We start from the raw sequence: 144,179 nt of genomic DNA, 5'->3' as shown, positions 1-144,179 counted from the left end.
AGGTGCAGCAAGGGCTGGTTATATGTGTGTGCAATGATGGTATGCTTGTGTTAGTATCTGTGTTTGACTCTGCGAGAATGTACACATATACATATATGTGGAATTACACTTTAGCTAGGTCCACCATTAAAGGGTTTCTTTTTCCTTGAGGCCCTGTGAATTGTTTTCGCCTGCCATATCTCTCTGACCATGGATGAGGGTCAATTTGTACAATCAGCCATCTAAGTGTCTCCCGGACACTTAGCCCGCGAGTGACCACTGTAGCATCAATAGGGCTCACAATGCATTTACTTCAAGAAGACCCACCCCTTCCCTGACAAATCCCCCTGTGTAATGCAGAAGTGGAGGTGGACCTTGGCTGGGGAGCAGCAGTCGCCTGCCCTGGCCTGGGGGGAGGTGCTGGAACAAGTGGACCCAGTGGCAGCACACAGCCCCCAGAGCAAGTCGCGGAGGACAGCATTATAATAAAGTGCTGAGGCGGGAGAAGGAGAGAGAGAAGGTTAATTCCTATTCAACCGCAGCAGAAGACAACACATATTACTGGGGGGACTCAGAGTGCAGGGGAGACAAATTGGATTCGAGCTCACATCTTTCAATAAGTCACTCTGCTGGTCTTTTCAGGGGCAACATAAATTGTCTGAGAACGCTGGGAGCAGGAAAGGCTAGAAGGCTCCCTATTCTCTTCCTCTCTCCTGTTTTACCCTGAGAGGAAAACAATCGTTCAGTGGAAAGTAAATTTGCACACACACACACACACACACACACACACACACACACACAGCTCACACATGTTTAACTCTTTAATTAAATGATTAAAATAACAGAATGATCATACCAATTGCCTTTTGAAATCGCATTTTAATATAAGTGCAGAGGCTGTTTGCTCATGTTTCAACTGTGGTGTTAACGTTGAAGGCTCTTAGGTTGAGCTGGCATATGTAGAGTACAACAGACCCACAAGGAGTTACTACAAATGAGAAACAGTGAGTTGTAATGTGCCTTAGAGCCAAAAACCCCACCCCACCCCATTCCACTCCACCACTCATCCTAGAGGGACTCAGCCAGCACCTGCCCTCGCTGTCATTTGCTTGTTTCAAGACGAGTCACTTGAGATCCAGTGTCTCTGTTCCTCAGTCCACCAGAGGAAACACAGCACAGAGCATTAATGTACACTGATCTAAATCTCTAAATCACTCAAATTTTCAATTGAGCCAAGTAATGCAGTGGCTGTGCTGTAATGTACATCTTGCATATTACATAATAATAATATCACAGTATCATACAAGGCGTTAACATTTTTAGCAATGAAAATGTCAAAACAAAAAGCCTTTTCTTTCTTTACTCTTTTACTAACATTCAATTAAGCCAAAACAACCTCCTCTCGCATGTTGTTGACAAATATCTCCAGCTCCCTCATTCTTGTGTCAACCTTGACCTTTGACCTTTGGTTTGTAACTCATTTTGGCCTGAGGCGGCACACCATCAGGATTTCTAAAATTGCTCTGACATGGGCTTCGCTGAGTGTTATTATGGAGAAGCCAGTCAGATCTGTCTGCCTGACGCTTAAGACGGGTCTATTGAATTTACTCTGACAGCCAGTGGAGGGAATACCTTCTCTTGTCTATTGCCTCTCTCTCTTTCTCTCTCTCTCTCTCTCTCTCTCTCTATATATATATATATATATATTCCCTCTCTCTATATTACTCTCCCTCTCTCTCTGTCTCTCTCTCTCTCTCTCTCTCTCTCGATTCTCTTCACCCAGTAATAGAAACGTTTCAAAATGTCTGCCACACAAGAAAGATTGCAAGAAATAAATAAATCCCCTATATTGGTTGACCACGACTTTTGAATCCACTTGTGAAGAAACTAGGCGACATATTGCCTTTCTTAAAGATACTTAATGTGTATTTTTACACATTAATCTGAATGCAACCTAAAACCTAATAGACAAATACAACTGTACAACTGTAAACTAGATGTACCGCAGAGTGGTACAAAATATGACCGCCGCCCAGTCCAGCACATTTTTTCCACAAAAATAAATCATGCTGAAAAGGCCTATATGATTCTAACTGTCTCACTAAATTGCATTATCCACACTCAATTCTCACTGGTATCTGGTAGACAACAAGTACCAAAACATGATTAGTTTCATAGTTTCATTTCACATGTAAAATTCATTTTATACAATCCCGTGTACACGTTTATGTTTATATGTGTGGGTGTGTGTGTGTGTGTGCGTGCTTGTGTGTTTGCCTGCATATGTGTGTTTGTGCATGTGCATGCATGCGTACATATGTCTACTGTGTGAGTATGTGTCATACGTATGAATGTATGTGTGTGCGTGTGTATCTGTTTATGCATATGTGTGCACATGGAATGGGTTAAAATGACCCCTGGAGGCAAACATACGGAAAAAATGTTCATCCTAGGCCCTACGGTTCTCAAGATATTCACAGAAAACTGTGTCTGCCCTACCCTCCTTTCAGGGGGTCCAGTACAGCGGGGGGGCTACAGATCAAAACGAAAAACGATGGTTCCATGCTATCCATGTGGGGATACATGCCCACCAAGTTTCGTGTACCCCGGTCTTTCAGTGTCCCGGGAATCCTTGTTGGTGTACGGTCACTAAATGTACACATAAATTATTTTATTGTAAGGCCCCCCATGAACGAAAGTTCATAAAACTTGGCATACATTTGGAGGGTGTCATAATGATCCTACACTTTCAATTTTGTGCAATTTTGACCATGTCAGCCAGAGATATTGTGATGAAAACATACATGAAATAAGTGGTAATGGGATGGGTTGACATGCCCCCCTAAGACCAAAATACAAAAAAAAGGTGGACCACCTAGGCCCTACGGTTCTCGAGATATTCACAGAAAACTGTCTCCGGCCACCTACAGGCCAGTTGGTGTATAGTAACATAAATTAATTTATTGTGTGGCCCCCCCATGAACGAAATTCCACGAAACTTGGCGTTCATTCAGAGGGTGTCATAATGATCCTACACTTCCAATTTCGTGCAGTTTTGACTATGTTAGGTCACAGATACCTGCGATTACAACACCTCATTTTTACTTTTTTGTGTTTAACTAGGTGGCGCTATACATGAAATGAGTGGTTATGGAATGGGTTGACATGGCCCCTTGAGATCAACAAAAAAAAAAAAAAGGTCCTCCTAAACCTTACGGTTCTCGAGATTTTCACAGAAAACTGTGTCTGCCCTACCCTCTTTTCGGGGGGTGCAGTCCAGCGGGGGGGGCTACAGATCAAAACGAAAAACGATGGTTCCATGCTATCCATATGGGGTTACATGCCCACCAAGTTTCGTCTGCCCCGGTCTTTCAGTGTCCCGGGAATCCTTGACGGAAATTTGGACACGCGCTTCGCTGCGCGGCGGTCATAATAATCACAACTGAATAAACGGTTTGGATCAGAGGGGAAAGAGAATGGAAGAAAGAAAGAGTAAGTATGAGACCGAGGGCACAGGGGGCGAGAGCCCCCTTTTGCCCAGCTTACTCTGGGTCACCTGGGGTTGAGCAGAGAGCTATTAGGCTGATAAGTATGCACTAAGGTGAGTCAGTGAATTCATAACTATGCACAAAATTTAGATCACAGTGAAAGCTCTGTGTGTTTTTAAACATTAGTTTCTGAAGAAATGCTGTTTGACTTATAAATGGTGCATTGTCACTTTAAGAACATTGAGTCTTTACATTCTCATAATGCCCTTTTGTCAGCTCTTGTTAGCCGTTATAAGCCTTGCTTGATTGAGCTATATTGATATAATAATATTATCAATAATATGTGCGATATTAAGTTGTTGCAGCCTTCATTGCTTTGGAAATAGAAGTGTGTAATGACATGTTGCTTGTACCTTGTATGACACCCTGGGCGACTACATTCCACAGTCCCATGACCTCAACCCCTTTGAAAACTTGTGGCGTGACATTAAAAATGCAGTTTCTGAAGCAAAACAGGAACTGTGGAATGTAGTTTGTTCATTCTGGGCAGAATTACCTGTCCGTAGGTGCCAGAAGTTGGTTGAATAATGCAGATGTGCAATGGTTTTGCAACTAAATATTAGTTCAGTGATTTAAAGTGAGGTTTAAAGTTGGATTCCACAACTCCCTTTCCTTCCGAGACACAGACTCCTTCATGCTATTCCTTTTTGTTAAATATATCCTTTTATTTTTGACTGTATTAAGGAATCAATTATTTATATTGTGTATGAATATTTTGGTTTAATTTAAACTATCACAATATATGATTTGAAATTTATATAACGTGTTTGTGTTTGATTTATGTGATAGTTTTGCTGTAACTGTGGCTAGTCATGTTACATACTGCCCTACAGCACACACATACACACACACACACACACTACTAATTATTATGACCGCTGCTAGTGAAGCTAGCGAAGCGGTCATATAGGGATTGTCAAAGTTTTCCCGTCATCTACTTCCTGAATTTTTGGTCAACGATACCCGGGACACCGAAGCACCGGGGCACATGAAATTTGGTGGGTATGTAGCCCCACTAGACTTTTACGGAAAAATTTTGTTTCGTCCCAGGGGGCCCCCCCCGTGCTGGGCCCCGCGAACCGCAAAAAAAGCATTTTTTTCTAAATAACAACCTGAACCGTGGCACTGAGGATGAAGAATCTTTTATGGTATGTTGGTCTCAAGGGCCCACATCAACCTGGCCCATAATCACTCATTTGTGATTTACCCAGGTAAAAAATGAAAATGCAATTTTATTCTGCTTTAATCGCCCCTATCTTCAGTTAAGATGTTCAGAACTGCACCAAATTTTATGTGTATGATTGACCTGGCATTCTCTGGGGGTATGCCAAGTTTCGTATAATTTCATACATGGGGGGGTCTAAAAAAAATTAGGTTATGTGTACATTTAGTGACTGTACACTCATTGGCCTGTAGATGGCGGTGCACACATATACACATGCACACACACACAGGCACCCACATACTATCGGTATCGGCCAATACATAATTACAAATTCAGTAGGATTAAAAGAAAGCTAAAATAAATATTCATCATCATCATCATCATGGCTGCATTTCCAGTATTGGCGATAAGTAGTCATTTGTCCACTAGATGGTGCATCGTTGCAGTGAGAAGTAATTTTGTTGGAAGTTAAAAGTGGGTTGGAAAAACAATGGACGCTTCCTACAAGGACTGTAGTTTACCGCAGAGAACGTCTAATAAGGATAGGACGATGTGCACATGAAATGTAATTCCCATTTCTTCTTGAAGCCGAAATAAATCTGAGGATATTTATCGGACATGCTTGGTTTTTACTGCAGGTATGTTAATCTTATAATATCAATAAGGACCTAGGTAATGTTACCGTTAGCGTTGGTTGAGTGATGGAGGCCAATTTGATTGATTGCATTTGTAGAAAACTATAAATGCGGTTGTACCAACCAAATTGATAGCAGCACTGTAATTGTATCTTTTGACTGTCATTTGTTGCACGTGCTACAAAAATCATTCTGTGCAATGGAAGATTTACCAACGTTACACCGGTCTGATACAGTTTTGCTTATACATGTGTGAGACTGAGACGCCTGTTTATTTTGTTTTAAGTGCGTGCAGGGTGTGAGAGGGGAATCGATGTGCTTTGATTCCAGCTTGGTAGTTGTAGTCTGTGAAATTAAAAAGCACGTGTGTGTGAAGTATCCAAACAATGACACCTTCATTTCATTATGGCTGCTTTAGCAACACACCTTAAGCTACTGTGTAGTGGGTCCCATTTAGAAGTGGCTACTTCATTCGCGCTTTCCTTGACTCATGGAGCTGCGTGAATTTTATTACAACTTTTCGCCACGATATGGCAGTTTAAGTCCGCTTGATACTGTAAAGGGTAAGCCATTGGTTTCAAAGGAGATTTTATTTGTGTCGCCAGCATAGCCTATTGACAATTTATGTTGTAAATAGGCCTACCTTATAAGCCTACCTGTAGCTTAGGGAAGCTAACAGCTTTCTATTAGGATCTAGTTTGTTAGTTACAGTTTTGTCATAACTCCCTGATGCATTTTTGCATTTAGAATGCATTTAGCCAGAGCGTGGATATCTCAATCGGAAAATTAAACATTATCGGGTGCCTATGGACTAGGCTGGGTGAACCCAGCCTGATCCTATATTTATTTTTTGATTTCTTAAAAGATTGAGCTTGGTCTGGTGAAAGCCAGACTAGCCATGGACCTCGGTTACACAATGCAAGGGAACATGAATCAGCCTATATTTGCACGAACAATAACGGACAACAGCTCTTCAACTTTGGCCCGTTAAAATGTGTATGAACAGTCTAGCGACGCATTTCATCAAGGCCCATTTGGACATGTCAGTTATTTGCACCAATGGTTAGATGTAAAACAGCATTTCGTTTCAGACTACTGTTACTTAATTTGTGCATTAACAATAACGTTTCAGACTACTGTTACTTAATGTGTGCATTGACAATAAAGTATTACATGAACTAAAGATGACTAAAATCTTATGTAGAAGAAGAAACATTCACAAAAAATCCATCCATCCAAAAATGACCTTTGTTTTTGATAGCTGTTGAAAACGGCATGGAACTGACAGAGATGTTTTTGTTTAAAAATACATAAAAAAATAAATAAATAAATAAATAACATTATGCTGATACCTTTTGCTTTTCCCAAATACAATGTGTAAGTGACCTTTCATCAATCCAGTTGCAATGGATGAACTGTGATGAACTGCCCTACTTGTGATTGTTTAGAGATTTTAAAGGTTTTATAACAATGCTACATCTTCTTTGGCTATTCTACAATCTATTCACCTTTTCAGCACCAGTAGGCTACTTTCTGTGCAGCCGCACACACACACTCAGGCATGCCAAACAAGCACACACAAAAGTTTCAAGAGTGGGGGATGGAGTAAAATATGGAGACAAATTGAAGAGTGATTTTTTTTCGCGGAACGGATGTACAGGACTGAGCGGCGGTCATATTTTGTACCGCTATGCGGTACATCTAGTTTCACTACTATTATTTACCTTTCTACAACACATTTCAAAAGCATCTCACAGATGGAATATAGTCTTGACTGCTAGTTTATATTTTCTCTCTGTCAGTACATGGGCACCGGTTGGCTATAAAGGCCTCGGCTCCAGGGACTCATGACGGATTATTGTCCAGGCTGAATTGTGGCAGAGGCACACGCTCTTGCAACATGGTGATAGCGCGCAGGAGTCATTTCATTAATGCGGGGAGGCACATATCATGCCGTTTCTCCAGACCCCTCTCTGCCTGCACAAATCTGATTTCGCCCATTTGAGCTGACCTCTATAGAGCAACCCCATGATCTGTGAGTGCAGACAGCTGTTCTCCTGCATGTGAGAGCGAGCCGCTGATATCAATATTTATTGGCTCGAGCCGGGAGCATAATCTGCCTGGCTTAATCTTTCACCTGCAAAGATCTGGCCCCTTGCTTTGTTATCTGGATTAAATGTAAGGAGAAATTGATATAGAGGTCCTTGAACCCCAATACGAACTGACATGATTAATGAGTGACTGAAGCTGTTAATGCATTTACACGCTGTTCGTCCATATGGTGAGGAACAAGTATGTAGGATATGTTGTTGATGTGAAAATAGTACTCAGTTTAATGTCCAGGTAAAACACAGATTTAAAAAAGGAATGATTCACATGTATCTGCTGTAACATGATGGTCTACAGTAAGGATTGCTTCTGACATGAGGACCATTGCAGGTTGACCTCACATGTTCCTTCGTCCATCTCTGGAGAGGGAGATTAATCTGGTTATTGTGAAAAAGGACCTAATATACACTCTGAAATAAACCACAGGCTGGCTGGCTACGGTGTATTATGAACTGAAACTGACCCATGACAGCCTTAACTAAATAACACTTGCTGGCTTTGGCAGCTGTAATGCACTTCCACCTTCAATGTTCTCAATTTCAAGACACAAAGCTGGAATCTGTCCAATGCTTGCTTTATCTTTTTTAATGCTGTATATTGTATGCATGTTTTTTTTATTTTTCTTAAATTTTCAACACATTGTATGAAGAGTATTGTCCAGGCACCATTAGAATAAAATAGCACCACAAGTTACAGTACACCCACCAGGTTTAAAAATATGTAAGTCTTTATACTAGCCAGTATACTGTAAGTGTTTAGCTAAGTAAAAAAGGTGTTTCTGAACACCTACAGAAATGTTGTGCACAGAGTGAAAAACTGCTTATTACCATATTGGCATCTTTGAAGTCTTAATTAGCTCTGCCATTAATTTACATTCATCTCTGAGCCCATTTGCCTTCTTCCCCCATTGATCCACATCACCACTGCGGAAAGAGGAAACTTCAAGGTCTTGTTTTTCTCCATGCTCCAGGTTGGGCACATTGGGCAACATTGTTACTGATAACTTAATGTGCTCGAGGGCGACTGTAAATATGATGACTTCATCCAAAGTTCTTGGAAGAGTGTAATGTGAAAAGAAATTAGTGCTACGTGAAATTAAACATTTAATTAACTGTCAGGCTGGAACTTGGAAACTGGCAGCAACCAGTGCCATCCAAACATAAAAAGTAAATATTGACAAAAAAAGATTAATGAAGAAAATCATTTCAACTCCTAAATCAATAAAACATCCACCATATGTAGATGTGCTTAATTTGATTAAACACATGGCAATTATAAACAATGTTTTTTAAGGCTGATTTCAGTGGATAAACACTTCTGGCCATCACACAGAACCTATAAGGAGAAGCATGTCTGAAGTCAATGAATGGGGGGAGCAAGGTTGTGGAGGGCTTTGAAGGTGAGTAGTAGTACTTTGTATTTGATCCGGGACAGAACTGGTAGCCAATGGAGTTGATGGAGAATGGGGGTGATGTGTGCTGATCGTCTGGTATGGGTGAGGAGCCTGGCTGCAGAGTTTTGAATATATTGTAGTCTTTGAAGGGTTTTAGTGGGGAGACCAAGGAAAAGTGAGTTGCAGTAATCTAAACGGGACATAATGAAAGAGTGAACCAAAGTCTGTGCATCACTAGCAGAGAGGAAGGGTAGGAGGCGGGCAATGTTACGGAGGTGAAAAAAATCAATCTTAGTAAGTGATTTGATATGAGGATCAGTGAGGATGCTTTTAGGGCCAATCAGTAGAATTTCGGTTTTGTCTGTGTTGAGCTTGAATAAATTGTTTTGCATCCATAATTTTAAGTCAGAGAGGCAGTCAGTGAGGGAGTGTGGTGGGGGGTCAGAGGTAGAGGGAGTGGAAGATAGAGTTGAATGTCATCTGCATAGCAGTGGAAGTTGAGACCGTGGCTGCGAATAATCTGGCCAAGAGGGAGGATGTATATGAGAAAGAGGAGGGGCCCAAGTACAGAACCCTGGGGGACACCACGAGTGACAGGGGACTTGGGGGACTGATGTGGACCAAGTGTTACAAACTGCTTTCTGTTGGTGAGGTATGACTGAAACCAGTTGAGGGCTGTGCCAGAAACACCAGTATCAGACAGACGGGAGATTAGAACATTGTGGTTGATGGTATCGAAAGCAGCACTAAGGTCAAGGAGGATGAGAATGTTAAGTGAACCAGAGTCAGCAGACAGGAGTAGGTTGTTAACTATGCGTAGAAGGGCAGTCTCTGTACTGTGACATGAGCGCAAGCCAGATTGAAAGGGCTCATACAGGTCGTGGTGCTTAAGAAAGGTGTGCAGGTGTGAGGCTACCACTCTTTCCAGTACCTTGGCCAGGAATGGGAGGTTGGAGATAGGGCAGTAGTTTAATAGTAATGTAGGGTCGGAGTCAGGTTTTTTGAGAATGGGTGTAACTGCAGCAGTCACACACCAGAGTTGAGGCAGGTGTTAACAATCAATGTAATGGGTTCAGATAGGGATGTGGAGCAGTAGAGGGGTGGGGGCAGGGTCAAGCTGACACGATGAGGAGTTGGACTTAGTAATGATGTCAGTGATGGTGAGGGAGTCAGTAGCGGTGAAATGAGAGAGCTGAGGGCCCAGAGAAGGAGGAGAAGAAGAGAGAGAGATAGCATTGGGGTTGAAGGAGTGGTAGATTTGACTAATTTTATCATCAAAGAAGTGTAAGAAGGCCTGGCACTGCTCAGGGGTCTTAGGACAGGCAGTGACAGGGGGTTTTAGGAGTTTGTCCACAGTCCTGAATAGGGTTTTTGGCCTGGACATGGAGGAGGTTATGAGTGATGAGTAATAGTTTGAGCGGGCAGCATTGAGTGCATCCCTATATGTCTGAATATGTTCGGTGTAGAGCATGGAGTGAATTGTAAGGACAGTTTTCTTGTATAGCCGTTCAAGACGGCGGCCAGCGGCCTTTAGTTGCCTCAGCTCAGGGGTAAACCAGGGGCATGTACAGTTTGCTGGTACAAGCCTAGTCCTGACAGGGGCTAAGCTATCAAGCAGGCTGGTCAGGGTGTCATTGTACATAGCAACCAGGTTATCCGCTTACGAGAGCTTGTCTAGGTCACGACGAGGCCTGTATAGAGGCAGCAAGCATGCTGTGGTCAATTGATCTGCTGTTACGACCTGTGATAGTTGTTTTCTCTGAGGATGGAGGAGGAGTGATCATATGAAAACGGCATTCAATGAGCTTCTGGTCAGACACCAGAGATGGAACCAGAGACAGAGATGTCATTCAGATCAGAAGAGCAGAGCAGATCCAATGTGGGGCCATGAGTGTGAGTGGGAAAGTCAAAGTCAAAGTCTGCTTTAATGTCAATTTCTTCACATGTCAAGACATACAAAGAGATCGAAATTACGTTTCCCACCATCCCACGATGGAGACAAGACATATTTTACCAATTAGGTCCACAGACAAACATAACATTCAAGTAAACAATATAAAAAGTAAATAAAAAGGCACATACAATGAAGAAATAAGAGCAGCAAAATTTGGGTTGAAATTGTGCATACAGTAGACAGTCAATATAATAGTGCAAAAGTCAGGCCAATAAATGGCTGAGGTAGTTCTGTTTGACCTAAGTATGCAAGTGGCATAGTGGTGCAAGTTATGTAAGAGCAACAGAAGTGTGTTCAGAAGTGTTTTCAGAGGGGTATTCCAGAAAGGAGGTTTAACAAACACTGAGATAAAACTTAACCTCTGGGTTGTCTGAACCTGTGGCGACTAAACCCGAGCTGTCGGTTCCAAAACACCGGTTACCAGTTAGTTCAATCAACCCTGTGTTAGATAACCTAGAGTTCTGCGCGTTCACGGCGAACTTATAAAGGCATCATCTATTGAGAGTGGAAATCATGAGTGAAACCGGCGAAAGGAATTGAGCACCGTATTTTTTAGAGGCGGAGTAGTCGAGGCTTACAAGGAGGAGAGAACTGTAATAACAAAAAAAGAGCAATACTTAAGCGCCTGCGTCCGAGACCTTGCTTGGCAGAGAATAGCCTAACTGACCGTGTAAATGCGTATGTTTAAGATAGCCTATTTAATGTCAAAAGAACAATTAAATAATTCACTGGACATCACGTATTGTATTGACTGCTTTGAATGATGCTTTCTCAAACTAGCTTAGTTGTCACAGATTGAGTGGGCCATAGAATTCTTTGAGAATCCCAAATGTAATTTTCTATTTTAACGCGGGTCCTGCAGCTGTGGGCCAAGTTAAACTTTTGCGCTCCATCATCGGAAGGGTGAATGTCGGAAGGCATGGGTAGCCTATTGGACACATTTCGGTGCACATTTGGAAAATGTAATAAGTGATGCTGACCTGCCAGTTGGTGAAACTGCACTTTAATGATCCTCGTGGGTTTGTGTCCAGGAAAACGAATGAAGTTGCGCAGGAACTGCTTTTAGCATAAAGGCAAACTTTACGCGACCCGACCGACAGCTTGCCGATATGCTCTGCGTCTCCAACACTACAAAAACTCCCAGTCGGAGAGCGTGTGAATAGCCTATTAAAAAATATTTTATCCCAAATGCCATTAGCATTCTTAACCAAACTTAGTGACAACATGCATACCCGGCTGAGCTGTACAGCTATATTTAAACTTATTTATTAATTTTCTATAGGCTATGTTTCCCCTTTTTTGTACTGTACCTGTTTTAATTAGGCTATATCTTCAATGTGTCTGAGATGTTGTTTGTCCATCTGTCTGGTGAGCCAAACACAAATGTCCATATGGTGTAGGCTAGCTAGCCTACATTAAAGATTTATTTTATTCCATTCTAATCCACCATGCGTAATGTAGGGATGGAGAATGCTTTTCAAGTAGCCTATATTTAGGATTCAGCTGAAAAGAATGGATAGGCTATCACGTGATGTCGTGGTCTTATCGCCCTCTCACGGTGAATTGCACGGATGAATATTATATGATTTTGTACTTCTTTGTCAATCGGACCTTCGTCAAAATGAAACGCCATTGCGTGACAAGTGTAAAAATAGCGGCCTGATTGAACATGCACTAAAATAACCGAACATAATTGAACATAACCTGAACAAAACCTACCCCCTACCAGGTTAAGTTCAGAGCCTATGTTACCATAGTTACTTACATAGACTGATCATTTTTGAGTTTTCTGGAACTGAAATCCCAGGTTTACCGTTTACTCTGGGTTTACATACCCAGTTCAGTTCAGAGCCTATGTTACCATAGTTACTTACATAGCCTGATCATTTTTGAGCTTTCTGGAACTGAAATCCCAGGTTTACCGCTAACTCTGGGTTAACATACCCAGTTAAGCCAGTAAACCTGCTTTCTGGAATACCCCCCAGGACAACAGGACATTAACAACAAGTTGCAAAGTGTACAAGTGGAGTAGTGCAAGTGGAGTAGTGCAAGGCAGCCATTGTGGGTCCAAAGTCCAGGATGTTATGTGGCTGAGGGTGGAGGTGAGAGAGGGGGGAGAGAGTTCAGCATCCTAACAGCCTGCTGTATGAAGCTGTTGGTAAGTCTGGTGGTGCGGGAGCGCAGGCTTCTGTACCTCTTCCCAGAGGGCAGTAGATCAAACAAATTGTGAGCGGGGTGACTTGCATCACTCACAATTGTGGTCGCCTTGCGGGTGAGGTGGGAGGTGTAAATGTCCTTCAGGGAGGGGAGTGAAGCACCAATAATCCTTCCAGCTGTGTTCACTACGCGCTGCAGGGCTTTCCTGTTTTATTCAGTGCAGCTTCCGCCCCACACAGCGATACAGCTGGAGAGGATGCTCTCAATGGTGCCTCGGTAGAATGTGGTCATGATGGCTGGTGGAGCACTTGCTCGCCTGAGTTTCCGCAGGAAGTACAGGAGGCGCTGAGCTTTCTTCGCCAGTGATGCAGTGTTGGTGGTCCAGGAGAGGTCTTCACTGATGTGCACCCCCAGGAATTTGGTGCTGCTCACTCTCTCCACCACAGCACCGTCGATGGTCAGTGGCAGGTGTTGGGTGTGACCTCCCCGGAAGTCAACAACAATCTCCTTGGTCTTGCTGACGTTCAGCAGGAGGTTGTTGTCCCTGCACCACGTGTCAACATGCTGTGTCAAACTAAAACAGTCCAATACAGAGTTAAACTCTGAGGTGTAAGAACAATTAGTATCCACATGAATGTTAAAATCCCCTAACATAATCATAGCAGAACAAAGGGATGAAATAACAGTGAGAAGTTCATTCAATTCAGACAGAAATTTGCAGATGGTTTTGGGGGGCGGTAGATTAGCAATAGTAAAAGTGGTAGGGTACAGACAAACCTTCACAGCAATATATTCAAAGGATGTCACTTCAAATGGCCTAAGTTCTTTAATAGTCAGATCTGAGTGGTACACTACAGCCAACCCGCCCCCTCTCCCTACAGATCTGGGTATGGATAAGTAGCAGTAGCCAGAGGGGGTCAGCAGGTTTAAATTAATGCAGTCACTGGGTTGTTGCCAGGTCTCTGAGAGACAAAACAGGTCATATTTTTTGTCAATGATAAGATCGTTTATTAAGGCCGTTTTGTTTGTGATTGAGTGCGCATTTAGATGGCCAATGTTAAAGTTCTGACGTGACGACGAGGCAGGAGGAGGCAGCCTAGGAGGGCGACGAAGGTTGTCAAAGTTAATTCCCCTGTTCCTTGGCTGGGGTCGGGCGAGTATACAGTTGGGATTTGAGCATAGTGTCCATAGATGAGAGTCGGTCCTTTTTTGAAGCGATGAGCATAGCGTGGACGACGAGTATTTCAAAGCGAGCAGCAGAGTTTATACAGTGTCGGGTCCAGGGGGGTGTGGCAGCGAAAACGTTTAAGAGCAGCAGGGGTGTAAACAGGCATAATTGCCAAGTTACAAAAAGCACACAGGCACAACAGCATAAAGCGAGCTGAGAGGACTTTAATCCAGCTGCCAGCGGAAAACATGATATCGACACAGTGAGGTTGTCACAAGCGACACAGCAACACCTACATGTTAGCCAACCAGGCTCACAACACAACCCAGTCCGCAATGTAATCAGCGCAGTTTAGGACGTCAACCATTGAACAGACTGGGGACAACAACGAGGCAAGAGAGACACACTCACCACTGCAGTAGTCACTGTGAGGGGAGCGAGGAAGAGAGCTCATGCAGTGGAAGAGCAGGTGAGCCGGGCAGTGGCAAACAGAACTGGAGGAGTAAGTTTGTAGCAAAGTTTGTAGCATTAATCCATGGACAACAACAAAGCAGCAAGCAACAATGCTCCAGCGACAGGGCAGGAAGGTTCAGCAGACACCAGGAGGAGAAGCGGTAATCCACTAGGTTTGGGGGTAAATGGACACGGAGTCCAGCGATAGCAAGGAAGACATCCGGTGAGCAGCGGCAGACACACACGCACAGCGTTCACTCAACCGGACACACACACGCACAGCGTTCACTCAACCGGAAATGATCAACGAATGATGTGGACCATCATCCCTTGTGTAGCCCTTGATACTAGAAAGAACAAGTGAGAGAGAGAGAAAAGACAGAGAGAGAGAGGGAGAGAGACAGAGAGAAAGAGAAGACAGGAAGATAGAGAGAGAGAAGACAAGTAGAGAGAGAGAGAGGGAGACAGGGAGAGAGAGAAAGACAGAGCAGGGCTCCCCTCTTAAGAGGCTGCCCCAGTGGCGTCGGGGCCTCCAGTCATTTGGCTAGACGGCTCGTTCCCGGGGGCTCTGTCACCAGGGCTATTTCCTCTTTCGCTAATGCCACTGCCAGCTCATTACACCCGGGCCTCGTCGAAGGGGTCCCTAGTGGAGAGGGGGGGTGCTGAGGCCTGACCAGCCTGGCAAGCGCTGAGACGCTGAAGGCCTTTACAGTAACTTACCAGCGCTGAGCGGCATTCCACAGACCTCAGGGCTTAATCCTTACACAGGAGACAACCCCAGAGTCTGTGCAGCGCAGGCAATCATAATTTGTGATTCCTTAGAACCATCCATTTGAAATTGATTTTGATATGCCTATAGTTGTATGTAATTATTATGTTGCCAACCTCAAGTGTTATCCTTAAGAACCATCAGCTGATTTTGATATACAGTATAACAGTAGAAGGTGCACATGATTAGTGAATGAATTGAAATCCAGACATCCCATGCACAAGAGTGACAAGACAACTGAGAAACAACTCAAATGATCTGTGGCTATTTGAAATTTGATTTATATTGATATTTTCCATGACTTCAGTCCAGTCCATTAGAGATGATCGCAGCCCTTCTTCAATGCAGTGCAGTCAGTGCAGTGCTTTTCCTCATAGGGGGAGGAGGTGTTGCTTTTTCTTATCTAATGAGGCCTGTCCATAGAGAGGGTCGATTAAAAGTGATGTCTTTTAAGCTCTTTGACATTCGAAGATCCACCTGAGACCACTAACACAGCACCACTGTCACAGCGGCACAGGCAACCACAAATGTCAATACATTCAACCCGCAAGGTCCCGAGAATGACATTCAAGTCAGGTGTAAGGGTGCACTCCAGGTGAGACTGGAGAGAATTAATAGAGCCACTGGACAGAGGTCTATCAATGCTGCAATAACAGGTGTATTAGGAAAAAAACAAAAGGAAAAAATAATACTGATTGTTACCTCTCAATGTGTGACAATGACATCTGTCACATAGGACTTCAGACATAAACTATTCAAAATACCCGAAGTTTTCTGTGAAATGCTCTCCCTGAGAAATTCAATAACTTTCTTCATATTGTTAATTATTTACAAGTATCCCCCTGTCTTTGCTACTACCGGTATTCCCTTTCAAAACTGAGTGCAAGGGACTCTCCTAGCCTCTCTGGAGGCAGCAGGTAGATCTCCCTGTTGTGGTCTGTTTCTTTCCTCGGTTTTACAGGGCAGCCAACAAGTGTGACCTTTTACCGTGGCGCTGAACCTTCATTAACGTTCTTAATAGTAGCAGCCCCACAGTGCACCATGTGCTCACCGCAGAAAAAAAGAAAAAAGCCTGCCGGTAAATGTGCTTCCATTGAACAGCGGCACCGGCTGGGGAGTGGCGCAGACAATTACAATTTGTTGTCTCGGCGGGAGGTTTATTTGTGACTCTAAGAGCCTTACATCAGTCTGTGAAGTGATTCAACTTTCGTGGAGACGGGGGGATGAGTGGAGGGAGAACGCATGATTAGAGCTGGAGAGAACACAGGCACTGGTGTTTTCATTTGCCATCGACACTGCGGGGTGCAAATTCCACACGAAGGGCTTTATGAATTTATAAAGGCAAAACCTGAGAAGGCAGGAAGTCATATTTTCACTTTGAGTTAGCTGAATATAGCTGCATTTGTTAGGCTAGAGACTGGTATGAACCAAAGGCCCTCTGAAACTGTGTCTGTATACAATGGCATGACAGCATGTGTACTGTAATTATATGCTCAGAGAATAACAATGGCTGTAACACCGGTGATTTTAGCCTCCTGGACATGATGTGAATTTAAACTGAAAACAAAATGCCTCGTAAAATGAACTGCTGCAGTAAAACATGGAGGCATATCTATGTGATGCTACCCAAGAGCCCCATAGAGGCAATTAATAACTAATTGTTTTTCAATTTAGAGTCAACATATTGTTTGAAAAAGAAAAATGCTGTGTATACTGTGCATAACCTTCTACATACAAAATGCAGATTGTTGTGTTTCTACAGACTCTCTCTTAACTTTTCATCAGTAATATCAACAACACAACAACATTGTTTGTTTGTATTTATATATGTCACTGATCACTTTTGTTACACACTACTCTAAAGTATAGATGTAAACATATAGAGGAATCCTAATTTTAGAATTAAATGACAGGTCAGGTCAGAACATACTGTACACTTATATTCAGATAAGCTATTACTCTAGTACCGAACGGCACAAAGACGCAAGAGGCAGCTAAAGCAAAAAAAAAAACCAGAATCATCCGGTTAAAAGGCTTCAGATGAAAGGCCAGAGCCCTTTGATTAGCAGCTGTGACTCAGGCACACGTGTGCAGTCCTCCCCCTTAAAGTGTCACATCTAATAGACCCTGGCTTTGCCCTCGGAGGAATCTGCCCCAATCATAACGTGGTGTGAGTCGTGTGTGGAGTCATTCCGAGGGAGTCGTCCCGTGAGAGGGGGCTGATGAGGTGGCCGGGACCATTAGTGTGAGTCTGCTGGTCTCCTCCCCTGCCCCTGTTCCTTCTTTGTCTGTCCTCTGTGGTGCCGGTGCAGGGGGAAGTGAAGAGAGGAGAGAGGGGGAGAGAGGGAGAGGGACAGAGAAGTGATGGTGACATTAATCATGAGCGTTCAGGTGTCTCCGGCCACTGCCACTAATGGTCTGCACGTGGCTTGTCCCTCGTTGATGGACCAAAGACTGAGGTGACAGAGAGAGAGAGAGAGCAGAGGGAGGGCAGAGAGGATGAGAGGGGGGAGGAGGGGGCAGGTGTTCATTGCCTCCTCATTTGTCCTCATGGACGAGACCCTCAGGTGGACGTGTGCAGACGTCCAGATGGAGTCCAAATGTCTATGCCAGGCATTCCAGTGCCTTGCTTTCGTACAGGACAGAGATGACTCCACAACCCTGTTTTCACCAGCTGTGACACCCTTTTGTGAACTGTGAAGTCGGGTTGTTGTAGAATAATATGTCTCTCGAGTTTGACCTGCCCAGCTCCATGACCATCATCGACTCTTGATGTACAGTATTGGTGCATCGTGCAGGTAACACTTTTGAAACTAACAGAACTGTTGCTTGACAATATACTTGTCTCATGTCACATAAAATGTGAGTCCTTGCAGCAAAACTGTAAACCTTTCAAAACCATGGTTCGAATTACGGGGGTTATTGGGGGGGTCCGACCCCCCTAGATGAGACTTGGACCCCAAAAGGGATGAAAATAATAGTTTGGGGGGTACTGAAAAAATGTAATAAAATGTAATGTTATCCAATATTGCATGTCATTAAATGCAGTATTACCATCACATACCAACACTTCAGGATATAAGGGACTGTTCGTTATTTATTGAAGGGGCCACCAGAGGAAAATAGGGGAGGTTCTTTTTATTCTTTGTTGAGGGGAGGGTCACCCAACTTTTTTTTGTCTAGGAGGATCTTTTGTATTCATGAAAACAGCAAAAAATCAAAGTGGCTTGTTTGATTTTTGTTTTCTCTCGCCATATAACGTTCTCTTTCATTCCATAGCTGTCAACATTAAGGGAGATTTCCCGGGTTTCTCACGCAAAATACGGTAAATGTCAACATTCATCCCCATTAACGTTAGAAGGGTTGGAGCAACAAAGTAGCCTACTTTATTCACGCCTAACAGCCTATATTCAATTGGTCAACTTTATCCAGCCCTAAAAAGCTAAATTTACCTTTGGTTTACTTGTAGTTTACCGTGTAGCCTAACTTTAAACAGTGTGCATGCTTAACATAGTAAAGCATGTGCTTCATTCATCCACACATCCAGCTCGTTTTGACAAGCATTTCTACCAATTGACCTTGTTCCTGCCCATCTCTAGCTTTGCTGTCTCCATCCTTTCTGTTTTTGTTGTTTGCAAAAAAAATATATAGTAGGCCTATTTATTGTAAACAGCAACAAGTGCAATTTGATAATCGCTGTCATTCCCTCTCGCAAACAAAAATGTGTTACGTTCCAAGTAGCAGTGCGTAATTCTGCTTCATAAAGTTGAACAAATACATTTGGTTATTTCATATAAATATGTTTTTACCAGTTTATGGTCTACAATGTAGAGTTGGTAAGTTATGCTAGGCCAACTTGGAGTGAATATACAAACAGTGGGAAATTCTTTGTCTACGTACTGTAGCTGAGTAGCCTGATGGTAGGCAGGTGCGCACGTAGACATACGGCCGAACACTGCAAGCGCCAATGAATCGTGCTCTCACGACAACCACGTCGTTAACTTAAATAGGTTAACGTCACTCTAAGTTCGCATTCAAGCAAGCAAAACGATGATTTGAATACATCTGTTTCACTGGAAGGGCAAGGGGGTAACAACAGGACAACACAGAGACAGGCCAGATGGCAGGACTAATGTTATGTGAGTATTACAGTAGTATGGGATATTCTACGGGAAAATATTAAAACGGCAAGACAGCGGGGGAAAAGTTAAAATACGTAATAAACCCAGAAAAGTTGGCATGTTAGGTATTTTCCGGTCCCTGTGATTATTTGTGAAATTGTGCAGCCTTTTCAGCCTTTTCAAGTCATTTGAGAAGGAAGGAGTGGTAGCATGCAAGCTCCCAAATTGACGCTCGTCTGAGAAAGGGAGTTTTGGATAATGTTCAGCTTCGGCAGCTTTACAATGACTGAGGAAGCCTAGATGAGTCCATAGCAACCAGTTCATGTGTTTAATTTGTTATTACCCAGTGTGCTTTGTTGAATGGTCTCAATGTTTTATTGTTTTATTTCATGTGAATACTTACTAGAGGAGTAACTTATTTCAAGTAGGCTAATGCAGTTGCAGGAAGTGTGCATTTAGTTTCCATGCTTATTGTGTTTCCACAACAATGTTAGTGAGTAAATCTACTGAAATGACCACCATCTTGGTGAAGTGTGATGTGTAAGATCAGAAAGCAGAGGTTGATTTTAGAACGGTAGCGTAAGTTAACGTTTATTCATAGCGCTTGAGCGTGGGCGGAAGACATCGATAATTGGCCGGGGAGGGTCATGCAACTTTTGATTGACGCACTCAAAATCCCTCCGGTGGCCCTTTTTATAAATAACGAACAGTCCCTAATCCAGGGCTCTACAGTGCGCCCATTTCACTCGCACATGCGAGTAAAAATGATGGCGTGCGAGTGCAAAAAAAATATTTAGGCGCACTGGTGCGAATGACTTCTAACCATGTCAATGTTTGTCTACAAAATACACCGCAACATTAAGAAACATTACTGGTGCAAACCATACAATCACGTCGCGAATGCAGCATAAAAAACTACAACTCCCATCAACGTTAGCAGTTTTGCGTTGTGACTCGCTAGTAAATTAGTTCTTCTATCCCCCAAATTCATCGGATTTTGGAGGAACAGGATGAGATTCTGAGAATGCAGTGAGAGAAGAAAAGGTAACCTAACATGCCTTTTAGCCCAGTTCACGTATTGGCTGCAATATGCAAAATATAGCTGTAGCGAACAGGCACAAAAGTAGCTTCCCGTAATACTCCCATTTTATTCAAAGGTAGAACGCTACTGACAACTCCAGGCTTCCACGCATGCTTGTTTGTTGACACCGAATACAAGCTGAAGTGCAAAACGAAAGTAGGCCTAACGTTTGCCTACTGCCCCCATCAATGCAGATATTTCAAATAAAAAGTAAAAGTATAAAAAATATATATATCCTTGATTAGCCTATGTTGGGTTTTGTGGATGAGAAAATGTTGTAGTTAGCTGTTTTAGGCAGTATGCAGTCAGATAGGTCACCATGGGCATATTTGGATTAGCTACAGATGGATTCACAAATAAATAAATCAGCCTACATTTGGCAGGATACTTGATATACAGGCTAAATGCAAATATGGCTATGTATTATACTATTTTACATTAACAAAATGTAGGAAAATAGAACAGACTGAAAATAAAGTAGGCACTGATCTTTAAAATCCTATTTACTGTAGCCTAAATGTTGTCAGTCATTCTTAATATTCGCAATTGGTGCACTGGCATGTTTAAGTGTTAGCTGCAGTGTAATGTTAGATTATGTTTAAGTTAAGTACAGAACTGACTGTGCGCCCAAATCTTTCTCTGTGCTCCTAAATTTGTTAACTTGGGCGCACAAGTGCTCCTGGAAAAATTGTTTAGTGTAGAGCCCTGCCCTAATCTAATGAAATACAATTTATAAACCCTCACCCCCATTGGGCTGTACCATATCTCTGGTACGTTCAGACTGTATTGTTTGCTATGATATACAGTATATCATAGCAAACAATACAGTCTTGTTTTAAAACAAATGCACAGTGTAGGCTGCAACAGCCTGATACGAATGGGTTAACAAGCGGTGGCCAACTGGCCATACATTTGTCTAATATTTTACTGCCTTTGTAACATAGTGATAGCCAACCTTAGAAAAACATTGAGTAGCAAGATCGCTATGGTTTAACTGTAGGTCTCCCTTCCACTCAGCGGCCACGACCATCGCTGCTGCTTAGCTTAAAAGTCAGGCCTACAATCACACGCCATAGGAGGAGTTCCATAGATATACTGACAAGTTGAGAGGTTTAATGAGGCAATTTATCATTTTGTGCAATTTCATTCTTAATGTCTTAACGAGGGAATTTGCACTAATATTCAGGGAATTTCACATGTAGATTAGTGGTTCTCAACCTTTTTTACGCAAATGCCCATACATCCATAATTGCAACGTTACCTGCAATTTGTTTGAAATGCTACGTGAACATATAATAATCAATTGGACGTGAAGTGTTTTTCCTCGTTGCCAGAGAGATCAGCCTTTCTTAAAAGCGTATTGCTGCACAATGCACTAGGCTACATGATATGAAATGCCTAGGCTAAACAACGTGAAGATATTTGTTTTCCATTTTTTTTATTTGCTTGACGTTTTGCAGGCTTAGGCTATCCAAGAAAAATGAATCAAATGAACCAAAGGCTGGCCTTTAGGCTAGGTGAACTTGGCTATTAAACGGGAGACTTTCTGTGGCCCATCTGTAAACAATTCTGGGTCTTGAATTTAAGTTGTATGAATTTAAGTTGTATGTTTGCCATTTCCTTGCTATTGCTCTGTATGCATTTCCATGTTTCCATGTAATGGCGAATTGGCGTCTGCGCCTTAAACGTTTTAAGTTTGTTATGTTTTGCCTGGTGCGTGAACTCCAAAGGTTGAGTACAGTAGAAAAAAAAGCAGAGGTGCACTCAAGGGCTTGATTCTAATACAAATTTGTATTGAGAGCCGAGTTTTTTTCAACAAGTCTACAGACAACAAACTGGGAAACAAACGTTTCGGGCTTAGCCCTTTATCAATGTCTCCATTATCATGTTTCCATGTATGCATTTCCAATAGCGGTACCCCCCGAAGCTCACGGTATAATTCGAACACTGGGTACCCCCCGAAGCTCACGGTATAATTCAAACACTGTTCAAAACCCTAGACTGAACCCTGCACAAGCTTATGATATCATAGAAGTCAAGTGATAAGATGTCTGTATTAGCCAACAGATGGAAATTCAAAATAATCCCTTGAAGGACAGAAGAATGTATGCGTATACCATAGACTTATTTTGTAGTTGCCACATGGTTTAAAGATTTAATGGGTATCCTTCCAAAGTGCACAATGGTGCCAGCAGTGAAATTATGATTTGTATGCTTGAGGTGAGAGAGTGGTTTGAGAAAGAGCAAGAAATATGGAGAGGATGGAAAAAACACACACCATAAATGTGGCAGAAATTGCACGGTGAAAAAAAACCCCATAAACAAATATATAAATAAATATAAATATATAAAGTGTATACTATATACAGTGAGGCTATAGCAGCTTTAGAAGGGGAGAGCTGAGCTGTCCGAGGGACTCACAAATTGCTCTGACTCTGACAGCACTTGACAATCTACAAACAAATGCAATCCTGCGAGTGTGAAATGAGAAAGAGATAAGTGAGGGGAAAAAAACAGACACCCGGTGCCTTGTTTGTTCAAATGGTGTGTGTGTGTGTGTGTTGTTTCAAAGGCCAGGCGACCAGAGGAAATAAACAGCCCCAGACTGATCCTGACCTTAGGTGGACAGGCCCGTCTAGGGGCTCAGGGAGGAAAATGTCACCACCCGTCCTAGCTGCTGTCACCTGACCACGAACCTCTATCCTCTGAAGCAAACTCTGCTGCTTCACCCCCAAAACATGCACACGCACACACATACAGAGAGAGAGAGAAAGAGAGAGAGAAAGAGAGAGAGAGAGACTAGCACACAGTCGCAGCATCTTTTGTACAGGTCTTTTCTTACACATCGCCCACACTTTCCCCCCTTTGGCGCTTTCAACTTTTATTGCCAAGTTTCATGAACACTGGGCTGTCAATCAGGATTTGACAACAAAAGTGACTCAGACACACTGATTTAAACATGACTTCCTGTGTCAAGATAGCTGATGCTTTGTCTTTCTACAAGATTTTCCACACTTAATATAAACAGTGCGCAGATCATTAGGGAAGGGCAACTATGATCTTGTGCAATTTTCTTTAGACTGCTTATGGACATTATCTTTTTTTATTTGTTTCATTTTGTGTTGGGTTTTAGATGTGCTACCAGGACAGCATTATTACATTTGAATACAAGCGGCAATATGAACACGTAATATGTAATAATTTTTGTCATTAATCCACATTATCCCTGGATACATCACCAGTTAATGACATTATGAAATATTAAGCATCAGGAGAAGCTAATTGGATTGTAATTCTCCTGGACGGAGCCAGTCACCGTGGGAAGAGGTCATCTGGCTAGTGCAAGCCTGGAAACAAGTATTTGGCATATTAGAAAATTTCACTGATTGCTGTGTTGGAAGACAGATTGAACACATTTGGTGATAATGTGATTCACAGGAGGCAGGGACAATTTGTCATTTTCACACAAAGACCTCAAGATTAAATAATTCAAATGCAGCCACATTATATGGCTGGGGACAGGAAGATTTCTTTTAGCAATTTTGGTTTATTACCACAGTTCCCATTTTATTAAGTGTTTAAAGTAGTTATTTCATTGATGAATCAATCCATCTATTGTCTGCACTGCCAATAAAAGCCTGGAGGCCAATCTCCTTGAAATGAAAAGATGCTGTTCAATTTTGGCACTTCTGTAATTCAATGAGTAGAAGGTGGTAACATTTTGTGCTTGAATGTGCTTGATTGTTGGGCTGCACACATACTGACAAAATCTATATATTTCCTATAATGATACATGAATACATGATAATCATAGAAAGAGAACATTTGGGCTGCTCAGCCTCATCATTGCAAAGTTGTGATATTCACTTCCCTAGACTGGCCATATAGTTCATGTTAAATGTGCAGAGTAAGCACTAATATATTTTGCTGCCTGTTTTTGGATGTTTACCCAGCTTTCAACTCATACGAGCCACGGGGACCACAGGGTTCAGTGATTTTTGGTCCCAAACTGAACAAAACGACCCATAACAATGTATTTATTGTAGTGCTAAGTTAGCAAGATGTGTGGAAGCTGCAGCACTAGGCTACCATAGAACCATGCTTGTGTCTGCAGAATAGCTCTGTGCTCTGACACTCTAACCTCCTCTTTCCTCGGATTTCTTCTCCAGAAATCACAGCCTGTGGAGCAGTATCAAGTCAGTGTAATGAGCGCTATTCAACCCCAAATGACTGCTGATGATCACCACTGATGTGTTTGAGCATTTAATGCAAGAGAGCCTGATAATGATGCCAATAGATTCCAATCAACAAACAGTCCAGCCTGTGACACTGATGAAACGGATGATCACACCAGTGACAGCTGCCCTTAACTGCAGTGTTGAAACCACAGTATCTAAGACAACACTGGCAAACAAGAAGGGCAACATATCTGGGGCCTGAAGCAACCTGTGACTTGTAGCAACAGCAAAACAAAACAATCTGAAAACATATTTATTCATGCTTTTTTGAAAATATTTTTTTCCACATACAGTACCTGCCTTATGATGCACTCAACATGTTGCACAACCGCATGGTAGCATGGTAGAGGGTCCGACTAGCGAGCAGATAGCTGGTTTGATAAGCCCTCTGGGTAATAACGCATCAGAGGCTGGCCTAGCCCAGCGCTGCGCTGCGCTAAAGCAGATGCCTGCCTGTGGGCTGCATTGAAATTCAAGCCACACTCCCCACGCGCCTGGTACATCATTAGGGCTGAAGAGAAATAGAAGGCCTTTGTTTGATAAGTGGAGAGAGGAGGAGAGCCATGCCCGAGGTAAGGAGAGAGAGAGAGGAGTGGGAGAAACGAGTGGGAGATGAAGAGAGACAGACGAGAGTTCTAGAGAGAGAAAGAGTGAAGGAGAGAGAGTGTGTTTGTATGTATGAGAGAAAGAGAAGAGGGCAAGAAGACTTGGAGGTCACATTGTGTAACACCAAAGGAAAACAATCAAGTTCAGTTTCCCACACACCTCAGGGCTGACCCACCAGGCACCCCGTCTCGATTGGACCCCAGCGCCAGATGATTAATCAATTGATTTGCGAGGGTGCGCTGATTGATCTGCAGTGACCACCAGCCTTGGAGACTTATTGCAGCTCCTGACTAGAGCTAGAGAAAAGTAGTGTATGTGAGGCGGGTGGACGGCGGCATCTTATTATATTCATATTTTTGCTCATCTTTCAGACTCGGTTGGCCTTGTCCAGCCGCAGTGAATTGCCAGGTACTGAAATGTTGAGGTGGAATAGTCTGGTTTTATGAAAGTCAGTCACTTGTTACAAGGACTATGAAACTTGAAACTTGATTTTTTTTTTTTTTAAATATTCTTTATGTTGGGATACCTGCAACTTTAGAATAAAGTCCATGTCCCTTAAGACAAATACATTTTAACTAACTATTTACTTTCAATTACAGTATTCCATTTATTTTATTTAGCATACATTTCCCAGAACACATACCTATAGTATTTGTACATCTCCCTCTATATATTCGTATACTGATTCATTCCTTATGTCAGTGGTCCCCAAACTACGGCCCGCGGGCTGAATACTGCCCGGCAACTCATTTTGGGTGGCCCCCCAAAACATGTCCGTGGTATATAGCATCTGGCCCGCACGGGAGTACAACATCGTCAAACTATAACCTCCATAATTCCCCCATTCATTCTCTATGGCGAGCCTTAACAGTACACATGTCATACTCTTTTTGTCCACTGGTGGTTGTTTGGCGCTATTTCGCGTTTGCCATCGAAAACGGAATGAAATGTAGGCCTACCTGCAAACAATGTAAGAGGCCTATGCTGACTGCATCAGTGCTCAAAGTATTCTAAAAGTTTATCAATTATTTGTTAATAACTAACTAACTTCTATTCAAGTCATATTTCTGGGACTTTCTGGGATAATTACAGTGCATGAAAATGGTACTGTTCTTCCTAGGCAACAACTTTTTCTTCTTATTACAGTGCATGAAAATGCACTATACTGTTCTTCCTAGGCAACTTCTACTTCTTCTTATTACAGTGCATGAAAATGCGCTGTACTGTTCTTCCTAGGCAACTTCTTATTATTATTCCGCTTACCACTTTTTCCGTACGCAATTTCTCTTGAACAGTTTAACTTAGAAACTTCATTCAAACTTTGTTACGTAGGTATTCAAACAGATCGGGTTGGTATGACTTTTCAACTTTGAAACTTTTATACTTTTTAAACTATTAAAGAAAAACTTTTTAAAAATCCCCATAGACTTAACATTGCCGATTGTGACATCATAATACGGCCGTTAAGCAATTAGAATCCTATGGCAGGTGTTCAGGCACCTGCAGCCTCAGGCTTTAAGCATACAATCTGGGTCAATTAAGACTACACATCCTATTCAACTGTTTCCTCTGCCCAAAACTGTTTCAAAATAAAAGTCCTCACTACAATAATCCACTGTTAAACAATGTAACCCATTAAACTACTGAACTTTTTACATTCAACTTTTAAACGGTCTACTTTTAAACTATCATTAAACTATCTATCTATTAAACTAACTGTCTATCAACAACTTTTAAACTATCTACATTCAACTTTTAAACTTTTAAACTATATACATTCACTAGCTGTCCATCAACAACTTTTAACTTGTCATCAACTGTCAACACTTTTCATCAACTATGACTCCTACCCACTGTAGCTAGTTAGCATGGTTAACATTTTTAGCATTGTTAGCATTTTTAGCAAAACTGCTAAAACTGATTAGCTACGTTAGCTAAGTAACATGGTTAGCATAGTTAACATGCTAGCATGTTAGCATGCTAGTTAGCATAACTGCTAAAAATGATTAGCTAAGTTAGCTAAGTAACATGGTTAGCATAGTTCACATGCTAGTTAGCATTTTTAATAAAACTGCTAAAAATGATTAGCTAAGTTAGCTAAGTAACATGGTTAACATAGTTAGCATGCTAGTTAGCATTTTTAGCAAAACTGCTAAAAATGATTAGCTAGGTTAGCTAAGTAACATGGTTAGCATAACTACTAAAAATGATTAGCTAAGTTAGCTAAGTAACATGGTTAACATAGTTAGCATGCTAGTTAGCATAACTACTAAAAATGATAAGCTTAGTTAACTAAGTCACATGGTTAACATAGTTAGCATGTTAGCATTGCTAACATAGTTAGCATGTTTAGCAAAACTGCTAGGAAATGTTAGTTAAGTAACATGGTTAGCATGTTAGCATTGCTAGCACTACTATAAAACATTAGCTAAGTAGTATGTTTAACAGAATTATAAATCTTAGCATAACTGCTAGCAAACATTAGAGCCATTCCAACTTTCAGTTATCGTCAAATATCTACCTATACACAGCCATTAAACTATTTGAATATCAACATTCATTAAACTGCTAGAAAACGTTAGCTAAGTAGCATGGTTAGCAGGTTAGCATTGCTAGCACTGCTATAAAACATTAGCTAAGTAACATGGTTAGCATAGTTAAAAATCTTAGCATAACTGCTAGCAAACATTAGAGCCATTCCAACTTTCAGTTATCGTCAAATATCTACCTATACACAGCCATTAAACTATTTGAATATCAACATTCATTCAACTTTCAGTCTGTCAACAACTTTTTAACTATTTACCTTCAACTTTTAAACGGTCTACTTTTAAACTATCATTAAACTATCTATTAAACTAGCTGCCTATCAACAACTTTTAAACTATCTACTGTCTATCAACAACTTTTAAACTATCTACATTCAGCTTTTAAACAGTCTACTTTTAAACTATCAACTTTTATTAAGCTATGCAACCACCATGTCTATCCTAGCATCACCGTAGTAACCATCTCTGTATTATCTGTATTATAACTATACATGATATTTTACAGTATTATGTGTATTATCTGTATTATCTGTATTATAACTATACATGATATTTTACATGTGACTCCAAGATGGCGGCGCGTACACACGCAGCGACCTCTCTCTGTCCCAACCGTACGGTGTTTTGTTCGTTTAAAAAGTGTTTGTCCGAAAGTTTTACGTGTTCGTCTCGTCTTACTACGTCATACTACAAGTACAGCAGGCAGTTTTTAATTGACATCTGCAAAAGCAAGTTTTGCAGCGTTCTGGACTTTGCAACAGAGACGCTAAAGGAACTCGGACTACTCCGGCCTGCAACAACACCGGACTCGCCTGCTACTCCTCCCCGGAAAGAAAGCGTCGGAAGCGGTGTGCGAGGAAGCAGAAGAGGGGCAAGCGCGGAGGCGTCCGGGCCAGGCTAGCGGCCAGCCCAACTCGCCCAGCCATACCATCCATTCTCCTGGCAAATGTACGATCACTGGACAACAAAATGGATCACATACGACTGCTGAGATCAACGAACCGGACAGTAAGTAACTGCTGTGTGCTCGTCTTCACTGAGACTTGGTTAAATGACAATATTCCGGACTCTGCTGTACAACTGGAGCAGCTAGCATGCTATCGAGCAGACAGGGCCATTGTAAAGGGAGGTAAATCACGAGGAGGAGGAATCTGTGTTTACATCCGTGGACGAATGGTGCGGGACACTGTAGTAGTATGCAAACACTGCTCACCACTGGCAGAGTTTATGATCATAAAGTGCCGTCCTTTTTACCTGCCAAGGGAAATTACTGCGATTCTGCTAGTCGCAGTATACATCCCGCCTACCAACAACAACAGCGATAAGAACGCGGCTCTTAGTGAACTGTACCAGGCTGTCAGTGAACAACAGACGGCACACCCAGACGGTTTCACCATCTTCACTGGAGATTTTAACCATGCTGATCTCAAAACTGTACTTCCAAAGCTACACCAGCATGTTGATTTTCCAACAAGAGGAGATAACATCCTGGACCTGGTCTACACTACACACAAAGGAGCATACAAAGCCACCCCCCCCCCCCCACATTGGACTTTCAGACCATATCACTGTTATGCTAATGCCCGCGATACAGACAAAGGGTAAAAGCGAACAAACCCGGTTCGTAAGCAGGTAAAAGTGTGGCCTGAGGGAGCCTCCGATGCTCTTCAAGACTGCTTTGACACAACAGACTGGGAAATGTTTAAGCAGGCAGCCACTTACAACAACGGACAGACATAGAGTATACAGACACTGTAACCTCTTACATCACCAAGTGCATCGATGATGTGACCCACACAAAAGACATCATCACTCGGGCTAACTGGAAGCCATGGCTGACAGGGGATGTCCTCCGGCTGCTGAGGGCCAGAGACAAAGCCTACAGAGCTGGGGATGAAGCTGGCATGAAAACAGCGAGAGCCAACCTGTCCCGTGGCATCAAGGAAGCAAAAAGGAATACACTCACAAGATAACCACCCACTTCAAAGACAGCAGGAACGCACAAAGCCTATGGCAGGGCATTCAGGCCCTCACGGACTACAAGCCCGCGCCACAGAGCTGTGAGAGCAACATCCCTCTGCTCAACAACCTGAACCGCTTCTTTGCTCGCTTTGAAGCACAAAACAGCACCTGCCCACAGAAGACCCATCCCCTCTACATGAGCAGCCCCTGTGCCTCTCTGCCGACAACGTGAAGAGGACACTTGCTGCTATCAACACCGTAAGGCAACAGGTCCAGACAACATCCCAGGTCGATGCGCTGAAGGACTGCGCGGGGGAGCTTAAGGATGTCTTCACAGACATCTTTAACACTTCCCTGAAGCAAGCCATCGTCCCATCATGTTTCAAAGCTGCCACCATCATACCTGTGCGAAGAAAACTGCTCCATCCTGCTTCAATGACTACCGCCCTGTGGCACTGACACCCATCATCATGAAGTGCTTTGAGCGGCTTGTCATGTCACATATCAAAGCCATTCTCCCCCCACCCTGGACCCCTTCCAGTTTGCATACCGAGCCAAAGCGGTCTACAGAGGATGCAATCTGCTCTGCCCTCCACCCAGCCCTCACCCACCTGGAAAAAGAGACTCATATGTGAGATTGCTGTTTATAGACTTCAGTTCTGCATTCAACACCATAATACCACAACAACTCATCTGCAAACTTGACAAACTGGGACTCAGTACCTATCTCTGCAACTGGCTACTGGACTTCCTCTGTCAGAGGCCCCAAGTAGTGCGTGTTGGCAACAATACCTCAAGCAGCATCACACTGAGCACAGGGCCCCCAAGGCTGCGTGCTCAGTCCGCTGCTCTTCACCCTGCTGGCGATGACTGCACTGCAACCTACAGCAACAATCACATAGTGAAATTTGCTGGCGACACAACTCTGGTGGGTCTCATCACCAAGGGCGGACGAGACTCAATACAGGTTGGAGGTCGACCATCTGACCACGTGGTGCAGGGACAACAACCTCCTGCTGAGCGTCAGCAAGACCAAAGAGATTGTTGTTGACTTCGAGAGGTCACACCCAACACCTGCCACTGACCATCGACGGGCTGTGGTGGAAGAGCGAGCAGCACCAAATTCCTGGGGGTGCACATCAGTGAAGACCTCTCCTGGACCACCAACACTGCATCACTGGCGAAGAGAGCTCAGCGCCGCCTGTACTTCCTGCGGAAACTCAGGCGAGCATGTGCTCCACCAGCCATCATGACCACATTCTACCGAGGCACCATTGAGAGCATCCTCTCCAGCTGTATCGCTGTGTGGGCGGGAAGCTGCACTGAATACAACAGGAAAGCCCTGCAGGCGCATAGTGAACACAGCTGGAAGGATCATTGGTGCTTCACTCCCCTCCCTGAAGGACATTTACACCACCCACCCTCCCCCTTAAGGCGACCAAAATTGCGAAAGTGATGCAAGTCACCCCGCTCACAATCTGTTTGATCTACTGCCCTCTGGGAAGAGGTACAGAAGCCTGCGCTCCCGCACTACCAGACTCACCAACAGCTTCATACACCAAGCTGTAAGGATGCTGAACTCTCTCCCTCTTCTCCCCCCTCCACCCTCAGCTACATAACATCCTGGACATTGGACCCACAATGGCCGCCTGCACTACTCCACTTGCACACTTGCACACTTGTACACTTTACAACTTGGTGTTGTTGTCCTGAAAACACAACACTTCTGCTGCTCTTACATAACTTGCACCACTATGCCACTTTCTTTATTACTTAGGTCAAACAGAACTACCCAAGCCTTTTATTGGCCTGACTTTGCACTAGTATTTTATTGACTGTCTATGCACAATCTCAACCAAATTTTGCTGCTCTTATTTTTTTTCATTATTATATGTGCCCTCTTATTTACTTATTTACTTACTTTTTTGTTTACTTGAATGTTATGTTTGTCTGTGGACTTAAATTGGAAAAATATGTCTTGTCTTCACCGTGGGATAGTGAGAAACGTAATTTCGATCTCTTTGTATGTCTGGAACATGTGAAGAAATTGACAATAAAGCTGACTTTGACTTTGACTTTGACTTTGACTTTTACATCACAACTTTAGCATTTTCATGCACTGGTAATTCCTTGGAATTGCATTTCTAATTATTATTCCGCTTACCACTTTTTCCGTACGCAATTTCTCTTGAACAGTTTAACTTAGAAACTTCGTTCAAACTTTGTAACGTAGGTCTTCAAACGGACCAGGTTGCTATGTCTTTTCAACTTTGAAACTTTTATACTTTTTAAACTATGAAAGAAAAACTTTTTAAAAATCCCCATAGACTTAACATTGGCGATTGTGACATCATAATACAGCCATTAAGCAATTAGAATCCTATGCCAGGTGTTCAGGCCACCTGCAGCCTCAGGCTTTAAGCATACAATCTGGGTCAATTAAGACTACAGATCTCTTTAACTGTTTCCTCTGCCCAAAACTGTTTCAAAATAAAAGTCCTCACTACAATAATTCACTGTTAAACAAATTAACCCCTTTAAACTACTGAACTTTTTACACTCAAATTTTAAACGGTCTACTTTTAAACTATCTATCTATTAAACTAGCTGTCTATCAACAACTTTTAACTTGTCATCAACTATGTCAACACTTGTCATCAACTATGACTCCTATCAACTGTAGCTAGTTAGCATTGTGAACATAGTTAGCATTGCTAACATTTTTAGCAAAACTGCTAAAAACATTAGCTAAGTTAGCTAAGTAGCATGGTTAACATAGTTAACATTGCTAGCAGAGTTAGCATTTTTAGCAAAACTGCTAGAAAACATTAGCTAAGTTAGCTAAGTAGCATGGTTAGCATAGTTAGCATTGCTAACATAGTTAACATTTTTAACAAAACTGCTAGAAAACATTAGCTAAGTAGTATGGTTAGCATAGTTAGCATGATAACATAGTTAGCATTTTTAGAAAAACTGCTAGAAAACATTAGCTAAGTAGTAGCTAAGTAGTAACTTTTATTAAGCTATGCAACCACCATGTCTATCCTAGCATCACTATAGTAACCATCTCTGTATTATCTGTTTTAACTATACATGATATTTTACATCACAACTTTAGCATTTTCATGCACTGGTAATTCCTTGGAATTGCATTTCTAGTTATTTCTATTTTTTATTCACACGTTCAAATGTTCATACAGAGTTCAAAGTTCTCATCAGGTGAGTGAAAGTTAGAATGGTGGTCATTTCATGTGTTTGCCAGCACTTCATAAAACTCTCATAGTTTGATAACTTTAAAGCTACATTGTGTACTTTTTTGAGTTATTTCTTAGCAAAAAACCATTTGTTCTTTCCAAAATATGTGCTCATTCATGTGTAATTATTTCCACCTACTAACAACACTAACAACACTCATTGCATGATTAGTCTACTCGCGACTGCCGGCAGATTTGAAAGTCTGTTGAAGATGGAGGATTACACCTATTCTCGAGGACATGAAAAGGAGTCGCCAAGGAAGCGAAAAAGAGAATTAAAACGCCAACGCGACCGGGAAAACAACAGACCAAAGTCAATATTGGAGTGGCTTTTCTAAGATGGAAAGAGCTCGTGAGGAGCAAGGATTTTAAAAGGACGCCGAAGTTGCCTGCTTTCTCGACAGGTAATTTGGCCTATTCGTGTAAACAGGGTGCGATTTGTGTAAAAACCAGAGGATGATTTTGAAGTTTGTAATCCCCCCCCCAAAAAAAAAAAAAAAAATGAACGAACGATTAATAGCCTAGTAATGTCATGGCTAATAATAGCCTATATTAATTTTGCCACCATCGTCAAACTATAACCTCCGCAATTTCCCCCATTCATTCTCTATGGCGAGTCTTAACAGTACACATGTAATACTCCTTTTGTCCACTGGTGGTTATTTTGGCGCTGTTTCGCATTTGCCATCAAAAATGGAATGAAATGTAGGCCTACCTGCAAACAATGTAAGAGGCCTATGCTGACTGCATCAGTGCTCAAAGTATTGTAAAAGTGTATCAATTAATTGTTAATAACTAACTAACTTCTATTCAAGTCATATTTCTGGGACTTTCTGGGATAATTATTTCTATTTTGTATTCACTCGTTCAAATGTTCATAGGCCTACAAAGAGGTCACAAGTTCAGGTGAGTGAAAGTTAGAATGGTGGTCATTTCAGACCACTTCAGCGCTTCATAAAATTCTCATAGTTTGAGAACTTAACATTTTCAGATTTCAGAGTTCACACATTTTTAATAAAATATACTTTTGGGAATGCAACAGTCTTTTTATTAGTATTATTTAATTTGAGTTACGTTTTACACTGATATGGCATGATGGCAATATAAACACAGCTAACAATGGTATTAAATTGCAATAGCCTATAGATTAAATGTAATGGAATATTCAACTAAGGTAGACTGCTGTTGTTCACAGCACTAAGCTATTTATGGTTACTGATATACTCCGAGTCTCTGGCCCTCTCTTAGAGCCAGGCATAGTAATCTGGCCCTCGGAAGAAAAAGTTTGGGGACCACTGGTCTATGGTGTAAATTCAAAGTTTTATAGTTGCTTGGCTTACTATAGCATGGTTGTCCATAACGCTAGAAGGATGTCTGGGATACTTTTCCTCGCGTTGATGAAAAAGGATTGTCTATTCTACGTTGTAACATAAATCTGCTATGATGGATCACAGGCAAAGGGCACTGTAAATTGTAGTTATTTTTCATTGCTTTTGCTTTGTAGCCTAAATGTATCCTAATCTGATAATGCTAGGGTAGCCAATTCCCAGGGTGACGTTCACATCCTGAGGCCTGTCCTGTAGTCTTATTAATTGTAGACGTAGCCTACTAATTACTAAATTGTCTGAAAGTTTTTCACCATATGAGTGTAGCCTACACCTCAGAATGGGGGAAGGGTAGACTAGCCTAGTCCATTACACTTGTGAATGGAGCAAGGTAGACCAGCCAGCCTATTGAGACTGATCATTGAGGGTCTAAGTCATCATCATGCAGAACAATAAAATACAGACAAAACTGCTTTGATTGAACTTTAGTCAATGCATCTACCAAAATACATCTTTCCTCACGGTCATAAAATGAATGTACTTTGTTTGTGGTTAAAGTGAGACATTCTAACATGTACTGCTCTTTTTTGTCCAGCTATGAGAGAGAACTGAGAGCAGTCACATCAACACCAATGAAGGGAAAGCCCTCTAGTATTAACTACTCCAGAAGTGTCCAGCATTTCTAGTGGGACAGACAGGTCAGTCACTGCATGAAAACAATCGTTGATTCTATATGATTGTTGTTTGATAATAACTGAAAGTATATTTTTAATATCTTGGTGTTTACCATTTTATGTACTGTTATATGTTGTGAAACGCTCTGCTTATTCATTTCAGATGAGCATCTTGGCGCAATTGCAGAAGCCCCTGAAATTAAGAACCTTGAACAGAGGTAACCCATCAATGCTCATAATGTCTATACCCTAACCCTACATGACATTCTCTATTGTATATTTTCATGATATAAGCATTTATATATATTTTTACAAAGCCTAAATGACATGAGCATCGTGGAGGAGGATGTGGACGAAATTCAATGGTCTTGTTATGTGATGCACGTGCATGCCTTCATTGTAACCTTGCCTGTAACTCAGTCTAGGCAAAATAGCACTATACAGATTAGTAACAATATGTTGAACTATATAAAATGGCGTGTATGTCTAACGACACTGCATGTCTTCCACAGGATCAGCTTTCCAGGAGACTGCAAATTTAGAATGATGGCCCATGTTGTTTCAAAGGCACCATACAAAAAGGAAGGGTTCATGTGTAAATACCATAATTTGTTAATTTCTGTAAATAATTATATTGCAAATAACATTGTTGACCATGTTACTGTCATTTGGTGTTTCAAAATGGTAAATTACCACAACGCCTTTTTTTAATTATAAGTTTGTGGATGTAATGTATAAGAGGTACAGCATGAACTCTTATCAATTCTAAAAGTTTTTATTTTCATGAAAGCAAAATATAGCGATGTACCGGTGTAAAATAAATTAAATACAGTTTTAAAAGGAACAGGCAGTACAAGAACACTAATACAAAACTATTTACAATAACACAACATTAAAACATTATAGGAAGGTGATATAAATTCCAGAGATGTCCCTGAGGGTCAGGGAATTTATCCCTTATCCTACAAACACAGCTTGGGATCACTCTTCTATTACCCTGTCCTAGAGACCCATGCTGCCAGAAATGAAATGTCTGTAGGTAGCATATCTGAACTCTATTGTCATCAACTGGCTCTCTTACATGGCCTAATGCTGTGATGTCTGTGATGTACTGCCTGTGAATCTGGAGAAAACCTTCATCTAGGCAGTGCTGTGTGTAGTGAGGCAGAAGGCTCACACAGGTGGCAGGGTTTTGTTAACAGCATTTTCTCTCCTGATCGGTTGGCATGTCTCTGCAGTGTGTACAAGTACACCAAGGCATCCCTGGCACAGGTGGGGGGACGACATGTCTGCACTGATGCATCAAACACCAGACCTGGCTGCCTCACTAGCAACTGTGTGGTGAGGTTCCTGTGCTCTTGCAGGCTCATTCTATCCACAAGTCTCTGAAGAAATAAGACACAAGAAATAAGATCAGATAGGCTTGTTTAGGTAGCAAAGTTAGATTGTTAGCAGAGTAGTAGTAATAGTACTCTGTGTCATTTTTCAAGTGTTCACACAAAATGATGAATACTATGTGTATGGACAATGAAAAGGTTAAAATGTTGTGTAACATTTTCTATAGACCATAACGTCATTATGTGTCGTGATTTCACTGGCAGACAACTCGCATCATGCAGTTGACTGGCAACAGCTAGAAATTGCTACATATAAACAATGGAGATACAAACAGGCAGGGAAGCTACACCAAGCGCGTAACTGAAGCGTTCCGTTCACAACGCGTAAAATCAATTTTAGAAGAATGGTCTATTTTTTTTCTGGTGTAGTGGCAGCAGACACAATGCAAACGAACGTGCCTGGTGCAGCTTCCAAGCTAATTTCGGTGTCATTGACATTGATACTGTTCAGAGAAATATATTAAAAACACAAACCTCCGTTGCTTCTCTCCTTTGTCTTTGAAGTTCTTCCACTCTCTCCTCGTCATCTTTGGAGTCTTACTTTTTCTTTGCCTAGCAGGTCTCACCGATCCTCTGCCACCGGCTCTTGGCTTTTCTTTACCCATCCCTCTTCCTTTACCTTTCCCTTGCACCTCCGTTGCATCGACTGATCTCTGACTCTGCTCACTGAGAAAAATAGTAGGCTACGCTGTAAACATTGCCTTTACACTATTAATCTCGCACATACAGAATAACGATAGCACTGATACTGTACTAACATTAGCATGCATTTGTTTGGGAACCTGATAGCTGATGCTAGCAATGAAATAGTAGCCTACCAAAATAACGAAAACGTAAAACTATTAGGCTATTCACTTTACATAGAGGTCATACCCAACATGTTTACTGGCTATGTAACTAAATGCAATGTGTAATTGTTTTCTAAAGTAACCTCATCACTGGAAGGAACACTGGACGAAGTCGTAGTACTGGAAGCCATGTTAACCTTGGCATGAAACGGCCACCGTAGGAGTTAAAATGCGCTCGGAATGGGAGGGGCTAGAAAGTAATATTCAGTTGGTTGTCATATAGAATTTCACCGCTAGATGGGAGAAGTTATTACACAAGGTAGCTTTAAATTATTTGTAGGATATTGCTTGTTCACAACTTGAGCTATGTATGCAAAGAAACAGAGTCTTTTTATTAGTATTATTTCATTTGAGCTACATTTTACACTGATATGGCATGGTGGCAACATAAACACAGCTAGCAATGGTATTAAATTGCCGTGATGATTAAATGTAATGGAATATTCAACTAAGGTAGACTGCTGTTGTTTACAGTACTAAGCTATTTATGGTTGGTATACTCCGAGTCTCTGGCTCTCTCTTAGAGCCAGTCATAGTGAGCTGGCCCTCGGACTGCCCTATGTCGCCTGTGTTAAATGCTAGATGACTCTGAGAAGTAAATGCCAGTTTATGACTACGGCCTTTAAATGATTTGTATTGATTTAGAGCTGAAGCTGCTTTAGTTATGAGTTATTAAGTCCAGTATTTCAGTTTGGGGCTCCTTAAAGGAGAACTTGGCAACTATTTCAACGTAATAAACCCGTTTAGAAATCATTTGGATGGTTAAATGACCTGTTCCGGTGAAAATGGTGACTTCACCGCTGCGCCTAGCGTCCCCAGGCAGAAAACCAACCTTGCAACATTAAGACTACCGTCCCGGAAAGAGAAGTGAGAAACAAGAAACTCGTTTTAAATCGTGTTTCTTACCTTGTAACATCCACATAGTTCTACCAAACATATGCTAACCATTCGCTAGCTTGTAAACAAATCCATGTGCTTTATCCTTACCTTTTCCCACAGTTTGAAATAGCATAATGCACAATTTATCCAGCAGAGGGGGGAATCCTGCCAAGTTTCCCTTTAAACAAGCCCTCTGCAGGTCTAGTTATTCCTTCGCTGTTTCTGGGTTTTCGCCTGAATTGGGCTCGCATTTTTCACGACATAGCTCCCCCTGCAGCTTCGGTAGCAAGTGACTGCTACGCTAAACCCCCACTAGCTAGCGAGCTAGCCATCAAGAAACCAAGCTAAACACATACAGGGCTCACAATAAAACAGTCGAGCAAACACATTGTTCAAGAGACTATCAAACCACATTACAAAAACGAAGTTCACCCAAGGGAAAGGCTACTTACAATTTCAACTGCAAGTCGGGGTCCGTTTTGCAGTCTTCTTAGAAACTACAATCTGACTACATTTTCGAGGTGACAGAAAGTTGCATATTCGTTTTTTCCGCGGAGATGCACTAGGGGGAGACGAAGCACCCACCAAACCACCCAAAAAGTGTTGTAGAACCATCAGAACGACTCTCAACCTGCATAATTAAGGTAATTTTTGCTAATATTGTTGCATAGGGCTTCTTTAAAGTGGAGATCAATGCTAAAGCTAGTAATAAGGTGCTAATTTTTCAAGTTTCTGAGAAAGGCAACACCTGTTTGCACAGGTATTTGCTAACTGGTATCTAACATCGAACTTGCACTATAATCGTACAGGGCCTATAACTGACGTATGGGGAGTCTAGTGCCAATAAGCCTGTATCACACACAGCGCAAACATATTCTCAGTAGGTACTCTGCCTTTGGCTCGGACAAAGTACACTGTTCCTGCCCCTTAATCCTGTCTCAGATCCTTACCATCATATGAAGCAGTCGGTGACATCACCTCACTTGTCAGAAAATGCATGGGATTGTCCAGAAAAAAATATAATTTGAGTAAATCTGGCACCCAAGTTCTTAATTCGGCCCTATTTAATGTTAACCTGACTCCGCCAGAAGGATTGCTTCGCATTTGCTCCGCATATCCATCTGGGAACTTTCCGTTGGAGAACATTTGGGAAGGGGCAAAAATACTGGTTAGCTGATTGGATAAACCATCTGTCTATCACCACCTATGTTGATGATAGACGGTCCAAATCAACCAATCAGATCAACGAAGCGTTCTTCTAATGCCATCTTTTAACATACAAGTTAGGTAAGTAGCTAACGTTAACATTTTTAAACCTACCATTTGTATGTGACATGAACCTCATCAACCACAATCCCCACCAAGTTTTCATGGTAGGCTACACGTCTGAAGAAAGCATATTCCTTCTCGTTAAGTAACTAAGATTTAGTGCTACCAAACACTAACTGGAATTGGCCGTGGAGAATGTCTGTGTCCTTCATTCCTCCCAGCTACATTGCAGAGACTCCTAGCTTCCTAAGGAATACTCAAATATTCGGATAAAACTTCAGCGATAGCTATGCTCATCTCATCCGTAGAAGTCGCCATGTTGTTTAGATTGAACAGTAGCTTCTCGTTGCGTCACACCTAAGCCCACCTCAAAATCAACGCTGATTGGACGTTCGTTTGGCGAACTGCTCCAAATTTTCTTTATCGTAGAGATGCCAGACTGATCTTTTTCAGACTGATTCCAAAAATCCAAAAATGCCAATGGGACTCTACGAGTTCAAATGCCTGCCATTTGGCTTATGTAATTCACCAGCCACCTTCCAGCATATGATACAGCATTGTCTGGAATGTATGGTAAACGAGTCCTTGTTGATTTACCTGGACGATGTGATTGTGTACTTCCCAGACTTTGATACGCACGATACAATTCGATAAGACCTGGAATGGGTGTTCAGTTGATGGAAATGGGACTAAAACTACAGCCAAAGAAATGGAAATTATTTCAGCGGAACATCCCTGGGGCATGTAGGTAGCCATAATGATGCATCTGTAGATCCAGCAGCTTTGGTGAGTGCCCCTATACTTGCTTTTGCTGATTTTGGTCTCCCTTTCCACCGTCTATACAGATACAGCCATCTTGGGAGGGACTGGGGGCTGTGCTGTCACAGTTACAGGGAGGACAGGAGAGGGTCATTGCCTATGCCAGTTGCAGCATCCAGCCTGCAAAGAGATGACCAAAACTACAGCTTGTTTAAACTGGTGCACAACATTTGATTGAGGGGTATGATAGATGTGTCTCATCCAGTGCCAATATATTAGTCATTAACAACAACAACAACCAGTGAATGTCTTAAGTTGAACTTTGTAAATCAGTATATTAGAAAGAACATTAAATGGCATGCACAAGTAAAGCAAAAATAAATAGGACTGTGGTCATTTGTAATGCAGCATCTGTGATGGCAGATGGTATTTTAGGGGGGAGTAAAACAATTAATTTCACTCATCCTGTGTAGGGCATTCTTGTGCCTACAAATTTAATGGCAGTAGGAAGGTCATCCTTCAAATAGACAATTTGGCTTTGTACAACTCCAGTACTTACTACAGTGAGGCTTCAGTAATGCAGTTGGTTCTTCAATCGATCAATAGATTGGAACTTCAGTGGTAGGGCATGACTCTGAATGTGACTTGAGGATCTAATACAGACATTTAAAGATGCAGGTCTATCCCAGTGATACATTATATTTGCCAGAGGGGGGTTGTTTTTGCTAATCCAAAATACCTCAATACTTGATTTGTGCTTTTTGCTAAAGAGATCATTCACATTGCAGAAGTCTTTTTAAGATTAATTTACAGCCACCATATGATAATTGAACACACATCTGGTTGGGAATACACCATTCCCAAAAGCAAGTCTATATGCATTTTGATAACAGTAACAGTGTCAAAGGTATTGAAAATGTACCACATTCTGTTTACCAGTAAAAAAAAATATGTACTTGCACAAGTAGACAATTCCTTTATTATTACAATACTGACATCATCAACAGCTACTGTCAATCAGTGCTTAGGCTAATGTTAATTTAGCTGTTGTCAGTCAGTGCCTAATTTAAACCCTAATCCTAAATCTAAGACCATTGCATTTATCAAGTTTGCAAGTGAAATAATGAGCTATCAACAGGTAGGGCCGCTGATATTCAAAGCTAGAGCTTCAAGCACACCACTTTAGTGGAAATGGAGTATCTTACTGGTTTTACACTAAAACCTATTAAACTTCATAAGGTTTGAAGAATAAACACTTACCAACTGCAGCAAAGCAAGGATAATTGTAACAAATGAGACTCTGTAAGGATGCCTGGAATAGAACATTACTATGCAGCTCTGACTCTAATTGTGGACACTGTGGTGGAAGTGGAAAAAATCAATCCTTGGTGGCATTAACCTGCTGCAGTGTCATTATTGGCCCAGCTTGTTTCACCATGCGAACAGCACAGCAGCGGCAGCAGCAGCAGCTCTTTAAACCATAACCAGAACTTGCCTGAATGTGGAATAAAATAGCCCTGATGACCAAACCCCACTGGTATACAGTATCTCCTTCCTTTATACAACGGGGTATCTGTGTTTTATTTTTAAATGTTTAAAAGTTTAAGAGTTTATTTCTTTTTATTTATCTTTCTTCTATCTAAAGTCATGACCTGGTAAATCAGTGAACTGGCACAACAGCTTCGTCTCTGGAGGGAGAGTTTACACTTAAACTTTGTAAATTTGTAAATTTTGCCCTTATTTGTAGTGTAAATCTTGCCATGAATCGATCCATACAAACATCTGCACTGAAGGCCTATTCGGATGGGATTAGTTTTACGTGAGGACGTGGGGTAAAGTAATTATTACCAGGGGTTTTTAGTCCTGTCCGAATGTGCCATGTCAGTAGCCTAATTACAACGGAGAATATAAATTATATTTATATTATATAAAATATAAATGTCGACTTTTACCTTCTGTTAAACGGTCCAAAAAATGTCTCGGGTAAAATGAATCCTGTGCGAATATGACCCCATGTAAAAATGTATAGATATTCCGTCATATCCTGTTTAAACATTTTTTTTGAGCATGGAGGCGCTTGTAGAAGGACTTGGTATTAAAGGCACATTATGCAAGATTTTCACCTTCACAAAGCCAATTTGATGGTAAATGAAGTTGTAGGCAAATTGTTCACCTAGCATAGCTATACAGCAAAGACGTAGCGAGTCCCTACAGAGAAAACCAGCCATGCAACTTCCAAGAGCGGCGCTCCGCCAAAACTCGCGAGAATCATGAAACATTACCTTGTCAGTAGATATAGCTCTTTAGAGATAGGTTTTGCCTGTTGTTAATCCTTCACCTCCACAACAAAATCATTTGCATTGTGTACAGGGGGGGATACGTCGCGAGAAGTTTGCTATTTACAATAGCAGAGTAACATATAAATACATCGTGACTCTAGAGGGAGCTCTAAACTCGCCAAAAATACCTAAACCTGCATAGTTTACCTTTAAATAATGGAAGGTAATCACAAGGAGATGATTTATAAAGTATAGACTACCAATGTAATCGACAAAGAGGGTGAATTTTTGTGACATTTTTCAGATGAAGCCTGTAGAATGCCCGAAGATCATCACACACATTTTATTGTAGCCTACAGTTGTCTTATTTAGCATATGACAAATAAACTTGAACTTGACACTGAACTAATGACTAAACATTACTCAGGCCATGTCGCGTGTATGAATGCAAGAAGCATTCATGGGAGGTGACGGCAGTGCGTAAATCGAGTTACCCCTGCCACTTCTGGTAGAATACAGAGGATTCTTAATCCTGTGTGAATTGGCCATTTATATTAGAGACGTCCTGTGGTAAAAATGACTTTACCCCATGTCCCCACATAAACTAATCCCATCCGAATAGGGCTTAACAAGATCAAGTGAAAAAAGCTTCAAATCACGGGGAAAGGTGAGAGGTATTGAGACCTGGTTTTGTTGGCAGTTGTATTTTTGCACGTTTTGTGATGGTCTGAACCATGTTCAACAATGTTATGTCCTTTTGAGCTAAGCTTTTGGTGTAGCCTAAAGTTGGCCTATTGTTGTTGATCAAATAAATGTTGCAATGAAATGGCTGTTGCAGCAAAACAACTCATATTCTGCTGAGTGCAATCTAACCAGAAATTAGATGTTGGTCAAGTTGATCTGTTACTCTAAAAAATTGTGTGTATCATGTATCTGACATTTTTCGAAATAACTGCTTAATAACACCAAGACACAACAGCATGCTGTTTGTGTACTGCAAACAAGACATAGGGTTAGTGAGAAAAAAATGTGATAATTGTTTCAGTTTATTTCCCATGGGGTTGTTTTGTGTGCAAGGGTCACTGTGTGTGTCCTCTTGTTTGGATGCTCTGTTTCACAATCTGTCAGGTGCACTGAGACCATGGTGTCATAGCAAAGAAGTCCAGACACCCCTGTGCTATAGTCCCTTCCAGAGTGACATGTTTTAAGGGTACAGAGTGTTGGTCCATCATCTCGACACAGTGAAACAGCGCACTTCCTTTTGTAAGTGCTAAAAGATGCTGGGGTGTGTTTACCATCTCAGCATGTCCAAGTGTGATGTGAGAGGGTAGGCCATTGTTAGACAGAGCTGAAGTGACTCAGCAGCCTTGGCCTTCAACTTACAAGAAAATGGTGCTCGCTCTCAGAGTATAGTAAAGAGAAAGAGTAATACACATCTAAATATTCATGGTGGTCTACATGTTTCTGATAAGATCAAAATAATGTTTCTCACAAGATTCAAAACAGGCAATAATCTCATGTCCTTTACACTCATACTTGTGTTTTTAAAAATCTGAGGCACTTGCAAGGGTTGCAAAAGACATTTAATCTCACCTTGCTATTCAGTTAAAAAATGTGTACATGTTTCAGTATAATGACCTTTATCAGGGCAAGTCAAAATGGTTGTGTTTGGGCTGTTCTTTACATCTTAACAGGTGCTCACTTGACCAGCACTTAGTTTACTAGGATCCTTAAACTGAGGAGTCTTCAGGGACACCCAACTCTAGCAACACTCCATGTGAATTGTTTGTGGCTGAAAAAACACCCATACTCTTAAACCACTTCCGAAAGAGGTATGTCAGAAATCAGCATTACAAATTCCTCTTCAGAATAGATCATTGGCCATGTAAATAAGCATGTCCTGCCAATGTAAAATAGATATAAGTGAAATTGATAGTTACCATTCTATTTGTCTTGTTATCTTGCACAGGAATGGGTTTGAGTGAGAAACTACGGATGTTGCATGGCTGTCTGCGGTCGGCATGTATGCTGCCCCCTGCTAGTGGACTGCCAGGTAGGCACCATGGGCTCCATCACACTGTGCTGCAAATTTTGAGATGGAGTTGCGTCAGATGATCCCTGTATTGCTATTGCTCTTGGACGTGGTCCAGGGGGTAACGGGGAGAGATTAGTAGCAGCTGGTGCTCCCACCTCTGACTCCAAGCTGTCACCTCACGCTGTTGAATCCACCCTCAACCCACCCCCATCCCATAATACTGACTGGAAGTACACAACCATGACTCCAGCTGTGCGACACCACCACTTGCCTGAAAGATTTCTGTCTCATTATGGCACATGCCTGGTGGTTATGAGCATATGACACAGTCGGTGACTCTTACTAAGTCAACGGAGCCCATAACCAAAGCTAATTATAGAACTATATACTGTAATGTAGTGCAGAGATGAGTTCACATCACTCTTACATGTTTTGAAAGGTTGTTTACTTTGGTACAGAGAAAAAAACATGAACCGAGAACGTGGAATATCAATTATTTCTGATAGATGAGACAGATGTTGACTTCAAATTTCTTTTCACCTTCTTTTCTCTTAGGATCACATGCTTTGGTGCCACTGGACTATGAAGAATCTCATCAAATAATGAGGAAATGACGATCACATATCAGCGCAACTGTCACTTCATGATGAAATAAACAAGGTATCTCTTAACATAAATCAGGAGGCTATTGCACTAAAAATGTCTTGCATATTTTTACATATATCAACTGAGATTTTTCTATTAATTATGGGGATGCAGGAGATGAAGAGAGGCCATTATATCTAATTATATCCAACTACAATGTAACGATCTCATGCATTTGGAATAAGCTTCAATGCTACTCAAGTGGCAATCAGGGTGCGCTACATCAGCTCTGCGTATAAGTGGACTGTATCGCCTCACTTTTAATTAGTTTTATTGGTCAAGCGAGAGAGGATTTTCTAGATCATTTATTTTTTCTGCCTAAAACATCCAATTATTCTCTCTATAGGACGCTATGAAAAGTGCCATAACTCCAGACCTCTTTATCGACCAAGACACTGGACTGTAATTAAGTTGGATGGCTTTTTCCATCCACTTCTACTCCGAAGCTGTCTCTCCAGTCATTTCCCAGCTCCACTCTTGGTGAATAAATTGGGGATAATGAAGTCTGGACCTGAGAAAAGGATGACGTTTGAGACGCTTATCCTCTCTCGCATCTCTGTGTTAAATGATAATGGACAACGGACTTGAGCCGATTTCGTTTCCCTGCAGCATATTAATAATGAATTTGATGTAACACATCACAGAAATCAGGTGACATTTATGAAGCCTCTTTTTGGTATTTATGATGACAAAGACACTGTCTGTACTTTTTCCTGACAATTCAACTTGTCTAGAATAGTGGCTACACGAGTAAGCTCAATGCCATACAGAAGGCCTAAATCTATATTAGGAATTTATCTCATCATGGATTTTTGGATTTATTACACATGTTTAAAATGTGAAGATCTATAGTGCAAGACACAGACAAAACCTTTTTTTGGTAGGCTATCAGGAATTTGGGAATAGCTGCCTTTTAAATAAACATGAAAGGCCAGGTGGCAAAATAATTCCATCTTTCACAGCAGATTATGAGGGTGATTATCCGGCAATAAATCAAAGTTGTTGGATATTAAGTTGGCTTGGCCACCTGAGGTTTCAGACTCTTCCGTCATTCTCCCACTCTCCCTTGTAACAATCAATCATTGTAAGAGAGAAATGGTGTCTTACAAAACCAGTCCTTTCATACTGTCACGACTCCTTTTATCAACAGGTTTCTTATTCATGTTATTTACATCATTAGACTAAATTCAAAAAAGTATGCCCAAGAGTCAGGAGGACTGCCCCCCCAAAGTCACATGACAGGTAAGTCTGAAATGGTGAGTAATTATGAGCGATGGCTTTGTTCACTGTACACACCACCCCCTCCTCACCCCACCTCCCACGTCTCTCAGGCGCAAGATTAATAGCTGTCTGTACGACTGAGAAACACCTGCTAACTATTCATCAAGTCACCCCCTTTTGGCAATCCTCGCTTAAAACTTCTAAGAGCTACTTTGATTTTCATTCTTTTTAGGAGAAAAGCTAAAAGGCTATCCATCTGTTGCTAAGAACAAGGGTGTCTTAGATCCAAAAGTCATTCTTCTTTTGAATCGGTTTTGATGGCTCGATGACAAAATGATAATCAACTGCACTGCTTTACAAAAATACATCTTCTGGCTGTTTCATTTACATTTGCTTTTTACATAATTGGCACAATCTTTGCAAATTGGACAAATACAACTCTGTGTATATAATCTGACTGAACACTTCAGAATGACCACATTTTAGTATTATCACTTTAAGGAAATGTACCACACACTTACAGCACTTGCCACAACAACGATAGGGCAACAACTCTTTCATTTTCAGAGTGCGTTCAGTCATTTAAACAACATTTTGCATTTACATGCATTCATTTAGCTGACCCTTTTATCAAAAGCAATTAGGAATAAGGAATAGCTTTCAAGCTACAGTGCAATAAAAGACCTCAGAGTACCAATTATACCTTTACATATACAGTATACACCCTTACCAGAAGATGATGGTGCAAAAGCAGCATTATACTGGTTCTGCTGCCATGTGTAAATCTTGCAGCTATGCTGATTATACCTGCCCATGACGCTTTTCCACCCTAAATTATGGTCTGTATTGCCATAAATGATGGTGTGTGCACTACTGTTGCAGTACCACTGATACATGACAGACATTCTCTTTAAACTCTTTAAAATGAACTCTTCATTTGGTTTTTCTTCCACAAATATACTACTAACTTGCAGAGTAGAACACATATGTTATGTTATGTTGATCAAATTCACATAATCTATGGTGTCGTAACATTGATATTTTCATATTTTTGCTCTTTTAGTTTTAAGTAAGATGGCATGGATGATATTGCATTCATTCGGCTTCTGAGTGGCTTACATACTGCTCTTTGATGCATGTGGCATGTACGGCACAACACCTGTTCGTATAGAGTATAGTGTCTATGAGGTGGTACCAGGCTGACAACTAACAATTGGGCCATATGTCTTCAATTTATGATTAAGTGAATTTAATAATTCAGCACTATAGGGTACAAGTACATTTATTTAGAATTTATTTAGAAAATAAAAAATAAAAGGAAATATGAGAGATATTTAAGAGAATGTTGCTGCCCGAGGCCCCTACACACACAAAAAAAACATCTAGCAGCTATTATCATAAATAAGTGGTGAGGTTTCTGTGAGGAGTGAAGTGATTGCACTGTCTGAGAGAGACAGAGAGAAAGAGAGAGAGAGAGAAATCTGCAGAAACATTTTAGAATGGTGACAAATTATTGAAGACTGAACAGGAACACAATAACTGTTCTTTCTCTTCATAGGGGCCAGTATCAGCAAGAAGAGTACAGGCATTAAAGATTAAATTCATGTGAATATATGAAAGTCTGAATGCAATAGATGCTGATTGAATCGACGCATCTTAATGGACATGCGTAGTCCATGACATTTAAAATGGGGCTATATCTAGTATTTGGACAGCTGGTGAAGGGAGAGAGGTAGTCCGCGAGATAAAGTGTATATCGGCTCCAGACATGAAATGAATGAAAAGAGAATCTGCAGTTGAATTACTGGACATGAAGGCTGACTCCACCAGTCAATAGTGCAATTACAGCAAAGCTCTGCTCCATCCAGATAGCGGTGCAGTGGCCGATAGGAGAAGTTAAGCCATGACTTAATGGTAAAATGACAGCCTGAGAGGGCCAGAGAGAGCCTTATACATGCATCTGTGGATTGGTGTCTCCGTATGTGTGTCTGTGTATTTGTTTGTGTGTGTGTGTGTGTGTGTGCGTGTGGCGTGCGTTTGAACATGGAATAGATAGCTGTAAACAGGCTCTCCCCTCCTACCTCCTGAGAGAGGGTGAAAAATCCTCTCCTCTCTGCAGCAGTGCTCTCTCTTCTCTAAGAACTCAGCCAGAGCACTATCGTGTCACCTCTGGTGCAGTTTCCTCAGACAGCCAGGGGGGGTGCTGTGAGAACAAGTGGCATGTTTTTTTTTTATTGTTTTTTTTTTAAACATTACGGATTCAAGTCCTTCAGTGATGCGACAGGGCAGAGTGCTATTAAGGGGAGGCATCCAAGGGAGCAGCCCTTGGACTTGTGGCCACGTTGCAGAGTGAAATCAATGCGTGCACATCAGAATAAATGGCACAATCACTCAGAGGAGCGGCCATATTGAACATGTGGCAACAGGCCACCGGCTCATTACAGTTAAGAGACACACAAAAGTGCAGATTGCATAAAATACGAGATGCCACATCAAAACTGGCTCACTGGCTGAAAGTTTCTTCCCTGTGCAGGGTTGGACAAGGGGGTTAGATGGCACATGTTCAGGCTGTGCTTTAGCATGGGGGGATGGAGGGTATGTTGTGGCATGACTAAAATAGGAAACCACTCTCTGGTTAAATGAGGGCCAATTTCAGAGGAGTGTTTAGTAATTTGCAAAGTAGTATCTATAATTTGCACTTGCAGTATTGTGAGTGAATGGTGCTGTTATATTTTAAACACTACATGTACTTATACTGCATCTCTACGTTGCCTATAAAACGTTGCATAAAAGAAATTCATCTCCATTGCCATGTTCACGAGGTCAGATACGCACAGCATGACAATTCAGATGCATGAATACACACACGCGTACACACACACACACACACACACACACACACACGCACAGCGTACACACACAAACACACAAACACACACACACACACACACACACGCGTACACACACAAACACACACACACACACGCGCACACACACAAACACACAAACACACACACACACACACACACACACACACACAAACACACACACACACACACACGCGTAAACACACAAACACACACACACACACACACACACACACGCGTACACACACAAACACACAAACACACACACACACACACACACACACACACGCGCGTACACACACAAACACACACACACACACACACACACACACACACACACACACTCCTTCTGTATGTCTCTCTTTTCCTTTCTCTTTCTCTCTCTACCTCTCTCTCTCACAAACACACACACTCACACACACACACACACACACACAGTTACACATGCAGGAACAAACAGTGTCTCGCTCAGTCATTTGGAGGACACAGCCTCTGAAAACCCATTACATGATTAAACATGCAAATTATGAGTCTTTCACAGAAAGCAGGTTTTTGTGGGATTATTACCCAGGCCCCTCGGGGGCCAGAGGCTAACGGCTCAATCCTGCTGTTGCACCAATCAATACCCCTGCCAGAGTCAGCAGAGACCATCTCCTGTCATCTTGACCCCTTGCGAAGTTTCTCGCCTTGAAAGGATCACATAGTGCTCTGTAAAGAGATGCATACATGATGCATGTGTTTTTATTTGTGTGTGTGTGTGTGTGTAATCAATATTTTCCAGGGGTATGAATAGTTTTGTTCTGAACTTGCTATGCTGCAAAAGAAAGGTTGTCTTGCATGCAAAATATTTTCAGACCGCTATGTGGCCGGGTAAAATACACACAGCACAACAAATACGAAAGATAGGGTTTATTTCTGATAGATTCTTAGTTGACTATTTACAAGATGTAAAAGAAAGAAAATACAGTATGCTTCAAATAAAAGGGGAATGCAAAGCACTCTCTGCCCTGTATTTATCCCAAAGTCCACTCAACTGTTAGCAATACTGGACCAGGTAATACAGTTAACTTAACACAGTCACGTAACTAAAGACTAAATCTCAAAGATTCCGATTTACTTACTCTCCCAAGATATAAACTCATTAACATCTAATCTCTTAGATTTCATTCAAACTGCACACGTGCAACGTGCATTAAACTAGGATTGCTGGGTTTTTAGTTACACCATGCTCCATCCGACAACTTCTGCTCTGGTCTCGTTGCTGATGACATCATACTGGCGCGCACGTTCTTAAAGGGACCTTGTGTTTTACCCTGAACACCATATATGCTGTACAGCAGATTACCCATTCCTTATATGCTGTACAGCAGATTACCCATTCCTTTCATCACCTGGCTGGCTACAGTTACATAAAATGGAATTTGTTTTTCATCCTATTTCACTTGTTTATATACATGTATGTACCTTTTCTCTCTATTTCTGTATCTCCTCTCTCTGTCTTTACGCACACATGTACACACACACACACACACACACATTCTGGAGGTGCAGGAAAGAGAGATGGAGAGAGAGGAGAGATAGAGAGAGAGAAAGAGCGGGAGAGAGGGTAACTCACATGAAGTTGGTGTTTGGACTTTCACACATACTCTTCTTCTGTAGAGGAAGTGAGTCTTTAATGAGGTGAATATTGTATTACATATTCCTTTCAAATGCATTTGTAAATAAACTACTACAGTAAATCACATCTAAATTGCAGCATCATTCCTTGCATCTAAATAGAATAGAATAGTGTGTGTGTGTGTGTGTGTGTGTAGGTAGCAATTTAGACATAATAATGAGATTTGTCCATCTACTTTCTGCTATGTTGCTAATGAATAAACTAATTTATATTTACATTTTTGTCCATATATTACACAGCAATTTGTTATAATTGCTTATGATTACCACAGATAATAAAACAGATTATTGACATGTAGATGATCTCTGTCCTTTCTACAGTAAGCCATGTGATGGTACTACACCTTTTCACATCTCACACCATTTTCTTGAGAATACTTGCAATCAATATCTGCATGGTTTGAATTTGTGTGGGTTCAGAGCAGGCACCTCCCCAAACCCCCAATCTCCAAAACAAAAACTGGCGTGTTGCCCATGGGTGAGAAGAGTGAGTGGGCTGTGATTTTAAAAATATATGCAGATTAAATGGTTGATCGTGTTCAACCTCAGTGGACAGCAGAGGCAAATACCAAGTGGACAGAACATGTTGCTGAGAACCCAGTAAAAAAAATGACCACAACAAAAACAAGTTAAGATATCCTTGGTTGAGACATTATTATTGTAACTCCTGCTTTTCCACAGAAAAGCAGAAAATCTGCCCACACAAAATGATCCAGGGGTAAATGCTTTAGCTAAACAAATGCTAATCACCCCAAAAGCCCTATGTGCTAATGGGAGCCATAACTCCAGTTCAGTTGTGTTCTGCTCTGCACTGGCTGGAGTTAATTATGTTTACTGCTAGATGGAGGTCCATCTGTGTTAACCAAACTGAGTGAAAATAGTGTTTGCCTTACAAGGTTTTTGTGATGTTAAATACACAAACCCATGCCCCAACCCCAACTAATACACACAAACACACACACACAGACACACACACACACACACACACACACACACACACACACAAGTCATCTCTTGCTTCCATTCGCCACAATGGTCTTAAAATGCTTCTGTCTGCACCATGCTCACTATAATGCAATTTCAGGCTGATGCTGAGAAGCTCTCTGTGTTTCACTCACAGCTGTTGCGGCAAGGTTGATCTTTGTAGTGGAATGACTCATATTGATTGGAGTTTTTTTTTTTTACTGCACTCTTTGAGCCACAAGGCTGAGGTAAACACTATCATCTGCTGGCTCAGAGACATGTGGGTGCTCGGAGGGCGCACAACAACTTCACCACCAATCACAAACTCACAAGACCATGCTGGCGAAGAAGCCAAGAACCATTTTCCAAACATTACTTACCAACTGACAGAAATAGAGATACACAGAGCATTTATGTTTCAATCCCTAAATGTTTTTGGATATGCAAACAAAAGAGATTGACTTCAGTATAGCTGTGCGCCTCTGCCTTCACATCTGAGCACAAGGTCAGAGGAAGGGCAAACAGGTGAAATAAAATGCAAATAGTGTGAGCTGGAGATCAATCATTGTGGTCTTCTCAGAATATGGGGGTGAATAATATTGTGTTGACTGGGTGTGAAGGAATACAAACACATCAGATTGCAATTAAAACACTATTGATCAAGGTCCCTGTTGGGGTCAGTGAAAAAGCCAAACCGATAAAGGCAATTGGCTGGTCTTGGCAGGAAGCAAAACAAAATGGCACCTACTTATTAACTGAACAATTACCAGGAAGCTCATGGCTGGTGTATTGGTTGGTTCTCTGTCCACTTCCCTTTGTCTTGCTGCCCGTTTTGGTGTGTATACAAATGTTTGGCTTTGCTTGAGCTACTATTATCTACAGCCAAACCAGTCTATGACTGATTTGGTCATTTGAACAAGGGACAGGAGAATATGGAGCTAATGCTTGGTTAATGTGAGCTAATACAACTGAAATTGGCATCAAATTCTCAGTGGACAGAAAAAGTATACATAACCTCGTTTAGAAATTGTGTGTAATGTGAATTCTGCTAGATTAAATTATTGTTTGTGTATGTTTCTAACTTCACTGCAGATAAAATAAGCCATGATAGTCCTTTCTTTTGAGTTTTCCTTTGGGCGTATTAAACTCTCAGTAGTTGTATAATCCATATGTAATAAGCAGAAAAAATACAGTAAATGATATCAATGTCTCAAGTTGCCACATAGCCTGGCTGTGTGTGCAGACGTGCTCTGATGCTGTGTGTCGGTCTGGGTTGGTGCGGAGGAGGGATCCAGAGGGGTTGGTGGAGGTGTGACCCTGTGAACCCCAACTGTCACCATGCAAGAGCAAGCCGCCACCACACGGACCCAGCTGTAGTTGCTAATGCATGTCTTTCATCAGGTCTTGACTGGCACCTGTCTTGGTCTTTTTCCCCTAAAGAACGAAATACACTACGATTCACATGTAACTATGATCCTTTGGAGGGGTGGACAAACCAATTGTTGTTGTTGGTTCCCACATATTTTGGTTATAGAAAAGTATATTTTATGCTTAACTTTAATGATCCTAGGTCTGCAGTGTGTAGTCTATGCATGTAGCAATGTGGTATTAGGATGGTCATAACTGCTGGCAAATACATGCCTCCAGCTCCCAGCAAGCATTCAGGCATTTGTAGAGCTAATTAGCTCTGCTCTGTGAGCCTTTGGGTGGAAAAGTCTGCCATTTGTTTTGGGTCCACTTCACACTTAGCCTGACCTTTTCCCTGTTACAGTGATTTAGGCCTGGACTTTATTTAGGAAATATCTTCATATTTTCCATAGAGTTTGACCTCCAGCCACACTATGTCTCTTCATAGAGCTTGTCTGACATATTTTTTCCAGCACGATGAAGTTGTTGAATTATGCACTTTACGTTGGAGAAATACAGCAGCTATGAACAATGTTTGATTGGACGTTTACATAAATTAGCTAAATCATTTAAAAGCATATTCAATACAGAATGAGTCGTAAAGATAATTTCTCCATATGCATTGCATTATTATATTTCACATTTGTGATGTATATAGGCCTATACGTCTATGTAACAGTAACTGTATGTACATTCAGGTCTATTGTTCCAATCCTGTTTTTCATGTGCATGCTTTGTGTAAAGGGTTGTTCTGAACTACATTTCTTGTTCTGTCGGTCATACGAAAATTATGTTAAAATAATTCATTTTTTATTTTATTTATTTTAACATTCTGTTTTGCCATTAAGTAAAACTAGATGCTTACATACATATAATATACTTACATATTTGCATACACATGTGCACAATAGTTAAAAAAAATGATGTTTTATAATGTTGGTTAGAGTACATTAAGGAAAATAGCAATAATAAACAATAATATCAATGCAATATCAATGATCAATAGCCTAATGAAAATAAACAAATACCATAATATACAAACCATAACTCATAAGAACCACTTAATTAATGAAGTGTATGCTAAACAGATATGTCTTCAGACCCCTCTTCAAAGACCCAAAACTATCACAGGAACGCAGAGCATACTGTATGCGAGAGATTTACAGAAATAAACATTTCCTCTTTATCTCTATTTACTGTACAGGTAAGAATCATCCTTTTCAGAATGAAGTATTCCTCAGTACCACAAAACACAGTGCAACTCCACTATCTCTTCCTGAGGGCTTCTGTCATGACAGCACAGTTGGCTTTGTAATGTATGGGAAAGGGTCGACCTTCACCGACCTGTCCTCTCCTCTTTCTTTCTTCAGACTCCTCTCTGTCAGGACGAGCTCCTATAAACAAGCCAACACATCCCATCACACCTCCGACTCCACTGCCCGCCCCATCCTCCCTAGACTGCCCACAAAATGGAGAGAGAGAGAGAAAGAGAGAGAGAGAGAGAGAGAAAACACCATCAGAGCCCATCACGGTAAATCCCTTAGCACCTGATGCAAGAACAGATCTGTTGTCTGAAATGAGACTCGTGTCAGGATTGGACGGAGACTTTCGGTGGCTCGGCTGTCGGCTTGGAGAGAGCGCTCACACCTTTGTGTCGTGGGCTGACCAGGTTGCTGTCATTTTTTATTCCTGTGTGGGAGGGTGGAAAAAGCGTCGATGTGCAATTCTCGCCGTAGCACTCCCCGGAACCGTACATGTGGAGTCATTACTGGGAAAGGTCATCGCACCAGCTGGCCCTTTCCTTTGTGCCTCCGCTTTTTTCCCTCCAACAACCAGTAGATCCAGATGAAAACAAAGACCCCCCTCCACCACCTACTTCACTCCTTCCTCTTTCAGTCTAATTCCAGTGTATTTTGTTATTTCAGTGCCATGCATTGATTTATTCTCTTTTTCTGTCCACTGTCCGGGCAGCCCATATAAGTCTAGCCACACACCAATAGCATAAAAGATGGATTTTATATACCAAATGGTTTGTCTTTGAGTAAGAGGCTCTGACATTTAGCACAATATTAAAAATCTCATAAAATGTACCTGACTCTTAAATCTTCCTTTTAATGGCCTTTTAGATCTGCTGTGAGGTGATAAAAATGCAATGCCTTTATTCCTAAATTCTTCAGGTCCAAAAAGCATTTGACCTTATTTATACTGTTGGTTTTCTTCTATATATTCTATATTTTGATTGAAACAAGTGATGGAACCTGTATGTCTTTGTCACAGTATGTCTATTTAACAGACTGCATTCCAAAATGGTTTCAGCCGTATACAACGCCGTTAACGTTACTGGACGTTAAATGCAGTGTGTTACTATGCATTGATTGAATAAACTGTGTAATCCGAACGCACCCCTGGCTCACAGCTAGTGAGGAGGTGGGTTAATAATGACGTAAGCAATTATGATTGGCTAAAGCAGAGTCATGTTTCATGGTAGCCAATCAGAGCCAGTGTTTTTACACACACACACACACACCATGCAACAGCTAAAATAGAGATTCAACGAAACAGCAGAGGTCTGGAGCAATCCGATGAAAAGTTGGCATTTTCAAGGTGGAGATAGTAGCACTACTTCAAATTCATTGTGGTCAAAGGCAAGAACGTGCATGTAATGTGTACATTATGCCCAGGAGCAAGACTTTGTCGACATCCGTTGTAAGCAACTTTAATTTAATGAAGCATCTCACACACGCATCTAAAACTAGTGGCCAAAAACGCAGATACCTCCACCACAGATGATAGCTCGCCATCCACTAGCAAAGAAGGACTCAGAGCAAAGTCCTCCAAGCAGCAAAAGCTAGATCTTTCTGCCTCACAACAAAAACCTATGACACAGGCTGAAGTCAACCGTAGGTCTGTCGATGTGCAATATTTTGAATTTCTCCTTGGGGATCAATAAAGTATCTATCTATCTATCTATATATCTATCTATCTAATAAATATCGAAAGTTATGTAGCCTACAGTACAAACACCTGTCTGTTCTGTTCTACTCATTTCAACTGGCTGCTCAGAACTGCTCAAAAAAATCCAAATTCTTTGACATATAGCAACTTTTTTTTTTAACAGTAATGCAAATAGTTACTTTCCCTGGTAACGAGTTACTCTTATCATAGAGTAATTCAGTTACTAACTCAGTTACTTTTTGGAACAAGTAGTGAGTAACTATAACTAATTACTTTTTTAAAGTAACATTCCCCACACTGTTGGTAGTATATGATCAAAAAAGAAGAAAATACGGCCTGAGAAGTACAACAGATGCATTGTAGATTTTTGCTGTTGAAAGGTCATGCACATATAACAAGCACTGGCATTTTGGTCATTGAGTGCATGCCCTATATTATAGCCTTATGGGAATTTCAATTAAAAATGTTATGCTTGACCAGCCTACTTGTTCTATACGATTATTTATAACTCTAGGGCAATTCCGCGTAAAACTTTCACATCCATAATGGCAACACAATGCCATGGTATTTAGTTGTCGTTATGGACGTGACAGTTTTGCATGGAATTTGCCCTCTATCAGACCACATACATTTACCATCAACATATGCAATCTTTGCATTAATGTATACATTTGTAAATCATATAACACAACACCATGGGACTATATGGGTGCACACTATGCACAGCTTCATTATTTTCTACTTCCTGTTGGGAATACTTTTCAAGGAGAGATTTCTGTTTTTAATCATTTATTTAAAGTTTCCTTTGAACTCTGAAATTATATTTCATCCTTAAATGTACACAATGATCCACTGGGTAAAAAGGAATCAATGTTATTGTAATTGCCTTCATGGTTTCTCTCTTTCTCTTTATTTATGTGTATGTGTGTGTGTGTGTGTTTATGTGTGTGTATGTGTGTGTTTATGTGTGTGTGTGTGTGTGTGTGTTTATGTGTGTGTGTGTGTGTGTGTATGTGTGTGTTTATGTGTGTGTGTGTGTGTGTTATGTGTGTGTGTGTTTATGTGTGTGTGTGTGTTTGTGTGTGTGTGTGTTTATGTGTGTGTATGTTTGCGTTTGCAGCAGCAGTCTATACTGCAGTAAAGCATAGCATTACTCAGATTCTGAGAATGGGCGTCGTTTGACCCATGACTGGACTGGCAGAGTGGTGGGGGAGATTTAAGGGAGAGAGGCATTCTGCTCTGAGCTTCTTGCTGAGGTGATGAGTGAGTATTGCTTCAGCTTTGTCTCTTGTTAATAAATCATAATTTTCTCCAAATTACTGTTTGCTCAGTTGTAAAATAAGACCAGAAATATATTGAGTGCAATTCAGACATGCACAAAGGAGGAATTGATTGTCTTGATTAATTCTGTGGACACTAGCTGCTTACATTATTGACTCTTTCGATCCTGCAGTAAAATTGCAAATCAACTAAGCTTGGACTCATTTACACATTTCTAAGTCTAGACTCATTTACACATGTCTAAGCTTAACATCATGACAAAGGATTAAGTCTTTGTAAAACAGTATATCGGTGGCCATTGCCTATATTTGAATACTCAAAACTAATAAAAAGAAACGTAAACATAGGGGGAATTAGTTTTAGTATTTGGTATTGTTATTATTCATGGTATTACTTTTAAAATAAATAATATATACAATTATAAATGAAACAGAAATTATCCTGAACAGTAATGTAGAAATGCTGAATAATTTTGACACAATCTCAAATTTTCCCTATTTTTGAAAGAGAGCTTTTATTGCTGATGAGTATTGTTAAGTCCACCAGGCTCGTTTGTGGTGATTTAACATATATGAGACCACACGTAGATAACCGTTAACAAATATTTATTAAAGTAATAATGTAGGCCAAACGTAAACTACAGTCAGCATCCATGAAAATGGTGAAAAAATAAAGGTGTAGTGTAAATCAGGGTACAATGTAAAATGCAGTCTCAAAATAAAGGCAACGCAGGTTCTCCTGGAGAGAGGGACCCCCGAACCCAGCCAGGTAGCCTCTTATCTAACTGGATCCCTGATCAGCTGACTAGCAGCTGACTAGCAACACCTGTGCACTGACTCCGCCTACACATAGAAACAGAGACAAGAAAACAGAGACCGACAGTATCATAACAGTATTGCATCTGATGGTTCAATGGATGAGCAATTGTATATTTGTTCTAGCTTGGCTCCAGCTGACTACTGCTCTCAGGTCAGCTAGATTTGTTGAATTTGTCCACAAACATCTGGGTTTACAAAATGTATTTCATTTGTGTGTGTATTTATTTGTTCATTTCACAGCTGTCCAATGGAACTGCATACAGTAGGACAAGGTACAGTTGTATTTTTATCATAGACAATAATTTCATTGTATCCCGAAAGGACGTAGAAACAAAAGTGCCCGCTGTAGTGCTAGATCATACAGCAAAAACATCTGTGTTTCATTGAGTATGCAGGCAGCACAGAGCAGCTCTTTTCATTACTCAGCCTTAAGACGGCAGCGGCTGACAGCATCACACTCTGTGCTTTAAGAGCAGGCATATGTGCACTGACGGCTGTGCTTCCCCCTGTGCGCCCGTCGCCCTTCAGACGAGAGATCACACCTGGCTGCCGCGGGAGGCCTGGCCTGGCGTGGCGTGGGTGTGGCGTGTGGAGCTCGCCTCCCCCGGTGCTTGATGAGAGGAGCAGCGGGCCTGACAGAGGAGCCGCGCCTCTCCTGCTCTGGCTGCCCTTGTCTGAGCCAATCACGATTGCCGTCCTCTGCTGCCTCCACGATCTCCGGCTCCTCGCCCGACCGATTCCCCTGGCTCCTGGGCGGGGAGTCCGGCTGCACCATGTTACCCTCAGCACAGCTTTTAGCGTACGTTATTTCAGTGCACAGACATTTGTTTTCCCAAATAGGCAGGACCTCATGCTAGACTATAGTGAATTGGTGTAGAGTTTTTGATACTATACTTATCATTCTTGTTACTATTGACGCTATGTGATTGACTATTCACAGTTTAGGCGCCAAAACTGAGCACCATTAGCCTGGTGGACAACCAGACCCTTCTTAGTTGTAACTGAGAATCGGTCTGGGGAAGGTTCATTCACAGCCCATTTTTCGAGGGGGGTGTAAATCTCCGGACGAAACTGGAGAGAACTAAAACCGATCAGAGCATTGAAAGAGATGACCTATGCAGAGCGATGGGAATACACCATTTATTGTCTGGTTGTATGTTAGGGGAGAACCGGGAAGAATGAAACTCTTTTAATAAACCTATTGTACCAAGACATCGTACCACACTGAAAGCTAATATTTTGTCACTAGCAACCTACATCTGCCCTCTGTCAAACAATTGCATTTTCAGCTCTGAACAAAACCGAACAAAAAGTCGAATGTGCATTTTGTTTTATTCGTCCCTTCTGGTCGGGACATATAAAACAGGCATGGGGGATGAAAGAAATATATAACCTAGTTTAAGCTATGCAAACTTATTAGTTTATTAGATTATATTAGATTAGATATTAGATTTCAAAAAGCATGTAGGCTAGCAATGCATCTGATGACTCCTCTGCCACTTGAAAGCGAGGCTTAGTGAAACACTGAATCGTTCAAAGCAATTATGCCGGAACTGCCGGAACTGAGGCTTCAAAACTATGACACCTCAGAGCTGTAGTCTATATGGTAAAACTTAGTGTGACGGGGCGATTAGCCACTGTCACAGCAGCATAGCACTGCCTTCATTTAAAACACTGCATGTATGTCTGCTTGAATGTATATGTTTGTTGAATGTGTCTGTGTTTTCGGTTTACACTTATACCGTCTATGTTCATCAGTCAAACATGTCATTCATCATACCTTTCCTCCGTTGCTCCCGTAGTTGTTATATATAGGCCTATAGTTAAAAACAAACACTACGGCGAGCTATGCGCTAAAACTAAACACAACACCACAACTCCCTACAATTTAAAACATTCACCATTCAATCACGTTACATCTGTTAAAATAATCACACTATGTCATGTCTGAAAGGAACCATATGTAAGATTGTGGCCAAAACTGGTACTGCAATCACTTTCAAAATACTGAAGAGCGGTGTATCCCCTCCCCCGCCCCCCTGACTCGAGGTTGCCAACCCTGATGGCGAAACACTACTGACTTCGTGATTAGTAGATGGGTGGAGGGTGGTTACATGTTTGTCCTACCAGTGTCCACTGTCGCGTCTTCTGTTTGTAAAGGAGTAAATGCCCCATTTACACTGTTTAAAAACACGTTGAGACTTCCTGGGTTAACTGGAAGTTCACCTGTGTTGTAATTAAAATGTAATAAAATATTATTTAGCTGTTGGGTACTGTTTGGTTATGCCAAACATGAGCAATTAACTTTAAATGTATTAATTTATTTTCTAGTTAGTTAGAATGTGTTATTTTGTGCTGTTTTTAGCTTAGTTATATTTTGGCCTGTAAACACCCCTGATGCTTTTTATTATATTGGTTTGGCCCAATTGTAAGGGAATGTTCAGGCCTGTTTATCATGGGGGATTCAGTCTACTGGGGGAGGAATGGTGAAGAGACCCAAGTCTAGTGCTCAAACTGTGATTGACTGCAATTAGTCTATTGTCGACAAAATTTGGTATTGAATTATTGTTTTTGACCATCATGTCAGTTTGCTTTGTTTATTGAAAGTATTTTTTTATTTATTATTATTTTGTTTTTGTTAAAACTTTTCTTAATTATTTTTGCCCATCGGGCCTTAATTGGGAAAAATAAATACCCATCTTGCTATTTGAGATCTCTGAGTGCTTTAACATCCACCTCACAACGCCTCGACCACGTCTACCCTTAACATTTGGTGGCAGTTTACAAGGGAACACCAGTGGCAGTGAGAGGCACTCAGATTTTTCTTTTCCGCTTGGATTACTATGGAGGAACAATTGGGAGGTACAGCGCCCCCTGTAGTGGGTGCTGCAAAAGGGCTGGCGACCAGGCCGAAGTCATCAGCAACAACCAGGTCACTGACTCCGGTCCCTGAAGACCGGATGGACCGTTTGCTTAGCTGTCAGACTTCGTAGCGTAGAGGGTCATTCAAGTCTGTGGCTCACTGTGCTAGCCTATATTATCATGGTCTAGTCAAAAGCTAAGCAGTGATGTCCTTGGTTTGTAGCTAGATGGGCGACCACATCAAATAACACTGAAGTGTAGCTTAAAGGTGCCATGTGTAAGAATTGAGGTAAAAATATCCAAAAAATGAGCTACACGCATCAAAAGAATGAGAAGAAATAAGGGCGATGATGTCATTAAAAAAAATGACAAGGTATAGTGCTGCAGAGATATCAACCTGAATTAGCATGCTAAATTACTAGCCACAGCCCGACAGGTGTCATAATTCCAGTTTCGGCCATAGGAGGCGGTATGCAACATAACCGCCAGCCAAAATGCAATACACGTGTCTTCGTTATTACTCTAGGGTAGACCAACTCGCTTTCTGGAGGTTTACTGCCCCAATCTTTTATGGAATGTGGAGTATGAATTGATTTTTTGGCAGACATTACACATGGCACCTTTAATGCAGCGACTAATGATCTGTAAATAATTTTCTTTCTATGACTATGATATCACATATAGGCATCCCTTCAATTTTTGTAAATTTTCACACATTCCAACATATGGAAGCAGTATGGGAAACTTTCTTCTAACTCCCTGTCTTAAATTGATATGATAGCAGCTTCAAACAAGCGCTGTTCCTCGGCAGCCACTATCTTTCATATTAAAAAAACCCTGCTTGCTTCAACGTTGGTTCTCGTGCTCTATCGTCATTGTGTAAAGCCCGCCTCGGCGGTTGTGATTGGTGCCTGGATTTAGGAAAATTGGAAATGGGCTTGAATGGGTTCTTAGCCAGACAGACCTGCAGAGCAAATCCCAAATCTTGGTTTCCCAGGCTAGAGCACCATGCATCTAAGTACGTCTTGTTGCTGAAGTAGCCAGCACAATATTAGCCAATGACATGAATGGTGAAGTGGTCATCTGGCAGTCTCTCCAGGTTTATGTTAGCCTGAGTGAACACATTTGGATTTGCTCCAAGTGCGGTGACCTTTCTATTGAAGCAGATTTCTGAATCACCAAAGTGGTAGGTTTGCTCTCTATTGAGACATGTCGACTACGCCATCTGAGGCCCTGCCCCTCAGAATATTCAATGAATTGGACTAATTTGTTACCTGAAGCCCAACCAGGCAACACAGGTTCGTGGTCACAGGAAAACCAGAGGCGTGGTTCCAAAAATAAACTCTGTCTTTATTTACATTCATTAAAAACATACAGGGAGTGGGTTCTTTCCAGACAGTCAGAACTTTTGCCACTAAGGCACTGACACAAATGGCCTACAAGACCTGGACACACATGTATACACACAGTCGCACACACATACACCAGAATGTGCTCATTAGATTACTGGCTGAGGAGGGATGGGAGAAGCCAGGAACAGGGCTGGAGCTTACCCAGGACTGGAGAGTATATCAGAGGGAGGGTCTACAGACACACCACACGTGAACATGTCAATATCAAATACTCAAATGCACCACAGCAGGAAAAGTGAAGGGACGCCACCACCTCGAGATAGCCCGCCACCCCAGTTGGCCTGCAGCTTCTGTCCGGCAAGAGAGAAAAATCAAAGAAGGAGCCAATACTCCTAATACACACAATGCACAGTATATGCACTCACAAATACTAGTGGGGTGAACATCGTATCTTATACAGTAAGGCCTAATGCCCTTCCCGCACGTTGGCATGACACAGGCTAGCCTACTAGCTAGGCATGCGTACTCTTCTGGGAACATTCAGTTCACAACCAAAGTTTAACACAGGGCGTTCAGGGCTAATCTGACTCTCGCCAGATGAATTTCGTTCCGCTTAGCTCCGCCTAGCTTCACTCACATCCATCTGGGACCTCCTCCATTGAGAGTGATTTCAGCATAGACATAATATACATAGACGCCGCATCGACCGCTACTCCCTACTAGCGCTGACGAGACGTGGGGCCGCCATCTTGGATCGGTCATCCACTCCACTCAGTGTAATCTTTTTGGCTGGTGCAATAAGCTGTCAACGCATTAAATTAATCATACCTCACTGAATACCGAACAGATTTTCACACGTTTTTTTTTTGCTGCAAAGGTCATACATGTAGCTATGACACAGGCCACATTGTTCGAAAATACAAAATACAATCAATAGTACGGTAATGTTAAATCTTACTTGTGAAAAGTAAATCCCCTGAGTATGGTCCGCCGATTTGAGCAGGAACATGCTGCACAGTGCTGTCATCTTGTGTTTTCTGCTGCAACGCAACGAGGAGTATGACCGGTCCAAGATGGCGGCTGCATTTCTTGTTTCCAGCAGCCAATGCGGCGTCTATGTATATTATGTCTATGGATTTCAGCACGAGATTGTATGGTAGAGCCAATCAGGACGCAGGGCGGGAGTTTCATAGATGTGACATAGCGTAGAAGCGACTGTGAGACTGTTATCAGCATCACGGGTTGGCTTCGATGTGAGTGGTTGAAGTAGCACGTCAATAGATGACGGACAAGTAGCTTATTCAATCATATGCAAGTATTTTTTGATTAGGCCCAGCCTTCTGAAGCAACACTCCAATGGATTGGTCCCAGATGGATGAGTGGAGCTAGGCGGAACGAAATTCATCTGGCGAGAGTCAGGTTAGTTCAGGGCCACTTTAACAGACAAAATAGCCTAAAGCTGGGCGAGAGCGGCTGGTGTACAGTTCTTCTCCCGTGTGCAAGTTAAAATGTATGCAAACATACAGTAAACAAAACAACAAACATGTAAAATCGACCAACACAACTTGGGTGCAGACAAAATAGCAGCCATCGGAACCCGGACCAAAAGTAGCCCTGATGTTTCCGCTCCTTGTGTTACCACCAAGCTCTGCTACACGAAAAGATACAATTACAACCCACGCAAGCTACATATTATTTTAAAAACAGTTAAAATTACATACCGATCAGATGAGGTCGGTTATGAGGCCCATGTTCTGCGACCGACAGCATTAACTATACTAGCCTACATCATACGGGAAAAGTTACTACGAACGCAATGCCACAATAACCTACCAGGAATGTCACTGGATGCATGCACAGCGGGCAGGAGGCCAAAACAGCACAAGGGATCCCGTGGTGAAAGCAGGAGTTAGGATGACGAACATCGCTATGCAGCTATGATGTCAGCTTTCAAATTAAAAGCTGAAGTTAATATAGCCACTCCTAAATGCTGATTGGCTCACCTCCGAATCTGTCCTGTTACATCAGGAACCAATCATAACCACTCATCCGGCATGATGCGTTATATGATGACAGACAGAGGAGTACAGCTAGCAGATGCTGTCAGTGTTAAACGACACAGACATATCCAAAACGCTTGGTTCCAAAACGCCATATCCACCATTTTAATTAATTTTCATAAATCATTTTTTTACATTTTGTTTTTTTCAAGTTATTTATAGCTGCAATTGGGTATTGTTATTTGATTTATCGTTACTCAATCAAAACAACACAACTGTAATTTGATTGATATTACCTAAAATGCACAATTAAATAGCCTGACTTTTCAATGGTTTTAAAAACGGAGATAGCGTTTTAGAATTGAGTAAACACCTGCTTTTAAAACCTTACTTTACAAGAAAGATGTGCATGCTGTAATTCCAAAAAGATTGGGTAAGAGTTTAATGTACCATTTTAAATTTAATTTCACCGATTGTTACGCCCCTTGGAAAGCAGAAGGGCATGAAGAGTCCAATTCTCAATCATAACTGAGATCTGAGATCAGTCTGATGTCAGCCAGACTAGGATTATGCATTACCGTCATGCCTTTGCTCTTATGTCTTCCCTTGACACAAACTTTCAATACAAACAAAGCGGGCCTCGGTTCCTATCTTCTGGATAGTCTATCAGTGAATGAATGCCTGTTGCATTGCACTGTGATGGATGGCGTAGTAGTAAAAAGTGATAGGAACTTAGTTGTGTTTTCCCCGTTGGGTATGATGTAGTCTGGCCCAAGCTGGTGTGAAGGAATGCAAGCAGCACAGTGACATAAAAGAAGCAAACAAAAGCTGACAGCACATAACAACAACAGCAGCAACAACAACAACAAGAACAATGTTAGCCCACTGCAACATTGTGAAGTGTAAGACTAAACCATTCCTATTTATCTTCTTATCCGTATTTATTTCATATTTACACATTTTGTAAACTGCATACATTTGCAAAAGGAGAGGCATATGTTTCTGAATGTGGGATGATGACTAGACAATCTGTACTGATAACATGGTTAAAATACATAGTAACCCTCTGTCTCAAGAGAAAAGAGCTTCTGACACCCCATACACCCCCCTCCCCAGTCTGAACCAAGCCTATGTGGGTGAAGTGTGGGGGCGAACTCCACAGTGCCACTCGGAGTCGGCGTTCCCCTGGAAACGGAGTGTGATGGACACAGGGGTCCTGCTTGGCATGCACAACACTGTGTTGTCTGCTACTGAATGGCAGGCTTTAGAGACAGAGCTCTCTCTCTCTCTCTTTTCTCTCTCTCTCTCTCTCTCTCTCTCTATCTATCTCTCTGTCTGTGGGGAAACACTCCAAAAAATATGTACATTTTGTTCTTTCTATTTTGGAGCAGTTTTCTTGCTTCACTGCTTTGAGAGAAAAAAAAATATCCAGTCACTTAATTGTGGTCATGGGATTTAAGACTATTTGAGCTCAAGGTTTAGCAGCATATTCAAATTCACATAATTCAAAGAAACTCATTTATATTAGAAGATGAATGAATATAGAAAATATTCATTCATTTTTCAAAATGCTGAAATTGAATGGTTTACCAAGTTCAACACTTCAAGTGAAAATGTTCTGCAAGAGATGGGAATAGTTAAATAAATAAATACACTTTCAAGGACGTTCAAGCTGAGGGCTGTTTTTCATCTTACTTGTTTGTTCTGCCTCTCTGTCTCTATCTCTCTCCGAGAGAGAGGAGATGCAGCTCTACTTTTTAGCTTCCCAGTTCTGTTTGTCTCAACCACTTATTTAGAGGCTTGGATTATGCAGTAGTCTGAAGACAATTTTTCATTAGTATGCATTGTTTGTGATTTCCTAATTCTTTATCAAATATGAGCTCAGATATATATTGATAATTATTTTATTTTATAGTTATTAATTAGGAACATTAATATACTGTATATTGTGTGTACTCTATGTCAAGTGCGTAGGTTTTAATGGACTATAGGGACATTAATGGACTATAGGGACATTAAAATTGTCCCTACCAATATTTTAGTGAACACATTCATATTAGTTTTGTTGTGAAGTCGTATTCATTCCGACGTGTTCTTGTAAAGTACTCATCTCCAGGACAACCAGTTTTGTCACACTATCATTTAATCGTATAGGGGGACTTCAAATTTCAGATTAGTTTTCCCTTTGCCCTTCAGCAATGCCAACAAAAAAGAAAAGAGACATCCAAAGCTTTTTCACCACACAGAGTACATTAGTAAATACTAATGCACAAACAAATGTATGAGGTATGGAGGGGGTTGTTGTGTCCCACACAGTCTCTCTCTCTCTCTCTCTCTCTCACACACACACACACACACACACACACAGTATGTAAGGCTGAAGCTGAATTGCTTGTATTGCTTTCAACCTATCTGGTGAAGTAGGCAACCCGAGGTGGATAGTGGTTTCCACTTCATCCTGGAATCTCTCTCTCTCTCTCTCTCTCTCTCTCTCTCTCTCACACACACACACGCACACACAGAATGTAGGAGTTCCTGAGTTTGAGGTGCTGTGTTGCTATCTTTGCGTCTGGAGCAGAAGGAGGCAGCTTGAGGTGGATAACAGGTTACACTTCACCCTACACTGAACCGTGATAAGGGCCCTGGTGACAGTGGCTGCCTCAGTGGCAGCGCTCCGGATAGGGGGACATGGGGACAATGGGGACAGGCCCTGACAAACGAGGGGAGCACTCCAGACATGGCGCAGAGCAGTGCATCCTCGCCTCCTGACCCAGCCAGTCAGCAGACCCAGGAGAGAGAGAGAGACTGGAGGACGTGTCCCAGATGAGCTGCAGACTCCATGTCAGCTGAGTGCCAGGGAGGGTGGTCCCAGAGGAGCAGGCCAGAGGGGAAGACTGATACAGCAACAACAACAACAAACAGGAAATGAATGACATTAAAATGTGACTTGATAACAAAAAAATAATTAAAAAAAAACAAGAGCATATGATTTCAAAAGATGTAAATAGCTGTCAGCTTATTTGTTGTGGAATCTGCATGGATAAAGCAAGTGAGAAAACTTAACAGTATTTTCTACAACCTTCCCCCATATGCATTTAAAAGTGAAGTGAAGAGACAGGTCCATACAGTCTAATTCAAATTCGTGGAGAGAGCGGCTACATCACAAGGACTCAGTCTCCGGAGAAAGAGAATGATATTGCCCATGTGCTTTCATAATGATCCCAATCACAGAGCAAGGTGACCCTAAACAGATGGGAGGAGTTAGTAAAACTGGGAGACTTTAAAGCATACCAACTTTACCCTCAGTTTCTGTAGTGGCTACGACAAGGAAGAGGGCTGAATGCTCCATGCCCATCCTCATGCTTTTGATAATAAACCTGCCAAACCTGACATATGTACTGGTAGAGGTACAAATGTAGTGATCATTTTGCCAACTTAAATCATTAACTTAAGTCATTCATACTTTTCAGAGAAAGCATATGATTAGAACAAGCCTTGACAACTGTTAATCCATCATTTCCCAACCTTGGGGTCGTTTGAAATTCAAATGAGGTCGGCTGAGATAATGGGTGTCTTACAATTGACCAGTACATTACATACAAATCTAGATATATTAAATAAAAATAAAAAATATATGAAAACCCCCATGATATCCAAGTAACTAATCGGATCCTTCATTACAATTTAGCTATGTAAAAATAAACATCCTGTATGAGATTATCATGGGTAATATGATCATGGGTGATTCATTTAACATTATTGTTTATTATTGATATTCTCCTTAATGTAGTCTTACCATGTTATTGTTTTTATATTATTGATTGAATGGACATTATTGTTTATTATTGCTTTTTTCACTCATTTTCATTGCTTATTTTTTTTAGGCTATTGATTGAATTGACATTGTTGTTTATTATTGCTATTCTCCTTATTATAGTTTGACCAACATTCTAATTTGTTCCCTGTTAAATTTTAAATATTATATTGTTGTTTGTATTTGTATGTCGCTGTGGACAAAGGTGTCTGCCAAATCCCATAACCATCAGGGGCGCCGCTAGGGCTGTATTCCATAGTACGCACCATGGCCCAGGGCGCTAATCCCCCCCCCTCAAAAAAAAAGAAAAGAACGGTGGTGGCTACCCTACACATAGAGGTGTTTCAAGCTTGTTAAAAGGAGATTTCACCCCAGGCATTTTTTTTTTTAAATTCTGGCTGCTAAACACACAATTTTAACGCAATTTGGGTGTGACAGAAATACCTTTACAGAGCAAGCAGCTCTGGCCATATCGGCTCTGGCTCACATGACCTGAACATCGCTTTAAATGCTTTATCGCTTCACTACCCAACACGCGAACAAGGGGAAGAAAAGAAAAAAGAAACCAATGAGCTTATGTCGTGATTTGCGACAGTCCCAGGCCTAGAGAAAAGACAGCTATGGGCCTAGAGAAAAGACAGCTATGGGCCTAGAGAAAAGACAGCTATGGTAACCTAACAATAAGGATTTGTGATAGGCCCAGGCCTAGAGAAAAGACAGCTATGGGCCTAGAGAAAAGACGGCCTAGAGAAAAGACAGCTATGGGCCTAGAGAAAAGACAGCTATGGTAACCTAACAATAAGGATTTGCGATAGGCCCAGGCCTAGAGAAAAGACAGCTATGGGCCTAGAGAAAAGACAGCTATGGTAACCTAACAATAAGGATTTGCGATAGGCCTAGGCCTAGAGAAAAGACAGCTATGGTAACCTAACAATAAGGATTTGCGATAGGCCCAGGCCTAGAGAAAAGACAGCTATGGTAACCTAACAATAAGGATTTGTGATAGGCCCAGGCCTAGAGAAAAGACAGCTATGGGCCTAGAGAAAAGACAGCTATGGTAACCTAACAATAAGGATTTGCGATAGGCCTAGGCCTAGAGAAAAGACAGCTATGGTAACCTAACAATAAGGATTTGCGATAGGCCTAGGCCTAGAGAAAAGACAGCTATGGTAACCTAACAATAAGGATTTGCGATAGGCCTAGGCCTAGAGAAAAGACAGCTATGGTAACCTAACAATAAGGATTTGTGATAGGCCCAGGCCTAGATAAAAGACAGCTATGGGCCTAGAGAAAAGACAGCTATGGTAACCTAACAATAAGGATTTGCGATAGGCCCAGGCCTAGAGAAAAGACAGCTATGGTAACCTAACAATAAGGATTTGCGATAGGCCTAGGCCTAGAGAAAATACAGCTATGGTAACCTAACAATAAGGATTTGCGATAGGCCCAGGCCTAGAGAAAAGACAGCTATGGGCCTAGAGAAAAGACAGCTATGGGCCTAGAGAAAAGACAGCTATGGTAACCTAACAATAAGGATTTGCGATAGGCCCAGGCCTAGAGAAAAGACAGCTATGGGCCTAGAGAAAAGACAGCTATGGGCCTAGAGAAAAGACAGCTATGGTAACCTAACAATAAGGATTTGCGATAGGCCCAGGCCTAGAGAAAAGACAGCTATGGGCCTAGAGAAAAGACAGCTATGGTAACCTAACAATAAGGATTTGCGATAGGCCTAGGCCTAGAGAAAAGACAGCTATGGTAACCTAACAATAAGGATTTGCGATAGGCCCAGGCCTAGAGAAAAGACAGCTATGGTAACCTAACAATAAGGATTTGTGATAGGCCCAGGCCTAGAGAAAAGACAGCTATGGGCCTAGAGAAAAGACAGCTATGGTAACCTAACAATAAGGATTTGCGATAGGCCTAGGCCTAGAGAAAAGACAGCTATGGTAACCTAACAATAAGGATTTGCGATAGGCCTAGGCCTAGAGAAAAGACAGCTATGGTCCTAGAGAAAAGACAGCTATGGTAACCTAACAATAAGGATTTGCGATAGGCCTAGGCCTAGAGAAAAGACAGCTATGGTAACCTAACAATAAGGATTTGCGATAGGCCCAGGCCTAGAGAAAAGACAGCTATGGTAACCTAACAATAAGGATTTGCGATAGGCCTAGGCCTAGAGAAAAGACAGCTATGGTAACCTAACAATAAAGATTTGCTTACACTGCTGTTTGGTTGTCCCAAACTTTGAGACAATCCATACTACGCATTAACTGAATTTTAACACTCTTGAAACCTGAACTGCGATGTTCCAAACAGAATGACTGTAGGATGCAATGCCTAATCTCCCTGCCTTCAGCATAACTGCTAAGAACAGTGCGCCTATTACTGTTAAACACCTGAAAAATATTAAGATGCTGTTTTCTTTTCATGACAAGCTCTATGCTTGAATGATTTATGACTGAATGGAACATTGTGTTTTTAAGCGCCAGAACTGCTCATCATGTCAAGGATACAAGGATACAACAAGGAAGTTTATTGTCACATGCATATAGTTACTGGAAGTAAGAAATGCAGTAAAATTATGTCTGGTGTCAGCCTATTTGTGCATTAATGGGGAGGGGGGGGTAAAAAGTGCAGTAGAAGAGGGGTTTAGTAGATTAAGTGGCAAGGGCTGCATAAGAAAGGTGGGGGAGGATTGGGATTGGCGGGGGGGGGGGGGGCACCAACAAGGAGCACCCAAGAGCAAAATTTACACCAATCATCTTCTAATGTATCCTTATGTTGAGATGTCCATTCTCTTTGCCCTAAACATAGGCTATCATTTGTGCGTGAAGCATGTTTCAATTAAGACAGTACACAAGCTATTTTTATTGTTGTAATATTGAATGATTTCATTAATAAAGCGTTGAAAAATTGTACGCACAGTGCGTACTGGATTACGGCTGGCGGCGCCACTGATAACCATAACCATAATAATGCATGATCAACGTTCCAAACAAAGTAGCAAAACAACCAGGCGAGTTAGTAAAACAAACAAATTAGCTTTGGGGAAAATGCCGCTCTGAACTGGATGTTACAGCAGAGATTAAATGCGCCCCCTCTCACAACATGTTGTGAATGATTGGGGTCGCCAATGTTTTGTGGCATAAAAATAAGGTCACCTGCCAAAAAAAAGGCAGAGTAAGATTATTGTAAAAGACAACTGGGAGAGCCAGTTTATGGGTCAAACCTAACAGTATGGTTATCTGCTGTGTCTGTGAAAGACAGACACAAACACTGAGAGTGTGGATAAAGCCCTAACAATGCTTTCCCTTCTCAGCAAAGCAAACGAGGAACAGCATTTCTAAAAAAGTAATTCAGAGCGGCCTCTCATAATCGACTGGTTTACGTTATTAGGCAAACAACATTTTAAGGCATGAAATTGCACGAAGAAAGGGACTGAGTTTGTGTGACGGAGCACTTTATTGTTTAATTTTGTCTTCATTTAACCATGTGTGTCCTCTCCAAAGTGATTGGGCTTGCAGACACAGGAAAGAGATAATAATGATTGGGTTTGTTGTAATGCAATTAAACATAGCAGTAGCGCACTGAAAAGCTCTCCAACAGCACAACAGATTTAAAAAAGCAAAGTGACTGCTATGAATATGCAAAGCAATTTAACAATGATTATTAAAAAAGAAAAACATCTTTTGTTTAAAACAAAACAAAACAAAAAACTGTAATGTGTCTAATGAATAAGGGAAAATGGAATAAATAAGGGGGCGTTATGCAATCATATATCTAACACCCCTCTGCCAAGGATTGTCAGAGTTTATTTCACCAAACCACTAATACAGAATTTGAAGCACTCACACACACACACACACACACACACATACATACAGTACGCACAAACGCATACACTCACACACACACGCACGCACACACACACACACACACTGTAAAACCTAACAGTGTATCTTACTAGTCAAACTAAGGCCTAGTCCACACGTACCAAACCGATCTCTTTTCCTCCATCTTCCCTGGAACCGTATCAAGAATATTTGCGTCCAAACGGATCCATCTCAACACGACTCAACACGTTACTTCATACCCCAGGCCTATAGGTGGCACTGTGTCTTTACAGAAATTCACCAAAACTTGCAAAACTTGCGCTTTAAAAACAGACAGAATAGGCTCCGGCGAAATGGCTAGTGCAAGGAAACCAGAATTGTTTGTGTGGACTGATGGTGAACTGTCAACTGTAGTCAACTGTAAAACTAATAAACTTTATTTTACGGTTTGTGAAGGGTGCAGTCCGTCCTTTATTTGGCTAACGAGGTAGGCCTACTAATCACCTTTACTTTCTTTGGTTGTAGGATAGTCCGTGATTCACATTAGTTTTGGCTATCACCGCAATTAGGCTACTAAACGCAAGGCTTACCCAAGTTCTAGGCTATTCTGTCGCCACATTTATAATATTGCTATAAAACCTTCGTTAGCAACAGTCAATACTTTTGCCTGCATCAAATCGTGCATTCGCAGATTCAGTGTGCTACCATCGGCTTAACGTGAGTTCTAAGCGCCTTTGTATGCTTATATCTGATTTCACTTTCGACTGTGAATGCATGTAAATATGTTGTAAGACATGTAAAATAAATGAATGACACTGGCACTACGCACAAATTAATGTAGCCTAAACTTACACCGCGACTTTCCTAATAACTTAAGTTCTCTCGCGTCACTGACAGTAGCTAGAATGCATAAAAACACCGGGTAAAACAGTGTTCAGTCCACCAAGTCATAAGCTACGGCGGCTGGGCGCAGCATCAGTTGTGATATTTATCTTAACAGAGTGTAATCGTAGGTAATGTCATGTATGAAAACTAGTATTGTTAGGCAATACTATAAGTGCAAGTCCAGGGCAGCTGAGGCGGCGATGACATCATCGTCACGCCAAGCAGGATGTGTGGTTTAAGCTGTCTAAAACGAACTCAAACGGGTTTCAGATTTCTCCACTCTGGGACCAGGTTTCAGAAAAGTGCGGTTTCGGGCAGTGCGTTTACAGGATTCGTTTGGACGCTCGGCCAAGACAAAGCAAAACCTCTGCGTTAAACCTAAAAAGCGTCTCCGTGTGGACAGGCCGCAGAAATTTGAAATGACTTAAATGTCGAAAGTATGTTGAACTCATTAGGGACTGGTTGTGAGAATAACTTAAACAAATAAAGTCTACATTTTTGTTTCATTCAAATTCGAGTAGGAAACAATTGATTGAAATGAGTGAAGTTCTTCTGCCTACGCATACGTGATCCGTGCATCAACCAATCAGATTGCCTATGCCAAAGCTTTCAACAGGGAGAAATATTCCAACATGGCGGCCATCTTGAAAAACAACGGTAGATGATAATGTTTGTGTAGTATTTGAAGTTCGGTTTTTTCAATTAGACTTTATTTATGAGATGAGAAACCGCTATTGCTTAGTCCCCATCCCCACGAGATATCAACGTTGGTTCATTGCTGAAGACGCCAGAGACTGTCCTGTTCCCGTAAAGGTATGTCGGTATGAAACTGAGAGAAAACGATATTCATTACCTAGCCTCAACATGTGCTTGTGTTAATGGGTAAGCCACATAATGAGCCCATAGATATACTAGAGAAATAATATACATAATAATAGACATTATAATAAATAGTATGTATGGCTGTGCCTACCTTCTGCTAGTAGTGCTTAGCTTAGTATAAGCATAAGTATATATACTTTTTTGATCCCGTGAGGGACATTTGGTCTCTGCATTTAACCCAATCGGTGAATTAGTGAAACACAAACAGCACACAGTGTACACACAGTGAGGTGAAGCACACACTAATCCCGGCGCAGTGAGCTGCCTGCTACAATGGCGGCGCTCAGGGAGCAATTAGGGGTTAGGTGCCTTGCTCAAGGGCACTTCAGCCGCGGCCCACTGGTCGGGGCTCGAACCGGCAACCCTCCGTTAAGTCCAGAGTGCTAACCAGTGGGCCACGGCTGAAGTTCTGAAGTAGTAGAAGCTAGATTGCTAACGTTAACGTTAATATAGTCAAACACGACGGAACCCCCCGCTGTTGTATAACAAAACATATAATAAGCTGGCGAACCGTGTTGGTGTTCGAATTAAGCAATAAGCCCCCAGAGACCGTAGTTTACACTTATTTTAGAAAAGTGTTTTAACGTTAGGCACAGCGTGAAAGTGGAGAGAACAAGGAGGCTAACTTTTCCTTGTAGCTTCTGCTCAACACGTGTTGCTGGCAACCAGCACTCAACATGAACTTGAACTAATGTTAATGGGCAAGCCACATGTTGAGCCAACCTTCGGCTAGCGTTTTTCTGAAGAGAAAACTTGAGTTATTAGGTGGGGCCGTTTATTTTCACATTTGCCCTCTTTAGTGAGGCCCAAGTAAGTGAAGAGCTGATGATCTGTTAGAATTATAGTCATGAGTTATTGGAATTGTTGTCTAATCTGTTTGATGTTTGTTGTTTTTACACAGCTATACAAGGAGTTTCATCGCATCACCAACCAGAACCTGGCATTATCGTTTTTTGGGTCGCTGGATAAACACACACCACAGCTGTTCAAGCAGAAACGGTCTGGAGGTTCTGGGCAAAAAATAGCTGATCTTCTGTCTGACTACAGTATGCAGGTAAACATTATGCAAGGGTTGATGAATGGTATGTTCTACTGTACTGTTATGCAGATACTTTTAATTAGCTATCTAACCTAAACATCTTCCTTTCTCTCCATCACTCGTACTCTATACAGTATATCTCTGTGATACAGAAGCTTCTTTCTCCCCCTTCTGTTCTCTCTTCCATCTATACATGTATCTATCCATCTAGTAGAAACATTTACATCTGTCTTTCTCCATCAGAAACAGCTTTCCTTCTTTCTCCTCCTCTCCTATATCTATCTATCTATCCATCCATCTTAAACAACATCTTCTTTTCTCTCCATCACTAGCTCTCTCTATATGTCTATCTGATACAGAAAATTTGCTTTCCCTCTCATCCTCTCTCTTATGTCTCTTTCCCATACTTAATTGTAATTTTTGGAATATGTATGTACTAATCCAGTGGTTCTTAACTGGTCTGGCTTTGGCACCCACAATTTCCCATGTTCATGAAGTCACGACCCATATATATTTTATAGCGTTCAAGACAACAGATATGGTGAGCTACATGGTAGGACACGCAAAGTGCCTGTAGGCCTATTTGTTTGGAACATGCTGTTTGGCATTACATTTGTGAAGTCTCCAACTCCTGATGTCACCTTAAAGTACTTGACAGGTCTGTCTTTGACAGGTGTACTTTATTATGAGGCTTTTTCACTAACTAAGTAAAGTAACGGGTTACTTTTTTGAGAAGTAACGAGTAACGAGCAAACACTACTTTTTAAAAGTAACTTCCTCAACACTGCAGGCCACACATTGCATGCTTTTTCACTGTGTATACATATTAAGAGGCACATGAGTGTGAGTTTAGTTGCTAGCACACATTGCAGGCCTCCTTACAGAAGGTATTATGAGACTTGACTGGTACACCCTCAGTTTACAGTAAAAAATATTGATTTGATATTTTATAATAATGTTATAACAATGTAATAAGGCATACAAGTATTTTTTTTTAATTCAACCTTTATGTAATCATAGGAAATTAAATGAGGATTGCTGAGAATACATTCAGAATAAAACTAAACAAAATAGTAAACAATAGTTGTAGTGAAATGTAGTAAGTAAACCAAAACAAAATACATATTAAAAAGACATTTTAGAGGGGAAAAGGGGGTAAAAATTAAAACAGTTACAAACTGATGCAGGAAGGTTATGGTTGCAGATCTGAGTTGATCAAGGGGACATAGAGGATTAATATAGTGGTTTGAACATTATTCCTTAAAGTAGAGGCATCACAGCAAAAGGCTTTTCCCAGCTCCAAATGAATATGAGTAATCTTGAGCCTCTGTTATTTGATTTGGTTTGATAGGGACCAGAATCCCAATCAAGCATTGTTGAAATATAAGATGTTGACTTTCTAACAACTGTATAAATAAATAAATACCAATATTTATTTTTGCATGCTAAAGATTTAACCCACTTTTATCATAAATAAAGGACAGATTGGTGAGTATGAGTACATTATCCTGACTTTCAACCTCTTTTAAATTAAACTCTGTTTTCATTATGAAAATATAACTGTTGAAATATAAGAATGTATTCATCTTTGCTTATTGCATTATACTAAATTCCTTAGTAGATTCCCACCATTTAAACCCCAATACGATTGCTTTAATAATTGAACTCCACTAACATAGAGGGAGGTTTAGAATTTAATAGAAAAGAGTAATCTCTGCATTTGTTTCAGTGATCCTAACAGCACAGCAAGGCTCTTGGCTGAGTGACAGACAGATCTTACAGGCCAATTATTATTCAGTCTGAACAGCCCGAAGACCTCTGGAGCCTTAATGCATTAAAAATACATATCTTGTCAAGCTGGTGTGCCAGCAATTGCTATGTCAGCAATTGTATGTTTAAAGCATAAAGCTGATATGCTTGAGTGAGATGGGGATAGCAGCAGCTCTTAATCTGCCCAGAGAGAAATAATAAAGACTCCGTGTGCCTTAGGTAGTTTACTCGTGTTTACATATTTCCACATGGATGGATTGATGCTGGCCATATTTACCTCTATTCATGCTTATCTGTAGCCTTACTGATTCTGATTGTTGTTCTTAATCTGCTCTATTGCAATTATCACAGTGAATGTAGTAGGCTATATACTGAATAATAACATGATAAATTACATAGTATAGTAATACTATGTAATGATTATTACATTACATTACATTACATTACATTACATTTGGCTGACGCTTTTTTCACCAAAGCGACTAACAACATGGTAAACAGTAAGTTTTAGAACAATTCTCACAATTTTAGGACAGGTTAAAAAAAAAAACACAGCGTACAGTAAGAATAAGTGCGTCGGTGAGTGCTGTATTTTAACAGTTACTTGTCAGTTTAACGGCTGGTGAGTGCTAGGATCAGTAAGACTTGTTGTAAGTGTTGCTATGAGAGTAGATGTTCTCTAAAGAGCTGGGTCTTCAGGAGTTTTTTGAAAGTGGAAAAGGATGTCCCTGCCCTTGTAGGAACTGGCAGTGTGTTCCACCAACGAGGAACAACAGATGAGAAAAGTTTGGATTGGCTTGAGCGTACCGATGGTAGAGCTAGACGTCGTTCGTCAGAGGAGCGCAGCGGTCTGGAGGTAGTGTAAGTCTGTATGAGGGCATTCAAGTAGGTGGGAGCAGAACCGGAGACTACTTTGTAACTACAGTGTAGTTATTATCAGGATAAAGAGAATAAGATCAAAGATCCTGCTACTCAATTAGTTAGAGCTGACAGTAAGCAAAGTACAAATAGGAAATATCAGACATGCCAACCTGCAAAAAGTCATTTCAGGGAGGTATCACAAAGCCCACCCCCAAAAATAAGAAAAAATAAGGTAACACTTTATTTTAATATGTCGTTGTTACAGTGTACCTACCACTGTACCTAGGTAACCTGTGTAACAACATGTACTATCAGGTACTATCATTGTACTTGCATAATGTATTTGTGGGTACCTACATATAGTTGTTACATTGTAATACTGAGTGCTTTTACAAAACTTTGCCAATTTGCCTACATTTTCATCAGAGGCAAAGAGCTGACATGAGACCTGCTGGATGGGGTACATCTGGTCATGATAGATTTGATATACAAACCATTCTTAGCTCCAGTCAAGGCCTCATTGTCTTCAGTGTACAGGTAACAGCTGTGCTGCTACAACCTTGTACTCTTTGATACAGTGGAATAAACCTATTAAGTGTACCAGTTAATTACTTATATGTACATATGACATGTATGTTGTGTCTTCGATGTCTTGGACTTTATTCTGATAGATATACAACACCATACTGAATAACAAATGCAAGTATAATTTATTGATGTTTAGATTAATAATAAAATGCCAGCCCAATGTGTCTAAGCTTCAGTAAACTAAATGTGATTTGGTCATTAGTTCACCATGGGGATTTATACTCAAATAAGTCAAACTGAGCATTGAGAATATAGGCCATTCTCAGAAAGACTAATTCTCCCTTGTGTAGTATTGTTATGTTAAGACATCATGAAACAGTCCTTTACTTGTTAGAGGCCTAAATCTAAATACACACTTCTTTAGTGTCCACATCATAGATGAGGCATATGGTAGTCAACCTCGACATTCTCTGCAAAACATTCACAATTTCTCTAAACTACATGTTTCTGTTTAATAGTCCAAGTATTTGCAGAATGCATCACCCATGTAAAGCACTGCCAACGGCTGATATAAAGTAAGTGATAAGAGTAAATCTGGAAGCTTGATCACAGTACACTCGCTCGCACAACATGTTGGAGGAATACAAACTAAGTAGAGCTTGAAATTGGAATGATCTTTTATAGAGCTAGTTCACTTCCTGTTTGTCGGCAAAGTGGACTGGATGCTCACAGTGGTTGAGTAACTGCAATGAACAATGATCAACAACTCTGCGTCAATCTATAAGAGTCTTTGGCAAGGTCATGGCTTACAACACCAATCAAAGTGATGCAACATCTTGCTTTTCTAAACAATGTATGGGCAACACTTAGCTTAATGCCAGATAGATGGTGTTACAGCAGCAATTCATAATATAAATATATCACACATATACATACAAGTTAAAAAAATAAATACAATTGGATATAGTCTCTGTTGAAGAGGTTGTAAGCTGTGAATATTTTCTATAATGGTCCTTGTTACAGCGAAGTTGAAGCAACCTCCAGCTGAAAACACTCTGTTGTCTAATGATTGACATGGTCTGTATAAGTATATAAACATAGTAATGACTTCCTTCTATGTTATGGTGTAATAGTATAACCCTTACACATTTAGACTTTAGTTGATGGGTGAGTTCATAACACATTCATAGCAGCTGTCATAAACTGCACATAAAGCATTCATGACTGTTTCATTAGACATGACTCAACATTCATACCAAACCTTTCATGAATGTGGAAGACAGAACAACCAGAGCTTGTCAAAATAAAAGTCCAAACCAAGTCGTAAAGCAACATTGCCGTTTTTGGTCCAAACCTCTTATCTGATCACGTCACATCTGAGTCAGTGGGGTACTCCAGCCAAAAAGACAGAACATGGTCAAGCAAATAATTTATGTTTCATAAAAATGTATTTGTTTTATGATGTAACCTTTGCAGATAATTTCTCATCTTTTGCTACTGGGAATGTCCAACCGTTCCAGGTTACACAAATACGGGTCAGCTGAATGTAGGCTAGTTTACCTCCCTGTGTTAAACTCAGTGATTATGAATACTTCACAACTTTTATAGAAAAGTGACATTCGATGTAGGCTTCATAAGATATTCATGAAATATTTACAAAGGCTGGAGAGATTAAATTAATGGTATCCAGGTTACACAAATACGATGTTGGACTTTTATTAAGTTGTCATCGTTCTGTCTTCTACATTCATGAAATGTTTGGTATGAATGTTGAGTCATGTCTCATGAAACAGTCATGAATGCTTTATGTGCAGTTTATGACAGCTGCTATGAATGTGTTATGAACTCACCCATCAAGTAAAGTGTTACCCACATTTAAGTATCAGAATTATGGCACTTTTCTCTTACATGTTTGTCTTATATGCTATTCACCAAATATTGTTAATGAAGTTGTGTGACTCCATACGAGCTCTCATAATGTTAATTGTGTTCATCTTATACTACAACATTATACTTCTTTGGATTAGGTACTGCATTCTGAATTGAAGTGACAGTACAGTATGCCCTCTATTTTTAATCAAGTGTAATGCCCATAATTATTCATGCAACTATTTTTTTTATCTCCTAAATGCTGATACCATTCCTCTCATCACTAGTTGTAGCCAGTAATTTCAGTTGAAATATGGCAGGTGAATTTTTCACACACCATCTTTTTATCTTTCAGCTTTTCCCTCTGAATTCCTGAGAATGTTGTGGAGCAATTGTGCTACGTCACCTTGTCTTTGTAAATCAAAAGTCTAATCATATTCATATGATGCCACTTTTTCAAGTCTCTACACATCTGTTACAGTTTTTTACAACTGTTTACACACGTTTTCAAAACTCTGTGTCTATTTTTCAAAACTCCACACACAAAACCAACAATTGCTCACACAAAATGCAAAATACCTCAAATCTCCAGCAAAATGACACACAACATTCAAAATGTCATAAACACATCTTTAAATCAAACCTTCGCCTCACATTACAAAAACTTTTGTCACAATATGACATTTTGGATACATTATGTGCACACTGTTGCACAAAACCTAACACTCTTCTGTCTTTTATGTATTTCCATACAAGAGTGAAAGTTACGGTATCTACAGAGAGAAGTTGAAATACACAGTAAAAATGTGAATACAGTATTTTACAGCCAACAAGAACAAAGCAAAGAAAAATACAATGACCACCAGATGTACATGGAGTTCTGAAAAAGCTGATTTTGCCTAAGACACAAATGACTGGGGGTTGTGTATGTACAGTATTCATAGGTCTATAGAAAAATGACACAAAAACACAAAAAAGACACATAAATATAGTAAAAAAGACAAGTTTTACTGTACATAAAGTCGACTTTTTGTAGAACATTCCTTTCAAAATATCTGCATTGGCTGAAATCCTCTAGGGCCAGATTGAAAGGGTCCATACCTACATATAGAGTATCTATTCATAGGCCTATACTAAGTCAATGACTGGATGGTGTTCCGTAAAGTAATGAATGTTTACACATGTGAAGATGGGTTGTGTTTGAAAAATGAAATCAAGTTACTTCCTGTTCGATTTTTGTGTGTTAAGTAGAAAATTGTGTGTGGTGTTTTGCAAAATGTGTTTTAGTCAATTGAAAACTGAGTCAAACACTGAGAATTAGTGTATGGTTTTGCAGATTTGGTGTGGGGTTATGATGTTTGGAAGACCTGTTTAGAAAATTGTGTGACAAGCAAAGATTTAGTGTGTAAGCATTTGAAAAAAAAACTGTAAAGGCAAATGTCTTCTCTGTTGTAATGTAAGGTAAAGGAAAACTTGTATTTTGTAAAAAGGACTCTTAAGTTGAAGACTTTGTTATTTGACCTGTGACCTCTAGTTCCTGTTAAGGTAAAAAGAAGGCAGCCATTTTAGTTTGACTAGAGAGAGAAGAGGCACATGTAATGACACAGCAGATGGAAGTGATGTTTGCCCTGCACATCTAATCCTGGTGTTTCTTGCAGCAAAGCCAGTATGTTTATTGATAAACCTGTAAGAAAATAGAAAAGAAAGGTTAGATATTTTATGTGACTATTTGATTTGGTTAATTAGAAGTATACTTACCTGAAAGGCTGAAAGATTAGCATACCCTTTAAAAGAAAGAAGTTATCCTATAATTTGTAGCATGTTATACTTACCTGTGTAATTTGTATTTATTGCAGTTTTACCTTTTCTTCATTAAATTCGTCCAAAAAATGACACTCTGCCTGTTCCTTGGGGAAGATAATGAGGAAACAAGTTTAACTGGCTGTTTCATGCTAGATGAGAACAGTACAGTAAAATGGCTACCCCTCAGCAGAAGACAGCGCAGGATAGAGGTGCTCTGGCAGCTGTTCCAGTTGATGCAATGACAAAGATGCAAGGTCACAAAGACCATTCTGTTGGTAGATCCTACACTTCAAGCTCTCGCCATTCCACACGCTCAGTGCTAAGTGTTAGCATGGCAGCTACATGGGCACGAGCAGAAGCGGAGGCAGCTAAAGCTAGAGCGTCATTTAGCCTAAAGGAAATAGAGATTAAACTGGAGAAGGCTCGACTGGACGCAGAATTACAAGCACTCAACCAGGTGAGAGAAGCAGAAGCAGAAGCAGCTGTTGCCAAAGCAGTCATTGTGGACGCCGCCGTCACTGAATATAGTTCTGATGGAAGCTTGGAAGAATTTAAAGTTTTGCCGAGAGTTAAAAAGTGCTCATGAGAAAGTCAGTGAATATGTATTATTACACGGCTCTTCAGAGTGCTGCAGAACAGTGATGTAGTACTCGAGTCCGGTCTCGGACTCAAGACCGGTCTCGAGACCGATTTCTGCTTTCTCGGACTCGACTCGGACTTGTTCCTTCAAAGACTCGGTCTTGACTCGGTCTCGGACCACAGTGGGAGGAGAAGGACTCGTAATTTCAGACCCGAGTCCTCGAGACCAAACGCATTTTTTATGTTCATATAAAAAAAATTCAAAATGAAATTTCCGCGGCTGACCGCGTCTTTGCCCCTATGCGTTGGCCTTGGTGCCCCTTCTTTCAATATTCTGCTTTGCGTCCGTTTAATAGCCATTTTTATTTAGCCTATAGCCTGTCAAAATAATCTTAGCATCACAGCGCAAACTAATTCAGTCTTACACAGTGGAGAAAATGACAGCGCATGGCAAGACAGAAAGTGCGTCCAAATTCACCCATTCTTCTCAGTTGAAATAGGCTACTCGCAATTGCTAAGCCTACTCAATACACAGACACATGTATCACATCACATGAAAGAGCTTTTTTCTCAGCTTTTAAACGATGTTAGCCGCTAATTGCTGTGGTGAACGGTTCGCGAGAAAAGTAAATAATATAATTAAATTTAATCACAACGTCTACATAAGGTGCTACATCCATCTCCCTACCCATTCATGTCTCCAACTTTGGTCTTTAGGTTTCAAAATGTGTTTAAATCGTTCTTAATGATTTCATAACAGGCCAAATACTAAATAAATGTTACAAATATTGCCTAGATATAGGTAAATATTAAAATCAGAGGATATACAGCTGAGTAAGAGTTTGTGAAAGGAGTCTTAATAATCAAAAAATGCTAAGCACGCATCTAGGCTATTTGAGTTTCTTAAAGCTGAGCTGTGCTTAAATTGTTCAATACATGATTCCATAACAGGCCAAATATAAAATAAATATAAATATTAAATATATCAGATGATTTACAGTTCTATGTAATATGTAATGTTTCATGTTTTTGTAATGTTTCATACAGTGATGCAGGTCTACTGCTGTGAATAGGCTAAATACAACTTTGATTATTTTTATAGCCTAATACTGTATAGTTAACTTTGGCCTTGGTGCCCTGACATGTGGCCTTTGTGCCCCCCACCAAATATGCCCAACTGAAGGCCAAGTGGCCTTGCCCCTAAAATGGTGAAATTCCAAGCCTGGGCCTAACTGTTGATTATTAATTGGGGTGATATTAAATCATGAATATGAAAACTGACATGTTTTTATGGTCTTGGTCTCGACTCGGTCTCGACTCCTAAAGGACTCGGTCTCGCTTCCTCAAAGACTCGGTCTTGACTCGGACTCGTCTGTATTTGAAAACCAACGGACTCGGTCTAGACCCTTCAAAGACTCGGTCTTGTCTCGGACTCGGCATAGGCGGTCTCGTCCCCATCACTACTGCAGAAAGTTCCATTCACATGAATGGGCCTTCCCAACGTTCGGGCCTATGTTAAATCTACATAAATCACCGGCAAAGTATATAATCACCGCTGTCAATAGCAACGGGTTGATTAACGTCTTTCATATCCCTCCGCAAGAATTCCGTTCGCTTATTGCAATGGAATTTCATTGAAAGGGAAAGTGAAACTGTCAAGTTCTATCTGTGTGGCGAACTATTTATTTTGTCAGCAGAAGATACGAAACGGTAGCATTTTTAAAGATTCATTGTGTTAGGTTTCTTTTCTCATTTTGGCAAGTAGCCGTGTAATAAGCGGGATAATGTATTGTCCGCCGGTAATTATCAGAAAATAAGTCCCGACAGGGAGAAGCAAAACCCCTCCGCTGCGCGTCGGGGTCCTGTTCTCCCTGTCGGGACTTATTTTCTGATAATTACCGGCGGACAATACATTATCCCTTACGTAAAGCATACGCACATGGTGAATAGCCACCCGGAGGAGGAAGAATTAGACATGAGCCAGCAGTCTCATCAGCCGTCCAACCTACTTACACTGGATGAAGTGATTGGCTCTCCTAGTCCATCGCAGCAGAGGAATCGCCAATACCAGGGGATCCAGCAACACTCAAGCCCACGTCAAGTACATTATGGCCGCTTTCAGTCACATGGGCAAGGCAGCCAGCAAGATGTCTCGGAGCTCAGCGTTCAATGTTATCAAGGTCCTCAACCAGCCAATAAGTTGCACAGTCAAAGAGAACAGGTGACAAGCCATTACTCACCAAACTCTGCACCCAGCCATGTAACTAGCAGCACATCAGACCTGGCCAAGTTTCTGATAAGAAGTCAGCTAGTATCAGGTGGTTTAACTAAATTTGATGACCAGCCTGAAAACTACCTCAGCTGGAGGTCAACCTTTACAAGTGTTGTGAACAGCTTAGATCTCTCAGCCCATGAACAGATTGACCTGCTCATAAAGTGGTTAGGTCCAGAATCAAGCCAGCTGGCTCGCAGGATAAAATCCGCTAATATCAGACATCCATCAGTGGGCCTTAACTTGATTTGGTCAAGGCTGCATGAATGCTATGGTGCTCCTGAAGCAATAGAGAAAGCTCTGTTTGCCAAATTGGAGAATTTTCCAAAGATCACCAACAGAGACAATCAAAAGCTCAGAGAACTCAGCGACTTGCTGTTCGATCTTGAAGCTGCAAAGGAAGTTGATTATCTAAGTAGATTAACTTACCTCGATACAGCACGAGGAGTTGGTCCCATCGCAGAGAAGTTACCGTTCCACCTGCAAGAAAAATGGACAACGTTTGGGTCCAAATACAATGAAGATAATAAGATCCCTTTCCCACCATTCTCAGTTTTCTCTCAGTTCGTAAGAAGAGAGGCTAAAGCAAGGAACGACCCAAGTTTCAATGCATCCTGTTATACAGCATCTACCTTAAAAAAGGAAAAGAATGGAAATCTAAGGAACCAAGTTATTGTACATACAACCAGTGTATCTGCAGAATCCAGCAACAATGCAGAGAAACAAAGCGAGGATCCAAACACAACATGATCAATCCACAAAAAACCTCATCCGATCAAGAAATGTAAGAGTTTCAGGACAATGCTGTTTGACGACAGGAAGTAACTGCTTAAAGAAAAAAGGCATATGTTTCCGCTGTTGTGCTTCAGTCTCCCACCTTGCCAAAAATGGTGAAGCTCAGATAAAATGCGCAGAGTGTGACAGTGAGAGACACATAGCCGCTCTCCATCCCGGCCCAGCAAAAAAGGAGTCAGCAAAGCCACAGAGCCCTTCCAAAGATCATGGCGGGGAGTCAGAGAACGTACCTGAAGATGGGTCAAGTGTGTCCGTGACAACTGCATGTACACAGGTGTGTGGCAAAGGCTTCAGTGGAAAGTCATGCTCAAAGGTATGCCTGGTTAATGTATACCCTCAAGGCCGTCGCTCAGAGAGCAAGAGGATGTATGTGATCTTAGATGATCAAAGCAACGTATTAGCCAAGACAGAGTTCTTTGAGTTTTTCCACATACAAGGACCATCAGTGGCATACATTTTAAGAACATGTGCCGGAGCGGTTCACGTGTCTGGAAGAAGAGCCCATGGCTACGTCATTGAGCCACTCACAGGCGAACTGAGCATTCCTCTACCAACTCTGATAGAGTGCAACAATGTGCCAAATTCCAGAGAAGAAATCCCCACTGCAGAGGCAGTGTTTCATCACAGTCACATGCTAGCCGTGGCTAAAGAAATACCTGCTCTGGATAACTCCGCAGGCGTCTGGCTTCTCTTGGGCCGAGATATTCTCCAGGTCCACAAGGTACGACAGCAGTACAACGGGCCACAAAAACGCTCCATTTGCCCAGAAGCATGACCTTGGGTGGGTCATTGTTGGCGACGTATGCCTCAGTGGAGCTCACTCGCCAAAGACAGTGAACACATTCAAAACATGTTTTATGGAAAATGGACGTCCCAGCTACATGCAACCCTGTGACAATGTTGTCAAGATCAAAGAATACTTCATTCAGCGTTGCAATCAGGACAGCTGTCTATCTTGGTCATGTGCTCCAGTGCAGCAAGATGACCATCTAGGTAAAGCTGAAGGAAGCTAAGGAGGATTACAGAAAGAAGGTGGAACAGAAGCTGCAGGAAAACAACTTGAAGGAGACATGGGACTGCATGAAGGTTATCACTGGCCTGAAGAAGAACAGCAGCTCTGTGGAGGGGGACCTGCACAGGGCGAACCAGTTGAACCACTTCTACAGCAGGTTTGACTCCCCTGCTCCAGCTCCAATGGCGGTGGTCTGTCCACCATCCCCCAGCCCCCAACCTCACACCCCCTCAATACCAGCGCAACACTTACCTCCATCATCACAGGCTATCGTACCCCCACCATCACTGGATTTTGCACCCCTCCCCCACATGGTGATCACGAACAATGAGGTGACAACGACCTCAGTCAACAGCCATCAGACACACAGATCCCAGATGCACCCCTCCCCCTCCAGCAGCTGGGCCTGACAGACTGTGCCCAAGGCTACTCAAGGCCTGTGCTGCTGAACTGGGGGAACCACTGAAGCACATCTTCAATTTGAGCCTACGCCTTGGACAAGTTCCAACACTGTGGAAGACATCATGTCTCACCCCTGTCCCTAAGAAGCCACACCCTAGTGAGCTTAATGACTACAGACCTGTCGCTCTTACATCACATGTGATGAAGACAATGGAGCGATTGGTCTTAGGCATGCTCAGACCCCAGGTACACCATGCACTAGACCCGTTACAGTTTGCTTACCAGGAGAAAAAGTGGGACGATGCCATCACTTATCTTCTACACAGGACACATTCCCACCTGGACAAGGGGAAAAGTGCTGTGAGAATCATGTTCTTTGATTTCTCAAGTGCTTTTAACACCATCCAGCCCCTCAGATTGGGAGACAAGCTCTTGCAGATGGGTGTGGACGCCACCTGGTAACCTGGATTACAGATTACCTGACCGGCGACCACAGTTCGTCAGACTGAAGAACTGTCTCTCTGACACTGTGATCTGCAGCACCGAGCCACAGGGAACTGTGCTCTCTCCAGTCCTGTTCACCCTGTACACATCTGACTTCTGCTACAACACCTGAGTCATGCCACATGCAGAAGTTTTCTGATGATACTGCAATTGTGTGGTGTATCAGGAACGGGCAGGAGGAGGAGTACAGGAGCCTGGTGGAGGACTTTGTGCAATGGTGCAAACTCAATCATCTTCAACTTAACACTTCAAAGACCAAGGAGATGGTGGTGGATTTCCGCAGGTCTAAGCCCACTCTGCTACCAGTTCACATTGATGGGGTCAATGTGGAGGTGGTTAGCACCTACAAGTATCTGGGTCTCCACCTGGACAATAAACTGGACTGGTCAGCCAACACTGATGCACTCTACAAGAAAGGGCAGAGCAGGCTGTACTTCCTGAGGAGGCTGCGGTCCTTCAATGTGTGCAGTAAGCTCCTCAGGATGTTCTACCAGTCTGTTGTTGCCAGCGCCCCTCATCTATGCAGTAGTATGCTGGGGTGGAAGCACAAGGAAGAAGGATGTGGGGCTTAATTGACAGGCTGGTAAGGAAAGCTGGCTCTGTAGTGGGAGCTGAACTGGAGTGTATCACTTCACTATCTGACAAAAGGACCCTGAACAAACTGATCAACATCTTGGACAATGAGTGTCACCCACTCCACAGCACTGTTGTTAAACAGAAGAGCCTGATCAGCTGTAGACTTCGCTCACTGCCTTGCACAACTGACAGACTGAGAAAGTCATTTGTCCCCAGGGCCATTGAACTGTTCAATGCCTCACTTAAGGGAAGAGGAGAGATAGACTTCTCTGCATAGTCTGTCTGCCTCTTCATCCCCTCCATGTTTGGTACTGTCTGTCCACTAGCCACTTGTACCACTGTTTGCGTGCTATATTAGCACATTAGCACATATGCATAACCCCCCCCCTCCATGCCACAGCCAAACTGTGGCCACACTTATACATTTTCTTAAATAGTTAAATATATAGATATATAGACTTTACTTTATTTCTGCATTGTTGCACTGTTGACTTACTCATTTGCACTATCACCATGACCACTATCACCATTGCACTACCACCATGACACTCATTCACACAGAGCACCTTAGAGCACCTTACCATACCTTACTATGCACAGAGAATCACAGGCTCAGTCCCTGCCTCATTGCAAGCGCCTCTGATTTATTAATCACCACTATGTGGATACTGTTTTTAGAATTGTATTGTATTAAGTGTTAGTATAATTTGTATTTTAGTATATTTAGCATATTCTTTATCTTCTACTGTCCTTACTGCTTAGTTGTGTTTTTATATTATATACTTTAATTACTCTTCTGCTGTTAAAGAATGTGTTTGTCTTGTATGTATGCTGCTGAGACCTTGAATTTCCCCTGGGGATCAATAAAGTACCTATCTATCAATCTATCTATCTAGGCAATCTTTCAGAGGTCTGAGAGAGACAATCAGCTAGCACCTTCAGTGGATGACCTGTCTTTCCTACAGATAATGGACAAGGGGTTCATCAGAGAAGAATGTGGAAGCTGGATGGCACCATTGCCATTTCAGAATCCAAGAAGGCGTCTGTCAAGTCTCTGCAGCGTTCATTCCAGAAAAGACCCAGCATGAAAGAGGATTTCATGGAGTTCATGCAAGAGATCCTGGAAAACAAACATGCTGAAAGAGCACCACCACTAGAGGATGGAAAGGAAGTGTGGTACCTTCCCATGTTTGGGGTATACCACCCACGGAAACCCGGGAAAATTTGGGTAGTATTCGACTCAAGTGCCCGCTTTGAAGGAGTGTCATTGAATGAAGTCTTGCTTCAAGGGCCAAACCTCAACAATGGACTCTTGGGTGTGATGAGGTCCAGGAGAGATCCTGTTGCCATCATCGCAGACATCAAGCAGATGTTCTACTGTTTTCTAGTTCAGGAAGAACACAGAGATGTCTTACGCTTTCTGTGGTTCAAGGACAACAACCCTGAAAATGAAGTGGTGGATTATTGCATGAGAGTCCACGTATTTGGGAACAGCCCATCCCCGGCAGTAGCAGCGTGGGCAGCCGTGGCCTACTGGTTAGCGCTTCGGACTTGTAACCGGAGGGTTGCCGGTTCGAACCCCGACCAGTAGGAACGGCTGAAGCGTCCTTGAGCAAGGCACCTAACCCCTCACTGCTCCCCGAGCGCCGCTGTTGTAGCAGGCAGCTCACTGCGCCGGGATTAGTGTGTGCTTCACCTCACTGTGTGTGCACTGTGTGCTGAGTTTCACTAATTCACGGGGATAAATGCAGAGACCAAAATTTCCTCACGGGATCAAAACAGTATATATACTATACTACTAAGTGCAAAGAATCCGACAGTCAAGTCACCCAAGTCAGTGGAGATATGTGCCCACCTGAAACAACCCAGCCGACCATGCCACAAGGTGCTTGTTTGCAAACCAGCTGAAAACTTCCAGTTGGCTGACTGGACCAAAGTTTTTGCTGAACCCTGAGAATTCAACATCGGACACTCACTTCGAACTGATTTATCCAGACTCAGATTTAGAGCTTCGTCCTGAGGTCACAGCTTTCCTGACCAAAGTCCCAGGAACACAGCTGGACACAGAGCGCTTTGAAAGATTTTCATCTTGGAGCAGACTCACAAGAGCCGTAGCACGGCTGAAGCATGTTGCACAGAGTTTTCATAAGCCATTGCAAGATCCACAATGTGTTGGCTGGCATTTCTGTGGAAAAGGCATGACAAGCACGGAACTCACAACAGCAGAACATGTCATCATCAAGGCTGTGCATCATGAGGTGTATGCAGAAGAAATTAAGTACATTCAGCAAAGTCAAGTCTTAGCTTCACACAGTCCGCTTCGTCCACCCTGTAATGGACGAAGGAGGTCTGTTACGTGTAGGAGGCCACATCACTCACTCAGACTTACCTGTAGATGAGACTCACCCAATCCTGATTCCTGGTAGGCACCATGTAGCCGCATTGCTCGTCCGTCACCACCATGAAAGAGTCCAACATCAAGGAAGGCACTTTACAGAGGGCGCCGTGCGTACAAGTGGCCTATGGATAATAGAACCATCAACAGTCTTATCTTCAAGTGTGTGACATGCAGGAAACTGCGTGGCAAACTGGAACAGCAGCAAATGGCAGACCTACCTCAAGAGCGCCTGCGACAAGAACCTCCATTCACTTACGTAGGCCTGGACGTCTTTGGTTCGTGGAAGGTTGTTACTCGCCGAACGAGAGGAGGCAGTTCCAACAGCAAGAGATGGGCAGTATTGTTCACATGCATGTCCACAAGGGCTGTTCACATAGAGGTGATTAAGTCCATGAGCGCTTCGAGCTGTATAAACGCCCTTCGCAGATTCTTCTCAGTCAGAGGACTTGTGAAACAGTTACGGTCAGACCGTGGAACCAACTTTGTTGGGGCCAACACTCAGTTGAAGTGGGGAACAGGTCCTGAAGAGGACAGTGTAGAGAACTACCTTCGCACCCAAAGGTGTACTTGGATCTTTAACCCCCCACACGCCTCTAACATGGGCGGAAGTTGGGAGCGTATGATCAGAACGGCACGACGCATCCTTGATTCAATGTTACTCCAAGCTGGAAAGTCAAAGGTCACTCATGAGGTGTTGTGCACCCTAATGTCAGAGGTCATGGCCATCATCAACTTTAGGCCGCTCATTCCAGTTTCCTCAGATCCCGAGGCACCTCTGATACTTAACTCTGATACCCAGCCATGTTGCTTACGCAGAAGATTGGCGCTTCACCTGTTCCGCCAGGAGACTTTTCAGAAGCTGATGTCCTGAAACATCAGTCGAAGAGAGTTCAGGCTTTGGCAGAGACTTTCTGGGCCAGGTGGAGGCAAGAGTATTTAAGCACGCTTCAGGCAAGACAGAAGTGGCACGCCAAGAAGCCAAACCTCAAGGAAGGAGACGTAGTGCTGTTAAAGGACAAACAAGCCAGAAGAAATGAGTGGACAAAGGGAAGAGTTATGAAGGCCGATGGACTAGTGAGGAAAGTGGAAGTGAAAGTCGCGTCCCACCAGCCCCCCAAGACTTACCTGAGACCCGTCTCCGAAGTGGTCTTACTCCTGGAGTCAGAGGTGGATTAGGTGTGGCACTCTAAAGGTGCCAGGCGGGGAGTGTAATGTAAGGGGAAGAAAAACTTGTATTTTGTAAAAAGGACTCTTAAGTTGAAGACTTTGTTATTTGACCTGTGACCTCTAGTTCCTGTTAATGTAAAAAGAAGGCAGCCATTTTAGTTTGACTAGAGAGAGAAGAGGCACATGTAATTACATTACATTACATTTAGCAGACACTTCTTGACCAAAGTGACTTACATATGTCAGCTATATTACAGGGATCACATGTAATGAATGACACAGCAGATGGAAGTGATGTTTGCCCTGCACATCTAATCCTGGTGTTTCTTGCAGCAAAGCCAGTAAGTTTATTGATAAACCTGTAAGAAAATAGAAAAGAAAGGTTAGATATTTTATGTGACTATTTGATTTGGTTAATTAGAAGTATACTTACCTGAAAGGCTAAAAGATTAGCATAACCTGTAAAAGAAAAGTTATCCTATAATTTGTAGCATATTATACTTACCTGTGTAATTTGTATTTACAAATTTGTATTTGTGTTTTACCTTTTCTTCATTAAATTTGTCCAAAAACGACGCTCTGCCTGTTCCTTGGGGAAGATAATGAGGAAACAAGTTTAACTTGCTGTTTCATGCTAGATGAAAACAGTACATCTGTCCTTATCTCATCATGGGACTTCTCCAGTTGTAGCTTTGGAAGATGTTTCCGGACAAAAAAGAGAAAGGGAATCAGATAATCAGTTTAGAGACTCATGAGCAGAACAATTGCCATTTTATACCAAGAAGGTTTTTGGAGATTTCAGAATCTACATACCCAATGGTGCGTGCAAAAATTACCACATTTTCACTTTGCACATGACTCAAAGGCCAAAAGGTACAGTAAATAGTCAGAAACGATTGTAACACTCTGACACTGGGGTTTGATGTGAACTGAGATTACAATGGGATAGAGTTGTAATGAGTTGTATTAAAGGTCCACCACACACTCCCATTTTAATTAACGGAGTCTATTTTCATCCTTGGTACGAATAGCCTTGGCCACACAGCTTCACACCCTGTGACATAACAACAAAACATGTTGCTCACGTGCACAGAAAACATGGCGGACATTTGTTTTTTCGTCAGCAGAAAGTGAAAAATTGTGTTTTATTTTCTTAATCTTTGTTCGGTGAATACATACAACTGTCAGTTTGTTAGTTAAGAGAAATTTCGTGATTATGATGCCCAGGCCTATGAACTATAAGTTTACCTGTAAACTCTTACACTCTGTGTAGGCCTGCAAACTCTAAGCTCTTTGTGGAAGTAGATAGCACAGTGGTTAGCGTTAGGGTTTGCTTTGTGGGAGACTGGGGTTCAAATCCTGTTTGAAGTGTTTTTGGCAGATATAAGTGTAAGTGTGCATGTGTACCAATGTCTCTGCAGAGAAGGTGCGCAATTTGAAGAAGAAATCAGTTCTCATATGGACGTTTTGATTGCAACAATTAGCTAGTTCATGCACCAGGGTGTAAATAGAACACATTTCTATATACACCAGGGTACAAATAGCATCCACTTCTAATTATACAGTGATGCAAACAGCATACCCTGTACGAATAGCATAGGCCACACAGCTGAGCTATTCACACCCTGTGACGTAACAACAAAAACACGTTGCTCTTTAAAAAAAAAAATATACATTGTGTGATTAATATGCCAGGGTAAATGCACAGGGGTGCAAATAGCATACACTGATATTTGTACCAGACGTGATATTAATAGCACATAACACATTGCTGTGTGCACCGGGTACAAATAGCATTCACTTCTAATTGCTCCAAGGTATGAATAACATACACTGCTAATTGTACGGGGGTGCAAATAGACTCACCCTTTTATTAATTTATTGGGGCGGTGGTAGTGTAGTGGTTAAGGATCTGGGCTAGTGTGCAGTAGCCTGAAAGTTGTCGGTTCAATTCTCGGCTTCCACCGCTGTGCCCTTGAGCAAGGCACTTAACCCCAAGTTCCTCCGGGGACAATGTGATCCCTTGTAATAGCTGATATATGTAAGTCACTTTGGTCAAGAAGTGTCTGCTAAATGTAATGTAATAATCAATAAAAGTGAGCATCAAATAATATAGATGGCACAAAACAAGATAATTAATGTATGACAAAAGCTCTACAGTATTTGTAATGCTTCACACAGTGATAGTGCAAAGGTTCACATACAAGGAGTATGTGTTATTTAGGAATATACTAAGCACTACTGACATGGGTGTCTAAAATAAAACGTATGAATGAATGAATGCAGTAACTGTGTTATACAGGGACTGAATGCAATAAGCAGAATGTTTGTATAACTTGTGTGGTACTAAAGTTCATTACACTGTATTTTGGACAACTTGTCCATTGTGTACAGTCAGTCAGGAACATTATCACAGTTCCAATCAATGAAAAGAACAGAATGTTGTGATCAATGAGGTTGGTGGCTAACCTATGAGCTTTCCATTGTGGTATGGTGTCTGAAAGAGGAAGGTCATCAACCATGTCTTATAGTGTTCTGCCATCCCATGCATTCGAAAGCAGCTGAGGAAAGTAACCTTGACCAGTGTTTAATTATTCAGCACTGGAAAATGAGTGTCCTCGAGCAGGTGTTAAACATATACATTTATTATTAGGAACATGGGGCAAGGGAGTTTGAGATAAAAAAAATAAAAAATATATTCTGTGATGTCGTTGACTACCTGGCACTAAATGTTGTATACTCAATACAGTTATTTGTATTGATAAATATTTAAGAATGCATTTTAAGCTTATCGATATGAGGAGTAGATGATATTTGTGCTATTGTCACCATCTCTCTTCCCTTGGTTTACCTTCAGAAACAGCGCTGCACTGTGATGTAAAATTGGTTGAATGAAACCCTCCCTGAGTACTTCCTTGCCATCCATACAGCTCAGCACCATTCTCCAGGGACTTCTCAGTCAGAGACAGAAGAAAGGTCAGATGGCCCCTGAAGAGACACACACACACTCACACACACTCACATGCACCTGTAGCACCGAGGTGTATGCTAATTTGGAAAGGACCTGAATGTGCACTTCTCTTGCTGCCCACAGCCCCTCTGGGATGAAGTGGACGTGTTTAGTGTGAGGCCTCCTGCCTGTTGGGGATGCTGTCTTGTCTGTGTTGCTTTGACCCAATACCCAAAGGCCAACCAAACCTTCTGTATCCAAAAAGCCACAGGAAAAGCCTACCATTTACTCCAACACTGCCTGAAACCCACACAGACTCTCTCCACCCCACTCCCTCAACCAAACACACACACACACACTCCAACCCAACACACAGAGACATATGCACACACCATATAGCACCAGATTCATGAACAGGGTGTATTACAAATCATGATACAAATTCACAGTATATCAATATATCCCTTGGAATCATGCTCTTCCCATGTATAATATCTTATGCTATGTTTGCTATGTATAATATCTTATGCTATGTTTGCTTTGTATAATATCTCATATTGCATCTCAACTGTTTGGTAATGATCCAGTCGTAGAGACAATAAAATCCCAAGTCAATGTTATACCCTAAAATGGAGTTGAATATTATATTATTGTAAGACATCTGTGTTGCTAAATTTGTGAACCTGTGCTATGTATTTCTTAACAGCTGCATAGAGGGCTACATTTATTTATTTATATGTAAGTATAAGTATATATACTCTTTTGATCCCGTGAGGGAAATTTGGTCTCTGCATTTATCCCAATCCGTGAATTAGTGAAACAGACACAGCACACAGTGTACACACAGTGAGGTGGAGCACACACTAATCCCGGTGCAGTGAGCTGCCTGCATCAACAGTGGCGCTCAGGGAGCAGTGAGGGGTTAGGTGCCTTGCTCAAGGGCACTTCAGCCGTGCCTACTGGTCGGGGTTCGAACCGGCAACCCTCCGGTTACAGGTCCGAAGTGCTAACCAGTAGGGCTGCCCCATAAAATAAATACAATAAATAAATGTATAAAATAAATTACAATAAAACTAATAAAATAAATCAATAAAATAAAATAAAAACAAAGAAAGCATTTTACAATAAAAGTATTAACTGATTATCAGACTATTTTGATAGAGCATACTTAAAAAAATGATTTAAGTAATACAAATGAATACTTAATTAGTAGTTAATGTACTGATGATTGGAACCAGCTTTCATTGCAGATGACCTGGATTGGGTTAATGGTTGCCTGACCTAAATGTGTGGCCAAGCACTGTCACCGTTCACCAGTCATTCATCAGCTATTTCGCCAGTATCTGCGGAAGAGCTACCTCCTCCAGTCATGACCATGATGAAGGTTCCAAGGGACAGAGGTAGCCTCAAACACTCTGAAATCTTTTGCCACTGTAGCCTTCTTTCCTTCTTTTTATACCTCTTTTAATCCAAAATCTTAAGTCTTGTGGAGGGGCAAAGCAAAAGAGCTCTGCAAATGTCATGTTTCTACCGTGATCATTGATTCACTGATGCAGACACAAGTAATGCTTGTTTGAATAGTGGTACTTTCTGATAGGAACACCATCAACACTGTGCACATCTGATATGGTTGCAGAGAGAGGCCATGATTAATTCACCCGCTCTCTATCCAGCTGCGCACCACAGCACTGATGCTAGAGGCCTGCTCCGAGAAGGAGGTTGTGTGAGCTTGTTGCGCCTACTTGGTTTTGTCCGAGAGAAAACTAATTACCTGATGCTTTTAATTCAGGGTCCAGAGAACAATCTATCAAGCCCCAGGGTGAGGGGCTAAACAAAGTACACTACTCATGTAAATGAAATGCACTCGGCCTCTGGGCCAGAATACATAATTTCTGTTCACTTATTAATATTCTCTTTTTTATCCCCTACAATACTTGCTATTATGCCCATCTCAATGCAAATTTACATTCAACATTGGCCACAGTATCCCAAGGGTTAGAGAGGTTTTGGTCACACATTTGTGTACAAAAGGCTCTAGTCTTGTCAAAAATAGCCAGAGAGGGAGTAGTACCTGTAGGAAATGTGTGAGGAAGTTGGGGTAATTACAGTCTGTGAGTGCATAGTGAGTTTTTCATCCACTTTGCAAGAAAGCTAGACATAAAGCTTACATTTTGTAAATTTAACTAGTTGGCTTTCTGGGGTTGTCCAACAAAAACGGAATAGTTTTTAAGGTTGGACGGAAAAATTTGCATCATGTTTTTGAATTCTTCACAGTTTCAGTTCCCTCGTCTCTGGGGAGAGAGTCATAAATTATTCTTCTACAATATGCCAAGCTGCAATTGGAGACAGGAATTCCACGTGTACTGATTTGAAAATAGTCAAAAATGGTTTGAGGGATTTTCAGACCAAAGCTTTCTTCTTTCTTCTTTTTGACTTAACAGATGTATTCCAAAACTGTTTGACTAAAGATTATTTGAATATTTTTGGTTTTCCAAATGCACCATGGACTCTAGCACTATATGTTGCTTTGCATGGACCCAAAAGAAGAGGAAAACAAGCCAGGGAAATCTGCCCACCATCCAGTAAGACATTAAGTTACACTGAACTATTACTGAATAGTGTCATTTTAAAGCTGCAGTGTGTAGTTTTTGTAGTTTAAAAAAAAAATATATGGATATATAAATAGCAACAGAATATGAAGACACAACCATTTTGAGTATGAGCCACACTATCCCTCCACCTCTGGAGCCTTCTGTCTGTGGGTGGTAGATTTGGGTATTAGCCATGAAATCCCTCTTCTGATAAACTCAATGGATCTTGAGCAGACAGAAGGAAAAAGGCTTTAGTCCTTCACTTACTCAAATGGAATAGTGCTCTGTATTAGCTCAGATTAGATTCACAAGTCAGGTACAAAACCTTGAGTCTTAGTCTGCGAATAACTGCATTAAAACAATGAAGGCCACTAAATTTGAGCCACACAAGACTGCAAATGATCAACAACACACTCTTCCACAATAGCGTTCACGTCACTGATTAAAACAAAGAATCAACAGCAGAGAAAGAAAGATTAAAATAATTTATAGCATTGAATGATCTACAATTTCATGGAATTGTTTAAGCTAGTTAAACAGCATTGTTGAAAAAAGGGTTTACAAGATTGAAAGCAACCAGTACCACTTCAAAATCCACTTCTCAAACAATACTCCAGCCCCAGATGTATTCCATCCTAAACGCTCTGAACAAATATGAAGTCTTATCTAATACATTATTTTACAAAGGCATATATCCCCACTTGATGACATGATTGGCTGTTACCCTGGACAATCCACATTATGTAGACTCATGTTATTCACTTGGTTTGATAATAAACTAGTATCTCTTGGGCATGTGTGTGGTGCAAGTTATGTGTGTGTGTGCAGACCATGCTAACCAGAGACATTAGTAGCCTATACACTGAAGAGCCTATGTTATATTGACCTGGTCAATTCTACTACAGTAGGATCTATTGCGTCTCAAATGTCATCATGAAGAAAAAAAACTTCCCTCTGTTAAACAAAACAAAGTCCTTTTATGTGTTGTATAAACTGTTCAAATATGAGGCAGGTGTGTACTCCACAATGTAGTTTGTCATGAGTCCTTTGATAAATTTGTGTATATTGAATCAGTTCATGGATAGAAAGTCCTTACATCATCATGTATCTCATCTACATGCACATATGCATGCTTACATAAATCCATGCCTCATTAATGCATGCATACACACATATTTACTTCATTATATGTCATTATGTTGTTAATAATATACAATTACTTTACAGCACTTTGTGCCAACACAGGCAGAAAGCCATTCCATTTAATCCCTGCTTTTAGTGGGGAACTTGCATGTTGGCATGTTTAAATAAAAAAAAACACATACAGTACATATGTTAAGCCGAAACAGCATAAAAAATGAATGAAGGCCTGTTCATGACCAAATAAGTGGAAAGAGTGCTGGTTACAGCAGCATTCATTTCTTATTCACAACCCTGGGGTCAAACCCAACTCTGAACCCTGAGGGCGAGGGGGCGAGGGGGCGAACTTAATGTCTAAAGCATGCTATCAGACACTCTCAGGGGTGAACTTGAATGAATACTGTTATGGAGGTAAAGCCCCTAGTGCACATAAGGACTGAAAATATGAAACATTAACAAGGATAGCATGGATAAAGACTCAAGAGGCAGGCTACAAAGTAGGCTCTCCTAGCATGCAAATAGTTGTCATGAGAGTGTATAGTAAAATGGCCACCAATGCAGCCTGAATTCATTAATTTTAAACTAGTGGTGAGTTCTAAAGATACTGTATGGAGGAGTGGTTGAAATGCAAGTAGTTGCTTCCCTCAAAAACATAGACCTTGCTAATGTGCTGTTAGCACAAGGACACAGAAATATACTCAATGGTGAAATGAATAATTAAAGAAAAAAGTGCACTATTTAAAAATCACACAGCAATTCACGTTGTTCAAAAATGTATCTCTGCAATATCTGGGGATGTCCAATTGATTTTAGGTTGCATGTTTTTACTGCTGCTTATGCTCACTGCTAATTCTACTCTCCTTGCTAAACACATGCTATATCCACACACACACACACACACACGCACGTGTGTGCATGTCGCGTTTTCCACAGGTCAGGTCGCATCAGTGGGGCTGTTGGTTAATTATTCAAGCTAGTTAAATAATGCATCTCTCTGAACCAAAGTTTCAGCAGCAAAGATAAGCATTCAGTGAAAGATGCATGGCCACTGAAATAAAGGTAGACTGGTCACTCTGGCCTAAAGTAATCACCCAATTTCAATGTGTGACGAATTCTAAATCTGAATTTGAATGCCGCGCTGTTTTCGGAAACTTTGGCCCAGAGTGCCAGCAATCTAGATCATTGTTGACGATTTTTGTAGAGCCACAGCGTATTCTATGTTATAGCTATAGACACATGCTATGGCTCGTTTGAAAAGGTGAAACTTTAAGCTCTCAGTGGGTACAAACTGTTTATTTCTACATGCCTCTGTTCCTGAGAAATCCCAAGCTAAACAGTGGCTAGTTTTCATCAAAATCCCTGTTTGTTTTTCTAGAAATGGAGATATAGCTGTTTAAAAACAGCACTCACTGATGCACTTATTCTTACTGTACTCTACCGTTTTTAAATTGTCCTAAAATTGTTGAGAGAATTGCTTTAAAACTGAACTGTTACCATGTTGTTAGTCGCTTTGGTTAAAAATGCGTCAGCCAAATGTAATGTAATATAATGTAATATAGCGTCTTTCCTGAAATATGAAGTGTTGCCTGTAAAGTTTCCGGGAAGTGACCTAGCGAGACTGTCACCTACTGATAAACCCATGGAAATAGGATACAGGATAGGATCCGTGCTGAGGATCTAAACAGCCTTTCAATAAAAGCAAGCACATATTTCCTACTGATTTCCTGCTTTGAATGACTTTCGTACTTTGAGAGATTAACATGTCTTTAAGTGGCATGAAAAATAAGCCTGTCAAATTGCCAACAACCCCAAAGCAAAGAGTAAGCTTCTATAGGCTACTCTTTGCCCAAAGGCAATACAATGTTGCACGTTACAGTCCTAACCAGTAGGTGGAGGTACTACTATGCATAGGGCTACTTCCATCCACGTTGTCACACGCACGCCTATTGTTTATTTTGTGCATCTAGGCTACTTGTTCAAGTGGCATTGATGAGTTAAACAGTCACATTTTTCCTAGTAATAGGAACTAATAGTCAGTTGTAAACAAAGAACTCTTCTTATGTAACCCTTTCGTAAATGGACTGAAGTTGGCTCTACATACTGTATCTACTTTTATTGATTATGCAAACCGTTAGCATCTCTATGGGATATCTCATATACATTAGCCATAAGCTAACACATTAGTTTCTATTCTGTAACTTGAAATGCTAGTCTACATGTTTGCTCTTAAACAAAACATTGAAGGAAATAACTGAGATGTACTCTGTTGGTCTGCATAGTTTTACAGTGAATCCTAAGTAAAGGTTTGAAAGGAACTTCAGCTTCAGACTTTCTTTTGGGAAGCTGTTAGGTCTAATTATGACCGCCGCGCAGCGAATATTTTTTTTTTTTTCTTTTTCGCATGTCCAAATTTCCGTCAAGGATTCCCGGGACACTGAAAGACCGGGGTAGACGAAACTTGGTGGGCATGTAACCCCATATGGATAGCATGGAACCATCGTTTTTTGTTTTGATCTGTAGCCCCCCCGCTGGACTGCACCCAAAGAAAGGAGGGTAGGGCAGACACAGTTTTCTGTGAATATCTCGAGAACCGTAAGGTTTAGGAGGACCATTTTTTTTGGATGTTGATCTCAAGGGGCCATGTCAACCCATTCCATAACCACTCATTTCATGTATAGCGCCACCTAGTTAAAAATTAAAAAGCTAAAAATTAGGTGTTTTCATCACAATATCTCCGGCTGACATGGTCAAAACTGCACGAAATTGAAAGTGTAGGATCATTATGACACCCTCCGAATGCATGCCAAGTTTTGTGAACTTTCGTTCATGGGGGGCCTTACAATAAAATAATTTATGTGTACATTTAGTGACCATACACCAACAAGAATTCCCGGGACACTGAAAGACCGGGGTACATGAAACTTGGTGGGCATGTAACCCCACATGGATAGCATGGAACCATCGTTTTTCGTTTTGATCTGTAGCCCCCCCGCTGTACTGGACCCCCTGAAAGGAGGGTAGGGCAGACACAGTTTTCTGTGAATATCTTGAGAACCGTGAGGGCCTAGGATGACCATTTTTTCCGTATGTTTGCCTCCAGGGGTCATGTTAACCCATTCCATGTGCACACATGTGCATAAACAGATACACACGCACACACATACATTCACAGTAATCATACGTATGACACATACTCACACAGTAGACATATGTACGCATGCATGCACATGCACAAACATACATACGCAGGCAAACACACAAGCACGCACACACACACACACACACACATAAACATAAACGTGTACACGCACACATGCACACAATTCAAGAATTTCTCAGAATTATGAACAGGCAAGATGGGGGTGGGATTGTATAAAATAAATTTTACATGTGAAATCTATGAACTAATCATGTTTTGGTACTTGTTGTCTAGCAGATACCAGTGAGAATTGAGGGTGGATAATGCAATTTAGTGAGACAGTTAGAATCGTATAGGCCTTTCAGCGTGATTTATTTTTGTGGAAAAAATGTGCTGGACTGGGCGGCGGTCATATTTTGTACCGCTCTGCGGTACATCTAGTTATTATTATCATCTAATTATTATTATCTAATTATGAGATAATATGTCATAATTGAGACATGAGATACTGATGAATAACCTGATTATTTTTTTGTGTGATGTGAATGCAGTATTCTGTTTTTTGCACACAAATTGTTAATTTGCATGACTAATATACTATTGATCTTGTGACTTATTTGGTACATTATACGGTGGCCTTGAAGTGTCAAACACAACAGCAAATAGGACAATTGCCACTGTGTTTTGTGCAATTTTTGATTTGCTGTTGTGTTTTGTGATTTGCCATTGTGATCATCTATTTTAGTTCTATTCATCATAGAGTGTTTTTTAAAAAGCTAAAAACGCAATATTGCGTTTTTGTACGGTGGCGCATTGCATTCACATCACAAAAAAAAAAAAAATCAGGTTCTCTCATAATTACGAGATAGTTTCTCATAATTATGACATATTATCTCATAATTACGAGATAATGATGTATGTAATTATGTATTGTAATTACGAGATAACTATCTCATAATTACGAGATAATCATCAATAAGAGCAAGCACATATTTCCTACTTTGAATGACTTTCGTACTTTGAGAGATTAACATGTCTTTAAGTGGCATGAAAAATAAGCCTGTCAAATCACCAACAACCCCAAAGCAAAGAGTAAGCTTCTATAGGCTACTCTTTGCCCAAAGGCAATACAATGTTGCACGTTACAGTCCTAACCAGTAGGTGGAGGTACTACTATGCATAGGGCTACCTCCATCCACGTTGTCACACCCACGCCTATTGTTTATTTTGTGCAGCTAGGCTACTTGTTCAAGTGGCATTGATGAGTTAAACAGTCACATTTTTCCTAGTAATAGGAACTAATAGTCAGTTGTAAACAAAGAACTCTTCTTATGTAACCCTTTCGTAAATGGACTGAAGTTGGCTCTACATACTGTATCTACTTTTATTGCTAACCGTTAGCATCTCTATGGGATTTCTCATATACATTAGCCATAAGCTAACACATTAGTTTCTATTCTGTAACTTGAAATGCTAGTCTACATGTTTGCTCTTAAACAAAACATCGAAGGAAATAACTGAGATGTACTCTGTTGGTCTGCATAGTTTTACAGTGAATCTTAAGTAAAGGTTTGAAAGGAACTTCAGCTTCAGACTTTCTTTTGGGAAGCTGTTAGGTCTATCTTCTCTAATGGACCATGTCATTGCCTCACACAAGTGGGGGCAGAATTGGAAATGTGTCATAAATCATGATTCTCTCATAATTACGAGATAATTATCTCGTAATTATGAGATAATATGTCATAATTATGAGATACTGATGAATAACCATGATTATTTTTTTGTGTGATGTGAATGCAATGCGCCACTGTATTTTTGGCACTGAACACATGGGAACAAAAAATGCAATATTGTGTTTTTGGCACACAAATTGTTAATTTGCATGACTAATATACTATTGATCTTGTGACTTATTTGGTACATTGTACGGTGGCCTTGAAGTGTCAAACATGACAGCAAATAGGACAATTGGCACTGTGTTTTGTGCAATTTTTGATTTGCTGTTGTGTTTTGTGATTTGCCATTGTGATTACTTATTTGTGGTTGTGTTTTCCTATTTGCCGTTGTGTTTGGCACTCCAGGACCACCGTACCATTGAAATAGCACCACACATTATAATAGGAGGCTTGTGCTTGGCAAACAATAAGCATCATTCTTTGAAACATCTCTCTTTGAACCATGTAGTACAATCACTTCAAATGAAATCACTTGACTGGCTATTGTTTGAAATCAACTGCCTTTTTCTCTTATATTTGATACTTTTGAATTCCTCTGTGCTCGAACAAAGCAAGCATATTATGTGCCTGGTCATTATTCTTGCACCATTCAATTTATAATCCTGACAATGTGTTTATGATGTATGTCCGTAATTGCTCTTTAAGTGCATAATACTTTTACCTGTCATCCTTTCCTATGTATTTACACACACACACACACACACACACACACACACACACACACACACAATGTGCACTTCTCTTGCTGCCCACAGCCCCTCTGGGATGAAGTGGATGTGTGTTTAGTGTGAGGTGTCGTGGAAGAACTGGTCCACTTCTGAATCCAATTAGCAATTTATCACTTAACTATTTACTAATTAGCACTCTGGGACAAGGCGTCCGAAGGAGACAATGCAGACAGGAGATCTCTGAAGACTGTTGAATCTTTATTCACCGTATTGCAGTGATAGTCCAGCCTAAACGATGTCCAGACCAGGTGTCAAGCAATAGGGTGAGGTGAGATGTCATCAGCTGGCGCCCCCGATGAGATCTGACTAACAGGTGGCTGCGGCCTATCTTTTATACTCCTTAACCTTGGGCCCTCTCCTCTCGCCACTCTCGAAAGACACCTGTTGGCCAATCAGCATCCACCAGGTTTACACATATTGGTGGAACCCATTGTCTCATCAGGCATAAAATTATATGCAAAACTGTCTTCTTCTGGGTTTTTCCCAGATTCTGTTTTTTTCCAGTTGGGTGTAACAGGGCTTCTTATCTTGCCACCTGTTACTTGGCCTTGCTGTTACCACCATTACATCATCCAATTACATCATCCTCTCGCTCTCGACCATCTAATGAGAGGCCAGGTGTCACTGTGAACTCCTTCACCCCACTCCTTGACTGCTGGTCTGGTCTGTTTAAAGCCCTCCTTACACTGACAGACTTTGGAAAGATTTGCAAAGATTTGGAAAAGATTTTTGAAAGACTACAGTCTCAGACCCTCTCACATCTAAAGACAAGTAAAAGAGTTTTAAGTCACAGACTATGATTTTGCAATGACTGGGGATCTTGCAGGGTCACTATTTACAAGACTGCAACTAGATTCCTTTAAATTATTACCCATCGTGCAATAGATATCAACAGGAACTGAAATGATAGCCTACTAAATTCAAAGCCATATTTTCGTGTTTCTGCAGCATTGTTTCATGCGTGACATCGCTAACCGATATAGAGTTGTTCCGTCACGTGGAAGAGCCGACTAAATATGTATAAGAAATTACAAATATTATAAGAATAACAAATAATCATATAGGCTACAGCTGTCGCCTACTTTGCCCCTTCCTGTTTGGTGTTGAAGAGAGGTCACTATTGGTTTTTATAGTTCACGTCAGTATTTGCATGAGCCACGACTAGAAAGACTTGCGATAATATCAAACATGTTTAATATTGTCATAGCGGCAAAACTAGAAAAGGACTGACTCCGACTGACTTAAAACCGCTAAGATTGGCACCTTACACTTAACGATCTAGTTGACGGGAGCGCGCCGCGATTCCAGTACAACTCCCATGATTTCTGTCCGACTTTGGAAATTTAGTCGCCGACTGTGAAAACAGACCAAAATCGTACAATGTAAGGCCGCCATAAGATGTGCACAGGCCTTGAAGTCTCATAATAATTGCAGTAATATCAAATTTTATAAAAACCATACATGCATCCTTTAAGTCATAGAAATCCACCACAGAGGCCTCCTGCCTGTTGGGGATGCCGTCTTGTCTGTGTTGCTTTGACCTAATACCCAAAGGCCAACCAAACCTTCTGTATCCAAAAAGCCGCAGGAAAAGCCTACCATTTACTCCAACACTGCCTGAAACCCACACAGACTCTCTCCACCCCACTCCCTCAACCCAACACACACACACACAGTGTGTGTTCAAGCAGTTCAGATTGTTTTTTGTGTATTGTATTGTTAAATAATCATTGTAACCAAGGGGAGAAAATGTAAGACTGAATGTTTACAGAGAGTTGCAGGAGTAGGGGATGGAGAGGACATGGGAAGTGTACTTTGTTTATTTTGTGTAACTAGTGGTAACACTATGCAGGGGTCATACCATGTACCGCTATGCAGTACATTTAGTTTTATCCACATTTTATTCACTGAATGAATAGTTTGTAAAGTCATGTGAAGTCAGATTAAAAAGCTATGTTGAAGTTCAAGTTCAAGTTTTATTTAATCATCACATGGCAGGTTTTTACCAGGAAAACATGTAAATGAACATGTACATTTATAGTGTGACTTTGGGTATGGTCTCTCTTGGTCACCATTGTTTTTATTTGCTATTATTTAATTAAATAATGAATATCAACACAACTCATTTGTTTGATATAGGTGGGGGGGACACTCAAGATGATGTACCTTGGGACCCCAGATGTTCAGAAATGGCCCTGATTGTTCCATGGTACTTCACCACCTGACACCGCCAAAGCATGCTGACACGTTTCAGCTGACAGCCTTTGGCAGAGGTCACAAACATCTAGGGAGGGATGCAGTCAAACTGATGAGCAGGAGAGATAATTAGTCGGGAGAAATAACTGAATTGTTACATTAGAGCAGACAACAGCAGTATGTCGACAACCATGATTTCTAATGACAAATGTGATCATGAAATGCAGTATCAGTTGCAGACACTATTAATGGACTGAAATAGCAAGTCTTAGGGAGGTAAGTTGGTCCTTGCATTTCCTGCCAAACAAGTAGAAATCCCACACCATTCACAGTGCACAGACACACAGTCTCCTCAAAAGAAAGAAAGAGAAGAAACCAATCCTTCCTTTTATGGAAGTCATGTGGACACTATGGATGTGTCTGTTTGTGTTGTGTGCAGGGTAGGAATTTCACGGCGGCCACGACGGCCATGGCCGTCGTAGCCCCTTGCGTTGGCCGTGAGGCCCCTATGAAAATCAGAGGTTTACAGGCCACGGTGGCCTTGGTGCCCCCTTCTTTCAATATTCTGCTTTGCGTCCTACTAATAGAGATTTTTATTTAGCCTGTGGCCTGTCAAAATAATCTTAGCATTCACAGCGCAAATTAATTTAGTCATTTACGCAGTGGAGAAAGTGGCAGCGCAAGAAAGAAAGTGCGTCCAAATTCACCCATTCTCATGTTGAACTACTTCGCATGAAGTAGCCTATTCATCACACAGACACCACGTATCACATGAAAGAGCTTTTCTCAGCTTTTAAACGATGTTAGCCGATAATTGCTGTGTTGAGCGGTTCATGAAAGAAAGCGAAATAATATAATTCAATTTAATCAAACATTCTACTGAAGGTGTTGCGTCCCATGATCTCCATACCCATTCATCTCGGTGTAATACTTTACGAACCCTTCTTTTAACACATGACAACCTATATATCAGAATAAACAGGAGACCTTACCGAACACAAAGGTGTAAAGCAGTCCCCTGTACAGTTAGCCGTTCCAGAGTAATCCAGTTTTGAATTTGCAGTAAAGTTCAACATACATGGATGTCTCCAAATTTGGGCTTTAAGTTTTACAATGTGTTTAAATTGTTCCACATGATTTCATAACGGGCCAAATACAAAATAAATGTTACAAATATCGCCTAGATATTGGTAAATCAGAGGACAGCTGACTAAGTGTTTGTGAAAGTAGCCTTAATGATCACAAAATGCTAAGCATGCATCTAGGCTATTTGAGTTTCTTAAAGCTGAGCTGTGCTTAAATTGTTCAATACATGATTTCATAACAGGCCAAATATAAAATAAATGTTATATATAGCCTAGATATCTGTAAATATTAGATAGTCAGATGATTTACAGTTCTATGTAATATGTCATGTTTTTGTAATGTTTCATACAGTGATGCAGGTCTACTGCAGTGAATAGGCTAAATACAACTTTGATAATTTTTATAGCCTACTACTAATAGTTAACTTTGGCCTTGGTGCCCTGACATGTGGCCTTTGTGCCCCCCACCAAATATGCCCAACTGAAGGCCAAGTGGCCTTGCCCCCAGAATGGTGAAATTCCAAGCCTGGTCGTGTGCATGTGCATCTCTTATGTACTGCGCTAGTGATGGGGACGAGACCGCCTATGCTGAGTCCGAGTCAAGACCTAGTCTTTGAAGGGTCGAGACCGAGTCCGTTGGTTTTCAAATACAGTCGAGTCCGAGTCAAGACCGAGTCTTTGAGGAAGCAAGTCCGAGTCGAGAGGGAGTCCTTTAGGAGTCGAGACCGAGTCGAGACCAAGACCATGAAAACATGTCAGTTTTCATATTCATGATTTAATATCACCCCAGTTAATAATCAACAGTTAGGCCTACAGACTAAGCTAGATTGAAGTAGTAGTAGAAGTAATTGTTTAGAGGAGCAGTCTTAACGTCTTAATATTGACTATGCTGACTTACTGACACTCACCGGCAGCAGAGTCATAGAGATAAATACAGGGGTGATAGTAGAAAAAAATCCTGAGCCTGAACTTTTTTCCCTGGGAGGTAAGCGGGCCCCTAAACCAAGATATATGCCCTGATCAACATAATTGTCAAGCGGGATCCAGGGGTGTGCTCCCCTGGCAGAAGATTTTGATAAATAGTATCTTAGATGATAGATTCTGGTGACTTTTGTGGATATAAATGGACATCATTCAGACATGAGATGAACAAACCCAATACAAGCCTATATTACAGTAGCATCTTTGTGTAGAGCACCAGAGTTCCTGGGACCCTGCGCCTGGTAGGCCTGTTCATTAATCCGTCCCTGCTTTTAACTAGTCACTGACTTACCTGCATACTTATTGCTTGTATAGCATACTGAGGCTACAGATACTACAGCCATACCAAGAAAGGTCAGTGGGTGGCAATTATAATACTCAAAAGTAAATTAGAATTGATTAGTAGCCTAACCATTGACTAAAGGGCATGAACAAAGAGACATTAATTTTTCTGCAAAATATGCACCATTTATTTTAAACATGTTATTCTTAAGTTTGTCGGACAGATTTCTTTGAAATTCTGAAGAGATGCCGTGTGTAATAAGATAGCCCGCATGCCTCGAGACCGACAGATGCGTAAGGGCGAGTTTATCCTCCGCTAATTTCTGACACAAAGTGACGAGTGGATGAACGATTGTAAACGACAGATCAGGGGGTCGTTTCCAGAAAGCGTCGTTTGCTAACTTGCGTCGCAACCTTGGTAGTACACTCCATCGTTCTTGGATTTGGTGTTTCTAGAAAGGGTAGTTTGAACTCTCAATCGCAAACAAGGACGCAAAGTTTGGTCGTTTGAACTACTGCCCCTAGGCAGTCGCGACTTGTGTCGTTCCTTGGTAGTTCCTGTTGGTGTCGGGCGCCTAACCAAAACCACAACCGCCTAACCAAAATTTATGAAGTGGATGTTTATCTCGTGACTCAATGATTGGTCTATCCTGTAGCTTAATTTTGATTAAGACACTGCTCCCCTACTTGGCTCATTCTTGCTATTTATGTTAATTAAAGTATTGCCTTGATTATAGTGGATGGAATCCACTATCTTGAAATCTCCTGGCTTCTTCTTCTTCTTATAACCTTTTCTTTTTACCTTTTCAAGAATTAATGCGACTCTAACCACTTAACGTACAGAAATGTTGAAATAACCGTTCTGAAGGTCTGGAGTGGGGCAAGAGAGTTATTATTTCAGATTTTTTATAAAGTTTATACTTTTTAAGAAATAGGGGATTAAAAATGGTAAAAAGCTCATTTTTCCCCTATTGATTTGAATGGCTGTGATGTCATAATGGCCTAAAGCCAGCTGCGCTCGTTAAGCTGCACCAGAGTAGTTCCCGGGCAAATTAGAACACTGACACAGGTGTCACCTGTGAATTCAACCGTCTCAGCTTCTAATGCATACAATCTGGTGCTCCCTAAAACTACACATCTCGTAATTAGCTTGTGCGCATGCGCAGTAGCATTCTCCTTGCCTCATTGATTCGATTCTACAGGCACTGCTGCTGTCAAGCATCCTCTTGAAGAAAGTTTACGTTCTTGTTGTCTGGTTCGTCCAACAAAGCGGCGATTTAAACGGACGTTTTCCTACCACACCCAATGTAAGTTACAATTATTTGTGTTTTGTATTTGAATGGAGTGTGTGAAGTCTGTTTAAAACGACTCGGCTAATCAAGTAAGCAAGCAAGCTGGCGTTAGCTTTAAACTTGTAGCTTAGCAACATAGTAAGTTCATGTTTCTAGGTTCGGCGGGTTGTGTGCAGTGGAGGCGTAGCAGCTAGCTAAGCACTCAAATTGCCAGCCAGCCGCCTTTCGTAGCGATAGCTGGCCTGACGAGGGAAATGGCAAACAATCACTGGCTGAAACTTAGCCTTCGTTTTGAACTACGTTTGGATGAGTGGCTCAATGAGTTAAATCTCCAGTTACAAGGCTAAGACAAGCACCTACCTCACCTAGCAGATCTAAGATTACTGCATTCATCAAAAAACTTGAGGTATGGGACAGGCGCCTCGATCGCGACAGTATGATGCCTTTGAGAATCTGAGTAAAATCACTGAAACGTCTGATTCGGGAGCCACTGTAGGCCTACATCACATCCCTGCAAAGTTTATTTCAAAAATATTTCCCAACCAGCAGTGATCCATTTAATGCAGCATGTTGGTATTTCATTGAATATATTGTACAATGCTGTAAAATATTGGCCTATGCTTCCTAATACGTTGCTGGAAAACAGAAATATGTGTTTAATTTACAATGGCACATTATGTATTTATTTATTATAATCTGCAGCACCAGCTGATTTTAACTCTGCTGCCGAGGATATATTTGGAACTTGTCATTATTTCAATAAATTTGACAATTTTAAGTTTGACCTACCACTTTCTTAGAGCGATGAGGGACAGGTGGGGTTTAAAATGTCCCCTTGATCTAAGTGGGGAATGAAAGAAAAAGTTTGAGAACCACTGGCGTAAAATAACTTGATTGTAGGCTTAGCTGTTAGTTTGTTGCTCAGTTGAACATATTTATCTAACAGCTGTCCCCCCCCCCCATTTCTGTTAGGTGCCGCTTCACTCTGCTACTGACTGCAACTGCTATGGATGGCAGGAAAACACAGTACACATGAATTTCTAGATGAAGAGTGAATAAATGCACTTGCTTAACTCATAACAAGTTGTCAATGGTTATTTATGCAAGCTTGTGTAGCCTAAACAAGACATACCTAGGCCTAGCCAAATTTATCCTGGCTGTAGATAAAGCAGGATATGAATTTCCCAATATTTTGCCAGATTAGACTAATAGTGGTTTACTGAGGTTTAATATCAATTGAAATAGCACTGAAATCACGTTGATCTTTAGTTTGGTTGTAATTTCAACATTGTTTCAATATTCATTTTAGTGGAAATACCATTGAAATCCCATTGATCTGTAGTTAGAATTTCAACATTGCTTTAATATTAATGAAGGGTGCAAAAGTGATGTTGATTCAATTATTTTAACCTTGACAAAGTAATTGTTAGCTGGCTGCAGATTGAGCAGTCATCAACACCAACTGAAAGCCCCGTTTTGCAGGTACAGTAGTCTTTCATTGCATACTCTGAATTACATTTTCCAAAGGCCAGCTTTCATGCTTGTGTCACAACTTCAGAACGGCTTGACGCACATGCTTCAAATTTGGTGTGAACATTTGTATGGACTCAATGATGAAGTCAAATGTCAAGGCCAAACCCACCTTGAGTGTGATATCTCAAGAATGCCTGACGCACAAGGTTTTTTGGTACAAGGGTTTGTATGAACGCAAAGATTAAGTGATTCAATGTTTTTTTTTTCTTCAGGAATCTCCCCACCAACATTAACCCAGCAGCTTTCCATCCACTATTGTAATTCCTCTGGCATTACATTTCTAGTTTTAGTATTATAATCTTCACAGTCCCTAACATCAGCAGTGTTAAATGGTGTAGTGGCTAAAGCAGATGACTTATTATCCCAACGTTGTAGGTTCGATTTTCTTATGATGTGAGATTGTCCTCTTGCTTCTCGCTACCTGCAGGTGAACTAGTGTGACACGTAGATTCAATTGTTTTTGACTGATGTATTGTACCTATGGTCTCTCGATGTAGAGTAACTATATACATGAATATGTATGGTCAAAACCTATTGTTGTGTCTCGTAGGCCTACTCTTACTCAGAGATGAAAAGAAGAGACAGGATGCGAACTCCGGCCGAGCGCGCAGTGCACCAACGCGCTGCCGTTAAGCCACGAGACAGTTGATAACCTATGGGATACCCAGATATTTGTCCAGGCTATATATTTTTTCCAACGCATAGATATTTAACACAAATAATGACTCATATTGGTCTGCTTAAGTTAACTGTTTTATATGCTTGCAATAGGTTTAGGTTTTGGCTAATGGCAATGACAATACCAGCATTAATCACTCGGTTTAGATTAGAAACATGTCGACATAGGCCGTGACAGAACATTTCTAGGGGGTGGGGTATTACACGTTGCCACTGTTTCCACCAATGATATGTATCGCTGCATCATCAACAACAAATTGTTGGAACTATGGTGTTCGAACGTCGGAGGTAGCGAATTGCGACACAGGTACGATGCTTCCTGGAAACAGGTGTAACAGTGTTGTTGTTTGGTCGCAAGTTGCGTCGTACCATGGTGGTTGAGCAACGTCGTTGCTAACTTTTCTAGAAACGACCCCCAGAGCTAGTGAGTGGGGATGGAGTTCGCTAAATATTTTAGAAAGGAAACTGATAAGTCATACAAGTGTATTATTCCTACAAAACAACTAGATACAATGTAGACCATGTGGTGACACTGTTTCAGTGAGTAAATATTAATTTTGGAATCTAAGAAGACACATTTTGCGGAAACATGAGAGTGTGTTTAGGAGAGCAAAGAAAAACGCAATTTTGAATATGCTTCATATGAAGTAGAAGGATGAAAGTGAAACAGGTTGTTGATGCACTATCGTTGTTGCATTTTAAAATAAATGTTCTATGACTGAAATTGCCTTTGCTCTTAGTTCTTTGGGATTTAAGTTTTCTGTTTAAGGTGACAATTCGGCTTGTATTTTTTTCTCCATCTTTTAAACTGGAGCAAGCGTGGAGCAATTTCACTGGAGCAGGATGATTTTTAAGTGAAGCGGGGAGCGAAATTGATTGGAGCAACCTGACTTTGAGCGCAGAAGCGGCCGAGTAAACAGCCACCTGCGTGAGGTGTGTTGAATTGGTCGACAGCTGCTTGATGACTAGGGTCTAACTCGTGCCGTGGCAGAACTTTTTTCCCTCTAGTTCCATATAATATTTTCCTTGCTCAAAACGTGCAGAAACATGCTCCTGGTTGGCGGAGTTTTTGACACCAGCTTCCAAAGGGCTTTTCGTCACCCACCTCATCCAAGACCAGCGCCATTTATTCTTTATACCTTTATCAATAAGTTTGGTAGTGTGGTGTCTTCCCCTGGCTTCATAAAGTTGCACTCTATGACTTTGACTACGTTTCGTGTTGCCAGTGTGGAAAACACATTCGTAGTGTATGGGAAACACAAAAGAAATTTGCATGTGAGATCACACAAACGCAAACCTGATTTTTTTCCCGCAGACACGTCGGTAGGCTATGCCAGAGCGCTATCAGGCCTGTGAATAAACGGCTCTGACGGCAGGATCTTTGCACCATAGTCGTTTTCAAATAATGCCCGTCAACATTGCATTTTATTATTATTGTTTTTATGTGTTGTGTGTTTTTTTTTTATGAACATAAAAAAATGTGTGGGTCTCGAGGACGTCTGAAATTACGAGTCCTTCTCCTCCCACTGTGGTCCGAGACCGAGTCAAGACCGAGTCTTTGAAGGAACAAGTCCGAGACGAGTCCGAGAAAGCAGAAATCGGTCTCGAGTCCGAGACCGGACTCAAGTACTACATCACTATACTGCACCATGTGGACACTATGGATGTATCTGTTTGGTGTTGGATCAACTTTCAAACTGTCTGATAGGATGTTTTTTTTTAATATCTTTTTTTTTAATGTTTTTAGGCAGTCTACTCAACAACAGTCAAATAAATGAGCAAATAAAGAGAATGTTTTTGCTCTTTCTCTTTGATGGGTTACTGAGCCAGGAAAAATAACAGGAGAGCAACAAAATGAAGAAGAAAATGGTATCCTGGGAAATGGGCAAGGCAAGCACCATTTCATTAACAAGAACCAGCCATGAAGAAGGTGTCGAGGTCACATCAATTGGCTGTTTACAAACTGCCATAAACTTTCAAAAGACTTAGTGTAAGCCCACGACAAGGCTGTCTCTACAGGCACTGGCTTAATGGCAGAGATGGACATATACCTGCTTGTCACACAAACAGGTACAGAAAGCAGTCATGGCTGTTAAATATTTTTTCACTGCCAAGACAGAGTGCCAAAATAAACAAGCAACACATTTGCAAAACATTACCTCATGTTACCTGTCCTGCCTGGACATTTTTCAGTGATGACAGCAATGTTTCCTTTCACATTAGCACACTGAGCTTTGAGCTTAATGGCAGCAGAGGGAAATATGGCATAATGAGTAGGAGTTATCTTGTACTGCTTTAAAAAAAAGAAAAGAAAGAAAAAAAGAAAACATTGCACTATCTGGGGCTCTAAATTAGCTTTCCGCATGCCAGAGGAAATGTGTGTTTGGCAAGGTCTTGGCCAGAGTGTCTGGATTACCTTGCAGGGAATCGTGCAGAAGTCACCATACAGACTAAGGTGGTGATGGAGAAGAGTCGTTTTGCTGGTGCCATGACAAATGCTATAACTAGAAACCAGATATTAGGAATACATTATATGCATGGAAAATTTGTCACATCTGCTTGTCACATCCGATAATTATAACGATCCTACTATTTGCCGATCAACCGAGCACCAGCGCCGCAGCGCGGAGCTCCGTTCCTCCGTGAACCGCGTTCGAGCCCGCGTTTTTTCCCCAGCCAGGGACGCCCTAGTTCTCCCTCACCCCTCTTTCCCTGGATTGGTGCCACCACCCTATAGGCTACCGTATTGGCGTCTCATCTGGGACCATATCTACAAGAAATAGTAATACAATATAATCTGTGGTGATCACAAAATATATTTAAGGGAGCATCGCTTTAACTCAATGCCGGCGTTGGCCGTAAGGCAGCTGATACAAAGGAGCTGTTGCTCTGTCACTTATTGCCAAGAGGGCAAGGGAGGATTTTTTCTACTTTAAATATCTGGGAGTTTTTTCGCCTTCCTCTGTGTTCATTGAGTGTCAGCAACTCTGGTCTAACGCAAATCGGAATCCCAGCAGGCCGTTACTCGTTATTTTATGGTGCAGCCACCAACGCGGCAAATAACGGCCTGTCTGATCAAGCGCGCAAAACTCTTGGCCCGTGGTCCTCCGACGCCTATCACTCTTATATCAGATCAAGTCTCTGATCTGAGGGAATTAGCGCACCTCGCACTCTCCCGTCAAATTGGTTTGCGTGGTCCTGGCTATAGGGTCCCTCATCTTTAACACATTTTTTGGGGTGTATTGCGGAATCCTGCATGACTCCTGCCTGCGCAGTTGACTCCGCAAATCACTTCAGGACCCTGGCCAGAGACTTCGCCAAACATGCTTTTCTATTATGCTATTATATCTCTTTGCAAATTACGGAATGTGAACTAGTGAATTGTAATTGTCATTGTCGCTTAAATATTACATAAGTACTTGCTTTGGATGACATGCAATATAATCATTTGCATGAAAAACGTTGTATGGAGAATGTGAATACAGTTGCACCAACACTAAATTGAGATGATTCTGTCCTTTATTTATTCATGTGTGAGGGGACGACTGGTCCAGAAATATGTAGAAGTCATGCACCTGCCTCTGCCCACAACCAAGGAACACTTTTCAGCGGAAATTCTCTCCTGGCAACCAGCTTCCTGGTAACAAGACAGACAGTTTCATATTTCCATCACGCAGATGCAATTTGTGTGCACAAATGTCATGATGTCAATAAATGTAATCCACTGGGAGGGTGATTGAGAAAACTCATCCAAATTGTGGCTGCTCTTCTTAATCTAATACTTCGAGACTGCTGTGTCAATAAAGTTGGATGGACAGAGGTATTTTTTGGAAATGGGAGGATTTTGTTGGATGACAACAATGAAACAATACTGTTGTAACACTGAAATGAGATACATCTTGTTTCAAGATATTATTTTGCTACTTCTGATAAACTTGTTAGCTTGTAAAAATAAAGCACAGTCTGCACCACAAGATCATTTTAGTTAGAATCAAATGAAAACATATTCAGTGTCTAACGTCTGCTGTTTGAAAATATTTAAAAGCCTACATTTTTAAATAGATTTTTTCCCATTTATTGTATTACTCAAATCTGCTTAAATGGCACAGAACTTCATTAAAACTGAATGTACTCAAAAAATAATAGAGACAGGTTCCGCTCTGACCTTGTATAAGGATTGTATATGAACGGAAAAGTGTAAATTAGCTCTCAGTGAGACAACACATAAAATTGACTTCTTGTTTCAAGTGTCACATGATGATATCTTAGAGAAATGTTCTTTCTCTCAGAGCTGCCTAAGACTGGTAGGGATTTCATATCCTAATTAAAATGAATAGGAAAGATAATTTATCAACTCAATCCTAAGAAAGGCCGTTGCTTACATGGCGTCCAAGGTGTGTCTTTGTCAAGTAATTGCACTGTAAACATACAGGTTTACCATATTCGTCCATAGCATGAGGCACAAAGAGAAATCATTCTCCACACTTTAACAGATTGGTATTAAATGCAGTGTAGGACAAAGTCAAGTTGTATTGTGCTTTTGTGGCTAGAAGTGGTATCAACAACATGCTCAAAAGTATTGTGCCTGTGGAATACTGGCCAAAGCATGTGCAGATGCTGTGCATGCATGCATAATAATGTATACCTGTTGTGTTCTGTACTGTCAATTGTGACACTTTGACACCTGGATCGTTGCAACCAACCTGGATCAAACCAGGCCTGCTACCTTGTCTGTGCGTTCCACCACGTTTTCCCATACCTCCTGTCTATCTGGACATGGAGGTGGGACGGGCCTGTATATTTCGAACAAATGGAAATACACTCCTACCCTTGAGCAAATATGACTCCTTGACCAAATATGACTCCTTTGACTACCACACTATCATAGTGACTGCTCATTTACAATTATTAATTTAGCAGATGCTTTTTTATCCAGAGCTCCACTTATGTCAATTATTACTAGGGCCAACTTACTGGAGCAACTCCAAGAGCACAGCAGTGGAAGCCGGGTATTGAATCTACAACTTTTCCGGCTACTGCATGCTAGCCCAGGTCCTTAACCACTAGTATAAGTATAAGTATAAGCAGGGACGTGCACAGGAATTTTGAGGGGCAGTTGCTCTGACCTGAAAAAAAAAGCCCCCCAAAAAAAAAAAAAAAAAAAACCCAAAAACAAAACAAAACTCAGTATTAAGGAGTGAGAATAACAGGGTATTTATTAAAATATATATACACAAAGAAGTAAAACACTGAAATACACCACTCAATCACCATATCATTATTTTAATGCCCACTAGTGGTATTTATGTTCTGCTCTGGCAAGATCTTTGAAATTACCTCTAAAATAGCCTATGTTTTTTAGATTACAATTATTTAGCATGCAGCTCTTTAACCCTATACTTTCTAGCATGGTCCTCTCATCTCATATTTGGTGATCATCACTTAGGCCTACCTGCCCTCTGTGCCTCCTCCTGGTCCACATTTTCCTCACATATCTGGAGGCTTGTGACTGCTCCTCATCCTAAATGTAATGTAATTATGAAACATTGCCATTAGTAGGCTAAAATATGAGTCTGATTAGTTTAATTTAGTAATCAATTTGTCTACACAGTGTCATGTCATCTTTATCATAGTGCAAAGAGTCTGTCTCACCTGCTGATTGGCTTTTTCGCAGCCAACCCTGCAGTGATTGCTGCCTCCCTGAATTGTCTCTCCCTCTCCTGAATCCACCTCTTTTCAGTGGGCATCTTGGCTTCAAACAATACCCAAAATAGTGATAGGATTTAGGCATTAAACCATTTTGAATAAAAGAATGTGATGCATTACTTCCATCATTCATTATTCTTGTTAAAACGAAATGTGAGAAACTAACTATTAGCAGATATGTAGCTTAGTTTGCCTAATGACTACCAAAAAAAAATAGTAGGTCTAGCCTAGGCTAGGCTATGTGATAACGGCCTGCTTGTCTGCAAGCTATCTGTCTGGTTATTTAGGCTAAACAGAGTTTGCCCTTCCCCTACTCTAGGCCTACGTGCAAATCTGTATCCATTGTACGATTTATTTATTTTCCCCCTCGGAAGGGCAACGTGTGTCGAGAACTGCATATGGGCAGTTGCCCGGGCAACCTGAGCAACCCCCCTGTGCACGTCCCTGAGTATAAGTATATATATACTCTTTTGATCCCGTGAGGGAAATTTGGTCTGATTGGTAAATCCCAATCCGTTAATTAGTGAAACACACTCAGCACACAGTGAGGTGAAGCACACACTAATTCCGGCGCAGTGAGCTGCCTGCAACAACAGCGGCGCTCGGGAAGCAGTGAGGGGTTAGGTGCCTTGCTCAAGGGCACTTCAGCCGTGCCTACTGGTCGGGGTTTGAACCGGCAACCCTCCAGTAACAAGTTCGAAGCGCTAACCAGTAGGCCACGGATGCCCCAACTCTGCTAGCGCTACCACCAACTATGCTACCCAACTACGCTACCACCACTCTGGTGAAAGTATTTTCACAACCCTCAGTTCGTCCACCCGTTGATTTCTTCTACCGCAACTTCCGTAACATGTCCCCGGCTCATCTGGTTTTCAATCACCCAAAAAGGGCAAATGTTACCCCACTATTCATTGAGCTCCACTGACTACTCTTTGCTATCCACATCAAATTCAAGGCATTGATGCTTGTTTACAAAATGATTGTTGGGTCTGCTCACACTTGCTTAGATGCTCTCATAAAGGCATATGTTACCCCTCGGCCGCTGAGTTCCTACAAGGAAAGACATCTGGCACTACCACTCCTACACACACGGCAATCCATTCTATTTTCCTTTGTTGTTCAACAATCTACCAAGTGCTACCAGAGCTGGGATGTCCCTCTGTATCTTCAAAAAACTATTGGAGGCCCAACTCTTCCGAGAGTACCTCCTCTCCTAACACATCTAACAACCCCACTCAAAAAACATATAAGCACTTCTCTTCTTCCCTCCTCTCTGCTTCCTTCTACCTCCTTTTCTTTCAACCATCTATCTTTGATCTCCTTTAATCTCCTTTGCAATGTAGCTTAAAGGAGATTTCTGGCCATTTTTCTGTTTCTCGAGGTTATGGAGTACTGACGGTATGGAAAACAAATACTATAAATGCTACCTAGCTCTAGTTGCTGCAGCCAATTGCTAGAGCCAGGCAGCTACAGTACTTCACTCTGGGGGCATGTCCATGTTCATGGTAAATGTTATTCCTCATTTTGTAAATCACTTTCGATAAAGTCTGCTAAATGATTACATGTAAATGTAAAGATACTGCATGTACCCTAACAATGTCAACATTCAGAGGGATAGAGTGATCTCACCGCTGGAGTGCAGGGATCTATCTGAATATCGACTTGGAAATCAATGGCATCCGTAGCTGGTGATCCTGCATGCATATTGGCATTACTAAATGTATTAACATTTATTGACCCTTGCAGACCTTACTGTGCCTGTCCATCTGTGTCACAGCAGTCAGAAAAGTGAGTCTAAATGATGTGGACTGGAAAAAAGCATTTGAAGGGTCCTTATATGTTTCCACAGTCCAGCCTGTAGTAAACATATTGGCATTCCTCATATTAAATGTATTGACTGGGCTTGTCCATCTGTGAGGCACAGCAGGGGAAAGGTTACTATTGAGTCTGCTGGGACTTAGGTGGTCCTGACAGTAAACATTACACTTGAGATGAAACATTGCTATGGTCGGACTCATTAATTTAATATGTTTAATACCTCAATATTCTGCATGTATCTATTTAGTATTCTGCAGTAACAAACACAATTTGGTGGTTTCTCAATTGGATCCTTTATTGGTATTTATTGTCCATTGCCAGTTAACAGTTGCAGGCTAATGACAAAAGTTGTGGTACGTTCATGTAGTCATTTACTTATTTCACAGTATGCTCTTGTTAGAGAACAATTAATCATGATTCAGCAGGATGCATTTAGCATTGTCACTAGTGGAGATATGTAACAGACAGACTGATTATAACTAGTGCTGTAATGCTACAAGTCTACAACCTTTCCGTATTGACACAATGTTTCTCTGTTGGACTGTAAAATGGTCCTCAACAGCCAAGAACAACAGGGATGAAGTGGATAAAAATGGATTGAGGAGCAGTCATACAGTATGACTTCAAATAGAACATATACATATTAATTACTTTGTGGGTAGATCACTGTGTCACTGTCACAGTTACACTACATAATGTTAGATATTATCCTCACTCTCCAGCTCAAGCAGGTGTGTGGTGAGCGTTTTGGTGCATTATGATTGCCCTGCATAACCCAGGTCGTTATTGAAGAAGAAGTCCAAAAAATCGGTCACACTTTAAACCGATGTAACTACCGGTACTGTGTTGCCCCCTGCAGGTAACCCCCAGATAGTGATGTAGTACAGACCGGTCTCGAGACCAATTTCTGCTTTCTCGGTCTCGTCTCGGACTCCTTCCTTCAAAGACTCGGTCTTGACTCGGTCTCGTACCACAGTGGGAGGAGAAGGACTCGTAATTTCAGAGTCCTCGAGACCAACGCATTTTTTATGTTCATATAAAAAAAACACACAACACATAACAACCATAATAATAAAATGCAATGTTGACCGGCATTATTTGAAAATGACATCCCATGGTGCAATGCAAAGATACTGCCATCAGAGCCGTTTATTTATCTCTATGGCTCAGCTGCCGGTGAGTGTCTGTAGGCAGGGCTCCGAACCGGTTCAAGGAACGAAAACGAACGGAATTTTACGAGGAGCGGAAACGGAAACAAAATGGTCTTCAACTGTTCCGGAACAGAAACGTTATTCTGAAATCCACAAAACCGGTTAATAACGTTTTTTTTTTCGTTCTCTATATATTTTATAAAATTTCACAAAAGCATATCCTAAGTGTTCTACTCGTTTGATTGTAGGCGAACAGCCTAATAATTTGATTTCTGCAGTTTGAAAAAAAAACCCCGAATAAATGGACCTTTGGTCCAAATGTGTATATTTTGTCTTGCTGTTGTAATGTAACCTATCCGTCTGCCACTTCGGATCTTAGGCCAGCTGTTTGCGCAATTATAGCCTATTCTATGTAGAAGAGAACGGGAAATTTAAGATAGGCCTTGTCAGCAACAGACAGGTTCGTTTATAAACAGGGTTGGAATTATAGCGCAAGCCTTTGAAGATCTCCATATGGATAAAACTTAGGCTACAACCAGGTAAGGAGTGTAGGCTATGGGATGGATAGCCCATCTGAATGTTTTTGGATGCCGCCTGTGATTTATTATTTTTGGGCATAGCTACGGTATAGGCTAAATCAAGGGGAAATAATGAGTACGTCTATTCTAAGGTAAAGTCCACAAAAATAGACTTGATAGGCCCGCCAAACACTGCTGGAACTTTAAGAACGAACGATATTTTATGCGTCCGAACCGTTCAGGACCGATATGTTGGTGGCGGAACGCATGCAAGAACGAAAACGTTAAACATAGGCCTACCTGAACCGTTCGGAACGGAACGTTTGAAAAATAATTTTGTTTTCAAGCCCTGCCTGTAGGTCAGCATAGTCCATATTAAGACGTTAAGACTGCTCCTCTAAACAATTCCCAATCTATCTTAGTCTGTAGGCCTAATGGTTGATTATTAACTGGGGTGATATTAAATTATGAATATGAAAACTGACATTTTTTTATGGTCTTGGTCTCGACTCCTAAAGGACTCGGTCTCGACTCGGACTTGCTTCCTCAAAGACTCGGTCTTGACTCGGACTCGACTGTATTTGAAAACCAACAGACTCGGTCTCGACCCTTCAAAGACTCGGTCTTGACTCGGACTCGGCATAGGCGGTCTCGTCCCCATCACTACCCCCAGAACCTAGTCAACGTCAGATATTTCTCAGACACAACCTTAGGCCCAGGCAGTTAAGACCCACGATACCTCCAAGAGGTTATTGCAGGTAAGGGGGACCTACTGTCGAGAAGTTGCACGTCTTCCCTCTGCGGCGCATATAACCTATTACTCTTATTTTTACATACACACACTCTCTCTCTCTCTCTCTCTCTCTCTCTCTCTCTCTATATATATATATATATATATATATATATCCCCTTGGAAGTTGATCAGGCTTCCATAGAGGGTTTATTGGGATGCTATTAATAAGAAATAATTGCGCCTAGGTCTCAGACAGTTGGCTAACGTGCAAAGATGTTTGACCCTAGAGATTATCTAGAGACACAGGTTATAGGCTACTTCTTGCTTAGGTTTTTAAAGAGTGGAGACCTTTTTACCGTCCTTCAGTATAAAGTCCCGCTAACCCAAGTCTTAGAAAAGACAGATAAAATAAATAAAAATACTGCTTGGAGAGTTGGATGCCATAGTTAAATTAACTACTTTTCAGCACTCTATAGATGTTAAGAAAATGCGGCGCATATCCACTTGCAGGTTACAATGTTGCAGAAAATATAAAAAGAGTAAATCCACAAGATAGGAAAAAGGAGTAAATCCACAAATAGAGGAAAAGAAAATACAATAAAAATAGTAAATCCACAACTGGAGAATAAGGTCGGCCGATTGTCGTTCAGCAGTCACTCGCGGTCGGTGACAGCAAGTGTGATATCTGCAACAGGTTCTACGGAGTTTCGGTCCGCGACTCGTGCCTGGCACGAAGTCCAACACGCGACATCATAAAGCACATCGCGTGGTACTGCCCTGCCCCAACACCCCTCACACTCGCGCCCCAGTTACTAGAAGAAGGTGGCACGGCGGGAGGGGCTATGGATTGCATACGGCTGGGCCGGCTCGGCCAAACCAGAGGACTGTATGTGGACTGCACGCTAGACGGGACTCGGTGTCGCGCCTTGATCGATACTGGCTCCACCATCTCGCTTGTGCGCCCCGGCCTCTTACCCGGCATGCTGGTAGCCAGACCCAGAGGCTGGGAAGAGACAAAAACGCGCATCACAACAATTACCGGAGAGCGAGCAGGCAACTGTATGGGCAAAAAGTGGTGTGTGTGTGCATCAACGGTGAGACTGCGAGCCGCCGGCTTTGGTTGGCTAGCATTCAGGATGAGTGCATTCCCGGCCTGGACGTGCTAGAGAAATGGGGGGCTGTGGTGGACATTTCCCGGTTCACACTACACTTGGGGACGAGCAGCACACGGCGGGGAAAACAGAGCATGAAGTGCGGAGAGCTGGCGCGACGAAGAACTCTCCAACTCGCTCCACACAAGCCCGCAGGAAGCGAACTCGCAAAGAGTGCTCATCATCCAAGACTCTGCCCCTCCCCACACAAGGCCGCGAAACTCAAGCCCGCGAAAACAACAGGTCTCATCCAGGTCTGCTTGCTGAGTCCGCCACTGCTCAGCTCACAACCCACCAGGGAGGAGCCAAGAGAGCGGGTTGAGCAAACACCACTCTCCACTCAGAGAGCGCGGCCCTCTGTAGAGACAAGGCAAGCTGTAAATTAACTCTGCACTCGTAGCTGTGAAGGGCTGAGTGAAGCACAGGGTAACCAGGTGTGGAGGCTACTAGCAGCCTACACCGACATCTTCGCCGAAAGAGATGAGGACTGCACCCGAACGATATCACGATATCGACAGCGGAAATGCCCGTCCCGTCCGACTTCAGCCTCATCGCTTACCGTTCTCCAAACGACAAGCAGCTGAAGAAAAGATCAAGGAAATGGCCGCGGCAGGAGTGATAGAGCCAAGCAGTAGTCCCTGGGCTGCGCCGGCTGTACTCGTCCGGAAGAAGGACGGCTCGTGGCGGTTCTGTGTTGACTACAGGCGCCTCAACCAGGTGACCCGGAAAGACTCCTGTCCGCTCCCCCGCATTGACGACGCGCTGGACAGCATTGGTGCCTCCTGCTGGTTTAGCGGCTACTGGCAGATTGAGCCCCGGAAGCTCGGCCGAAGACAGCGTTCACCATCGGGCAAGGGCTGTGGCAGTTCCGGGTACTTCCGTACGGCCTATGCAACAGGCCAGCGAACTTTGAGCGGCTGATGGAGCGTGTCCTGGCGGGCATTCCATGAACATGCTGCGTGGTTTACCTGGACGACATCCTGTGTCATGCAACAGACTTCACCAGTGCCATAGGAAATCTGGAGAAGGTGTTCTCCACGCCATACGGGGTGCTGGGCTCAAACTGCACCCGAAAAAGTACCACCTGTTTTGGAGGCAAACCGGGTTCCTGGGCCATGTCGTGGGGGGCGCCGGAGTGGCCACCGACCCAGCTAAGGTGGAGATGGTGAGACGTCGGCCTATTCCGCACGATGGTGCTGAGCTGCGGAGCTTCCTGGGCCTGGCGTCATATTACCGGCATTTCATCCGGGACTTTTCCCACAGTCGCCAGCCCGCTGCATCGATTGACGCACAAAGGCCAGCTCTTCGAGTGGACACGAGAGTGCGACGCAGCATTCCGGCGCTGCGAGGGGCTTATGTGAGGCCCCAGTGCTCGCTTTCCTGACCCTCAACTGCCGTTCATCCTGGACACCGACGCCAGCGACGTGGGCGTCGGCGCCGTCCTCTCTCAAGCAGGCGAGCAGGTGGTTGCATACTTCAGCCGCTCACTGGACCGAGCGGAGAAGAATCACTGCGTACTAGCGTTTACAGTACGCAGTAGGCCGGCGGGAGAGTCAACGCTTGCCAGCAGCACCCTGAGATCGTTTCGCCGCCTTCTGCTGCCAGCTACAGTGATCGAGAGACCGGAGACAACGCACCGCAGCCCAACGCCACAACGGAGCACTGCAGAGCGGTAGCCGGGGCCACGGACGCACAGTCGCCGGTGGACGTGATGTCAAGGGAGGAGATCGAGAAAGCACAATCGGAGGACCGAAGCCGGTCAGCGACCGCCATGGACTGACGTGTCAGCGCTCGATCCAGAGACCAAAGCGATTTATTCACAGTGGCCGGGAATAGTAGCACGTCAAGGACTGTTGTATAGACACTGGCGAGCTCCCGATAGACAATCTGACATTTTCCAGTTGCTGGTTCCTGCTGGATTACGAGCCTGTGTACTGGAACAGGTACATGGGGCAGTGGGGGCGGCTCATTTCGACATTGCAAAGACTCTTCGTCGGCTGAGAAGCCACTTCTATTGGCCGGGATGCAGGCTGGACGTTGAACTGCATGTTCACTGCTTGTGACCCCTGCACAGCAAAGAAGGGCCCCACGCAATGCTCGCACGCTCTTCTGCAGCAATACGCAGTCGGGGCTCCCATGGAGCGGGTAGCCGTCGATGTCATGGGCCCACTGCCGGTCACAGAGCGGGGAAATCGTTACGTGCTCGTAGCCATGGACACGAGTTGGCCCGGCAGGCTATGAGTGAAGCTGGAACACGTCAAAAGCGAGTGTATACTGGATACAATCATTTAAACAGTGTAAGGCACTTTACACATTTCACAGAATTAAGACATACAATTCCTTAAGTACATAATTCCCTAAACTTTACAACGTTACTAAAGTAATACTTGTCTTGATACATTTCATTCATCACTCATTCATGCAATCTCACATCTCATCCTCGTTCTCACGTTAATTCAAACACTGCACAGTTTATTATGAGGTCACGGTATGCAGTTATGGCTCCATTTCCATCATTTATTCACATTCAGTAATCATCTAGTAGGCCTGAGTTCAGGGCAATCTGGCCAAGTAATCCAGCACATTGTTCATCATCTGTTACAACACATTCATCCACTTCCACACTTTCAGGTGAACTTAATTCAAGAGTAGGTTGCAAGGCCACTGGTTTAACATTACGATTCAATTCCTGATCAGTTTATTTCCTAATTTGCCTAATCATATTTTCTAGGTCAGACAGATTACCTTGATAGCTAGCGCTGAATCTAGCCTTTCTGCGTTTTCGCCTTGTAAGACGTATTGGTTTTGTGCTACTGCTCTGTGGTCCATACGGATGGTGTTCAGGCAACACATCAGTACTCACAATTCATCATTTGTTAAGCATTTGTAAGCAATCAGTAAATGGTTTGTTGATCATTTGTAAAGTATAGCTCATACAATATTTCTCATTAGTAAAGCATTGTACACACAGAGTTTAAATGGTTTGTACATAGTAAATAAGCCTATATCTAAAATATGTGTGTAAATAGATGTGTTATACTTAATAAATAATGCAACAACGATTTATACATGAAATAAGTTTCACAGTTGCACAGTTATAAATGGTTTGTTAAATAAGCCTACAGTATATCTAAAATATGTTTATTACTTATTGTTAACAGTAAATAAATAATGCAATAATATGTTGTTGATGACATTATTTAACATATTATTGCTTTATTTATTAACTGTTAACAATAAGTAATAAACATATTTTAGATATAGGCTTATTTAACAAACCATTTATAACTGTTACATACACATGCACTAATGATTAGTTAGGGTGTGGATACATATTTTGTAAACCACTTCCTGATACTATAATTGATGATTAGCTAAGGTAATTTTGTTATTTTGTCTGAGAACTGGCCCAGGTGTCAGGACATAATATGGGGGTTGAAGATAATTGAAGATTTAGTAAGAGAGGGAGGACGACTCTGGGCTGTGTCTTGAAAGGACTCCACCTGAGAGGATGGTATCTTTCAGACAACAGGGGACCCACACTACTGCAACACTTGTGATCATAAAGGAGTGCGACATCACTGCCCATCCTGAAGGCACTGGCAGACATGACATTAAACCATCTGCATTTAGCATTTATATTTTGTATCACAAAAAAGGGTCTTTTGGTTGGTTGCTGGGGGTAACTGAAGGCCTGGACCACAGCCACACCAATTCACTAGGGAACCCATTCAGGCAAAACATAAATGACCAACCCTGGAGCTGCCCTGGAGCTGATGGAAGATGTGTAAGAGCCATGACGTCATTGTATTTGGTATTTCGATTCTGCGTCAACACACAGATGCTAAGAAAAGACCAGCTCTCTTTTGTTCTCTCATCTAATTCACACACATGCCTCCTCCAGAGACGTTTGTGAAGCACTGGACTGCATGGCGTCCTGTCCACTGAGGACTGTTGTGAAAGGCAGAGGATCTAGTCCTCAAATTGTCATTCATTCCATGAATACCATGTGGCATTTCTGCTAGACTTCAGTTTGATCTGTTAGTTTTGGTTAGATATTACAATACATAATAACATTTACTGAATGTCCAACTTACAGTGCTCTTTAAAGTTGCCATTTTGCACATCTTAATTAGTGAATCGGGTTATTCGGAACATGTAATGTTAATACTGGACGATCTCTTTTGTGTTCTTTATGGACAATTAAACATTTTTGACCCTACACTTGCATTGTTCATTGCAATTGTTAATTTACTGTAGTTACTGTAATCATACATAATATTATGCCTATATGCTTCCTCCGCTCTGCTTCCTATGTCTGTTCTGTGACCTTTCATTGACAGCATGTGTAAATATTCTTTCCCCTCTTGTAAGTAATGACTAAATGAAAGGCATTTTTTGTCATAACAGAGATCTCAGAGATTTGTCTAACTAATAAACTTCTTTTTTTTTCACACAACCAATTTCTCTGTTGTGTTTTTCTGTTCATGGTAGTGTCTGCTATGTTGCAGATATCAACACTCCCAGCATCCATTGTGTAATTGTAGGCTCCAGAGCACCCCAACACACACACACACACACACACGCACACACACGCACAAACACTCGCACACACACACACAGACAGACACACACACACAATACAGCATTAGTGCTCAGTCTGTACTCATCTCCATATGGACCAGCACCAGGTTGCACTCTCTGAACAGACATTGTTTTTGCTGCGGCCGGGATGAGTTTATTTATATCCTGTTCCCGACGCTGCTTTCCTATGTGCATGCATAATGCATTCCAGCCAAAGCACCTCTCTGATTGGTGTCACCTGTCATCTAGATGGATTGGCCTATAATTAATCTACTCTGGATGGCTAGATCTTTGGGGGAATGTCTAAAAGGCTTGTAATTAAAATAGTGGTGGACAAAAAAAACTCTGTTTGAGGGCCCTTCTTGTGTGATGCAGGGCCCTTTTTCATAGCTCCGTTAGCGGGCCCCGTCCACCAGCAAGGCTCCCTGCCTGCCTGCCTCCCCATACAGGGGGCTGCCTGCTGCTCCTCTAACTGAGGAAGGCCCGCAAATCTGAGACAGAAGACCTGCCACGCCACAGTATGGAAGAGATGCCAGTTGAAAATTGCCCACTGAATTACAGAATTACTGCAAATGTGTATCTCTCTCTATATCTGTGTGTGTGTGTGTGTGTGTGTGTGTGAATGAGTGAGTGTGTATGTGTGTTAGTGTGTCTATGACTGAGAGAGAGAGGGAGGGAGGGTGTTTTCAATTTTGTGAGTGTATGTGATTATGTGGGTTCATTCATATCTGTGTGTAGCAAGTACTATACAGTATGTCCTATTATGAGTATTTAGACACAACACACTTTGGCTAGATCATGAAGTTAATTTTGTTTTGTTTTTAGGTAGAACTTACAATTTCACGAAAATAAAAAAAAATGGTTTTAGCACTAGCACTAGCACCATTAGCACTATGCTTAATAAAACACGCAGGGCCTCGGTGTGCTGTGTCTTGGTTTTTAAGCACCCAAAGCCCACTCAGAGGTGTACTGCAGGGAGCGTGAGGAAACAGCCCTGCTCAGCTCAAAACTGGAACCACAAACAAGGCAATTAGACTCCTCATAGATGAGTGGTTTAGCTGGAGAGCCACGGGGAGATTTCAAACAGTAAAATAGCCTCCATATTTATCCTCCGAGGCCCAGTGTTTGAGCAAGCCTCGGCAATTGTTTAAAGAAAAGGAAACAGCGGCGGAAATAATGGTTGAAGTGCACTGCAGAAAAATGAAATGGCAGGGCTTTCTCGGCAGGAGATAGGTGTAGTTATATTACATGAGGGTTTTGCCATGTTTGCTATAATGCTCTGGGTCAGAATGGAACGTTCTCTCATCAACAGCATTTTATTTTGAATGTTCCTGAGTCCTGACTTGATTTGTCACAATAGAAAAAAAGTGATTTTTTTATTGTCTCCAACTGGAAAGTGCTACATAGTCTCTACTCTGTGTATGCATGACAAATATATCTGTTCATAGCAGCAAGAAACCAAGTTTGAATGATTCAATATTAATACTTATATTTTGAGAACATATTTATGTTTGAGCATAAATATTATGTAATTTGAAGATCTTATGTTTATGTGTATAGCTATACTAAGATACATAATATGATTGAGGCTTTGCTTAAAATAGTAATAGTAATGCTTCAGGTCCTATGGGTGGGAACACTGTAAATGTCTTTATGTAATTTCTCAAAAAATAAAAAATAAACAAGATATTTAATGTAGTTAAGGCAGGTGTTCTGTCAAGTTATGCTACTTTGTCAAGATGAGCTACCGTAACGCAAATCAATAGCATTTTTGACAAATATTGTGTGTGTGTGTGTGTGTGTGTGTGTGTGTGTGTGTGTGTGTGTGTGTGTGTGTGTGTGTGTGTGTGTGTGTGTGTGTGTGTGTGTGTGTGTGTGTGTGTGTGTGTGTGTGTGTGTGTGTGTGTGTGTGTGTGTGTGTGTGTGTGTGTGTGTGTGTGTGTGTGTGTGTGTGTGTGTGTGTGTGTGTGTGTGTGTGTGTGTGTGTGTGTGTGTGTGTGTGTGTGTGTGTGTGTGTGTGTGTGTGTGTGTGTGTGTGTGTGTGTGTGTGTGTGTGTGTGTGTGTGTGTGTGTGTGTGTGTGTGTGTGTGTGTGTGTGTGTGTGTGTGTGTGTGTGTGTGTGTGTGTGTGTGTGTGTGTGTGTGTGTGTGTGTGTGTGTGTGTGTGTGTGTGTGTGTGTGTGTGTGTGTGTGTGTGTGTGTGTGTGTGTGTGTGTGTGTGTGTGTGTGTGTGTGTGTGTGTGTGTGTGTGTGTGTGTGTGTGTGTGTGTGTGTGTGTGTGTGTGTGTGTGTGTGTGTGTGTGTGTGTGTGTGTGTGTGTGTGTGTGTGTGTGTGTGTGTGTGTGTGTGTGTGTGTGTGTGTGTGTGTGTGTGTGTGTGTGTGTGTGTGTGTGTGTGTGTGTGTGTGTGTGTGTGTGTGTGTGTGTGTGTGTGTGTGTGTGTGTGTGTGTGTGTGTGTGTGTGTGTGTGTGTGTGTGTGTGTGTGTGTGTGTGTGTGTGTGTGTGTGTGTGTGTGTGTGTGTGTGTGTGTGTGTGTGTGTGTGTGTGTGTGTGTGTGTGTGTGTGTGTGTGTGTGTGTGTGTGTGTGTGTGTGTGTGTGTGTGTGTGTGTGTGTGTGTGTGTGTGTGTGTGTGTGTGTGTGTGTGTGTGTGTGTGTGTGTGTGTGTGTGTGTGTGTGTGTGTGTGTGTGTGTGTGTGTGTGTGTGTGTGTGTGTGTGTGTGTGTGTGTGTGTGTGTGTGTGTGTGTGTGTGTGTGTGTGTGTGTGTGTGTGTGTGTGTGTGTGTGTCAAGTTATGCTACTTTGTCAAGATGAGCTACCGTAACGCAAATCAATAGCATTTTTGACAAATATAGCGCTGTTGTGCAAGCTAAAATGCTATACCATTAACACACTATAAAATGGTGTCAATCGTCAAACGGATCGCAACAGTACCTCATTTTTGAAAATTGGGCATGTGGATCAAAAGTTATCTGCAACGCAACATCCAATAAGCCAAAATGCATAAATAAAACAGTTGCTATGGTGGTAGCTAGAGTAATCATGTTGGTGCTATGGTGGTTGCTAGGGTCACATTATGGTGGTGGTTGCTAGGTTGTTCCCAGGGTAATTAGCATGGTTGCTAGGGTGTTGCTAGAGTAATTAGGATTGTTGCTAGGGTGTTGCTAGGGGATATATGGTGGTTGCTAAGCAAAATAACACAGTTGCTAGGGTGGTTGCTAGGGTAGTCATGTTGGTTGCTATGGTGGTTGCTGGGTTGACATTATCGAGGTAGTTGCTAGGTTGTTGCTAGGGTAATTAAGATGATTGCTAGGGCGTTGTTAGGGTAATTAGGATGGTTGCTAGGGCATTGCTAGGTTACATATGGTGGTTGCTATGCAAAATAAAATGGTTGCTATGGTGGTTGCTAGGGTAATCATGTTGGTTGTTATGGTGGTTGCTAGGTTGTTGCTAGGGTAATTAAAATGGTTGCTAGGGCATTGCTAGGGTACATATGGTGGTTACTATGCTAAATAGTGTGGTTGCTATGCTGGTTGCTAGGGTCACATTATAGTGGTGGTTGCTAGGTTGTTTCTAGGGTAATTAGGATGGTTGCTAGAGTGTTGCTAGGGTATATATGGTGGTTGCTAAACAAAATAACGCAGTTGCTGTGGTGGTTGCTAGGGTAATCATGTTGGTTGCTATGGTGGTTGCTAAGTTGACATTGTAGATTTGGTTGATAGGTTGTTGCTAGGAAATTAAGCTAGTTGCTACAGTAGGGTGCTGCTAGGGTACTGGTGGTTGATATTAACAATAGTCTACTAACAGTAGCCCACAGCATGCTGGATCAAACCCACTTACAACAGTGGGCTTGCTTGATCAAGCCCACTAATAATTCCAGGTGGTACATGACAGCACTACGGAACGCATATTATACAGAGAGGTGAAATAAACAAACCTGAATATGTCTGTTTTTTGTAATATTTTTTTTGTTTGTTCTTAGCTTAGATTTCGATTGACAGACGTGAACTATTAAATATTGTACGTTGAGGTAGCACAAAATTACAGTGTACTTCTAACAGAGGATTGTGAATTTTATTTTCCACTGTGCTTGTGTGGTAGCATACAGTAACTGTACCGTACACATCGCCGCCGACTTGAGCTTCCAAAGATTCAGGAAGTCATTCATTTTCAATGGAAGCCGGCTTCTCTCAGCTGCCAGAAGCGGCAAATCCGTCGGCGTCGCGTTTTGGGCGTCTTTGGGCGTCAAGCAGAAAGTTGAAAGTCAGTCAACTTTATGGTAATGAGCTATGACGCGCTTCAGCGACCAACGACCAGCAAACAATCGAATAGAATAAAGTATTAAGATAGAACATGATCGAATGTAAAATGCTGTCATGTCAGAGCGGCCAAAGTGTCCAAAGCTTCCCTGTACTTTTTTGACAAGCGTCCCTGACAGGGCGACCAGAGCTTCTTTGAAAGCTCAAGTCGGCGGCGGTGTGTACGGACAGTAACTCGACGACAGCCCAGTTTGACAGAACACAGGCTCTCTATTCTGCCACATAGGTAACACCATGTTAGTTTTTTGTTTCAAAATGTAGTACAGTTGCCATTTTAAAGTTTTTTTTTAAAAATGGCAATATAATGTCTCTACTACAATATAATGTCTCTACTGTACCTAACTATTCTGTATACATATCCTTCCCATGACCCTTTACTTAGATGAAATCTGCCAATCATTCCAAAGACTCTTTGTTAAGGAAATTACATGTAATGGTATTTTAAAGTTGCCATTTTGGCATCTTAAAGTTGTTCTTTTAGGACATGTCATTTCTGTAATAGACATTTTAATTAAGAAGTGCCTCGGCTATCAGAGAATTATTTCTCTACACTGCCTCTTAGACGATCTACCTTGGACCGAAGAGCACCCAAATCAAACTCAAAAGGAATTGAGCACGCCATTCATGTTAAATCTGAACTACATTTAATTTAATTTCAATTTCCTTCAATATCATTAAGGGTTTGGGGGAAAGGCATGCATTTAAAGCAGTGCAGCCATTATTCATTCAGTAAATAAATGAATTAAATCGATAGGATAATTAGAAGAAATCATTGTTTGACCTGCCAGCTGTCTAGGTGCCCAAAGCAAACAGTTCTGCCATGAACTTGAAAAAGACCTAGCAAAGTAACAAGACAGAGGAATAACTTTTTTAGAAAATGTTTTTTATAGAATATGTTTTTTTTTTCATGAATCAAAAGTGCATACTACTTACAATCCATTTTGTGTGTATGGGTCAAATATCAAAGAAGCAAAGAACTACAGTACTTCAAGAAGATTGCACAACCAGACCCTTTGCAGACTCAAGCTCACTTTAGTCCAAGCTCATACAAAAAGATAAACGCTGCATTCCTTTCTATTCAGACATGGCAGCTGCTGCCTGCTGCAGTATGTACTTATGACTTGCCCTTTATACATTTCCATTAAGTTCAGGACACTTTGTCCAGACTGGACAATATTCCAACTTGACCTAGAAAGAATAAGGATTCTTACATGTTGCCATTTGGATTTATTCATTTTTAGTTCCTTATTGGATTGGACTTGAGATGTTCCCATTTAAATGTACTTTTTCTCTTTCACCAGAGGTGTTCTGAGATGAGCAGCCTATATTGTGAGATGTACAAGGATACAAGGATACAAGGAAGTTTATTGTCACATGCATATAGTTACTGGAAGTAAGAAATGCAGTGAAATTATGTCTGGTGTCAGCCTATTTGTGCATTAATGGGGGTAGTAGATTAAGTGGCAAGGGCTGCATAAAAAGGTGGGGGAGGATTGGGATTGGGTGGGGGCACCAACAAGGAGCACCCAAGAGCAACAGGGGCAAGGAAAAACTCCCTTACCAAGGAAGAAACCTTGGGCAGATCCACGGCTCAAGGGGCTAACCCAACTGCCAGGGGTCTTGGTGTGTGTGTGGGGGGGATGACAGGGGAGATGGGATAGTGTGCTATGTATGTGGGGAGAGGGCAGTGTGCAATATGTGTGTTGGAGAAGCTTCCTCATGAGACAATGTGCTGTGTATTGGGGGGGCAGTGTGCTGTAAGCATGTTGGGGATGTGTGTTGGAGAAGCTTCCTGATGAAATAATGTGCTGTGTATGTAGGGGGGGGGGGGGCAGGGACTTACTATTGCAAGCAGAGTACTGTATGTAATGTATGTGAGTGATGACAGTGAAGATGTGTGTGTGGGCGGGAGGGGAGTGGAGCAGTGACTGTGTGTGTGTGTGTGTGTGTAGTGTGTAGGTGGGTAGGTGGGGGCAGTGTGCTGTAAGTATGTAGAGGATGTGTGTTGGAGAAGATCCTGAAGACAATGTGCTGTGTATGTGGGGGGCAGTGTGCAGCAAGTATGTAGAGGGAGGCTTACTGTAGCAAGCAGTGTGCTGTATGTATGTGAAGTGATGACAGTGATGATGTAAGTGTGTGTGTTGGGGGTCAGGGACTTACTATTGCAAGCAGAGTACTGTATGTAATGTATGTGAGTGATGACAGTGAAGATGTGTGTGGGCGGGAGTGGAGCAGTGACTGTGTGTGTATGTGTGTAGTGTGTGTGTGTGGGTAGGTGGGGGCAGTGTGTGCTGTAAGTATGTAGAGGATGTGTGTTGGAGAAGATCCTGAAGACAATGTGCTGTGTATGTGGGGCAGTGTGCAGCAAGTATGTAGAGGAGTGCTGTATGTATGTGAAGTGATGACAGTGATGATGTAAGTGTGTGTGTTGGGGATGGGGGTGGGGTGGGGGATGGGGGGGGCAGAAAGGCTAGGCAATCAAGGACATGGGTAGATGGAGGAGAAATCAAAAATAATAAATAAAAAGTGTGCAAAAGTTGGAGAAAGTCAGATATGTGTGTGTGTATGTTATTTGTACTACAGTAGATATACTGTGAATTCTGTTCTGACCACCCTATGCATACCATATCTATCTAAAGAGACTTCAAGCACATTTATTCAGTTTCTCATTTTTGTTGGTTTGTGATTTATTGCCCATAAAAAAGTAGCAATAAATCCTGTGGTAAACATGATTCCTAGCAAAAGTCACTGTCATTGGCCCATTGAAACCATCAGGGCAGAGTGTATCCTAACCTTTCCCCTGCTGTGCCAAATTGCATACTGGCATTGCACCCAGGGTCACAAAGCTCAGCACATCAGGGAGTCAGTGTATTTGGGAATGCAGCATGTGTTTATGTCTTTCATCCTCTTGAGTGACCTAATATCCTGACTTCCTTGGCCATGTCTAGATATAATTGCTCATTTGTGATTTCCCATAGCATAATGTATCCACTTCTGCATTTGAGTCAAAGTGAGCCATATGTACTTTATTTATTTATTTTTTTATTATTATTTTACTTTCATACAATACTTTTGCTTACCTTGTCTGTTCTCAGGATGTTCTGACATATCCTCTTTGCATGCACAATCTGACAGTGAGAGTGAAGTCAACCAAGCATCAAATCTTAAACAGACCAACAATTACGAACATATCTATCAGTGGTTTGAATATTAGCAGGGCCACCCGCTAATGCGCTAATGCTATACTAAAAGTGCCGCTTTAATAAATGTGCTGTCTGACCCATATCATTTGTATGTGTGATATGGTGCTTAGTCATTCCTTTTTCTCTGACTTTTGCCAGTGTCTCTCATTAATCTTGCTCTCTCTCTGTCAGCTGGCAGCAAACACAACAGGCAGCGGTGACAGTGATACAGCTCTTTCTTTCGTCAACACTGTTATTAACAGAGTCATGGCTGGGAATGCATAACCAGCAATGATAGTTGCCGAGTTGTCTTAATGGAAAATAACATTGTAAAGGTTAAAGAATTTCCCATTACTCTAGCCAGGGTGTGTTTTGAATGAGTTGGCTATAATCAACTGAATCTTATATTTTTGCATATATATGTGAGACGAAAGTGGGCGGGGGGGATCATAAATCCAAAGAAGAGATTCATGAAGCCAAAACTTTTTGGCTTTTAGCCTTGGGATTCTGACATTAGTGAATGCAGGAACCACCACTGGAATGAGATAAGAGGACAGAAAATAATTAACTTTTCACTTTTCTTACTGTAGGTTTTATAATCCTACAATGCTGTTCTGTTTGTCAAATTTTACACTAAGGATGCATCTGGAGGTGAAAATAATCAAACAAACACACACAACAACAAAACAAACTGTTATACACTGAATAATGTATGTCCGTGTAACAGTCCTCACTCACCTGTCAAGCTTGATGATGTACATAAAGTGACCCTTGGACATACACTGCTGTTCAAAAGTTTGGGGTCACTTAGAAATGTCCATTCCAGTCCATTATAGACAGAATACAAGCTGAGATCAGTTTGCTGAGATGCATTGTTTTTTTAGTCAGGCCAGCAGTTTTTAGATTACATTATGTCATGGGCTTACATACTGTAATTACAAAGTGGTTCTCCAGTGTTTCCTCAGTTAGCCTTTTAAAATGCTATCAGATTAGTAAACAGAATGTGTCTTTGGAACATTGGATGAATGGTTGCTGATAATGGGCAATGTAGATATTGCATTAAAGATCAGACATTTATTTCTACAACAGTCATTTATTTTACAACATTAAAGGAGAGTGAGTGCTTCGGCATCGGGCTAGCCATGCAAATAAATCACTGTTTTACACCATTTAGCCTACGAGGCTCAATGTATCTCCACACTTCATTGGTAGACTTCCGAGGGCCCTGACATTTAAAACGAGACATTGAGAACTTTGAAAAAACACTGGTAAACGACAAGACGATTTATACAGACAGTATCTTCACGAAGTTTAGCGTTTGCAGCCATCTTGAATTTAGTCACGATAAGTCGAGCGACGAGTAAGAATGAACAGGTATAATAAGGGATCAGATTCCAAAAATAATTCCGTGGAAATGCATGGATTCCAGTTGCTGCTACTGGAAGAAAATCGAATCCATGCATTTCCACTGAATTATTTTTAGAATCTGATCCCTTATCATACCTGTTCATTCTTACTCGTCGCTCGAGATATTTTGCAGTTTCAGAAAACAATTCCGCCACAGACCAGGAACTCCCTGGTTTAAAGTCTATGGCACAAATGCAGATGCTATTTTAAGGGCGCATGCATGACCACAGGCCTGCATGAATGAATGCGTTGCACACCAATCTACAGACACCCCCGTGCACAGACGGAAACATTCAAAGCCTTGATAATTTGTCCATTTCCCGGTTTTGTTCGTGCATTGGTGACCTAAAAATGTAGTAGCCTATATAGTACAACATCTACATGCAATATCTTTACAACAACAACGCCTAATTATGACCTATTCATTTAGACAACTTTATACAGCCATATAAAGGCTAAAGTTGCCTTTAGTTTTGTTCCAATTTACCATTGTGTATGGCTTTAAACATCGCGTGCGCTTTAACATCAGCCTAAGCATTATTCCAGCTGCGCTAAGGTTTTAAGCACCATCATTGTGCCCACCTTGTTGTAGCCCATCTGAAATAACTCTTACCTAAGCATTATAACCATTATTAAGGTTTTAAGCACCAAAATTTTGCCAACCTTGTTGTAGCCCATCTGAAATAACTCCAAGCTTTGTTATGTTCCCTCCATCCTTTCATTATTTTCAAAAAACGTTTAATATCCATGATGGCCTTGAAGCCTTGAGTTAGTGAATTATCTTAAATCAGCTTTTATGTGCTGTTAACCAGCAACCATAGATAGTACAAGAAAGCAGCAAGTATGGCTACAATTTCTGTAGTTGCTGCATCCATTCATTGTTATTCTCTCTCCTGCTCAAACAAATGTTGTGCGTGCATTAAGTTGATGATAATGTGTTTACAAACTCTACTTAACAGAAAATATTGCAAATAGCCTACTGTCATGCAGTTAATGGGATACTGTGCAGAGTTGAAAGTTAGGTCAACTTGGAAACTGTTTCTAGTTGTTGAGTTGCCTGAGGGTACAGGGATATGGTAGGCTAACACTTTACTGATGGGTGAGTTCATAACACATTTATAGTAGCTGTCAAAAACTGCACATAAAGCATTCATGACTGTTTCATGAGACATGACTCAACATTCATATCAAACCTTTCATGAATGTGGAAGACATAACGATGACATTTTGTGAAAATAAAAGTCTAACAATCGCAAAGCAGCATTGCTATTTTTCTCTCCAGCCTTTGTACATATTTCATGAATATCTTATGAAGTCTACATCAATTGTCACTTTACTATACAAGTTGTGAAGTATTCGTAATCACTGAGTTTAACACTGGGAGGTAGGCCTAAACTAGCCTACATCCAGCTGACCCGTATTTGTGTAACCTGAAACGGTTGGACATTCCCAGTAGCAAAAGATGAGAAATCATCTGCAAAGGTTACATCATAAAACAAATACATTTTTATGAAACAAAAAATATTTTCTTGACCATGTTCTGTCTGTTTGGCACTGGAGTAGCCCATTGACTCAGATGTGCAAGGTAAGAGGTTTGGAACAAAAACGGCAATGCTGCTTTGCGATTGTTGGACTTTTTCTATTTTTTTAAGTATATTTTTGGGCTTTTTTATGCCTTTAATCAGATAGGACAGTGGAGAACAACAGGAAGAGAGAGTTGGGGTGGGATCCAGAAAGGACCACGGGGCGGGAATCGAACCCGGGTCATCAGCGTACGGTGCAGGTGCCCCAGCCAGTTGCGCCACAGCTGGGGCCTGCAATTGTTGGACTTTTACTTTGACAAGTTGTTGTCGTTCTGTCTTCCACATTCATGAAAGGTTTGGTATGAATGTTGAGTCATGTCTCATGAAACAGTCATGAATGCTTTATGTGCCGTTTATGACAGCTGATATGAATGTGTTATGAACTCACCCGTCAAGTAAAGTGTTACCGGAAATATTAGAGGACTTAAGGAGACGTGATGCTGAATTGCATGCCGATGCCATTTAACCCAAATGCCCCAGCGGCAGCACGGGAGAGTATGTTAGATTACATTGTACATTGCAAAAATATCACCATGCATTCATAACCTCGTGATTCAGTGAGAGTGATCCCAAAACATCGGAAAGTATGACTTTGTGACAATTCTGCATTACATTTTGTCAAGAGGAAAAATCAATAGCTAACTGTTCCCAACTGAACAGTGATTATAACGCTGTGAACGCTCCTGGCTGCGCCTGGCAAATATGCCACCATAATAGCAATCAGCTATGGAACAAGCGTGCCTGTTGTTAAAGGGAATGTGAGATGACGCTCTGATTGGTTTATTGCACGTCACGCCCAAACCACACCCATGATTAATGTAGCTACTTCAGACCACCCCATTTTAGATTTGCGTTGGGCGCAACAGTCAATTATCCCACCGGTAAAATAGCATCAGCGCCCAAGATCCACCCACAAAGTCACTTGCGTTTTGCGCAAAGACACTTCCGTTTCAGACCATTAAAATAGAGCCCTAAAAGTGAAGCATAAAGTGTATTATTACACACTTCAGGGTGCTGCAGAATGCTCCATTCACTTGAATGGGCCTTCCCAACGTTCGGTGGTCTGCTAATTCTCAATAACAGACCGTTGCTAAGTATGACAGAAAGTCAAGGAAAATGGGCTTTGTGCTTCTAATTTACATCTTTCATATTACTGTGCAAGGACTGGAACTTCATTCAAAAGTGAAAGTAGACGGTTGATCAGCTGTGTTCTAAAGAATGTTTGATTCAAGTTCAGCGTGTGCTGTTGCAAACTATTTGTTTCTCACCAAAAGCCACGACGAAACGGTAACAAATAGCCTAGGCTATGTAGGCTAAACAGTCACACGTGGGGAGTTTATTGTTTCGTTTGGCAAGTAGCCATGTAATAAGCGGGATAATGTATAGAATGCCGGACATTATTGGGAAAATAAGTCTCATCAGGGCGGAACAAGTCCGGTTCACCCTGTCGGGACTTATTTTCCCAATAATGACCGGCGTTCTATACATTATCCCTTACGTAGCATAGTGCACCTGGTACATTTGGCCTACAGTGGAGGCAGCAGTCAATCAGAGAGAGATCTCAAGACTACAGGATGTTCTGAAGAACCCTCAGCACGTAGCCGGTGTCAGAGGGAAGTCAACTGAGCTGTAATCTTACACTCTTCCTGTCAGATTGATTCTCAAGGTCCTGTCTACTGTATGTACTCTCATCTCTCTAAGACTGGGTGACTCGATCAGATGAGTGTTTTGTCCTAGCATGTCTGGGATGGTAGAGGCAGGGCTTCTCGCTTTCTCCATTCTATCTCTCATTCATTCACACCATAAGATGGAGTCAGTTGTGCTCACACTCAGTCTGGGATGCTGTTTAGTAATCACTCTTCTCTTAATGACCATTGAGCTGATAGCATCTTGCATCTCACCTCTTGAAAAACGATCTGCTAAACATGCTACTTTCCAGAATTACATGACGTCCATGTCTCTCACAAAAGGGTCTCTTTTTTTGTCTGTAGAGAGTATGTCATATTTTGCAGATCTATAATTTTCTTCAGCGTTTTGCATAACAAGGGGGATTGCTTTCATACAACAGTTCAATTACCACCTAATCTTTAAAGACACCAGAGTCTGTTTTTGTAGAGTAGTGTAGTGAGACTGTGAATATGTAAACACTGAATTTCTGGGTGTCTTGGCTGTCTGGTGGTGTTTCCCTAAAATGTGACTCCTCTGCTTCCTGCAGTCCAGAAAAGGTTGCCAACAGCTTACAAGAAAGCACTCTAATCTAGAGAAAAGGTTTTGAAAAAATACAGTTATGCCTGCTATGATACAAAGAACATGCCCACTGCATAGTCCATGTTGCATATCTGAGCTGCGTTACCTGTGTCCACTAACTGTCACTGTTGGTTACAATGTATAATTTGTGGAGTGATTACTAGCAGTGAAGTGTGCCGGTGGGGATGTCCTGCAATACTGTCACTCATCATGACTCATGGAGTACCTCTTGTCTAATCAGAAATTTTAAAATAATTAGACCGGACCAAACTGTTGTATAATCTTTGTTGTCACTGTCTCTCACAGTATATGTCCAGATTGAGACAGGCTCAATCCTATCGTACCATACATAATGTTGAGTTTTGGTAACCGGCCCAAAATGACCTCACTTCAACATTTCTAAAATCCTCACCTTACTCTTGTTTAATATTGCTACAAATTCAGATCAGCATTAAGAATTCATTTGAAATACCACACATTTCTGATTAGAGGGGAAAAACAAGTAGGAAGTCAGAGGACCCCCAACAGTGCAGATATGAATTGCCATGAACAGCCTTAGCCTCTCCCAAAGGCTTTGATGGACGTGATGAGAACATTTCAAGTTGAATTGTATCATCTTTGTACTTCTATTACTGCTGTAGTGCGACTCACCCTCTCCTCCACATCAGTGCCACAGAGTCATGCTCGCAGAGTTCATGTGGTAACCATTCCAAGCACTGGCACTCAACCAACTACACTACAATTAGTCACAGTGACTGACTACCGTATATAATGGGATTATGCTGTAAAATATGGGAATGAATGTGACATTTCTTTAATCCGGCGAGTTGTGAATTCTGCTTGACAGACCAGGGTCACACCACTGCAAAAGACACATTGCACAGAAAGATAAAACTCAACCTTATATTGCCTAATCATAAAGACATCCATAACATCATGGATTGTTGATTACCTGACGAAAAGACCACAGTTTGTAAGGATGGGAGGATGTGTGTCCGAGAAGGTGGTTAGCAGCACAGGAGCACCGCAGGGGACTGTACTCTCTCCTTTCCTTTTCACATTATACACCTCAGACTTTCAGTACAACTCTGTAACATGTCATCTGCAGAAATACTCTGATGACTCTGCAGTTGTAGGGTGTGTGAAGGATGGGGAGGAGATTGAGTATAGAGAACTGGTGAACAGCTTTGTGGCATGGTGTGGAAACAACCACCTACTCTTAAATGTGGCCAAGACCAAAGAGATGGTAGTAGACTTTAGGAGGGTAGGAGGGCTAGGACAAAGTTAAACACTCTCTCCATCATGGGGGAAGAGGTGGAGGTAGTGGAAAACTACAAATATCTGGGTGTACATCTGGATAACAAACTGGACTGGAAGTGCAACACTGAGGCTGTTTATAGGAAGGGACAGAGCAGACTATACTTATTGAGGAAGCGTAGGTCTTTTAATGTGTGCAGCAGAATGTTGAACCTGTTTTACCAGTCTGCTGTTTCTAGTACTATTTTCTTTGCAGCCATCTGCTGGGATACCAGTATCAGGGCAAATGACACCAAAAAACTCAACAAGTTGATAAAAAGAGCTGGCTCTGTAATTGGAAGTACACTTGAACCCCTAGAGTTAGTTGTTGAGAGAAGGATGTTGCAAAAGCTCCTTAACATTATGGACAACACCTCACATCCACTGAATGAACTACTGGTCAAACAACAGAGTGTTTTCAGCTGGAGGTTGCTCCAACTGCGCTGTAGCAAGGAGCGTTATAGAAAATCATTCCTGCCCACTGCCAACTCCCCTTTGTGCCGTGAGAGAAAATCTTATGATGAAAGTCAATGCAGTTTACAACCTCTTTAACAGAGACTATATCCAATTGTATTTATTTTTTAACTTGTATGTATGTTTATGTGTGATATATGTTTATATTATTAATTGCTGCTGTAACACCATAATTTCCCTTTGGGAATGAATAAAGTAATCTATCTATCTATCTATCTATCTATCTATCTATTTTTCTAAGATTTCACAAAATGCAAAAATAATGACAAGACCATACAGAAAAAAACAACAATAGTTTATTTGTAACCTTATTTTTGTGTATGAACTACAAACTCTGGTTTCTATAATCGATCTTCGTCTGTATTTTCTTTAAAGGTCATGAAAGTACGCGTACATGAAAATCACTTTCTTTGTCTTTTACAGCATGTTTCACATTTCCATTTTTCCGAAGAGGTTGGCACATGTAAAATCAAAATTAAAAAAGTTGTAGTTTTTTTGTTTTTAATTTTTAGAATTTTATTCTCAAAATGTATTTTATATAAATCTACCACTAGAACAGCATTCCCTCTCTGACAAGAAAAAGAATGATGTGGAACAAAAAAAAAAGAAACCAACAAACAAAATAGTCTAATCCCGTCTCCCGACCCAAAACACACAGATGCTCACATGATGCGATGTTACAAAAGGAGTAGCAATCACTAGAATTCACAGCCAAACTCTAAAACATATTTACCAAATGAACATGGATGGGAGCATAGATACTGAAGAACCCTTTGAGGTTGACCAAGGTTCCAACATGGACAATCCAGTGTCATCCTGTACATGACTCAAATACAATCCAAATGAAATGTATAAACATGTCATAGCGGTTTACCATGGCTCTAATCTCCATGTGGGCATAAATGGGTACACTCATACATGAGCTGCATTTAGAAAAATGTTTTTGCTTCAATATCATAGTATCATTTCTTTATTTCTTAATTATTTTATTTTTTTCTGAGTCAGTTCAAATTAATTTTGTGTGTTGTATATTCCATGGCACCTGATTCAGCTGGTGAATTACAAAAATAAAATTTGTCGCTTGACACAGACACACTGATAAATACAGAATAAATACAGAGTCATCATGGTTGAAGAATTGTCCTAAGAAAATGTACCCACGATGTCTATAAATTTTGAATGTGAACTTCACTTTATATTAAATGACAAATCAATCTGAAATCTAACAATGATAATAAAATAGAACAGAAATGTTTGTAACAGATGTATTAGCCCAAATCTCCATCTCAGATACAGTAGTCCACTCAGGGGCTTGTGGTTACTAACTCACCATTTTTGTGTTCATCCATTTCTCTGTTGGTTTCCATGGTGACTGTTAAAGTACATTTTCACGTTATTTATTTGGAATTATAATGGGGTACTTTTCCTCTCAAAGCATAAAAGCAGGAGGTTTGAATAATTACCGTTCTTTCCTGGTTAAACTTTATATGAGAAGTAGATCATTATCATGAGACAATTGATGATACTAGATGACTATGAACACAACAACTTCTTGTTTAAAAAAGCCTTGGACTCTTGACTGTAGAGTGGACGGGACAGGGGGAAACTAGAAGCTCTGGGGGCTTTCTCATCATGGAAAATGAGCAGTGTTTGTTTGGCAATCACATTATGATTCCCCATGTTGTTTCATATACATCAGGGCTTTTTTATTTTAATTCTCAGGGATGCCTTTCCTCTTTTGATGTTGTATCTGCTGCCGGTTAGTCTCAGGACTCTTCCATTTTTTTTTTTTTTTTTTAAAAGAGATGAGTCCTGAACGACCGATAAGTAAGATGTTCGTAAAAAACCTGGACATCTGTTTAGCAGCTCCAGCTACCTGCCAAGTCCCAGATCGGCTCATCTCCTCGTCCCCGGGATCTGGCGTCTCCGCCATGGCCTCTCCTCTGGGCTCTCCTACTTGGGAGGCTGGCAGAGGGGACGCTGCAGCTGCAGCAGGCCTGGGCTAAGGCTGTGAGGTGATTGTTTCAGACAGATGAGAG

At 41.5% G+C, this 144,179-nt stretch overlaps 1 protein-coding gene across 1 annotated transcript in view; it reads right to left on the bottom strand.

Annotated features, from left to right (window-relative positions):
* Positions 1–142,414: 142,414 nt before the first annotated feature.
* lrrc4ca (leucine rich repeat containing 4C, genome duplicate a) overlaps positions 142,415–144,179 on the bottom strand; it is a 4,979-nt gene continuing 3,214 nt past the window's right edge. Inside the window, exon 1 of the mRNA XM_048256806.1 lies at positions 142,415–144,179. This exon is cut by the window's right edge and continues 3,214 nt beyond it. The gene's annotated coding sequence lies outside the window, so the exon portion shown is untranslated.

Source organism: Alosa alosa, chromosome 11 (genome assembly GCF_017589495.1).
Source record: "Alosa alosa isolate M-15738 ecotype Scorff River chromosome 11, AALO_Geno_1.1, whole genome shotgun sequence".
In the NCBI taxonomy this organism is placed as follows: Eukaryota; Metazoa; Chordata; class Actinopteri; order Clupeiformes; family Clupeidae; genus Alosa; species Alosa alosa.
The sequence above is the reverse complement of the archived record's forward strand: the minus strand, read 5'-3'. Positions and strand labels throughout refer to the sequence as shown.